The 144,179-nt window shown below is 45.4% G+C and overlaps 2 protein-coding genes across 3 annotated transcripts; one reads left to right on the top strand and one right to left on the bottom strand.

Annotated features, from left to right (window-relative positions):
* The first annotated feature begins 18,373 nt into the window (after positions 1–18,373).
* Positions 18,374–88,695, top strand: NHLH1 (nescient helix-loop-helix 1). 2 transcript variants are annotated; one of them, XM_069727418.1, is made up of 2 exons: positions 18,374–18,437; positions 85,903–88,695. In XM_069727418.1, the coding sequence occupies exon 2, from the start codon at positions 86,163–86,165 to the stop codon at positions 86,550–86,552; it is 390 nt and encodes a 129-aa protein (XP_069583519.1). In that variant the 5' UTR covers positions 18,374–18,437; positions 85,903–86,162; the 3' UTR covers positions 86,553–88,695. The 2 variants fall into 2 exon arrangements, with proteins under 2 accessions (XP_069583519.1, XP_069583511.1); XM_069727410.1 differs by lacking the exon at positions 18,374–18,437 and adding an exon at positions 76,222–76,381.
* Positions 88,696–137,281: 48,586 nt separating this feature from the next.
* On the bottom strand, positions 137,282–137,665 carry LOC138638742 (uncharacterized). Its single transcript, XM_069728327.1, has one exon. The coding sequence runs from the start codon at positions 137,663–137,665 to the stop codon at positions 137,282–137,284; it is 384 nt and encodes a 127-aa protein (XP_069584428.1).
* Between the last annotated feature and the right edge of the window lie 6,514 nt (positions 137,666–144,179).

Here is a 144,179-nt window from a genome sequence, read left to right on the forward strand (position 1 = left end):
GTAAGATAGATTCATGCGTATATATGTTTTGTGAGGCAGTGACTGGTATCACAGGTAGGGTTCGCTGTTTGTTCTCCCCAAGATGTGCACGGAGGCGTAGTGAGGCCATGAGGGGGCATTGCAGTCGCAGGTGTAGCTGTGATTGCTATGGTGAAGCAGTGACCGATGTCACAGGTAGGGGTCACTATGCGTTCTCCCCAGGTTGTGAGTATGAAGGCCATAGGAGTGCATGGCACAAGCTACAATGCAGGCTAGAAATAATAAAAATAAGTGTTAGTCTTCGACATGAGGCAGATGTAGGGAAAACCTGCTCTGGGATGTTGTGTTGTGAAACAGACTGCAGGATGGTAGTCATGCAGTCCATTTCTTTCCATGCCTGGGTTTTACATGTGGCAGAATTCCACAGGTTTCTTTGCTAAAAGCCCTGCAGTAAAGGGTTTGGGTGTGTCAGGGCCAGCGTCAGTTTTGGTGTAGGTGAGAGTGCAGAGCAGAGGCTCTGCAGAGCTTTGTCTCTGTGAAGAGACACAGGACAGAGCGGAGCCAATATGCCTGACACCCACAGTATACACAGCGGTGCTGCCGTCTACGGTGACTGGTCTCGGAGGTGGACTGTCTTTCGTCCGGAGGTGAACTGGAGGTAGACCGTCCTGTGCCCGAAGGATGACTGGCGTGTGTAACAACTGCAAACAGGAGGATATCAAGGACTGTGTACGGCTGTGAGTAAAAGACATTGACATGGCGGTGCAGTCGCCCACGGCTACTGGTCAAAGGGAAGGCCAGTGTGTTTAGTCTCTGTAAATGGAAGGATGCTGTGTAGTATGCAGTACAATGAAATGGACACTAATACTATGCACTGAGATTATATGCACTTGTGTGAATTGTGACATTTAATGCTGTGAAGAAACACATTAAAGGAGTTTTCTGTGTGAACGTTGTGGGTAACTGCCTCCTCACTGCATAAGTGTGCTACCGCTGCACTGCAGTATAGATATGAGATCGACAGCAGATAGGGGAACATGTAACTAGGCAAATAAATACATATTAGATAGACGAATAGATAGATACATAAATAGATCAACATTTGTAATTCAGAGTCTAGAAAGGCTGGATTACAACCTCTGTATGAGCTATAATGGCAACCAACTAAGATTTCCCAGAAACAGATGTAATGAAGTAAAAGCTGAAAAGAGTTCTTGGTAACTTGAAAGCAAGGGACGACTTGAGGACTGGTACAATTATTGGAGATTCCTACATTTTAGATGGTGTGGCCCTTTAAATAATATTTTAAGGACGTGTGAGAAACTGAGCACACTGGATGAAATCAATAGGTAGTAATGAGGTTAGAAAGGTACCGGCAGAGAGAGGCAGAGCCGGCCACAGATGGGTGGACAATGTTAGGGCAGCCTAACAGATGGAGGTGGGAGCTGCCCAGTTTGGAGAAAGAAGGAGGCCACGGGAAGAGGTCTACATGTAATTAGATTGGATGGGATTATGGCAGACTCGATTAGTCCTATATTATGATAGGAGGCTGCTGTCACTATTTGGCTAGCAGGCCGCAGACAAAGGCAGTCAGGGGGCCAGAGAGCAATCTCATACAAGAGGAGCTGGAGGAAAACAAAGGAACGGCAAGGAAGGAGACCTCTTAAAATCTGTCATCAGAGGCAGTGACAGATTGTCTGGTTATCAAGCATGGGGACCTTCTGTCACCTAATACACACAAAACCTGGAATCTGCAAAACAGAATGGGGGGGCAAGAAAGAGACCAGGGTAACAGAGCCGGCACCTTCTGTCGTCACAGAACATCCACCACAGACCGATACAGGCACAAGAGAAGACCTGACCGAAAATTCAACACCACAGACAGATCAGGGAAGAAGGAGCTCACCAAAGGGATGAAAATATATAGACTTGTACTCATTCCACTGCATTAAAAAAGCAAGTGCATGATATATAGATAGATTGTAGATAGATACATAGATAATAGATAGATGATAGATAATAGATAGTTAGATAATAATAGATAAATGATAGATAGATAAATAGATATTAGATAGATAATATATAGATAGATGATAGATAGATAACAACATAATAGAAAGATAGATGATAGATATATAATAGATAATAGCTAGATAGATAATAGATATAAGGATAATAGATAGATAGATAATAGATAAATAATAGACAGATAATAGATACATAATAGGTAGATGATAGATAGATAATAGATAAATAATAGATATAATAGGTAGATAGATAATTCTCCACACCCATCCACATTCTTTTAACCCCTTCCCAGCTGAGTTCCCTTCTTCCGCGGTTCATGCTGTTTGCAGTAATACGACCGGAGAAAATGACAGAATGGTCGTTTAAGAACAATTGGCAGCGCCAAACTGATGGAGATTGTTGCCAGGGCCTCCGTGGTGACCTGGAGGCTCCTTGTCATCCTAGTTGTCTGCCCATGATCCAGCTCCTTGCCCCGGCCCTCTGTGCTGTCTGAAGTTATGTAGAACTTTCCATTGCTTACTCAATGATTTTTCATGGTTTTCAAGATAAGATCTGTACAGTTACAGCTAATAGGAGCACGGACATTTGCCACTCAGGAGCCTGGGAAAGCTGATATCAGATAGTTGTACCTATAAAAAACTAATCTTGTATTAGTTAGGCAATAATTATCTACTAGAAGGATTCCTGGAGCATGGAATTCATTTCTATCGCTCCACTTGACACAGCAGCAGTGGCTGCCGCCGTCTTTCCAAAACGGAACCTAAGAGACACCTGGACCCCTTCTCATTGCAGATTAAATCCACCAAATGTTGGCAACAAGCCTATGAAAATGAAAGGACATGCACAGGTAGCTGAGTATGCTAAACGGGGGAAATCAGTTTCAGTAGTTACAATACTTGCAATTAAAATCTGTTTGTGGAAATGATAAAATAGTGGTCTTCTGAGAGGTCCAATACCAGAGGCCATTAAAAAAAGAAAAAAAAAAAAAGAAAAGTGGACTACCCCTTTAAGTGCATATGTGGTAATAGGAGTGGTGCTAAGGTAATTGTCAGGGGCTGTGAAACTCTCTGTTCTAGTAGGTATTTAATTTCTCTGCAGCACCTCTGCAGGGCAAACTAAATATTACATAGAACCCATTAACATCAATGGCTTGTATACAGGTCCTTCTCAAAAAATTAGCATATAGTGTTAAATTTCATTATTTACCATAATGTAATGATTACAATTAAACTTTCATATATTATAGATTCATTATCCACCAACTGAAATTTGTCAGGTCTTTTATTGTTTTAATACTGATGATTTTGGCATACAACTCCTGATAACCCAAAAAACCTGTCTCAATAAATTAGCATATCAAGAAAAGGTTCTCTATACGACCTATTACCCTAATCTTCTGAATCAACTAATTAACTCTAAACACATGCAAAAGATACCTGAGGCTTTTATAAACTCCCTGCCTGGTTCATTACTCAAAACCCCCATCATGGGTAAGACTAGCGACCTGACAGATGTCAAGAAGGCCATCATTGACACCCTCAAGCAAGAGGGTAAGACCCAGAAAGAAATTTCTCAACAAATAGGCTGTTCCCAGAGTGCTGTATCAAGGCACCTCAATGGTAAGTCTGTTGGAAGGAAACAATGTGGCAGAAAACGCTGTACAACGAGAAGAGGAGACCGGACCCTGAGGAAGATTGTGGAGAAGGACCGATTCCAGACCTTGGGGAACCTGAGGAAGCAGTGGACTGAGTCTGGTGTGGAAACATCCAGAGCCACCGTGCACAGGCGTGTGCAGGAAATGGGCTACAGGTGCCGCATTCCCCAGGTAAAGCCACTTTTGAGCTACAGAGAAGCAGCACTGGACTGTTGCTAAGTGGTCCCAAGTACTTTTTTCTGATGAAAGCAAATTTTGCATGTCATTCGGAAATCAAGGTGCCAGAGTCTGGAGGAAGACTGGGGAGAAGGAAATGCCAAAATGCCTGAAGTCCAGTGTCAAGTACCGACAGTCAGTGATGGTGTGGGGTGCCATGTCAGCTGCTGGTGTTGGTCCACTGTGTTTCATCAAGGGCAGGGTCAATGCAGCTAGCTATCAGGAGATTTTGGAGCACTTCATGCTTCCATCGGCTGAAATGCTTTATGGAGATGAAGATTTCATTTTTCAGCACGACCTGGCACCTTCTCACAGTGCCAAAACCACTGGTAAATGGTTTACTGACCATGGTATTACTGTGCTCAATTGGCCTGTCAACTCTCCTGACCTGAACCCCATAGAGAATCTGTGGGATATTGTGAAGAGAAAGTTGAGAGACGCAAGACCCAACACTCTGGATGAGCTTAAGGCCGCTATTGAAGCATCCTGGGCCTCCATAACATCTCAGCAGTGTCACAGGCTGATTGCCTCCATGCCACGCCGCATTGAAGCAGTCATTTCTGCCAAAGGATTCCCGACCAAGTATTGAGTGCATAACTGAACATTATTATTTGTTGGTTTTTTTGTTTGTTATTAAAAAACACTTTTATTTGATTGGATGGGTGAAATATGCTAATTTATTGAGACAGGTTTTTTGGGTTATCAGGAGTTGTATGCCAAAATCATCAGTATTAAAACAATAAAAGACCTGACAAATTTCAGTTGGTGGATAATGAATCTATAATATATGAAAGTTTAATTGTAATCATTACATTATGGTAAATAATGAAATTTAACACTATATGCTAATTTTTTGAGAAGGACCTGTATGTATTGCAGGTCCTCCAGAGAGAGAAAAAGAAGCTCTTTGGAACTGATTTTTACTCTGGCCAAGGTGAAAGAATAATAATTTCTCAGATTTTTTTAATTGAATGACTAAAATTGTTTGTTCTAGTGACAACCCCTTTGTAACACCACTGCCTGCATGGCTTCCCATCTTCCACCATACAGAAACATTGATGTACTCACCACCCCAGGCCGTGCAGTGATCTCCTTGTCCTCTATTTGCTGTGTGCAGTGAGCTCTTTGTCTTCTGCTTGCTGTGTGCAGTGAGCTCCTGGTTCTCTGCTTGCTGCATGCTTAAGGCTCCCGCATGCACTTCCTGTTTTTTAAAAAACTTGCGCGCATTCCTAATGTGTCCCCAGCCTATTGCTGTAAGGCACTTGGTACTTAAGGCACCTTCACCTGTAGGGAGGTGCCTGAGCAACATTCTCTTTCAGTTTGTGTGCAGCTACTAAGTAGCCAGGTTCTGTCCTGTTTCTGATCTTGCCTGAACATGTTTCCCTGGGTCTGTATGCCCAGGTCTGTGCCTTGAACTGGTATCTGATCTAATCTGAATTAGTACCTATCCCTGAACCTGTATGCATCTAAATCTGGATCTTTGACTAAACCTGCTGTGTCTGTATCAGTACTTATCTCTAAACCACCTGTGCCTGAACTAGTACCTATTGCTAACCTGCAGTGTCTGAACTAGTACCTATGTCTAAAATCAGCAGTACCTGAACTTGGTGCATTCTGTCCTGTCTTTAGGTATCCTTACCCTGTTGGTTCTGTGTGAACTTGTTCCTGCCTGTCCTATGGGAACCTCTAGCTCCGTACTTGTCTGCAACTGCGGTTCCCTGCTTGTCCTCATCTGCGGTTCCCTGCTCTCGCGAAACAGTCTTAGTATGAGGTAAATACCCTTTAATAATTAAAAAGTGGTGATCACCTTGTTTAGACTAAGCAATTTCATCAGTGTTAAAAGGGAATAATTATAGAATTGTGGACGTCCCCTTTAAGTGAGCATAAAATAATAGAGGTGGGGCTCTAACAACTTCTATGATATTTTAGAGTGGTTGTCACGATAAATTAAGGAAACATTTAGCCAAGAGTCAAGGCTAAGAGTTAGGAAGGTATAGGGAGATATGTCTTTGCCTGCGTGCAAGAAAGGGTGCCAAAAAGGCACTCTACCATATTATAAGCTATAGGACAGAACCTAAAATTACACCCATGTTAAATTATAATTGTAAGCAGGGGAGGGGCTTAGACAACCAAGAGGTGTGGCTATTAGGGGCTAGTGAGAAAGTTATGTGCCCTGATCACACAGCGGGGCACCAATAAGCCACTCTGCCACAGAATAGGCGACTGGATAGAACTAAATATAAAAATTATACCCCTATTTAGTTATGATAGTAAGTGGGGGTGGGGCTTAGACAGCCATGAGGAGGCGCTTAAAGGGGCTGGTGAGAAAGTTCTGTGCCGTGCTCACTCAAGAGGGTGCCAACAAGCCACTCTGCCATATAACTGGCTACAGGATAGAACCTAAAATAAAAATCACAACCTTGTTAATCTATATTTGCTGGGGTCCTATCCTAATGTGAATCCTCTCCTAGGCTGAGGCCTACATTATTTGGGAAGGTGGGATCCTGCTGTAATTAAAACTGCAACATTCTGTTGGGTGGGGGGCTCAGTCAGAGGGACTATGCATAAGAAACAAAAGACTGTCTGTCACTTCCAAACACAAAACTGGTGTGTACAGGTACAAACTAAGAGTAGCCATCTCCATATGTAACTCACAGATAAAGTTGCACAGGATCCTTTACTTGTTAATTAAAGGCTAAAATAAATATGACACTCCTGTTTAATTATAATAGTAAGCGGGGGTGGGGCTTAAACTGCCAAGAGGTGGAGGTAATAGGGGCCAGTGAAACGCGACTGTGCTCTGAGCACAATGGACATGCCACTTTGCCTTGGGAAGTGTATTTAGAGGAAAAAACGCCTGGTTGCAACCTATTCTCATGAGATGGAGGGCGGTTGTCATCCGTGACGAGTGTAACGTTTTGGCAATTACAGTCTGAAATGTTTCGGACCCCTCAGAGTCGTCAGTGGCTGAGGATGGATATAATCCAGTGCTAATAAAGACGCTATCTCTTCACCTGGCTCCGGTGCACAGACCAACACCGAGGTACAAAGGAGGCGCATCGTGTACCAGCATGGACAAGGCGCTGAAACACAGCGCCCGCTGAAGGCAAGGGGACAAGTCTTGGCAGCAGATGAGGTGACATATTGCACAGGCACACTCGGGGGAAATCCTTTGGTCTGTTCTGTTAGGAAGAACAGACGGCTTTAACCTTTATTATGCTGGAGCAGCGGGAGGCACAGTCTACCTCTGCTCGCTGCAGCCAATGAGGTATTTGAACTGGAGCGTAACCCCTTCTTAGCCAAAGCAAAGCAATGTCTTCTCTTTTCCCTCAGTAGCTCACTCAAAGATATGTCATCTTTAACCCCACCACATATATATAGTGTCCCGACTACCCCAAAAATTATCAAAAATCATCAAAATCCAAGACAGAACTGCTAAACAAATAAGTAAAACGGGGGCAATATATGAACGTGTAACATGGCACTGTATGGCAGCATTATATAGAAACTGTTTAGTAGTAGTGATGAAAATAATAGTAATAGTTCTGTGTAGATGGCATGTCAGATATATATATCAGGCATGAATGCTAGTGTTATGTATTACAAATGGCAGTATAATGTAGACACTGTTATGTAGGCACCATAGAGCAGTAGTATGTAGGAAATGTAAAGTAGATATATGTCTACATAGCATGTAAGTAGTATATGTAAGCCCTGTATGGTAATATTATGTAGGCACTGTATAGCATTATTAGCAAAAGATATTATCTGTAAGCTGTTTTGCATAGCAGTAAATGGCTGTATTATGTAGGTGGTGTTATGTAGCACTGCATGTCAGTATGCAAGCACTGTACCACAGTCTCATGTTAGAGTATAGATACTGTAAGCACTACATAGTACTATTGTATGAATTCTGTATGGCAGACATACAGTTGCATGTAAAAGTTTGGGCAACCCTGGTTAAAATTACTTTTTTAATGAACAGTTAGGCAAGTTGACGATGAAATGATCTCTAAAAGGCTTAAAGTTAAAGATAACACACTAACATTGTATTTTAGGCAAATGGAAAAATATATATTTTAATTGTTTACATTTTAAAAATTACAAAAAGAAAAATGTGATAATGCAAAAGTTTGGGCACCCTTGGAAATGTGCGTTTCAGACCTTAATTAGCTTCTTAGGGTTATTTATGACATTAGGAAAGGCCAGGTGATACAAATTCTCCAGCTTCATAAAAACTCAGCCTTCGCTAACCTTGTGCCCAAAAAACAGCAGCCATTGGTTCTTTCAAAGCAGCTGCCTTGCACTCTGAAAATGGCGGAGGCTCACAAAGCAGGAAAAGGCTATAAGAAGATAGCATAGTGTTTTCAAGTTGCCCTTTCCTCAGTTATAAATGTCAATGGCTGTTATCAGGAACAGTGGAGGTCAAGATAAGGACTGGAAAAGCAAGGAAAATTTCAGTGCTCCTAGGATTGCTAGAGATGCAAATCAGATCCCCGGTTGTCTGCAAAAGACCTTCAGAAATATTTAGAAGACTCTGGAGTTGTGTTACATTGTTCTAATGTCCTGAGACACATGTAGAAATATGGCCTTCATGGAAGAGTCATCAGAAGAATACTTCTCCTGCGTCCTCACTATAAAATTCAGCATCAGAAGTATGCAAAATAACATCTAAACAAACCTGATGCATTTTGGAAACAAATCCTTTGAACCGATGAGGTTAAAATAGAACTCTTTGGCCATAGTGATCACAGGTAGGTGTGAAGAAAAAAGGGCACAGAATTTCAGGAAAAGAACATCTAGCCAACCATTAAGCATGGGGGTTTATCAATAATGCTTTGGGGCTGTGTTGCAGCCAATGACACGAGGAACATTTTATGGGTAGAGGGAAGAATGGGTTCAATGAAATCATAACAAATTTTTGATGCAAACATAACACTATCTGTAAAAAAGCTGAAGAGGATGGCTTCTACAAATGGATAATGATCCTAAACACATGTCAAAATCCACAATAGATGACCTCAAAATTCGCAAGCTGAAGGTTTTACAATGGCCCTCACAGTCCCCTGATCTGATCATCATTGAAAATCTATGGTGAGACCTCAAAATAGCAGAGGATGCAAAACGATCCAGGAATCTCACAGAAATGGCAGAATTCTCCAAGGAAGAATGGATGAAAATCCCTCTAACAAGAGTTGAAAGACTGTTGTCTGGCTACAAAAAGCATTTACATGCTGTGATAAATGGGGTGCTCCTAGGTAATAGCCATGCAGGGTGCGCAGAATTTTGCATTGGCCCATTTTCCTTTCTGTAACTTTTAAAATGTAAAACATGAAAATATTTTTTTGCCTAAAATTCCAAATGTGTCATCTGTAACTTTATGCCCTTTAGAGATCATTTCATCTTCAACTTGCTTAACTGTTCAAAATAACAGTAGTTTTGAGCAGGGGTGCCCAAACTTTTACATGCCACTGTATGTAAACACATGGAAGCATTACGTAGGCACCGTGTCAGTTCTATTTCTGTGCCCAGTACGGTAGTATAATGTCGGCATTAGATGGCAGGATTACTCATCTTAGCACGCCTCTATTGTTAGTGCCATTTCTGTAAAGTACTTTCTCTCTCTGAGTCAGTAAAACTTTCTAAACAATGCAGCGAAGTTTAATATTTCCATCATTTTTTCCGTATTAAATGGCAATTATGGGAACTTGTCGTGTCGTTGGCTGAGTGCCATTGGGGGGAGGGGATTGCCATATAAATAATAATAATTGCCCGCCTTCATTACCGCGCGCTCCGGCGCTTGCTACTTATTGAGACGTGTGCACTAATATGAGCTTAATGTGACAAAAGCTTTGGCTTCAGTTTGGCTCGTTGCTCCTATAAAAGAGTTAGAGGACCCTATGGGCATCTTTTAAAGCTGCACCTGTGGCCCACTTAGGCTGCCCACCCCTGTTTTATGCTGAAGACCTCTGCTTGGAGGGGATTGTCAAGGCAGCAGGGTTTTATGGTGAGCGGGGAAGGCGTCCAGGTTCGGGGGAGTACTGACTGTCACATACCCCCCTCCACTCTGGAGATGGCTCGAGGCTCTGGCCTTGTGCCTCTTTCTCCCCCGTAGTACAATGTTATGGTCAGGTTAAGCTGTCACTACTGTGCATTTAATGTGACAACTTGCCATGAGTTACTTGCGTGCTGGGATGGCAAGAGTCCATGTTCTGCTTAACCCTTACAATGCTGCTCCATACCATAGAAATTAATACAGATCTTACAGATAAAATTACATTTACCCCTTGGTCTTCTTTGGGCCCAGGTTCTGGGTGTGATTGTGACTTCTGTACCCTTCATAGCTTCCTATAATTAGAAAGTGCATGCAACGCAGCATGACTGGCCAAGGTTGCCATTTAGAAGACCAGAATAGCTGAGTAAAAACTCTCGCGGATGCCGTACCAGCCCTGTTCACATGGAGGCTCCATCAGTCCTATGGGGGTAGAAGACACCATCAGAGAAACTGTGGTGGCATCATACTTTGTAGAATCGAGCAAAGGGCACCATACTGTGGTAGAGGGATCACTGTGGGGCATTATAATGTATAGGGATAACTTTTATTTTTGTAGGATAAATGAGGTAAAAAGAAGTGATTGGAGAAAATACGATAGAAATTTCCTGCTCTTTCCCTACTCTTATTCACTGCCGTCTCAGCATCAGCCACAGCAGCGGTCGCCATTCACAAACAAAGGTAGTGAAACATCACTTGCCGAAATCTGGATGCTTCTAGTCCTTGCACAGTCCTGTGCTCACCTCACTGCTCCATACGCTGGAATCTGGACACTTGAAGTCCCTTTGGTGGAGCACCACATGGTCCCGGTGCCTGCTTTACTGCCTGTGGTCCTGGGCAGCAGTCTCTATCCCCTCCTGGGGTTTTGCCAGCTTAGATTTCCCCCAGCCAGGGGCCCTTGCTGTCCCAGATGGGGACAGGCATCTTGCCTCAGGCCATGCTGCCTGGGCTCTGAGAAAAGCAGTAGCTTCCTGCTCCCAAGAGGCTGTAAGTCCAGCCCACAAAGTTAACCTGTATTGGCCCTGCCTCTAACACATATAGGAACATTACAGACAAAGCCCACCAATACATAGAATACAGTAACATACAGTAAAACATTAATACACATAATACAAAGGCATGGGATAAGAGGGTATCACATACTGTAAGAGAGAGAGGGGAAGCAATGAGGTTCTTTGCCATCTCCTTACACTCTTCCCTCCTAAAACATGGTCATCCTCGACCGTCAGGACCTAAAAGAAACACAGTCCTTAAAACTTACAGTCCATAAAGGAGTCCTTCATAGTGGCCCGATGGCGAACTTATTACACAGTTGTTAACCCGCCTCAATCCTTGGGTCCTCCTGATGGCATTCTCTCCCTCCCTTCTTTAAGTGGGCCACGGGCTTTTGACGGTGGTGGGCTGCATAAAACATGGGACTAGTCCAAGGGCAACACAGTTCAGTTCTGCAGCCACACACAGAGCCTACCGCAATTAACCCTCATAGGGTTACAGCCCCGTGATTCAGCAGGGGAGACGCAACAAGCACAAATGAAAACGGGGAGACGGGAAAAGTCAACTTTGGTCCATTGCAACCGCATTGGCCAACACTAACGCCTTAGTCCTTTGGGCGCCATACAGGGCTTCCTGTCCTCTTCAGGAACATGGAACAATCCCTGTTACTTTTCCACAGGTGCAACCGGCACCGCACAAAATTTTAAAGAGGCCACTTCAGTCTGTGCATGGCCACTGGTCATCTGGCCAGCTGCAGTTCCCCCGCCGGGGCACTGTAATTCTTTAACAATGTGGCGTTTTCGCCGCTTCTTCTCTTGGATCATGCTCTGGATCCACAGGGCCTCATATGCGATGGGCATCTGGGGCTTCTCCACATATGCAGCACAGGCACCGGCCAGGACAGGCGCCGCCGACACTGGGGACAATGGTGGAGATGGGGGTCGGGGCGTGACAGGAGATGTTGGAGGGGCCACAGGAGGGGAGACAGCTGCAGCCGAGGCGGTAGCTCGTTCATACGGATATTTTCTACTCACCGCCACTGCATCCATGGATGGCTGCATCCAGGAACACACTAACACACTAATGCATAGAATACAGTAACATACATTAAAACATTAATGCATTATACAATGGCATGTGATAAGAGGATATCACATAAGAGAGATAGGGTAAGCAATGAGGTTCTTCACCACCTCCTTACAGCAGCATGATACTGTGTGGGGGATTCTGGTGCATAAAAGTGTGTTGGAGCTATTGGGGACATCATACTGTGTATGAGGACCTGTGGGCTCATCATACTGTGTAAGAAAGGATATACTTTAGATGGCATGATGTTGTAGGTGGAGAACTGTAGAGGTATCATACTGTGTGGGAATCATATATCTTACTCTGTGGGAACACGAGAGGTTTTACTAGGGGCTCTATTTCTGTGTGAAAGTACAAGGAGAACATTGTGGAGCTAGTGGTGTGGAATAGCATAAAAAATACTGCTGCTGTCCTGTTCCTCATTTCTTTCTTTTGAAGTTGGGAGAGGTGTGCATAGTCCCAATCAAAGACTTAAGGGAATTGTTAAACATTACAAAAATAAGAAACAGTGCCACACCAGTCTAAGGGTTGTGTGTGGTGTTACAGCTCAGCCACTCAGAAGAGAATGGAGCGGAGCTGTAATACCACACACAAGTTAAGGACAACGGTGGCACTGTTTTGGGGAGCCATATTTTAATAACCCTGGACAACCAGCTCTCGAGCCCCGAGTCAATAAAGTATATTGAAGGGAGCCTCCATAGAGGTTTCTTCGATAAACTTTATTGGCATATTCCGGGAGGAACTTCTTCACCACGGTGAATGGGTGGTCAATATTTAGAAAAGCATGCTACTGTCTTCCAAAAGCAGTGCCGCATCTATATACAGGCTGTGACTAGTATTGAAGCTCTGATAATTAAAAACTGAGCTGCAATTCCACGTATGACCTGTAGGAAGGTGTGGCACTATTTGTGAAAGTCCTTTTTTAACACTGTATAAATCGCTTCACTTTCAATGTATCTTGATTAAATATATAAAATAGGAATACCCTTTAATTGCCTTTAGACATGAGCCATTTCCAAAGCTCGAATGTTTATTGGAGCTGTTGTCACATGTATTTTACAGACTTGACCACTGAGGGTCTGGCTCATACAGGGTTACATGACAATCGTCCTGTTTTTAACATTTGGTGTCCCGGTGGGTGGATGAGTCTTCTGGGAGATCCTCCATCTGTTAGATCTACTTGCTTCGCTAGAGGCAGGTAGGAGGATGTATTGATCGTGTTGTATTGCCAGATCAGTCACGGAGCTGAAGGACAAGGTGTCTCCTTGATTGTAGAAGATGCGTTTCATCTGCCTGTAGCATATTTACCTTAGTATGATAATGGACAGGATTGAGAGGCACCCAGGACATCAAATATGGACCAGAGACTTCTCCTCACATGCACACTAATTACTAATTGACCAGTTAAGGAGAATGACCCATTCTGCCCCAGCAGTAGATGGTGATCCAATGCTTGGCCCCTTCATCTAAAAGGATCCCCTGACATCCTCCAGACTTGCATCTGCATTAATGTCATAGGCTTAAAGAAAGCTCTTTGGTTTCGATGCCAGGGGAGAACAAGAGGAGAAAGAGAGAAGCAAGTCTCCCATTCTGATGAATGTTGGGTGTCCCAGTCGTGGCGACCCATGGCCAGTTGCTAGCGCCCAGTGCAAGGCAAGTGCTTGTGCTACCTACCCCATGGCCCGAGTCCATTTAACCAGTCCAGTATGGAATATTGCATGCCCCAAGCACATGTATTGTATTTTAATTAAATACTTATATAATTGCAATTTGCTCTTCAACACCCTCTATTTTTTCTTTTTCACAAAATCTGACAAAAACTTTTAGAAGTAAAAAGATATACTTTGTTCCATTTATTTCACCTTTTCAGCATATTTTTTGTATTTTTTGTGTAACTATTTTATTACTTTAACCCCAGCTCCAACCATAGCCATAACCCGCCTTAACCTTAACCCTAACCTTAGCCCTAACCATAGCCATAACCCTACTGTTAACCTTAACCCTAACACTAGCCTTAACCTTAACCATAGCTGTAACCCTAGTATGGTTTTGGAGAAAGTGTGTAGAAACATAAAATGTATTAAAATGCTAGTGGTTTTTATAGGGGTCACTTTTAAAAAGAACTTGAGACAGCTCTCTCGGCAAACCTCCATCTAATCTCTTACAATTAAAAGGGGAGGCAGAGAGCTGCGAGAGAACACAACGCAGCACATGTGCAGTGCAAATAATTAATTTCTGTCTCTTTCAGCCTCTGTTCACTCGCATACTGCCTATGCAGAGTGCAGCAGCCAATTACAAATTGTTCTCGACTGCTGCACTCTGCATAGAAACTGGCGGCAGGGACTTAAATGACAAAGTAGCCACCAGGCTGGGCTACATTTGGCTCAGTGGCCGCTGGAGCAAGCTAGTGCGTTTGACTATACAGAGTTCAGCAGCCATTTGACTATGCAGAGTGCAGCAGTTGATAACAAACTAATATTAACACCTGCGCTCTGCTGAGGAACTGGCAGCGGCGATTGAAACAGCAAAGCAGCCACTAGGCTGCATTTTGCTCACTTGCCGCTAGGGCAGGCTTGCTGTCTTTTTTTTATATTACAGCGTATTGAAGGGGTGATGGGAGTGTTGCACCCCTTATAAAATTTGGCATCAATAGATGGTTGTGGCAGTGTTTTATAAAGAAAACAGACATTTTTTTTAGTCCTTTGATAGCTTAAATTGTGAGGAGCCAGAGCTCGGTCATTTCAGAGGGAGTCGCCTTGGTGAGAGGACCCAATGATTTTAGGTGGGGGCTTGCTACAAATTACGGTATGTTTTTAGTAACGCCTGTGCATTACTATGAGAGGAAAGTTCTCTGGCAGTCAAAAAAAAGAGTTAATCATGAGCAACATGGAGGAGCACTGGAAAACAGATGGTGATAGACGGTCAAAATGAACAAATTGGAAGTTCCAATCATGAAATATGCTTCCAAAGTGAGTTGGTAAACAGGACAATCCAGGCCGTCACCAGAGTCCCATCTGGCTGCTCTCCCCGGGCTGCGCATAAAGTTCCCATCGGGAATGCGACCAAGAAGACTCCATGTCACCTCCGAAAACAGTCCTCAGTCTTCTCCACTGGCCGGCAGGATGCCCAAACTGCAGCCTAGGATCAGCTGGGGAGGCAGCTGTGAAATGCTACATGCCTTCCCGGCTGGAAAGAAGAAGCAGGAAAAGTGACTGCAGGGGGCAAATAGGAACTCATCCCAGAAACCAAGATGTGAGGTCCCTGTGGGTGGAGTACTCGGGTGATGAGGCTGTGCGGCATGGAGCATGTGAAGAATACTGGATCAAAACTCACAAAAAACTCTATTTATAACAGGTGGAGTATAGGGTGAGGGCAAAGTTAGAGTGCGGTGGGATTTCTCAACAGTTCTTCTTTAGTTTGGGTTTACATGTTGTGAGTGACCACAGTATCTTCTTTTGCCACCATTTTCCAAAACGTAATGAAAATTGGCACAACAACACCCAACAACACAACAGCAATATGTAAAGTGAAGCCTTAACAGGGAAAAGTTATAATGAGGGGACTTTCTGAAGTAATTTTTCCTTATTTTTGCGTTGCCGTTATTTGTGCCAAATTTATTAAAATGTATCTATCAATAGATCCATGTCTCCCCTGTGTAGTACAGTATGTAGACCACGGTGTGGTGCGTTGTCCTCTGGGGACCGCCTGTGTGTTTATCTAATGATATAACAGACTATCACACATGGAGCCTATGGCAGATTGTGTTTCCTTAGCATTGTGTATGTGTTTGTATATTTTGTGCAGGGGTTAATATCTAAGCGTGCATGTGTGTTGGATGTCTGTCTAGGCGCGTGTGTGTTCAATTTCAGGGTGGGTGATGTTATTGCCACAAGCTCATTAGGCCGATATTGTTTTTTAATCAGTGCCATGGCAACGATGATGCAAGCCTGCACTCCACACCTGATCCACATCGCCTCTCACCACCCTCTTCTTCTCCGCAGCGATGTCTCTACTGCAAGGCCTCTGAGACCATCTGTGTCAAGTTGGTGGGAGGGAGGATGTGTCCCGACTCTTCCGCATTGGAATTCTGACTAGAAAATAGGGCTGTGGACTTTCTGTAGACTTTACAACATCAGATTATTGTGGAGGTCATTGACTTCTTTAAAGGAGAATTGTCATCAGGACAGAATTCAGCAATGATGTTTCCAATGAACTAGTTAACATAATTACATTGGTGAATACCTCAGAGTGTGAAAAATTGTTGGTGAAATGTCTCAGAATTCTGATGTTCTTCAGGAAAGCTGAAGTGAAATCATTGCCACCTTCACCATCAGTTAACAGTCACCTTTTTCCCAAATTGTCCCTGTTAAAAAAAAAGAGTGCCAATCTTGGAGCTCCTATTCTGTATCTCAAATGGAGTATAGTGGAGTCCATGGTTCTTTGCAGTAGATCAGTTCCTTCCCTGTCTACATTTCAGAACTCATCAACATTACCCACTTCCATGACATCCACTATTGTACAACTTATCATGGTAGACCAGATACTTCACAGTCTCCTTTATAGCCTTCATCATTGAACTAGAGTTGATCAAAAAATATTTCCAAGACCCTGATCCAGCAGTCAAATTGTCACTCCCTGGACGTCTCTTGTGATTGCTAGACCCCTGCTACATCATGATGTTGTGGGGCTACGCACCCCATAACTTTGCGTAAGACCAAATGACTACATCTCACAAGATGTCGAGACATCACAGAAGCCTAGTAATCATAATAGGTGCACAGAATGTCTGCAATCGAGTGCCGGTAGATTGAGATCTCACTACCCGCTTCCAGTTGCCACATAGTATTAACGTGGATGATGGCCCTGTGCAGGTACGGACTGGGGCTGAACTTCAGTCCTGGCATTTGAAATCACACAGGCCCATGTTCTCCCCGTCCCCAAGCACTAGATGGGATATATTACTAATATTACCCTGGATAGAGAAAAGCAAGATTTACTACAAGACCAATATTTCTAATGATACCGGTGGCCTGCTGGGGTAAGTGACTGAGTCAGCGACTTTGTGCTCCGTCACAACTCTTAACAGTATGGGTGTATTGAGAACACCGATTCTGTTAACAACATTGCAGACAAGGCGGCCCATGAACAGACAGGCCCTTCTGGCATTTGCCAGAATTGCCAGATGGCCAGTCCGGCCCTGGCCCTGTGTCCCGTCCCTCGAATCGTTTTCCTTAAGCTCTTCAAGGAGTGTACCTCACACACAAGATGGACTTTTCGGCCGGATCTTCACTTTTAAGAGATAATCAAAGTGAAGTGGCCATCATGGAGATATGTTTGACAAGAAATCATAACTCTAGGTAGCATCTTGATGGTAGGATGACTTTTGAAATACAGTTTTACTCCAGGGCCTTCCGCTTCTGAAAGTGCACTGGACCCTGTATTGAGTGCTCCTCAATGTCTATAGCTTTCAACCAGGAACCCACCATAGCCATCAATCAAGGACAGCTCCACTTCGATGCATCATCTAGATCAGGGATAAGCAATTAATTTTTCCGAGGGGCCACGTATGAAACTAATCAATAGCTAGAGATAATGCCATGATTCAAAGAATTTCCATAATAAATAATAAGCAAAGTAATTGAGATCTTTCAGTCTGGAAAAAGTTTGAAAGCCAGTTATAAAGATTAGGAATTCCAGGAAACCACAGTGAGAGCCATTACCCACAAATGGCGAAAACATGGAACAGTGGTGAACCTTCCCAGGAGTGGCCAGCCAACCAATATTCCAGAAAAAATTGGAGTCCGGCTCAACAGGACTGGATTTTCCTTTTCTTTTTATTTGTCTCTGGTTCACGTCCTCTCCACATCCACTGCATCCTTCCGTGGAGGTGGTGTGGACTGATCTCTCTGGAGATAGTTCCGTATACAGTAAGGGGGCTTTATACTGTGTATAAGAGAGCATCATAGTGTGTATAGGGGAGCTGTACAGGGGGCAGACTAGGGACTTTATTAAATATAAAGTGGTCACTTATTGTTATAGGGGAACTCAGGTTACTGTGACTATCAAAGGGGCACAAAGGGCAATATTACTTTCTAGGGGGCAAAATATGGGCACTGTTTTCTAGGGCACTTGCACCCGACATTACTATATTATAGAGGGGTGCTTTAGAATTTAGAAGGCACAGAGAACCACACAGCAGGTGTAGTAATAGGGACACATACGGCAGCGGCTCAGTATTGGGGTATCAGCAGGATGAGGAGTTTGTGCAGGTTGGTATTAGATGGTGATGGAGCTGGAATGTGAGAAGTGAAACGTGTCTTTGTTGTATTCTCTGCAGCCGAGTCCTGGCTGGAAGAAGTTGTCATGTTGGTCTGGGCCAGATGGAAAAGATGTGAAAAGTGAACAATTCCATCAGAAACAACATCAGTGGTAAGACATTATCTGTAACTGTACTGTGATCTCTTACATGTTCTGTAGGGCAGGTATCTACCACTGACCATATGGCGGTAATATCAATGTTGGTCTTTATATAGAGATTATCTTCAGTAACATCGCTGTCATCTGCTGAGGTTCTCCTCCACTATTAGGGTGCGTCACTGAGTTGTAATCAAGGTTACCTGGTTAGGGGCCCACTCAGAAGTTTCGCCCCTCCGTGAACCAAAACCCTAGCTACGCCTCTGGTCTAAGTTAAGGCACCTAATTAATGTTGGTGGGAGTTGACGGACCTAATAGGTGTAAGCCCTTATTATTTTCCTTGAGCTGCTGCTACTGCACTGTGACACATTACTACCCTATAGTGCTATTCACTTTGTGCTAGCATATTCACTGGTACTTATTGTACCCTCAGGGTCACTTTTTGGCACAACCCTGCCCTCTTCTTTTCTCACATACAGTACAGACCAAAAGTTTGGACACACCTTATTTAAAGATTTTTCTGTATTTACATGACTATGAAAATTGTAAATTCACACTGAAGGCATCAGAACTATGAATTAACACATGTGGAATTATATATTTAACAAAAAAGTGTGAAACAACTGAAAATATGTCTTATATTCTAGGTTCTTCAAAGTAGCCACCTTTTGCTTTGATGACTGCTTTGCACACTCTTGGCATTCTCTTGATGAGCTTCAGGAGGTAGTCACCGGAAATGGTTTTCACTTCACAGGTGGGATTTCTTGCCTTATAAATAGGGTTGGGACCATCAGTTGTGTTGAGCAGAAGTCTGGTGGATACACAGCTGATAGTCCTACTGTATAGACTGTTAGAATTTGTATTATGGCAAGAAAAAAGCAGCTAAGTAAAGAAAAATGAGTGGCCATCATTACTTTAAGAAATGAAGGTCAGTCAGTCCGAAAAAATTGGGAAAACTTTGAAAGTGTCCCCAAGTGCAGTTGCAAAAACCATCAAGCACTACAAAGAAACTGGCTCACATGAGGACCGCCCCAGGAAATGAAGACCAAGAGTCACCTCTGCTTCTGAGGATAAGTTTATCTGAGTCACCAGCCTCAGAAATCGCAGGTTAACAGCAGCTCAGATTAGAGACCAGGTCAATGCCACACAGAGTTCTAGCAGCAGACACATCTCTACAACAACTGTTAAGAGGAGACTTTGTGCAGCAGGCATTCATGGTAAAATAGCTGCTAGGAAACCACTGCTAAGGACAGGCAACAAGCAGAAGAGACTTGTTTGGGCCAAAGAACACAAGGAATGGACATTAGACCAGTGGAAATCTGTGCTTTGGTCTGATGAGTCCAAATTTGAGATCTTTGGTTCCCACCATCATGTCTTTGTGAAAAGGTAAACGGATGGACTCTACATGCCTAATTCCCACCGTGAAGCATGGAGGAGGATGTGTGATGGTGTGGGGGTGCTTTGCTGGTGACACTGTTGGGGATTTATTCAAAATTGAAGGCATACTGAACCAGCATGGCAACCACAGCATCTTACAGTGGCATGCTATTCCATCTGGTTTGCGTTTAGTTGGACCATCATTTATTTTTCAACAGGACAATGACCCCAAACACACCTCCAGGCTGAATAAGGGCTATTTGACCAAGAAGGAGAGTGATGGGGTGCTACGCCAGATGACCTGGCCTCCACAGTCACCAGACCTAAACCCAATCGAGATGGTTTGGGGTGAGCTGGACCGCAGAGTGAAGGCAAAAGGGCCAACAAGTGCTAAGCATCTCTGGGAACTCCTTCAAGATTGTTGGAAGACCATTGCCGGTGACTACCTCTTGAATCTCATCAAGAGAATGCCAAGAGTGTGCAAAGCAGTCATCAAAGCAAAAGGTGGCTACTTTGAAGAACCTAGAATATAAGACATATTTTCAGTTGTTTCCACACTTTTTTGTTAAGTATATAATTCCACATGTGTTAATTCATAGTTTTGATGCCTTCAGTGTGAATTTACAATTTTCATAGTCATAAAAATACAGAAAAAATCTTTAAATGAGAAGGTGTGTCCAAACTTTTGGTCTGTACTGTATATATATATATATATATATATATATATATATATATATATATATATATATATATATATACATCCTGATATACATCATTTATATATTTTTTCCTCCATGTTCAGAGAATTCGGATCACACCATTATTTATTATCTATTTTCTATATATATTTTTGTAAAAAAAAAAATTTTTTTGGCCTCGTTTTGGCCTTGTAATTTTCATTGGTGCTATCTTAGGTTATACATACGTGATTGCAATTTATATGTATTTATTACCATTACCATTTTTCAGTCTCCGGTTTTCCCTTTGCTATATGTTTTTATTACCATATTTATTATTGACTTTAGGCTATGTGCACACGTTGCGGATTTTGTTGCAGATCCGCAGCGTTTATTCCTCATGGAATTGCACCAATTCCGTAAAGGATAGCTCAAGCAATGCTAATCTATGGGAATCCAGAATTGGTGTGCACTTGCTGCTGAAAATTCCGCACTGATTTGCAGCGTTTTATTTTTCGCAGCATGTCATTTCTTTTGCGGATCTGCAGCATTTTTGCACCCATAGACTTACATTGAGTCAGTCAAATCTACTGCTAAGCCACAGGTGTAAAAAGGTTTGTAGATTTCCGTGCCAAAAATGCTGTAGAAAGGAAGGAGGAAGAGTGTGTGGGCGGAGAATGTGTGTGTGGGTGGAGACTATGTGTGAGCGGAGAATATGTGCTGGTCTGTCTGCCGCTGTCTGTGTGTCTGCGAGTGTCTGTGTGTGTGCGGGTGTCTATGTGCGTTTGTCTGTGTGTGTGTGTGTAGGTGTCTGTCTGTGGATGTCTGTGTGTGTGCAGCTGTCTGTGTGTGTGTGTCTGTGTGTGTGTGGGTGTCTGTGTGCGGGTGTCTGTCTGTGCGGGTGTCTGTGTGTGAGTAACCAGGCATTGTCTGATGGGACTACTACTCCCATCAGACTATATATCTGCTGTCACATATAACAGTAGTCCCATCATCTGGCAGCTGTGTTCAATAGTAAAATTAAAAAAAAATTCATACTCACCAAACACCTAATCCCCGATGCCCGCGTCTCCTGCAACAAAAATGCAGGAGTTATTAGCTCCTGCATTTGTATCACTGGAGGCCGGGAACAGGGGTCACATCTCCCGATGTGACTGTTCTACACGTGAGATCATCGTGGGACACTCAGTAAATGGACTACAGCAGACAGTGAGTACTATATGTTGGTTTATTATTTCATTTTTGTTGTAGGTTGAGGGATTCGGGGATTAGGCGATGCAGTAAGTATGGTAAATTAAGATTCAATAAGGGAGTCTGTGTGATTATTTAAATTATAGGACTTTATTCTGGCTGTATCTTTATTTACCATATAACTATAGGATTAGTAATGGTTAGGTGTCTTATAGACACCTCTCCATTACTAAGCTGTGGGCTTGATGTCACCGGACATTACAAAGGTGACATCAACCCACAAATATTACCCCACTTACTACCGCTACAGGGCAAGTGGGAAGAGCGAGACTAATTGCCACAATTGGTGCATCTACAGTATAAGATGCACCATTTCTGGGGCGGCTGAGAGCTGATGCTTTTAGCCTGAGGGGTGCCAATATACATGGCCCCTTCCCAGGCTATTAATATCAGCCCGCAGCTGTCTTCCTAGCCTTTGCTGGTTTGATTTTAAAAGGGAACCCCATGTCAATTTTTTTCTGGGGTTCTTCTGTAAACTAGCCAGTAAAGGCTAAGCAACAGCTGTGAGCTGATATTAATAGCATGGGTATGGCTCCATCCCAGAATATTAACATCAGCCTTCAGCCATCGGCTGTCCAACTGCTGGTTATGAAAATCACGCGGGAGCCCACTCAGTTTTTTTTTTGAAAAATAAACAGATCTTGCATTTCATGCAGATTTTTGAGGGTATGTTTCCACAGTCAGTAAACGCTGCAGGTTGGACGCTGCATACATCTGCAGCTTCCAACCTGCAATGGCCAGATGTTACAGCATAGTGGATGGGATTTCAAGAAATCCCATGTCCACTATGCATGCACCGGTGCCTGCAGCTTCCCTGCGGAGACAGACATGTGTCGCATCTTTCCAGACCGCAGCATGTCTATTTATCTTGCGTCGACCCTCAGTCTCCACAAGATAAATATCACCCATCCAATGTATAGGGCACGATGATTCCGCACGGTTCAATGAACAACTGTGTTCAAAAGACAGCAGCGCTTTGGACACAGTGGACATGTGCTGCGTCCAAAGCACTCCCGATGACTGACCGTGGGGACATAGCCTAATAACAGTTGCTGTTTTTGTTACAGTGCGGCGCCCCAGGGTCCTGGTCGTCACAGTGGTATTGCCTTCCACTCGGGGAGAGTGATGCTACGTTTGGAGGCAATCAAGGATAACTGCATCCAGGTACCACAAAGATGCAACACAGTTTACACTCCAGGCCACCAGGGGGAGCTTCTGCTCCTATTTATTAGGTCACTCCCCATATATATATAACTGGTAGTCTGTAGGGAAAGTAAGTTAGTTCCAGACAGGAGTTCAGTTAGAAAGTTCCAGACCAAAGTCTGAGGAGGATGGAAGGTTAAAGGAGCTGGGCATGCCCTCAGAGCTGCAGCTCCCAGAAAGAGACGTTGAAAGCAGAATTGTATTGCAGCGAGTGTGAAAGGAAAGGAAGCAAAGGAGAGGATACCAGAAGGGGACCAGCTCTGCACAGGCTGCCTCCTTCTGAGGCGCAGGATCCCAGTAGCCGGAACTCCGAGGGAGTAAGGACCTTTATGCTTTACTTCAGAGACCGCAGGACAGGTAATTTCACGTTATCTGTCCTTCCCTACACCCAGGAGGCACGGTGGCACCCCTTAGAGAAAGGGGCATGATAGAGTCCCTATAAACCGCCTCAAGCCACCAGTCATACGGGTTTGTCCTATCCTATCCGGGGGACAGAGAGAGACATAACATCTACGACAGTTGTGAGGACCTTATGAGAAGCTTAGCAGTAAGGGACTATGACACCACGTCGCTAGAGGAAGGCTTTTATTTCCACCTGGACAAGGGGACTCTGGACTTGCCTCCAAACCGACCGGACTCTGCCTGCCCTGTGATCTGGTGCCCTGGACTGTGGATGCTGAAGTCTTCAGTAAAGGTAAAGAGACTGCAACCCTGTGTCCTTGTTCTTCTCTGCGCCTCTCACCATCCACCATCTATACACTGGGAAGCCCTGGGGATATACTTCACCTGTGGGAAGGTATACCATCTAGCTGCCATAACATCACCCCAGCAGACCCCTTAAAGCAGCGTTGGTCACCCTGACCGATACCACAGGTGGAGTCACGAACACAAACTTTATCCCTTTAAAGACCTTTCCCTTTTACACGGACATCCCAGGGCCACGGACCAGGCCAGCCACCGTGACATCCCCCTGTGAACCGCAGGACCTGGTACCGAATACCCCACGGACCCATGGGGGCGTACCAACAGCATATGTAGGTTAATTATGTCAATGCTGCTACATAGGCTGGTGACTGTGTGTGTGTCTTTATTTAATTGTGTGTGTTTCTTTATTTAATTGTGTATGTGTGTTTGTGGGTGTGTCTTTATTTAATATTAATGAGGGTATCTGGCTGAAGAGGTTGAACAAGGAAATGATATCACATTTTATTTTAATAATATATCTTTATTTAGCTTACAAGTCCGCATGAAAATCCGCTCAGAATATCAACTACAGTTTCTGCCAAAAGAGATAGAATCCGTGCAGAATTATACACAAGCAAATCTGCAAAGTGCTCACAAAATAATAATAATAATCTTTATTTTTATATAGTGCTAACATATTCCGCAGCGCTTTACAGTTTGCACACATTATCATCGCTGTCCCCGATGGGGCTCACAATCTAAATTCCCTATCAGTATATGTTTGGAATATGGGAGGAACCCCTCACAAACACCCATACAAACACCTTGCAGAGGTTCTCTTTGTTCGGTTTCTTCAAAATTTTCGAATGGTCTGACATTCATCTACTTAGCAACTATATGTCATCTACCATACAAATTGGTTGATATTTTACTTTTTGATATATAGGTATTGCTGCGTTCAGTACGTGTCTACCCTTGATGTTGGGCACATAGACATTAGCAGCTATAGACTGACTCGGATCATATTTGATTGTATAGAAGCTTTCTGAGCTTGTAATCTGAAGTTAATGTGAAGGGAGGTGGAGAAGGGTGACTTGTGACATCACCAATTGTGAAGGATGACACTTTCCCTTTTTGTTGATGGTGGACTCCGTTCATTAGCTCCTAGAGACAATATCTAATGCTCAGTCTCTGTCTTCTGACATGTTATCTCTTGAATAATATTTTCTGATACATCATAAGATGTGGTCTAATGGCATATCCACATCTTCTAACATGCCTCTGTCTTGTGACATGTTGTCTTCTAAGTGTTGTTTTCTCCTAAGTGATGTTTTCTTCTAATATTTCTTTCTTTGCTATGACACTTATTCTGACATTTCTCTATCTGTTGAAATGTTAACTCCTGAGTAATGTTGTCTACTGACATTTCTTTCTTCTGACAGGTTGTCTTCAGACTAATGTCATTTTATATGATACTAGATGGTGGCCCGATTCTAACGCATCGGGGATTCTAGAACATGTATTTATATATGTATATAGCAGCCACATAGTATATAGCACAGGCCACGTAGTATATAGGAGCCATGTAGTATATAGCAGACAAATACTACGTGGCCTGCACTATATACTATGTGGCTGCTATATACAGTACATACATATTGTAGAATACCCGATGCGTTAATACAGGCCACGCAATATATAACAGTCGCCACGCAGTATATAACACAGCCACGTACTATATAACGCAGCCCACGCAGTATATAGCAGCCACGCAGTATATAACACAGGCGATGTAGTATATAACACAGGCCACGCAGTATATAACACTGGCCACGTAATATATAGCACAGCCCACGCAGTATATAACAGCCACGTAGTATATAACACTGCCCACGCAGTATATAGCAGCCACGTAGTATATAACACTGCCCACGAAGTATATAACAGTGGCCACGTAATATATAGCACAGCCCACGCAGTACATAACACAGCCCACATAGTATATAACACTGCCTATGTAGTATATAGCAGCCACGCGGTATCTAACACAGCCCACGTAGTATACAGCAGTGTGGGCACCATATCCCTGTTAAAAAAATAATTAAAATAAAAAATAGTTATATACTCACCCCTGGGATCCACCGAAGCTCCGGCGATACGCGCACAGCTGCCGCCATCTTCCGTTCCCAGGATGCGTTGCGAAATTACCCAGATGACTTAGCGGTCTTGCGAGACCGCTAAGTCTTCTGGGTAATTTCGCAATGCATCGCAGGGAACGGAAGATGGCGGCAGGCGCAAGCGCATCGTTGGACGGCGGAGGGTGAGAATAGCAGGTTTTTAGTTTTTTTAATTATTTTTAACATTAGATCTTTTTACTATTGATGCCGCATAGGCAGCATCAATAGTAAAAAGTTGGGGACACACAGGGTTAATAGCAGCGGTTACTCTGCCACTCTCCTCTGACATGTTCTCTTCTGGCATGCTATCTTCTGGCATGTTCTCTTCTGAGGTTATGTTCTGCTGGTCTCTTCTGACATGTTCTCTTCTGACATATCTTCTACTTTAATGTTCTCTTGTTCTTTTTTGACATGTTCTTTTCTGACAAGTGATCTTCTGTCATGCTATCTTCAGACATGTTCTCTTTTAAATGATGTTATTTTCTGACATGTTATCTTTTGTATTATGTTATTTTTTAACATGTTTTTATTTTCTGACATGTTATCTTCTGACATGTTATCTTTAGACCTGTTATCCTCTAAGATATTATCCTCTGACATATTATCCTCTGACATTATGTTCTGCCAGTCTCTTCTAACATATTCTCTTTTGACATATCTTCTGATGTTATGTTCTGTCGTTCTTTTATTACATGTTCTATTCTGACAAGTGATCTTCTGTCATGCTATATTCTGACATGTTCTCTTTTGTCATGTTTTCTTCTGTATTATGTTATTTTTTTTAACAAATTATCTTCTGACATTTTATCTTCTAACATGTTTTTTCTGACATGTTATCCTGACCTGTTATCTTCTGGAATATTTTCTTCTGACATTTGTCTTATGACGTGTTATCTTCTGAATTATCTTAATTTTTTAAATGTTATCTTCTGACATGTTATCTTTAGACCTATTATCCTCTGACGTGTTTTCTTTAGACATGTTATTTTCAGATATCTTCTCTTCTAAATGATGTCCTATCTTCTGACATGTTATCTTGTATTGTTATTTTTTACATGTTGTTATCCTCTGATATGTTCTTTTCTGACATGTTATCTATTGACATGTTATCCTCTGGCATGTTATCTTCTGGCATGTTATCTTCTGACATTTCCCGTCTGACATATCTTCTGAAGTATACTATTTTCTGACATGTTATCTTTACACCTGTTATCCTCTGACATATTATCTTCTGACATGTTATCCTGACATGCTATCTTCTGACATGTTTTCTTTTGACATGTTATCCTGACATGTTTCCTCTGACATGTTATCTTCAGACATGCTCTCTTCTAAATGATGTCATCTTCTGCCCTCTAACATGTTCTCCTCTGACATATTATTCTTTAACATGTTACCTTCTGACATGTTGTCCTATGGCATGTTATCGTCTGACATGCTATCTTCTGATATGTTATCTTCTGACATGATATATTTTAACATGTTATTTCTTCTAAATGATGTTATATTCTACCATGTTATATTTTGTATTATGTTAGTTTTTACACGTTATCTCCTGACATGTTTTCTTCTGACATGTTATCCTGACATGTTATCCTCTGAGATGTTATCTTCAGACACGCTCACTTCTAAATGATGTTATCTTGTACCATGTTATCTTTTGTATTGTTATTTTTACATGTTGTTTTCTTGTGACATGTTACTTTCAAACATGTTCTCCTCTGACATGTTATCTTCTGACATGTTATGTCTTCTAAATGATGTTATCTTCTGACATGTTTTCCTCTGTATTATGTTATTTTTAATATGTTATCTTCTTACATGTTTTCTTCTGACATGTTATCCTCTGACATGTTATCTATTCAAAATGATGTTATCTTCTGACATATTATCTCTTCTAAATGATACTATCCTCTGACATGGTTTCTTCTGTATTATGTTATTCTTAATATGTTATCTTCTTACATGTTTTCTTCTGACATGTTATCCTCAGACATGCAGTTGTCTGACAAGTTATCTTCTGTATTATCTTATTTTTGACATGTGATCATCTGACATGTTATCTCTTCTAAATGATGATATCCTCTGACATGTTATCCTGTGACATGTTATCTTCAGACATGTTCTCTTCTAAATGATGTTATCTTCTGACATGTTTTCTACTGTATTTTGTTATTTTGACATGTTATCTTCTGACATGTTGTCTTCTGACATGTTATCATCTGGCATGTTATCTTTTGGCATTTTATCTTCTGTATTATGCTATTTTGACATGTTATCCTCTGACATGTTATCTTCTGACATGTTATCCTTTGACATGTTATCTTCTGCCATGTTTTCTTCTGATATTTCTTTTCTACCATGTTTTCTTCTGTATTATGTTATTTTGACATGATATCTTGACACCTATTATCCTCTGATATGTTATGTTCTGACATGCTATCCTGACATGTTCTCTTGTGACTTGTTTTCTGCTGATGTGTTATCCTGACATGTTATCTTCTGACATGTCATCTTCAGGAATGATCTCTTCTAAATGATGTCATCTTCTGCCAAGTTATCTTTTAAATTATGTTATTTTTTACCTGTTGTTTTCTTGTGACATGTTATCCTCCTGACCTGTTATCTTTTGACAAGTTATCTTCTGAATGATCTTATTTTTGACATGTTATCTTCTGAAATGTTATTTTTAGACCTGTTATCCTCTGACGTGTTATCTGCTAACATGTTATCCTGACATGCTATTTTTTGACATGTTATCCTCAGATATGTTGTCGCCTGACATATTATCTACTGTATTATGTTATTTTTGACATGTTATCTTCTGACATATTATCTTCTGAGTTCTAACATGTTATTATCGTCTGACATGTTTCCTTCTGACATTTCTCTTCTGACATGTTATTTTCTGAATTATGTTATTTTTTACATGTTATCTTTACCCCTGTTATCCTCTGACATGTTATTTCCTGACATGCTATCTTCTGACATGTTATTTTCTGAATTATGTTACTTTTTCACATCTCATGTTCTGACATCTCATGTTGTCTTTAGACTAGTTATCCTCCGACATATCTTCTGACATGTTTTCTTCTGAATTATGTTATTTTGACATGTTATTTTCTGACATGTTATCCTCTAACATGTTATCTCCTGACATGTTTTTTTTCTAACATGTTATTTTCTGACATGTTACCTTCTGAATTATGTTATTTTTTACGCTATCTTTACAATTGTTACTCTCTTACTTGTTTTCTTCTGACATGTTATCCTTAGATGTTATCTTCTGACATGTTATCTTCTGAATTATGTTTTATGATATCTTCTATTATTTTTTTACATATTGATATCTTCTCACATTATCTTTTGAATTATGTTATTTTTACATGTTATCTTCTGAGTTCTGACGTGTTGTCTTCAGACATGTTCTCTTCTAAATTATGTTGTCTTTTGCATTATGTTATTTTTTTACATGTTGTTGTCTTCTGACATGTCATCCTGTGACATGCTATCCTCTGACATGTTCTCCTTTGACATGTTACCTTCTGACATACTATCTTCTGATATGCTTTCCTTTGCCGTGTTCTCTTCTCACATGATTTCTTCTGACATTTCTCTTCTGATATGTTATCTCCTGAATTATGTTTCTTTTTGACATGTTATCTTCTAACATGTTATCTTTACACCTGTTATCCTTTGACAAGTTTTATTCCCACATGTTATCCTGATATGTGATTTTCTGATATGTTCTCTTCTAAATGATGCTGGCTTCTGAAATTTTATGGAATGTCATGTAATTTTTTGACATTTTCTGTTCTGACATGTTTACTTCTGAATCATGTCATTTTTTTACATGTTTTTTTCTGACATGTTATCTTCTGACATGTTTTCTTTTGACATTTTATCCTGACTAGTGTTGAGCATTCCGATACTGCAATATCGGGTATTGGCCAATATTCGCTGTATCGGAGTTCTGATACTGAGTTCTGATACTTTTACAATATTGAATGCCAGAATCGGAAGTTCCCATAATGCAATGAGACAGTTTTATTCTATTCAGCCAATGAGGATCCTAAGAAGTGTGGGCACATCCTGTTAGGCATGGTAGCCATGTTAACTAATGGCATGGCTGTGATTGGCTGCACAAATGATGTCATGATGGAGTAAGTGTAGGCGGTGCGTGGGCGGAGACTGCGTGTCTGTGTGTGTGCGGGGTCTGTGCGTGACCATCGGGGGTCTGTGCGGGCCTGCCGAGGGTCTGTACGGGCCTCTTGGGGGTCTGTGCAGGCCTGCTGGGGGTCTGGGCGGGCCTGCCGGGGGTCTGTACGAGCCTCTCGGGGATCTGTACGGGCCTGCCGAGGGTCTGTACGGGCCTCTTGGGGGTCTGTGTGGGTCTGCTGGGGGTCTGTACGGGCCTCTCGGGGGTCTGTGCGGGCCTGCCGGGGGTCTGTACGGGCCTCTCGGGCGTCTGTGCGGGCCTCTCGGGGGTCTTTGTGTGTGTGTGCAGGCATCGTCCGATGGGACTACATGTCCCATCGGGCTATGCCTACTACAATGACAGTGATTGACACATTAGCCAATGATGAGACAGTAGTAGTCCCATCATCCGGCTAATGTGTTGAATGTAAAAAAAACGCACAAAAATACATACTATATACTATATACAACATACATACATACAACATACATACATACATACTACATACATACTACATATATACAATATACATACTACATACATACATACTGCATACATACTAAATACATACAACATACTACATACATACTACATACATACAATATGCTACATATATACTACATACATACAACATACTACATACATACTACATACATACAAACATACAACATACATACTACATACATACAACATTCATGCATACAACATACATACTACATACATACATACAACATACATACTACATACATACACACATACTACTTACATACAACATACTACATACATACAACATACTACATGCATGCTACATACATACATACAACATACATACTACATACATACAACATGCATGCATACAACATACATACAACATACTACACACATGCATACTACATACATAAAACATACATACAACATACATACATACAACATACATACTACATACAGTACATACTACATACATACATACTACATACATACATACATACAACATACATACAACATACTACATACATACAACATACATACAACATACATACAACATACCACATACATACAACATACATACAACATACTACACACATACATACTATATACATACAACATACATAAAACATACATACAACATACAGTACAGACCAAAAGTTTGGACACACCTTCTCATTTAAAGATTTTTCTGTATTTTCATGACTATGAAAATTGTAAATTCACACTGAAGGCATAAAAACTATGAATTAACACATGTGGAATTATATACTTAACAAAAAAGTGTGAAACAACTGAAATTATGTCTTATATTCTAGGTTCTTCAAAGTAGCCACCTTTTGCTGTGATGACTGCTTTGCACACTCTTGGCATTCTCTTGATGAGCTTCAAGAGGTAGTCACCGGGAATGGTCTTCACTTCACAGGTGTGCCCTGTCAGGTTTAATAAGTGGGATTTCTTGCCTTATAAATGGGGTTGGGACCATCAGTTGTGTTGTGCAGAAGTCTGGTGGATACACAGCTGATAGTCCTACTGAATAGACTGTTAGAATTTGTATTATGGCAAGAAAAAAGTAAAGAAAAACGAGCGGCCATCATTACTTTAAGAAATGAAGGTCAGTCAGTCTGAAAAATTGGGCAAACTTTGAAAGTGTCCCCAAGTGCAGTGGCAAAAACCATCAAGGGCTACAAAGAAACTGGCTCACATGAGGACCGCCACCGGAAAGGAAGACCAAGAGTCACCTCTGCTTCTGAGGATAAGTTTATCCGAGTCACCAGCCTCAGAAATCGCAGGTTAACAGCAGCTCAGATTAGAGACCAGGTCAATGCCACACAGAGTTCTAGCAGCAGACACATCTCTACAACAACTGTTGAGAGGAGTCTTTGTGCAGCAGGCCTTCAGAGTAAAATAGCTGCTAGGAAACCACTGCTAAGGACAGGCAACAAGCAGAAGAGACTTGTTTGGGCTAAAGAACACAAGGAATGGACATTAGACCAGTAGAAATCTGTGCTTTGGTCTGATGAGTCCAAATTTGAGATCTATGGTTCCAACCACCATGTCTTTGTGCGATGCAGAAAAGGTGAACGGATGGACTCTACATGCCTGGTTCCCATCGTGAAGCATGGAGGAGGAGGTGTGATGGCGTGGGGGTGCTTTGCTGGTGACACTGTTGGGGATTTATTCAAAATTGAAGGCCAATTGAACCAGCATGGCAACCATAGCATCTTGCAGCAGCATGCTATTCCATCCGGTTTGCGTTTAATTGGACCATCAGTTATTTTTCAACAGGACAATGACCCCAAACACACCTCCAGGCTGTGTAAGGGGTACTTGACCAAGAAGGAGAGTGTTGGGGTGCTACGCCAGATGACCTGGCCTCCACAGTCACCAGACCTGAACCCAATCGAGATGATTTGGGGTGAGCTGGATCGCAGAGTGAAGGCAAAAGGGCCAACAAGTGCTAAGCATCTCTGGGAACTCCTTCAAGATTGTTGTAAGACCATTCCCGGTGACTACCTCTTGAAGCTCATCAAAAGAATGAGAAGAGTGTGCAAAGCAGTCATCAAAGCAAAAGGTGGCTACTTTGAATAACCTAGAATATAAGACATAATTTCGGTTGTTTCACACTTTTTTGTTAAGTATATAATTCCACATGTGTTAATTCATAGTTTTGATGCCTTCAGTGTGAATGTACAATTTTCATAGTTATGAAAATACAGAAAAATCTTTAAATGAGAAGGTGTGTCCAAACTTTTGGTCTGTACTGTACATACAACATACATACATACAACATACATACATACAACATACATACATACAACATACATACTACATACAGTACATACTACATACATACAACATACATACATACATACATACATACTACATACATACATACAACATACATACAACATACTACATACATACAACATACCTACATACAACATACCACATACATACAACATACATACAACATACCACATACATACAACATACATACTGCATACATACTACATACATACTACATATATACAACATACATACTACATACATACATACATACTGCATACATACTACATACATACAACATGCTACATACATACTACATACATACTTCATACATACATACAACATACATACTACATTCATGCATACAACATACATACAACATACATACATACTACACACATACATACAACATACATACTACATACATACAACATACATACACACATACTACATACATACAACATACTACATACATACAACATACATACAACATACTACATACATACTACATACATACAACATACATACAACATACATACTACATACATACAACATGCATGCATACAACATACATACAACATACTACACACATACATAGTACATGCATACAACATACATACCACATACATACAACATACATACAGCATACATACATACAACATACATACATACAACATACATACTACATACAGTACATACTAAATACATACATACTACATACATTCAACATACATACATACTACATACATACAACATACATACAACATACTACATACATACAACATACATACAACATACCACATACATACAACATACTACACACATACATACTACATACATACAACATACATAAAACATACATACAACATACATACATACAACATACATACTACATACAGTACATACTACATACATACATACTACATACATACAACATACATACATACTACATACATACATACAACATACTACATACATACAACAAACATACTACATACATACAACATACATACATACTACATACATACTACATACAATACATTCATACATTACATATGATACATACATATAACATAGAGTACATACTCACCATTACTTGTCACTTTGTTCCCCGAAGCAAGTGTCATCTGTAAAAAATATTAAAATAACAAACAAACAATATATTCCCTGATCCGCAGTAATCCATGAGTGTCCCACGATGATCTCCCGTGGAGAGCAGCAGCCTCAGCTAATGCGACCGCTCTCTAGGGGCTCCAGGAGTACAATGACGGGAGGAAGGTATCCTTCCGCACTGTATTCCTCCGCCACTGTAAAAAATAGTCCCTAGTATCACTTTTGGCATTGCTGTGTGAGAAAGTTCCCACGCAGCTTTTGCTATAAAGTGAGACCAGTGAACTACAGTAACCTCTCAGTGATGCACTGCAGGAGCCATTCTCTCCTGTCAGTGTGTCACTGGAGGTCCTATAGAGCAGTGATATCACCAGATGTCACTGTTCTATAGGGGAGATCGTCATGGGACACTCGTTATTAATTGGACTGCGTCAGACAGGGAGTATATGGTTTATTATTTTACCTTTTTTGCAGGTGCTGAAGTATGGTAAGTATGGTTAAATTAAGAATAATAAAATACTTTTTTCTGGCTGTGTCTTTATTTTGTTTTTAACTTTTTCACTACTCTAGGATTAACCCGGCTTAATGTAACCTTACAATAGCAAGGTGACATTAACCCCTTGTTACCCCATTTCCCACCGCTACTCGGGAGTGGGAAGAGAGGGGCTAAGTGCCGGAATTGGCGCATCTTACAGATGCGCCATTTCTGGGGCGGCTGCAGGCTGGTATATGTAGCCGGGGGGGGGGGGGGTTCAATATCCATACTACAACATACATACAACATACTACATACATACATACTACATACATACAACATACATATAACATACATACAACATGTAAGGCTACGCAGACAGCTGCGGGCTGATATTCATAGCCTGGGAGGGGCCATGGGTATTAACCTCTTCCCAGGCTACAAATATTGGCCCCCGGCCATCGGCTTTCCCCCTCTGGCGCAGAAAATTGCGCGAGAGCCCACAACATTTTTTTCCCGTTTTTCTTTATGTTCATTAATCAACATCGGCCTATCTATGGATATATCTATCTATAGATACATAGATGTTTCTATCCATATATCTATATGGCTAATTTCACACATCAGGTTTTTGCCGTCAGGCACAATCCGGCGAGTTTTGAAAGAAAACGATCCTTTTTTTCTGCTGGATCAGTTTTTTTCTCATAGAGTTGTAGTAGCGCCGGATTGCGCCTGATGGCCACACGTTTCATCCATTTTTTGCCAGATCTGTCAAAAAAGCTGTTTTCGCCGAGCGGAAAACACATACAGAGGAACGTTTTTTCTGTCCGGCGAAAATACACACAGCGACGGATCCGGCGAAAAACGTATTAAACTGAGATGTGAAATGATGAATCCGGCCTCCGAGTCCGTTTTTTCATGCATGTTTCCATTCAAATCATGGACATTTTCCATTTATTTATTTATTTCCAAAAACTGTATCAAAACCACTTAAAAACCACACCAAAAACTGCATCAAAACTGCACCAAAAATGCATCAAAAACGCATCAAAACTGCACGAAAAACTGCATTATAACTGCACCAAAAACTGCATCAGAACTACACCAAAACTGCATCAAAAACCGCACCAAAATTTTGATGCAGTTTTCATGCAGTTTTGGTGCAGTTTTTGATGCAGTTTTGATGCTGTTTTTGGTGCGGTTTTTGATGCAGTTATGATGCAGTTTTTTGTGCAGTTATGATGCAGTTTTTGATGCAGTTTTTGGTGCGGATTTTGGTGCAGTTTTGATGCATTTTTTTGGTGCAGTTTTGATTCAGTTTTTGGTGCAGTTTTGATGCAGTTTTTGGTGCGGTTTTTGATGCAGTTTTGGTGTAGTGAGGGTATGTGCACATGCCAGAGACCTGGTCGTTGCAGTAATGTCGCTCTGCCGCTAAGGAGGGTGATGTTATGTCTGATTGCACGAAAGGAGTTCATCTGACCAGGTATCACAGCACACATTACTGTTGTGAATTCAGCTTTTCGGCTCCCTCCGGTGGTTGTAGAGGGTAATGCAGTTGGGCCTGGATTGCAGGAGTGGACATGTGTATCTACTAATTGCAGGACTGACTGGGGTATATAGCTTTGCAGGATCCTTTAGTCAGTGCCAGTTGTCCATTGTTCTTGAAGGATTCACTTCCCTGCTGGTCGCTCCAGTTTGTTGTGTTTTTCTACTAAGATAAGTCCTGGCTTTGTTTTTGCTGTCCACCTGCAGTGGACTTAATAGTTCTGTGCATTTTCATGTTTTTGTCCTGTCCAGCTTGGTCTGTGAAGGATTTTTTGCAGTCTAGCTATTTCTCTGGAGATGCAGATATACCCCCCATGTCTTTAGTCAGATGTGGTGATCCGTATTTTCTGCGGTGGATATTTTTCTAGTGTTTTTATACTGACCGCATAGTACTCTGTTCTATTCTTTCTTTTTAGCTAGTATGGCCTCCTATGCTAAAATCTGATTTCATATCTGCGTATGTTTTTTCCTCTCCTCTCACAGTCAATATTTGTGGGGGGCTATCTATCCTTTGGGGATTTTCTCTGAGGCAAGATAGGTTTCCTGTTTCTGTCTTTAGGGGTAGTTAGATCTTAGGCTGTGTCAAGGGGTCTAGGGAGTGTTAGGTACCCCCCACGGCTGCTTTTAGTTGTGCTGCTAGGTTCAGGGTTTGCGGTCAGTACAGGGACCACCTTCTCCAGAGTACGTCTCATGCTGCTCCAAGGCCACCAGATCATAACACATTACACTTCACACTCCGGCCACTAGGGGGAGCAAAAGGCACTATTTATTAGGTCACTCCTCACACTGGTAAAACTAGGGGTTGGACAGGAAGTTAGACAGAACGCAGCCTGAGAGAGCTCCAGGGAGGACCTGTCAGAACTGGGAATCTGGCAGGTACCTAGCCGAAAGGACAGATTGTTATGGAACCGCGCCTGCACTACCTTGCGGCGGTATCTAAAGAAAGGACACGAAGCGAAGAATATTGTGGACAGTGAGAAAAGAGATCATGTAAAAAGGAGAGCCAGTAGGAGTCGTGCCCCGAGATCGGCAACATCCTACTGAGGCGCGTAGCCGGTGGCTGGAGCACTGAGGAAGTAACAGTCTCCACGCATTACTTCAAACAGCAGCAGGACAGTTAATTACAGGTTGGCTGTCTACCTTACATCACCTAAGAAGGACATAGGAGGCAATCGTGGGAGAGGGGTGTCTCTAGGGTCCCAGAATAACTCCAGGCCTACCTGTCATAAAGGTGCGTCCTGGCCATAACAAACCTGGGGGATGGAGAGAGAAAGATCTAGAAAGAACGAGAACAGAAGTTGTGAGGACTATCCCAAATGCCCAGCAGGGAAGAACTACAATACACAGGTGCTAGTGGTAGGCACTGATTTCCACCTGCAAAGGGAACTTTGGATGTGCCTTCGGACCGGCCGGTCTCAGACAGCCCTGTTGACAGTGCTCTGGATTGAGGATCCTGAAACCTTCAGTAAAAGGTAAAGAGACTGCAACCCTGTGTCATCGTTATTCCTCGCACCTTGCACCACGCACCATCACCTTTCATTGGACGCCCCTTAGCAGGGTCACGGACCGGGTCCAGCCACCATGACAACCCCAGAACTGAGCCAAAGAGCACCGGTACCGAGTAACCCGCGGCCCTGCGTCTGGGGGTGCTCCACACATGTAGAATGATCCTCTGCGGATTATTCCGCAGCGGACTTGATAAATCCGCAGGGCAAAAACTGTGTGTTTTTCCTGCGGATTTATGGTGGATTTACCGCGGTTTTTGTGCGGATTCCACTGCGGTTTTACACCTGCGGATTCCTATTATGGAGCAGGTGTAAAACCATTGCGGATTCCGCACAAAGAATTGACATGCTGCGGAATGTAAACCGCTGCGTTTCCGCACGTTTCTTTCTGCAGCATGTGCACTGTGGATTGCGTTTCCCATAGGGTTACATTGTACTGTAAACGCATGGGAAAACGCTGTGGACCCGCAGCTACGGAAACCCTGCGGATCCGCAGCGTGTGCACATAGCCTTATGATGCAGTTTTTGGTGCGGTTTTGGTGCAGTTTTTGGTGTGGTTTTTGACGCAATTTTATGCAATTTTTTGTGCAGTTTTGATGCAGTTTTTTGAAATAAATAAATAAATAAATAAACGGAAAATGTGAATGATTTGAATGTAAACATGCATGAAAAAATGGATTCGGAGGCCGGATTCATCATTTCACATCTCAGTTTCATACGTTTTTCGCCGGATCCGTGGCTGTGCGTTTTTCGCTGGACAGAAAAACCATTCCTCTGTATGTGTTTTCCGTCCGGCAGAAACAGCTTTTTTGATGGATCAGGCAAAAAACGGAGGAAACGTGTGGCAATCCGGCGCTAATACAACTCTATGAGATAAAACGTATCCAGCAGGAAAAAAAAACTGATTTTTTTTTTCAAAACTCACCAGATTGTGCCTGACGGCAAAAACCTGATGTGTGAAATTAGCCAGATAGATATATGGATAGAAACATCTATGTATCTATAGATATATCTATACTGTATGTATTGCATGTTTATATGTATGTAGTATGTATGTAGTTGTGACGATTCAAAGAGGGAAAACGTAAGGTGGACCCTCTAGACTGCGACGACGAACCCCCCACGGACGAGCTGACCAGATAGACCTCCCCCTATACAGGGAGAGTTAGGGGCAGGCCCGAGAGGGACTATTGCCACGGCAGCTGGAGGACCAGGATGGGAGAAGACCAAGAAGAGGCGGAGATGGTAGGACCACAGGATAGGAGTGTACTGCAGAGAGACAACTGGCGGGTATAACGGGAACACTGCAGAAACACAGACCGTGCCAAAGCAATGCAGAGAGACAGGGACTGACGGAGGTAAAGCAGTGACACAGGGACTGATGGAGGTATAGCAGAGACACAGGGATTGACGGGTGTACTGCAGCAGAACAAGGACTGACGGAGGAATTGTAGGGACACAGGGACTGACGGGTGAACTGCAGCAGTGCAGGGACTGACGGAGGCACTGGGGGTACGCAGAGGCTGGCAAGGTACTGGAAAGACAGGATTAACCCAGTCATAGGGAGAAGAACTCACAGAGACCAGGGGCGGCCAGGAGCACATGAAGGATCAAATGATAACCAGGCACAGAGGGACGGCAGGAAGCAGTTTAAATACCTTAGGGCAGTGGAGCAGTTCCGGGTATCAGTCCTCCAGAACCATAGAGAGGACAATAAGGAGCACCGACTTCCGGGTACTAGTCCTCCGGGACCAAAGAGAAGTTGAAGAGGAGCGCCGACAGAAGATCAGAAGTGTGTGCGCGCAGAACTGAACCTGGTATGCGCGCGCACACGGGAAGCAGAGGCCGGGAGCGAGCGCGGAGGGAAGGACGCTGCAGAAGGAGAGGCGCGTCGGGAGGCCGAAGACAGGAAAGTATGACATTGCAGGCGGCAGCAGCGGTATGATAGTAGTATATATGTAGTATGTATGTTGTATGTATGCAGTATGTATGTAGTATGTTGTATGTATGTTGCATGTATGTATGTATGTAGCATGTATGTATGTAGTATGTATGTAGTATGTTGTATGTATGTAGTATGTATGTAGTGTATAGTATGTTGTATGTATGTTGCATGTATGTAGTATGTTGTATGCATGTTGTATGTATGTAGCATGTATGTATGTAGTATGCATGTAGTATGTTGTATGTATGTATGTAGTATGTATGTAGTATATAGTATGTCGTATGTATGTATGTATGTAGTATGTATGTAGTGTGTTGTGTGTAGTATGTATGTAGTATGTATGTTGCATGTCTGTAGTATGTTGTATGTATGTTGTATGTATTTGGTATGTTGTATGTATGTTGTATGCTGTATGTATGTAGTATGTTGTATGTATGTATGTAGTATGTATGTAGTATTTTGTATGTATGTATGTAGTATATATGTAGTATATAGTATATTGTATGTATGTAGTATGTATGTAGCATGTAGTACGTATGTAGTATGTATGTAGTATGTATGTAGTATGTTGTATGTAGTATGTATATTTGTGTTTTTGTTTTTTTACATTCAACACATTAGCCGGATGATGGGACTACTACTGTCCCATCATTGGCTAATGTGTCAATCAGTCATTGTAGCAGGCATAGCCCGATGGGACTTGTTATCCTAACGGACGATGCCTGCACACAGACACAAAGACCCCCGGCAGGCCCGCAAGTCCTCGAGAGGCCCATACAGACCCCCAGCAGGCCTGCACAGACCCCCGAGAGACCCGTACAGACCCCCAGCAAGCCCGCACAGACCCCCGAGAGGCCCGTACAGACCCCCGGCAGGCCCACACAGACCCCTGAGAGGCCCGTACAGACCCCCGGCAGGCCCGCACAAACCCCCGAGAGGCCCGTACAGACCCCCGGCAGGCCCGCACAGACCCCTGAGAGGCCCGTACAGACCCCGCCTGCACACACAGACACCCACAGTCTCCGCCCATGCACCGCCCACACTCTTCCCCCATCCCAAACTGGAGGTGCAAGGAAGAAAGGGTTTATTTTCATTCCGATATTTGTGTCCCATTGACTTGCATTGGTTTCCGGTATCGGAATCGGCGATAACCGATATTTTTTGGGTATCGGTGCGATACAATCCAATCCGATATTTCCCGATATCGCAAGGTATTGATCAGCACTAATCCTGACCTGTTATCTTCTGATATGTTATCTTTTGACATTTCTCTTTTGGGAAGTTATCCTTGGACATTTTCACTTCTGACATTTTAACTTCATTCAAAAGATAACAGGTCAGAAGATATCTTCTGACTAGTGTTGAGCGATACCTTCCGATATCCAGAAGTATCACTATCGGATTGGATCAGCCGATATTCAAAAAATATCGGATATTGCCGATATTGATACCCGATACCAATGCAAGTCAATGGGACAAAAATATCGGAATTAAAATGAACCCTTTCTTTCCTTGTAGGTTAATTCTACATGAAGGAAAACAACTAAAAATAATGTAGGATGTATTGGGAGAGGTGGAGGAGACATTAAAGGCATAGAGGTTTAGCCCAATCAAATGGAATAGCAGGAATTAATTTTTTTTTTTAAAGACGTTCGGAGTTACAAAGATATTGACTGTGTTAAGATTTTTTATATTTTGTCAGATATTAATGTTTCACCACTTTCATGCTCTTCACCTTCTTCTTTACTTCTCCCACACTTTCTTCTTCGTCATCCTCAGCAGAAGCATCTTTTTCATCAACTTCTCCTTCACCTTATTCCTCTTCTTCTTCTTCACCTTCTTCCTATTATTCTTTTTTTTTACATTCTTCATATTCTTTTTTTTTCAACTATTATTCTTCTTCATATTCTACTTCTTCATCTTCTTCATATACTTCTTCTTCATCATATTCTTATTTGTGACAGGCATTCCTGTAGTTGTTATCTATAAAAGTTTGCAGATTACACCTTCTGTTCTGCCTGTCACAAAAGATTTACAACAGGATTTGTCCGCGTTCAGTTTGGCCTGCAGCAGCAGGTTTTTTCCAGGGGCACCACGAGGAGGAACGGACTCACCCCCATACACTGCTTAGTCTTCTTCTGCTTATAATTTAGATAATATCTTTTGCTCTGATTTTTAGTCTTATGCTTAATGTTCTTCTGCTTTTTGTTCTGCAGCTTCTTGTTCTTCTGCTTCTCGGGCTTCAGGGTCGTCGTCTCCAGGGTCGTCGTCTCCAGGGTCATCGTCTCCAGGGTCGTCGTCTCCGGGGTTGTCGTCTCCGGGGTCGTCGTCTCCAGGGTCGTCGTCTCCGGGGTCGTCATCTCCGGGGTTGTCGTCTTCTTCGGGGTGGTCTTCAGGGTCGTCGTCTTTAGGGTCTTGAACTTGGAAATGTAGCAGAAGGTACAAGAAGGCTGAGGAACTGCCGAGAACCAGCTGACAGTACTGGAACCCGGATGGCTACCCGAAGGTACAAGAGCCAATGGAACTACCGAGGACCAGCTGACGGTACTGGAACCCGGTTACTAAGCAGGAGGTACCCGTGCCAGAAAGCACTACCAAGGACCAACTGATGTTGGTGGAAGTCGGATACCCAGAAGGAGGAACCTAAGCCAAAGGCTCTGCTCGGAACCAGCTGACGGTACTGGAACAAGGATGGAGAGCAGAAGGTACAAGAGCAAAAGACGCTGCTGAGAACCAGCTGATGGTACTGGAACCCGGATGGGTAGCAGAAGGTACAAGAGCCAATGGAACTACAGAGGACCTGCTGACAGTACTGGAACCCGGTTACTAACAGGAGGTACCCGTGCCAGAAAGCACTACCAAGGACCACCTAATGTTGGTGGAAGTCGGATACCCAGAAGGAGGAACCTAAGCCAAAGGCTCTGCCTGGAACCAGCTGACGGTACTGGAACAAGGATGGGGAGCAGAAGGTACAAGAGCAAAAGACGCTGCCGAGAACCAGCTGATGGTACTGGAACCCGGATGGGTAGCAGAAGGTACAAGAGCCAATGGAACTATCGAGGACCAGCTGACGGTACTGGAACCCGGTTACTAAGCAGGAGGTACCCGTGCCAGAAAGCACTACCAAGGACCACCAGACGTTGGAGGAACTCAGATACCTAGAAGGAGGCACCTAAGCCAAAGGCTCTGCCCGGAACCAGCTGACGGTACTGGAACCAGAATGGGGAGCAGAAGGTACAAGAGCAAAAGACGCTGCCGAGAACCAGCTGATGGTACTGGAACCCGGATGGGTAGCAGAAGGTACAAGAGCCAATGGAACTACAGAGGACCTGCTGACAGTACTGGAACCCGGTTACTAACAGGAGGTACCCGTGCCAGAAAGCACTACCAAGGACCACCTGATGTTGGTGGAAGTCGGATACCCAGAAGGAGGAACCTAAGCCAAAGGCTCTGCCTGGAACCAGCTGACGGTACTGGAACAAGGATGGGGAGCAGAAGGTACAAGAGCAAAAGACGCTGCCGAGAACCAGCTGATGGTACTGGAACCCGGATGGGTAGCAGAAGGTACAAGAGCCAATGGAACTACCGAGGACCAGCTGATGGTACTGGAACCCGGTTACTAAGCAGGAGGTACCCGTGCCAGAAAGCACTACCAAGGACCACCAGATGTTGGTGGAACTCGGATACCCAGAAGGAGGCACCTAAGCCAAAGGCTCTGCCTGGAACCAGCTGACGGTACTGGAACCAGGGGGACCTACTCAAGATTGTCTTCCTAAGAACCAGCTAATGGTGCTGGAACTCAAATAGGCAGCAGAAGGTCTACAGGAAAAAAAATTGCTAGGCCGTGAGCCGGCTGGAGTTACCGAAAACCCACAGTCCTACAGGAGGAGCTTGTCCTATTGGCACTACGGAACCAGCCTTGATTGCCAGTTCCCACAGCCCACATAGGAAGCACCTAAACTGCAGGCACCATAGAGTCGGATAACCCGACCGCAACACGACAGGACAACGTATTGGAGGCAAAGTGACCTTGACACTACCCAGAAACAGCTGGCGTGCTGGAACTAGGCTGGGCAGGAGGGAGTACCCAAGCCAAAGACACTTCTGAGCAGCAACTGTCGGTGTTGGAGCCCAGGGATTACATGAGAAACAGAGTGTTGGCGGAGGCCTAATTGGAGCAGGTTGAAAGGGAACCTTTAACCCCTCTAGGTGTTTGCAACTAAAAGAGCCACCTTGTGCAGCCCTAATGCTGCACAAGGAAAAGGTGGCTCTTTTAATTATGCTCCTTGCACACGCTGAAGTTAACACTTATAAAATGTGGCCCCTCATACCGTGAAACCGTCATGGAGGCGGGACTTTCCTTCTTAATGACATGTAGCACAGCCATTATTCATATCCCCTTGGCGCAGGGCGCAGCCTCCTCAGCATTGTTTGAATCTGTCCGAGAGCATCCGCTGTTATTTTCAACCTTGGGCATGCGCAGTTAGCGATGCCCGTCTTCTGACATCATTTGGTGTCAGGCTGACTGCGCCTGTGCGGCCGCCCTGCCCGAGATCCTGTCCTGCAGTGTCTTCTGATTTATTCACACTGTCGGGCTGGGATTCATGGGCATGCGCAGCGCATATCTTCACCTCTCACTCATCTCCTTCTGCCTTCTTCAGACTGTGCAGCGTCAGCTAATCCCTAATCGCATGCCATGGTCGTGGTGCGGCACAGTCTGAAGATGGCGGAAGGGGATGAGTGAGAGTCAAAGATATGGACTGTGCATGCCCATGAATCCCAGCCCCGCAGTGTGAATAAATTAGAAGAAACTGCGGGGCTGGGCTTCATGACCTTGCGCAGTGCATATCTTCGCCTCTCACTCATCTCCTTTCGCCTTCTTCAGACTGTGTGGTGTCAGCTGATCCCTAATCACATGCCACGGCCGTGACGCGGCACAGTCTGAAGGAGATGGAAGGAGATGAGTGAGAGGCAAAGATATGCACTGCGCATGCCAATGCATCCCAGCCCCGCAGTGTGAATAAATCAGAAGACACTGCGGGGCGGGATCTCGGGCAGCGCGACCACACAGGCGCAGTCAGCCTGACATCAAATGATGTCAGAAGATGGGCAGTGCTAACTGCGCATGGCCAAGGGACAACATAACAGCGCAGGCTCCGGGACAGATTCAAACAACGCTCAGGAGGCGGCACACGGTGCCAAAGGGGTATGAATGAGCGCTGTGCTGTGTCTGATTAGGAAGGAAAGTCCCACCTCCGGGACTTTCATGGTATGAGGGGGCACATTTCATAAGTGTTTAGTTCAGCGTGTGCAAGGAGAATAACTAAAAGAGCCACCATTGTCCAAAAGCAGCATTAGTGCTGCACAAGTGGCTCTTTCAGTTACAAACGCCTGGGGGGGGACAGGTTCCCTTTAATTTCTGTAGTAGTGTCAGTGTGGAGGGAGCAGGAGAAATTGCTGGATACACAGCTGGGATCAGCTGACGTTACTGAACCCCAATAACACGGCAACAAGTGTTGACTGTGCAGACAGCACTTCTGGGCAGCAACTGGCGGTGTTGAAGCCCAGGGTCAATGCAAGAAACTGAGTGGAGAACTTGCCGCACACACAGCAGGGGAGAAGCTGGCGTTACTGAACCCCAATAACAGAGGAGCAACTGTTGACTGTGCAGACAGCACTTCCGGGCACCAACTGGCAGTGTTGAAGCCCAGGGTCAATGCAAGAAACCGAGTGGAGAACTTGCCGCACACACAGCAGGGGAGCAGCTGGCGTTACTGAACCCCAATAACAGAGGAGCAACTGTTGACTGTGCAGACAGCACTTCTGGGCACCAACTGGCAGTGTTGAAGCCTAGGGTCAATGCAAGAATCTGAGTAGAGAACTTGCCGCACACACAGCAGGTGAGCAGCTGGCGTTACTGAACCCCAATAACAGAGAAGCAACTGTTGACTGTGCAGACAGCACTTCCGGGCACCAATTGGCGGTGTTGAAGCCTAGGGTCAATGCAAGAATCTGAGTGGAGAACTTGCCGCACACACAGCAAGTGAGCAGCTGGCGTTACTGAACCCCAATAACAGAGGAGTAACTGTTGACTGTGCAGAGTGCACTTCCGGGCAGCAACTGGCGGTGTTGGAGCCCAGGGTCAATGCAAGAAACTGAGTGGAGTACTTGCCGCACACACAGCAGGGGAGAAGCTTGCGTTACTGAACCCCAATAACAGAGGAGCAACTGCTGACTGTGCAGACAGCACTTCCGGGCACCAACTGGCGGTGTTAAAGCCCAGGGTCAATGCAAGAAACTGAGTGGAGAACTTGCTGCACACACAGTAGGGGAGCAGCTGGCGTTACTGAACCCTAATAACAAAGAAGCAATTGTTGACTGTGCAGACAACACTTCCGGGCACCAACTGGCGGTGTTGAAGCCCAGGGTCAATGCAAGAAACTGAATGGAGAACTTGCTGCACACACAGCAAGGGAGCATCTGGCGTTACTGAACCCCAATAACAGAGGAAAAACTGTTGACTGTGCAGACAGCACTTCCGGGCACCAATTGGCGGTGTTGGAGCCAAGGGTCAATGCTAGAAGCAGAGTGTAGGCCGAGGCCTTATTGGAGCTAGTTTAATATCTGTTGTAGTCTTAGTGTGGAGGGAGCAGGAGAAATTGCACACACACAGCAGGGGATCAGCTGGCGTTACTGAACCCCAATAACAGAGGAGCAACTGTTGACTGTGCAAACAGCACTGCCGGGCACCAACTGGCGGTGTTGAAGCCCAGGGTCAATGCAAGAAACTGAGTTGAGAACATGCTGCACACACAGCAGGAGAGCAGCTGGCATTGCTGAACCCCAATAACAGAGGAGCAACTGTTGACTGTGCAGACAGCACTTCCGGGCAGCAACTGGCGGTGTTGGAGCCCAGGGTCAATGCAAGAAACTGAGTGGAGAACTTGTCGCACACACAGCAGGGGACCAGCTGGCGTTACTGAACCCCAATAACACTGGAGCAGTTGTTAACTGTGCAGACAGCACTTCCGGGCAGCAACTGGTGGTGTTGGAGCCCAGGGTCAATGCAGGAAACTGAGTGGAGAACTTGTCGCACACACAGCAGGGGACCGGCTGGCGTTACTGAACCCCATTAACACTGGAGCGGGTGTTGACTGTGCAGACAGCACTTCTGGGAAGCAACTGGCGGTGTTGGAGCCCAGGGTCAATGCTAGAAACTGAGTGGAGAACTTGCCGCACACACAGCAGAGGAGCAGCTGGCGTTACTGGACCCCAATAACAGAGGAGCAAATGTTGACTGTGCAGACAGCACTTCCGGGCACCAACTGGCGGTGTTGGAACGCAGGGTCAATGCTAGAAACAGAGTGTAGGCCGAGGCCTATTTGGAGCTAGTTTAATATCTGTTGTAGTCTTAGTGTGGAAGGAGCAGGAGAAATTGCCACACACACAGCAGGGGATCAGCTGGCGTTACTGAACCCCAATAACAGAGGAGCAACTGTTGACTCTGCAGACAGCACTTCCAGGCACCAACTGGCGGTGTTGAAGCCCAGGGTCAATGCAAGAAACTGAGTGGAGAACTTACCGCACACACAACAGGGGAGCAGCTGGCATTACTGAACCCCAATAACAGAGGAGCAACTGTTGACTGTGCAGACAGCACTTCCGGGCACCAACTGGCAGTGTTGAAGCCCAGGGTCAATGCAAGAAACTGAGTGGAGAACTTGCCGCACACACAGCAGGGGAGCAGCTGGCGTTACTGAACCCCAATAACAGAGGAGCAACTGTTGACTGTGCAGACAGCACTTCCGGGCAGCAACTGGCGGTGTTGGAGCCCAGGGAATCCAGGAGAAGCAGAGTGTAGGCCGAGGCCTGCACTTGAGGCAGTTTAATATCTGTTGTTGTGTGAGCGTGGAGATAACAGGAGCAATTAAAAACCTTTAACCCCTCCAGGCATTTGTAACTGAAAGAGCCACCTTGTGCAGCACTAATGCTGCACAAGGAAAAGGTCGCTCTTTTAGTTATGCTCCTTGCACACGCAAAAGTAAACACTTATAAAATGTGTCCCCTCATACCATGAAACCGTCCCGGAGGTGGGACTTTCCTTCGTAATGAGACGCAGCACAGCCGTCATTTGTACCCCCTTGGCGCCGGCTCCTCAGCGTTGTTTGAATATGTCCCGGAGTCTGCGCTGTTATGTTAAACCTTGGGCATGCGCAGTTAGCACTGCCCATCTACTGACATCATGTGGTGTCAGGCTGACTGCGCCTGTGCGGCCGCGCTGCCTGAGATCACGCCCCACAGTGTCTTCTGATTTATTCACACTGCGGGGCTGGGATTCATGGGCATGCACAGTGCATATCTTTGCCTCTCACTCATCTCCTTCCACCTTCTTCAGACTGTGTCGTGTCATGGCCGTGGCATTTGATTAGGGATCAGCTGACGGCGCCTAGTCTGAAGAAGGCAGAGGGAGATGAGTGAGAGCCTGAGGCGAAGATATACACTGCGCAAGCCCATGAATCCCAGCCCCGCTGTGTGAATAAATCAGAAGACACTGCGAGGCGGGATCTCGGGCAGCTCGGCCGCACAGGCGCAGTCAGCCTGACATCAAATGATGTCAGAAGACGGGCAGCTGTGCCGGCTAAGCAGCTGGGGATCAGCTGACGTTACTGAAACCCAATGACACGGCAGCAAGTGTTGACTGTGCAGACAGCACTTCCGAGCCCCAACTGGCGGTGTTGGAGCCCAGGGATTACAGGAGAAACAGAGTGTAGGCCGAGGTCTAATTGGAGCAAGTTTCAAATCTGTAGTAGTGTGAGTGTGGAGGTAGCAGGAGCAATTGCCAGACACACAATAGGGGAGCAGTTGACGTTACTGAACCCCACTAACACAGGAGCAAGTGTTTTTCTCTGTGCAAACAGCACTTCCGGGCACCAACTGGTGGTATTGGAGCCCTGGGATTACAGGAGAAACATAGTGTAGGCTGAGGCCCAATTGGAGCAAGTTTCAAATCTGTAGTAGTGTGAGTGTGGAAGTAGCAGGAGAAATTGCTGGATACACAGCAGGGGAGCAGCTGACGTTACTGAACCCCACTAGCACAGGAGCGAGTGTTTTTCTCTGTGCAAACGGCACTTCCGGGCAGCAACTGGTGGTGTTGGAGCCCAGGGATTACAGGAGAAACATAGTGTAGGCCGAGGCCTAATTGGAGCAAGTTTCAAATCTGTAGTAGTGTGAGTGTGGAGGTAGCAGGAGCAGTTGCCGGATACACAGAAGGGGAGCAGCTGATGTTACTGAACCCCACTAACACAGGAGAGAGTGTTTTTCTCTGTGCAAACGGCACTTCCGGGCAGCAACTGGTGGTGTTGGAGCCCAGGGATAACAGGAGAAACAGAGGGTAAGCCGAGGCCTAATTGGAGCAGGTTTAATATCTGATGTTATGTGAATGTGGAGGGTGCAGGAGACATTGCCGCACACACAGCAGGGGAGCAGCTCACGTTGCTGAACCCCACTAACACAGGAGCTAGTGTTTTTCCCTGTGCAGACGGCACTTCCGGGCAGCAACTGGCAGTGTTGGAGCCCAGAGATTACAGGAGAAACAGAGTTTAGGCCGAGGCCTAATTGGAGCAGGTTTAATATCTGATGTTATGTGAATATGGAGGGTGCAGGAGACATTGCTGCACTCACAGCAGGGGAGCAGCTGACGTTGCTGAACCTCACTAACACAGGAGCTAGTGTTTTTCTCTGTGCAGATGGCACTTCGGGCAGCAACTGGCAGTGATGGAGGCCAGGGATTACAGGAGTAACAGAGTGTAGGCTGAGGCCTAATTGGAGCAAGTTTCAAATCTATAGTAGTGTGAGTGTGGAGGTAGCAGGAGCAATTGCCGGATGCACAGCAGGGGAGCAGCTGAAGTTACTGAACCCCACTAACACAGGAGCGACTGTTTTCTCTGTTCTAACGGCACTTCCGGGCAGCAACTGGCGGTGTTGGAGGCCAGGGATTACAGGAGAAACAGAGTGTAGGCCGAGGCCTTATTGGAGCTAGTTTCAAATCTGTAGTAGGGTGAGTGTGGAGGTAGCAGGAGCAATTGCCGGATACACAGCAGGGGAGCAGCTGACGTTACTGAACCCCACTAACACAGGAGAGAGTGTTTTTCTTTATGCAAACAGCACTTCCAGGCAGCAACTGGCGATGTTGGAGCCCAGGGATTACAGCAGAGTGTAGGCCGAGGCCTAATTGGAGCAAGTTTCAAATCTGTAGTAGTGTGAGGGTGGAGGTAGCAGGAGCAATTGCCGGATACACAGCAGGGGAGCAGCTGACATTACTGAACCCCACTAACACAGGAGCGAGTGTTTTTCTCTGTGCAAATGGCACTACCGAGCAGCAACTGGCGGTGTTGGAGCCCAGGGAATCCAGGAGAAACAGAGTGTAGGCTGAGGCCTACAACTTGAGTCAGTTTAATATCTGTTGTAGTGTGAGTGTGGAGGTATCAGGCGAAATTGCCGGATACACAGCTGGGGATCAGCTGACGTTACTGAAACCCAATAACACTGCAGCAAGTGTTGACTGCGCAGACGGCACTTCCGAGCAGCAACTGGCGGTGTTGGAGCCCAGGGAATAAAAGAGAAGCAGAGTGTAGGCTGAGGCCTAATTGGAGCAAGTTGAAAGGGAACCTTTAACCCCACCAGGCGTTTGTAACTGAAAGAGCCACCTTGTGCAGCACTAATGCTGCACAAGGAAAAGGTGGCTCTTTTACTTATGCTCCTTGCACATGCTGAACTAAACACTTAAAAAATTTGTCCCCTCATACCGTGAAAGTCCCGGAGGTGGGACTTTCCTTCGTAATGAGAAGCAGCACAACCATCAATCATACCCCCCTGCCGCCGGGCGCCTCCTCCTCAGCATTGTTTGAATCTGTCCTGGAGCCTGCGCTGTTATGTTAAACCTTGGGCATGCGCAGTTAGCGCTGCCCATCTTCTGACATGATTTGGTGTCAGCCTGACTGCGCCTGTGCGGCCGCGCTGCCTGAGATCACGCCCTACGCTGAGGAGGCGGCGCCTGGCGCCAAGAGGGTATGAATGACGGCTGTGCTGCGTCTCATTAGGAAGGAAAGTCCCACCTCCAGGATGGTTTCACGGTATGAGGGGACACATTTTATAAGTGTTAAGTTCAGCTTGTGCAAGGAGCATAACTAAAAGAGCCACCTTTTCCTTGTGCAGCATTAGTGCTGCACAAGGTGGCTCTTTCAGTTCCAAACGCCTGGGGGGGGGGTACAGGTTCCCTTTCATTTCTGTAGTAGTGTGAGGGTGGAGGTTGCAGGAGCAATTGCCGGATGCCCAGCTGGGGATTAGCTGACGTTACTGAAACCCAATAACACTGTGTCATGTGTTGACTGTGCACTTCTGAACAGCAACTGGCGGTGTTGGAGCCCAGGGATTACAGTTCAGGTGGTAGAAACATGAACACAAAAGGAGACCTGGATACTGTTGCCAACCAATTATTTAATCTGGAAGAGGAGTGGCAAATTCCTGCGAGATCCAGGCCTTGTTCATTTTCAGAAAAGTAAGCCGGTCAACGTTATCGGTGGATAATCGCATTCGACGGTCTGTTAGTACACCACCTGCATCACTAAAGACGCGTTCCGATAATACACTAGCAGCAGGGCAAGCCAGCACCTCCAATGCATACTGGCTAAGCTCTGGCCATGTATCCAGCTTAGACACCCAAAACTTGAAGGGGGAAGAGCCGTCTGGGAGTACAGTGAGAGGGCAAGACATGCAGTCTGTCACCATCTGACGGAAACGTTGCCTCCTGCTGACTGGAGCAGTCTGTGATGGTGTAGACATTTGTGGCAGGCACACAAAACTTTGCCACAGTTGGGCCATACTGGTCTTGCCTTGTGCTGAGGCACTGCTTCTGCTCCCTTTGTGCAGAGCTTCCTCCACAGCCTCGACACACTGAGCTGCTTTGTAATGCACTAGCAGCACTGCTCTCGATTGAACTGGAGAAGATGATGGAATGCACCAGTGTGTCTATGTGCTCCCGCATTTTACGCTCCCGATTCAACGGTGTTATGAGACTTTGAAAGTTGTCCCGGTAGTGAGGATCTAGAAGGGTGTACACCCAATAATCAGCCGTGTTGAGAATGTGGGTGATGCAGCGGTTGTTTCTCAGGCACTGCAGCATGAAATCAACCATGTGCGGCAGACTGCCTACTGGCAAGAAACGCTGTCCCCTGCTTTAGTGAAATATATCGTGGCACTGCTGTGTCGGTGCTCAAGATAGGTTTCCCACACCAGTAAGCAGAATAAATAAATAACTTGGCACTCAACAGATAATTTGTGATGAAATTAAGTCAAAATAGGTGTTTATTACTTGGATTGCAGTCCAATTTAAACGTTTCGGTCAAACATTAGACCTTCTTCAGTAAGCCGACTGCTTGTATCACGGTAGGTGTAGGCTATTGTTAGATGTCAACAGGGTCCTATGTTGTGGTATCATACGGACCTGTCAAAGAATGGCGTAAGCATCTAGTATTCAGATATAATGGTGGAACTCTAGGAGGTAGTCTAATATATGTAGCTAGATGTGAGCGAGAAATTAGGTATATACACTGGAATAGCAAGGGCTAAGGTGATGCCCAATGAGATGGCCGTAGCATAGGATAGATTAGATTTGATGCACGCTGGCTTTGGACGCCGTTATAGTAGCGTGGGATCTATTATTCAGGGCTCAAGGGGTAGGCACGCTGGTGAAGTCCGCTCCGGTGTAGGAGGAGTAGATGGTGTGCATCAACGCGGTATCCGCCGCTAGTTGAATGTCTTTCCAAGCCAAGAGATTCAGAGAACAGAAGTAGAGATGGCTCCTGTCCTGGGCTCTCTGACTGCCTGGGCAATTTGGCAGGTGGTGAAGAGACAGATGGGTGCCCTTCAGTACTCTGTGCCTGAGAGGATGTGGCACTAATTGAAGTCGATGTGTTAGCTGCCATCCATCCAACAATGGCTTCAATTTGTTCATCCCGCAGCAGCGGGGTATGGCGAGCTCCTACAAAGCTGCGCATGAAGGACTGTTCCCTGCTAAAACTGGGGGATGATGAGTCACCGGTGCCTGCAGCAGGCACAGAATCCCCACTTCCTCTCCCTGCTCCACCTCCACGCCCACGACCACGTGCCTTACTCCCTGCCTTCTTCATCTTCGTAGACTGATAAAGATAGGCAGAAAAGTACTAAGGGCTTAGTGTGCTTATTCCTGAACAGCTGCTAACAGGTATAAGAAACACTAATTTTTTAAAGTGTGGAGTAGACTTTAATATGAGCTAATGTGGCCTACACAACTGTAAAGTGGAGTGTTTGGTGAACTTTATTAACTTTTTGTTTTTTTCGCAGAACAGACTACAGAGTGAGCTGCACTCACACAGAGACCGTGCAGACAGCTGTGAATGGCGCTGCAAGGCCAAAAAAGCTCCTCTATGTAATCCTATATAGTGTTTTTCCACAAGCTAGCAGGATATGGATGGAAAGCCACTAATAGGATAAATTTGAAAAAATGTGCAGCAGGCTGCACTAATTGAAAAAAGGACAATGGAACAGTATGAGACAGTGACGCACCCTGAGCTGACTACAACCGGCTGTGGCGGCAGAACAGACTACAGAGTGAGCTGCAATCACACAGACACCTTGCAGAGAGCTGTAAACAGCGCTGCAAGGCAAAAACAAGGTTCTCACACAGCGGTTGCTAAATTAGCCTGGGTAAAGCACAATGAAGCAAATCGCTATCTCAAAACTGGCCCTCAGTCAGAACACAGCGTCCTGTCCCTAACTGAATTCACAGCAGAGTGAACTCAAAATGGCGGCGGCGACTTTTATAGTGCACCATGACATCATTTCAGCAGCCAATCACAGCCATGCCAGTAGTTACATGCCTAACATGCAGAACAGGATGTGCCCACACTTCTAATGGTTCCTCATTGGCTGAATCCTGGCTCTTTGCATTATGGGAACTTCCGATTCCGGTATCCGATATACTGCAAGTATCGGAACTCGGTATCGGAATTCCGTTACCATGAATATCGACCGATACCCAGTACTTGCGGTATCGGAATGCTCAACACTACTTCTGACATGTTATGTTCTATAACATGTCTAGCTTTTGACACATTGACACACTATTTTCTGAGTGATGATATCTTGCAGGATGTCATCTCTTGAGTGATTTTGTCTTCTAACATGTCTCTATGTTTTCATCTGCTGATGTTTTTGCTCTGACATGTTATCTTGAGTGATATTTTCTTTTGACATTTCTCTGTATTGTGACAAGTTATCCCCTTACAAGTTTTCTTCTGAATAATGATTTCTTCTGACATGTTTCAGTATTTGTTAAATAGATTTTGACATATTTCTATCATCTGGCATATTTCCTCCTGAATAATGTTTCCTAAAGTTATCTCGTGAATGATTTTATCTTCAGATATTTTATATTCTAAATGACGGATCTGAAATATGTCTCTCTTCTGAATGGTTTTCTATCTTAGTGATATTTTCTTCTGAAATGTCTCTGTTTTCTGACGTGTTATCTCCAGATTCATGACATCTTATTTGTTATATCCTGAGGAATGTTGTCTTCTCACATGCTATATCCTGAGTTATGTTGTCTTCTGACCTGCTATATCCTCCTAAGTGATGTTGTCTTCTGACATGCTATATTCTGAGTAATGTTGTCTTCTGACATGCTATATCCTGAAGGATGTTGTCTTATTACATATTATATCCTGAGTGATATTGTCTTCTGCCATGCTATATCCTGAGGGATGTTTGTCTTCTAACATGCTATATCCTGAGGGATGTTTGTCTTCTCACATGCTATATCCTGAGTGATGTTGTCTTATGACATGTTATATCCTGAGTGATGTTGACTTCTGACGTGCTATATCCTGAATGATGTTGTCTTATGACATGTTATATCCTGAGTGATGTTGACTTCTGACATGCTATATCCTGAATGATGTTGTCTTATGACATGTTATATCCTGAGTTATGTTGTCTTCTGTCCTGCTATATCCTGATGCTATATCCTGAGTGATGTTTTCTTCTGACATGCTATATACTGAGGGATGTTTGTCTTCTCACATGCTATATCCTGAGTTATGATGTCTTCTGACATGCTATATCCTGAGGGATGTTGTCTTATGACATGCTATATCCAGAGTGATGTTGTCTTCTTACATGTTATATCCTGAGCGATGTTGTCTTATGACACGTCTCTATATTTTGACATGTATCTATCACCTGACATGTTTTCTCCTGAGTAATGTAGACTACTAATCTCCTGAGTAATATTGTCTTCTGACTTCTAAGTGATATAATCTTCAGAAATCTTATCTTCTGCATGATATCTTCTGAAATATATCTGTCTTCAGACTTGATATCCCCTGAGTTGATATTCCTGATCAATGTTGTGTTTTACATGTCTCTGTCTTCAAAATTGTTATTTCTTTTATTTCTTAAATTATATCTTCTGACATGTTGCTCCCTAAGTCATACCATCTTCTGACATAGTATCTCTATGTCCTGATATTGTATTTCCAAAATAATGTCATCTTCTGACAGGTTATTTCCTGAGTGATATTTTCTTCTGACATTTCTCTGTCTTTTGACAATCTCCAGATTGATGATATCTTACATGTTCCTGTTGTGATTGTGTAACAACTCACAGGCAAAACATAAGAAACTGCAACTGACCCAGCTGGTTCCTGTGCAGACTAGATATACTAACCCTGCAATTCCTGGGTGGGCTGCAATAGCTCTAACAACATACTAAACGATGGCCACTTGGACCCTCAACTCTCAGTTTTATCATGGTTGGTTATCAACAATAGAGGGATCCCCACACCTTTTTTTAAGATTATTTAAATAAATAATTAAAAAAAAATGCGTGGGGTCCTATCCATTTTTTTTTACAACCAGCCAAGATAAAGCAGACAGCTGTGGGGCTGGTATTCTCTGGCTGGTAAGGGGCTATAGATATTGGCCCTTCCAGTCTAAAAATAGCATCCCACAGCTACCCCAGAAAAGGCGCATTTATTAGAGGCGCCAATTCTGACGCTTTCCCCTCCTCTTCCCACTCGCACTGAAAGTTCTCACGCAGCCATGCCATAATTGAGTTCACCGGGGTTCAGCTTTGAACTCCGGTGAACTTTCTCACTGCCGCAGCTCAGCGCTAGACAGCGACAGGAGCGATTATGCTCCTGTCAGTGTGTGCTGGCTGGCGGGGATAGCGGTCACCGCTTTCCAAATCATCCGAATCGTCGTGGCACATAATGCATTAGCTGCACATTGGACAGGTGAAGGACATGGCTATTTATTATTTTTCTTTTTTACAGGTGACATGGGCTTCAATAGAATTGGCGTAAGGTGGGCATAACTTTGTTATTTTTAAATGCATTTGTAAAACAGGGTGTGGATTTTTATTTCAAATAAAGGACTTTATCCTGGGTGTTTTTTATTCACAATATGATTATAGTATTAGTAATGGATAGTTGTCTTATAGATGCCTCTCCATTACTAATTCCTGGGCTTGATATCACCTGATAATGCAAAGGTGACGTCAACCACACAACTACTACCCCACCTGCTACTGACACAGGGCAAGTGGGAAGAGCCTGGCATAGCACTAGAATCTGCACATTTTATAGATGCGCCTTTTCTAGGGCAGCTGCGGGCTGCTATTTTTAGGCTAGGGCGTGCTCAATATCCATGGCCCCTTACTAGCCTGAGAATACCAGACCTCGGCTTTCTGCTTTAGCTAGGCTGGTTGTCAAAAATGGAGGGGCCCCATGCTGTTTTTTTTTATTATTTCATTAAATAATTTTAAAAATGGCTTGGAGACCGCTCTATTCTTGATAACCAGCCATGATAAAGCTGACAGCTGAGGGTTGCAGCCCAGAGCTGTCAGTTTTTCTATGCTGGTTATCAAAAATACAACAGACCCCATGTCATTTTTAAAATGTATTTATTTATAGCACAGATTCCAGCAGATGAATACTCCCATCAGCTGACACCTGCTCTTGCTGTTATCAATGATAGCAGGCGTAGGCTAATGGGAGTAGTACTCACATCAGGCAGTGTTTGCCAACGTGGCAAAAAATGAATGTTTGGGCCCCCATTCATCTGAATGGGATCCGGGTTTGGGTACTTCTGAACCAAGGTATCTGGACCAAACTTTTTTTTAAATGTTCGGCCTAACCCACCGGACTCGAACAGGGGTCGCCCATCATTACTTCTGACATGTTATATCCTGAGTGATGTTGTCTTCTGACATGTCTATATTGTGACATGGACTCTGACATATCTCTAACATTTGAAATGTTTTCTCCTGAGTAATGAAACCTACTGTCTCATCTCCCAAGTGATATTTTCTTCTGACATGGTACCGTGAAAGTAATGTTCTCTTCTGACATCTTATCTTTCTGAGTGATGTCTTCTGGAACATATCTATGTTCTAATATGTTATCTCCTGAGATACATTGCTTTTCGACTTGTCTTTGTCTTATGACTTGTTATCTGAGAGATTATCTTGTGATTGATGTTATCTTCTGACGTTACATCCTGAATGCTATTTTCTTACATGTTGTCCTTAGTCATGTTGTCTTCTAACATGTCTCCATCTCCTAACATGTCACTTCCAGAGTCATGTTATCTTCTGACATGTTTTATGCTTAGAGATATTTTCTCCTGACATTTCTCTGTTTTCTGGCATGTTATCTCTAGGTTGATGTTATCTTCTGATAAGTCATCTTTCAAGTACATTTTTCTTCTGATATGTCTATCTTTTAACATGGACATAATTTCTCTGGAGTAATGCGACCTATTGTTTCGAAATAAGCAAAAAGATTCATAGTACACGGTTCCGACGTCTAATCCAGTCCTTCGTCGGACATTACTATTATGGCCTGCATCCTTTGCCTCGCATCTCCTGGGCATCTGTGTCTTGATGTCACTGGGCTCAGGAAGTGTCAGAAGTAGGGTTGAGCGAAATGGGTCGTTCATTTTCAAAAGTCGCCGACTTTTGGCAAAGTCGGGTTTCATGAAACCCGATCCGACCCCTGTGTGGGGTCGGCCATGCGGTACGCGACTTTCGCGCCAAAGTCGCGTTTCAATGACGCGAAAAGCGCCATTTCTCAGCCAATGAAGGTAAACGCAGAGTGTGGGCAGCGTGATGACATAGGTCCTGGTCCCCACCATCTTAGAGAAGGGCATTGCAGTGATTGGCTTGCTGTCTGCGGCGTCACAGGGGCTATAAAGGGGCGTTCCCGCCGACCGCCATCTTACTGCTGCTGATCTGAGCTTAGGGAGAGGTTGCTGCCGCTTCGTCAGAAGCAGGGATAGCGTTAGGCAGGGTCCATTAACCACCAAACCGCTTGTGCTGTAGCGATTTCCACTGCCCAACACCACCTTCGGTGTGCAGGGACAGTGGAAGCTACATTTTTTTTTCCTCAGCGCTGTAGCTCATTGGGCTGCCCTACAAGGCTCCCTGATAGCTGCATTGCTGTGTGTACGCCGCTGTGCAAACCAACTGCTTTTTTCAAAGCACAAATCCTCTTGTTCCTTCCTTTCTGCACAGCTATCTTTTTTGTTTGTCCACACTTTTTATTTAATTTGTGCATCAGTCCACTCCTTATTGCTGCCTGCCATACCTGGCTGAGATTACTGCAGGGAGATAGTAATTGTAGGACACTCCGTTTTTTTTGTTTTTTTTTGTGGGAGATTAAGATTGGCATTTCTGCTAGAGTGCCATCCCTGTGTGTGCCATCTCTCAGTCAGTGGGCCATAGAAAGCCTATTTATTTTTTTGCTTGATTTGGGTTATAAAATCTACCTGAAAAAATCACTACATCAATCAGTGGGAGAAAAATATTGGCCTCAGGGCTTGTGTGCCACTCCTTACTCCTGTGTGTGCCATCTCTCACTCAGTGGGCCATAGAAAGCCTATTTATTTTTTTGCTTGATTTGGGTTATAAAATCTACCTGAAAAAATCACTACATCAATCAGTGGGAGAAAAATATTGGCCTCAGGGCTTGTGTGCCACTCTTGACTCCTGTCTGTGCCATCTCTCACTCAGTGGGCCATAGAAAGCCTATTTATTTTTTTGCTTGATTTGGGTTATAAAATCTACCTGAAAAAATCACTACATCAATCAGTGGGAGAAAAATATTGGCCTCAGGGCTTGTGTGCCACTCTTGACTCCTGTCTGTGCCATCTCTCACTCAGTGGGCCATAGAAAGCCTATTTATTTTTTTGCTTGATTTGGGTCATAAAATCTACCTGAAAAAATCACTACATCAATCAGTGGGAGAAAAATATTGGCCTCAGGGCTTGTGTGCCACTCTTGACTCCTGTCTGTGCCATCTCTCACTCAGTGGGCCATAGAAAGCCTATTTATTTTTTTGCTTGATTTGGGTTATAAAATCTACCTGAAAAAATCACTACATCAATCAGTGGGAGAAAAATATTGGCCTCAGGGCTTGTGTGCCACTCTTGACTCCTGTCTGTGCCATCACTCACTCAGTGGGCCATAGAAAGCCTATTTATTTTTTTGCTTGATTTGGGTTATAAAATCTACCTGAAAAAATCACTACATCAATCAGTGGGAGAAAAATATTGGCCTCAGGGCTTGTGTGCCACTCTTGACTCCTGTCTGTGCCATCTCTCACTCAGTGGGCCATAGAAAGCCTATTTATTTTTTTGCTTGATTTGGGTTACAAAATCTACCTGAAAAAATCACTACATCAATCAGTGGGAGAAAAATATTGGCCTCAGGGCTTGTGTGCCACTCTTGACTCCTGTCTGTGCCATCTCTCACTCAGTGGGCCATAGAAAGCCTATTTATTTTTTTGCTTGATTTGGGTTATAAAATCTACCTGAAAAAATCACTACATCAATCAGTGGGAGAAAAATATTGGCCTCAGGGCTTGTGTGCCACTCTTGACTCCTGTCTGTGCCATCTCTCACTCAGTGGGCCATAGAAAGCCTATTTATTTTTTTGCTTGATTTGGGTTATAAAATCTACCTGAAAAAATCACTACATCAATCAGTGGGAGAAAAATATTGGCCTCAGGGCTTGTGTGCCACTCTTGACTCCTGTCTGTGCCATCTCTCACTCAGTGGGCCATAGAAAGCCTATTTATTTTTTTGCTTGATTTGGGTTATAAAATCTACCTGAAAAAATCACTACATCAATCAGTGGGAGAAAAATATTGGCCTCAGGGCTTGTGTGCCACTCTTGACTCCTGTCTGTGCCATCTCTCACTCAGTGGGCCATAGAAAGCCTATTTATTTTTTTGCTTGATTTGGGTTATAAAATCTACCTGAAAAAATCACTACATCAATCAGTGGGAGAAAAATATTGGCCTCAGGGCTTGTGTGCCAGTCCTAAGCGTGCCATCTCTCTCTCTCAGATAGTGGGTCATAGAAAGCCTATTTATTATTTTTTTTATTGGGTTTATAAATTTTCCCTGGAACAAAAGAAAAAAAAGTGGGAGATTAATATTGGCCTCTGGGCTTGTGTGCCAGTCCTGAGCGTGCCATCTCTCTCACAAATAGTGGGCCATAGAAAGCCTATTTATTTTTTTGCTTGATTTGGGTTATAAAATCTACCTGAAAAAATCACTACATCAATCAGTGGGAGAAAAATATTGGCCTCAGGGCTTGTGTGCCACTCTTTACTCCTGTCTGTGCCATCTCTCACTCAGTGGGCCATAGAAAGCCTATTTATTTTTTTGCTTGATTTGGGTTATAAAATCTACCTGAAAAAATCACTACATCAATCAGTGGGAGAAAAATATTGGCCTCAGGGCTTGTGTGCCACTCTTGACTCCTGTCTGTGCCATCTCTCACTCAGTGGGTCATAGAAAGCCTATTTATTTTTTTGCTTGATTTGGGTTATAAAATCTACCTGAAAAAATCACTACATCAATCAGTGGGAGAAAAATATTGGCCTCAGGGCTTGTGTGCCACTCTTGACTCCTGTCTGTGCCATCTCTCACTCAGTGGGCCATAGAAAGCCTATTTATTTTTTTGCTTGATTTGGGTTATAAAATCTACCTGAAAAAATCACTACATCAATCAGTGGGAGAAAAATATTGGCCTCAGGGCTTGTGTGCCACTCTTGACTCCTGTCTGTGCCATCTCTCACTCAGTGGGCCATAGAAAGCCTATTTATTTTTTTGCTTGATTTGGGTTATAAAATCTACCTGAAAAAATCACTACATCAATCAGTGGGAGAAAAATATTGGCCTCAGGGCTTGTGTGCCAGTCCTAAGCGTGCCATCTCTCTCTCTCAGATAGTGGGCCATAGAAAGCCTATTTATTATTTTTTTTATTGGGTTTATAAATTTTCCCTGGAACAAAAAAAAAAAAAGTGGGAGATTAATATTGGCCTCTGGGCTTGTGTGCCAGTCCTGAGCGTGCCATCTCTCTCACAAATAGTGGGCCATAGAAAGCCTATTTATTTTTTTGCTTGATTTGGGTTATAAAATCTACCTGAAAAAATCACTACATCAATCAGTGGGAGAAAAATATTGGCCTCAGGGCTTGTGTGCCACTCTTTACTCCTGTCTGTGCCATCTCTCACTCAGTGGGCCATAGAAAGCCTATTTATTTTTTTGCTTGATTTGGGTTATAAAATCTACCTGAAAAAATCACTACATCAATCAGTGGGAGAAAAATATTGGCCTCAGGGCTTGTGTGCCACTCTTGACTCCTGTCTGTGCCATCTCTCACTCAGTGGGCCATAGAAAGCCTATTTATTTTTTTGCTTGATTTGGGTTATAAAATCTACCTGAGAAAATCACTACATCAATCAGTGGGAGAAAAATATTGGCCTCAGGGCTTGTGTGCCACTCCTGACTCCTGTGTGCATCATCACTCACTCAGTGGGCCATAGAAAGCCCTTTTTTTTTTTTTTGCTTTATTTGGGTTCTAAATTCTACCTGAAAAAATCAATAAATCAATCAGTGGGAGATTAATATTGCCCTTTCTGCTTGTGTGCCAGTCTTGACTCCTGGGTGTGCCATCTCTCTCTCTCCAATTGTGGGCCATAGAAAGCCTATTATTTTTTTAGCTTGATTTGGGTTCCAAAATCTACCTGAAAAAATCACTACATCAATCAGTGGGAGATAAATATTGGCCTCTGGGCTTGTGTGCCACTCCTGACTCCTGTGTGCGTCATCTCTCACTCAGTGGGCCATAGAAAGCCTTTTTTTGTTTTATTTGTTTTCTAAATTCTCCCTGAAAAAATCATTTTATTTTATTTGGTTTCTAAATTCTTCCTGAAAAAATCATTTTATTCTATTATTTTTTTTTTCCTAAAGTCTCCCTGAAAAAAAAAAAAATCAAATCAGTGGGAGATTAATATTTACATTTGTGCTTCAGTGACAGTCCTGCGTGTGTGGCATCTCTCTCATTTGTTGCCACCAACAACAGAGTGTGTAACATTGTGCCTGATTTTCGTTGTGGTCTCACTCACCTGTAAAGGGGTAGCTAAATCATACTGAAGTTATAGCTCACCGTGTAATTTGTGTGACAGCAACAAATACCGTTAGTTTGTTTACGTTTTTAAAACAATGAGGAAGTCTGGTGGAAGAGGTCGTGGCCGGGGGCGTTCATTGTCAGCTGGTAATGAAGGTAGTGGTAGTGGTGGAGCATCAGCTGGTCATGGAAAAAAAATATTGCACCTAAGTCTGGAGCTGTGGAGCCAGGTTCGTCGTCTGGCTACACAAGGCCTCGAACGCTCCCTTTTCTGGGAGTAGGAAAACCGCTTTTAAAGCCGGAGCAGCAAGAGCACTCAACACTGCACATGCTTCAGAGACTGTGCGAACAGAGGCGGGCTGTTATGTTTTTGTGGGAGGATACACATACACGGGCAGGCAGTAGGATGGCAGACATGGAGTTGTCAGGTGTGCAGTGGTCGAAGATTCAAGACATGTGTCAAGTCCTTCAGTGTTTTGAGGAATGCACACGGCTGGTTAGTGCAGACAACGCCATAATAAGCATGAGCATCCCCCTAATGCGTCTGCTGATGCAAAGTTTGACGCACATAAAGGATCAGGCATCTGCAGCTGAGGAAGAGGAAAGCCTTGATGACAGTCAGCCATTGTCTGGCCAGGGCAGTGTACAGGACGAGTTAGCGGGCGAAGAGGAGGAGGAGGACGAGGAGGATGATGGGGATGATTATATTTTTAATGAGGAAGCTTTTCCGGGGCCACTGGAAATTGGTGGCGCGGCAAGGCCGGGTTCTGGTTTTTGGAGGGACACAAGTGACGAGAATTTGCTTGAAACTGCCCCTCAACCAAGCACAACCGCAGATTTGAGAACTGGAACTTTGGCCCACATGGCGGATTATGCCTTACGTATCCTCAAAAGGGACACATGCATAACTAAAATGATGAACGATGACGATTACTGGTTGGCCTGCCTCCTTGATCCTCGCTATAAAGGCTAATTGCAAAATATAATGCCACATGAGAACTTGGAACTAATATTAGCAACCAAACAATCAACTCTTGTTGACCGTTTGCTTCTGGCATTCCCTGCACACAGCGCCCGTGATCGTTCTCACACGAGCTGCAGGGGCCAGCAGACCAGAGGTGTTAGAGGGGCAGAAATCAGAAGTGGCGTTGGCCAGAGGGGTTTTCTGACCAGGTTGTGGAGTGATTTTGCTATGACCGCAGACAGGACAGGTACTGCAGCATCAATTCAAAGTGACAGGAGACAACATTTGTCCAGTATGGTTACAAACTATTTTTCATCCCTTATCGATGTTCTCCCTCAACCGTCATTCCCATTTGATTACTGGGCATCAAAATTAGACACCTGGCCAGAATTGGCAGAATATGCATTGCAGGAGCTTGCTTGCCCGGCAGCTAGTGTCCTATCAGAAAGAGTATTCAGTGCTGCAGGTTCAATACTAACAGAAAAAAGGACTCGTCTGGCTACCCAAAATGTAGATGATCTAACCTTCATTAAAATGAACCACAACTGGATTTCGAAATCTTTTGCCCCACCTTGCCCGGCCGACACCTAGCATTCCTATGAAAAGGTCTTGCCTGTGGACTATTCTGAATGCCTTTTCCAATCTCGTAATTTTCTGCACCTGATTGTCCAGCATACGACATGTTTACACCTCACTAAATGGCCAAACTCCCCACACGGGGCCGTGGTATCGACACTTGGCGACAGCACCCGTGAGAGTGCTGTTTGTCTGAAGAGGTGGGTGTGCCCGCTTTTGGTCGACGGCACTGCCACTGGGTCCCTCCTAGTACAATAAAGTGTCTCTGGCGGTGGTGGTGCGCACCCAACGTCAGACACACCGTTGTAATATGAGGGGCCCTGGGCCTGTACCGCCGGCCACAAGACAGTTCCCCCCCCCAGCTCAAACAGTGCTCTACCACTTGCAAAATTATCTCACAGCTCCACCAATGTTTAGTCTATGCGCTGACATCCTTCAATGCCTGCCACTGACAATACCATTATATTGACATTTTTGTTATGTTAGGCCTTCGAAGCCTGTCTGCGGTCACTCCTTCCACTATGCCTCCACTGACCACACCACTGCTGCCCGTGTACCCCTGGAACCAATTTAAAATTGCCTACAGCCAGCCCAATTTTTTTATTTTAGGCCTTCGATGCCTGTTTGCGGTCACTCCTTCCACTAGGCCTCCACTGACCACACCACTGCTGCCCGTGTACCCCTGGAACCAATTTAAAATTGCCTACAGCCAGCCCAATTTTTTTATTCTAGGCCTTCGATGCCTGTCTGCGGTCCATTCTTTGCACTACTACTACACTGACCAGGCCACTGCTGCCCGTGTACCCCTGGAACCAATTTAAAATTGCCTACAGCCATGTGTTATTATTTTAGGCCTTCGATGCCTGTCTGCGGTCACTCCTTACAATATGCCTCCACTGACCACACCACTGCTGCCCGTGTACCCCTGGAACCAATTTAAAATTGCCTACAGCCAGCCCAATTTTTTTTTTTTACGCCTTCGATGCCTGTCTGCGGTCCATTCTTTCCACTACTACTACACTGACCAGGCCACTGCTGCCCGTGTACCCCTGGAACCAATTTAAAATTGCCTACAGCCATGTGTTATTATTTTAGGCCTTCGATGCCTGTCTGCGGTCACTCCTTCCACTATGCCTCCACTGACCACACCACTGCTGCCCGTGTACCCCTGGAACCAATTTAAAATTGCCTACAGCCAGCCCAATTTTTTTATTTTAGGCCTTCGATGCCTGTTTGCGGTCACTCCTTCCACTAGGCCTCCACTGACCACACCACTGCTGCCCGTATACCCCTGGAACCAATTTAAAATTGCCTACAGCCAGCCCAATTTTTTTATTCTAGGCCTTCGATGCCTGTCTGCGGTCCATTCTTTCCACTACTACTACACTGACCAGGCCACTGCTGCCCGTGTACCCCTGGAACCAATTTAAAATTGCCTACAGCCATGTGTTATTATTTTAGGCCTTCGATGCCTGTCTGCGGTCACTCCTTCCACTATGCCTCCACTGACCACACCACTGCTGCCCGTGTACCCCTGGAACCAATTTAAAATTGCCTACAGCCATGTGTTATTATTTTAGGCCTTCGATGCCTGTCTGCGGTCACTCCTTCCACTATGCCTCCACTGACCACACCACTGCTGCCCGTGTACCCCTGGAACCAATTTAAAATTGCCTACAGCCAGCCCAATTTTTTTATTTTAGGCCTTCGATGCCTGTCTGCGGTCACTCCTTCCACTAGGCCTCCACTGACCACACCACTGCTGCCCGTGTACCCCTGGAACCAATTTAAAATTGCCTACAGCCATGTGTTATTATTTTAGGCCTTCGATGCCTGTCTGCGGTCACTCCTTCCACTAGGCCTCCACTGACCACACCACTGCTGCCCGTGTACCCCTGGAACCAACATCAGAAAATATAAAAATAAGTATTTTGCTTATAAAAAAGAAAATACTGGAGAGATATCAAATGCAGACATTTTAACATTAAAAACAAACACATACAACAAAAATCTGGTACAGTATTGGGTATGGGGTGTAGAGAGATGGTGTGTTCCACTCCAAGGTGTTCTCCAGGTTGCCTTTCCAGAGCTTCGATCTTCCGGCTCTCGTTTAGTAGTTGTCGGAAAGTAGGCTGCATTAGGCCTACAAATTGGGTATGGGGTGGAGAGAGATGGTGTGTTCCACTCCAAGGTGTTCCCCAGGTTTCCTTGCCATTGCTTCGGTCTTCCGACTCTCGTTTAGTAGTTGTAGAAAACTACACTGCATTAGGCCTAAAAAATGGGTATCGGGTGGAGAGAGATGGTGTGTTACACTCCAAGGTGTTCTCCAGGTTGCCTTTCCTGAGCTTCGATCTTCCGGCTCTCGTTTAGTAGTTCTTGGAAACTACACTGCATTAGGCCTACAAATTGGGTATGGGGTGTAGAGAGATGGTGTGTTCCACTCCAAGGTGTTCTCCAGGTTGCCTTTCCTGAGCTTCGATCTTCCGGCTCTCGTTTAGTAGTTCTTGGAAACTACGCTGCATTAGGCCTACAAATTGGGTATGGGGTGTAGAGAGATGGTGTGTTCCACTCCAAGGTGTTCTCCAGGTTGCCTTTCCTGAGCTTCGATCTTCCGGCTCTCGTTTAGTAGTTCTTGGAAACTACACTGCATTAGGCCTACAAATTGGGTATGGGGTGTAGAGAGATGGTGTGTTCCACTCCAAGGTGTTCTCCAGGTTGCCTTTCCTGAGCTTCGATCTTCCGGCTCTCGTTTAGTAGTTCTTGGAAACTACACTGCATTAGGACTACAAATTGGGTATGGGGTGTAGAGAGATGGTGTGTTCCACTCCAAGGTGTTCTCCAGGTTGCCTTCCCTGAACTTCTATCTTCAGGCTCTCATTAAATTGTGGTTAAACGGAACAACTGCATTTGGCGTACTAGTTGGTTTGGGGCCTACTATCGGTGTCTGCCACTCCTTGCTGTTCTCCTGGTTTCCTGTCCTGAAATTCCGTTTTCAGGCGCTCGTTAAGTAGTTGTTAATGTTAGACTGCATTTGGCCTACTAGTTGGGTTGGGGCCTACTATCGGTGTCTGCCACTCCTTGCTGTTCTCCTCCACTGAACAAAGCTGTGCCGCCTGTTTACTACGGTTGCCAATTTTGAACTGCATTTCGACTACTTACTGATTTGGGCCTACTCTCTGTGTCAGCCTCTCATTCCAGTTGTCCTCCACTGCAATGCCCCCTGGTTATTCCTGTGTTACCAATTTTGAACTGCATTTAGCCAACTTTATTCTTTGGGCCTATATCTGTGTTTCCTCCTCATCCTGCCCATTGCCCAGCCAGTGATAGATGAGTCTGCTGGTACATTGACCCATAACGCAACATTCCCCGTGCACGCTACACAACAACATTGTGACCCTGCTGAAAGTCAGGTTGCTCTTCCCGCATACCATACCACCTTACACGGGGACAAAGAGGAAGGTGCAGATGAAAGTGCAGGTTCCTTCATCAGGTGGGGGGAGGAATACTAGTTGGCGACGTCACTGGCACAGGGCCTCTCATAGTACGCAAAAGTGTTGCTGCCGGTGGGAGGCGCCCCCGCCGTGCAAACACATAGCTGTACTTTGAGGGGCCCTGTGCCAGTGCCAACGCCAACGAGTGGGCCCCCCCTGCTTGCTCAGGTTCACAGCACTTGCAAAGTTGAAATACTTACCTCTCCCTGCTCCACTGCCGTGACGTGGTCCAGATTTCCTGGGCCCACTAATTACTTGAACCAGCCCTACCCACCACAACTTTAGCCAAATGACCCCCAATTTCAAATGCCTTCCAATTATTATAAGGTAAATTATGCTTGACAAGCTTCATTAAGAAGAATGGATGGTTTTGACATTAAAATGGGCACTCTAGGTGTTTTCCTGGCCCCCACTCACTGCCGACTATGCTGCCCCATTGACTTGCATTGGGTTTCGTGTTTCGGTCGATCCCGACTTTACGTCATAATCGGCCGATTTCACTCGACCCGACTTTTGAGATAGTCGGGTTTCGCGAAACCCGGCTCGACTCTAAAAAGGTCAAGGTCGCTCAACTCTAGTCAGAAGTGCTCTGGAGATGGCACTGGCCCAACAATGTCATGACCTTGTGTAAGAGGTGTACCAGGACTGTCTTGTACCCCTTCCATTTTACTAGTTAATGTAATGTAAATATTGTCATTTTCCTGTATGCTGCTGGGTGTAATGTGATGTATATATATTTGTATGTTATCTGGCTAGGGAAAGCATAGTTAACTAACCGGTCCACAAGAGGGAGCACCTTATAATTTAGCAGCCAGTACCCTGTTAATAGTTAATTTAGGAGGGGCCACTGTGGGATAAGAAAGGAGGATTTCCTGGTTGGGGGCAAAGAAGTCTGGGAGCTGAACAGCTTAGGAGGGCCTGAGTGCCCAGACAATCTCGACGGTCTTAATGCCCAGGACCGAACAGTGACCACGTAACGTTAAGGGGGAAACCCAGCCATCCAGTGCCAGCTGGCCAGATCAGCAGCAGAACAGCAGCAGTGACACAAAATGGCTGAGGGAACCCCCAAGCGCAGAGAGTCTGAACAAGTAGGACGCTGAGGAACAGTATTATACGGTCCGTCCCGGGCACATGCTATGTGACAAGGAAAGGAGTACAGGGAAAGAGAGAGATATGTGCATTGTGGAATCTGTTGTTGAAGCTGTAAGGAATATGGATGTGCTGTGAAATCAAGAGAGTAAAGTTTTGCATTTGAAGCTTGAAACAGACTCTGTGTCTTTGTGTGCAACAGCGGCAGCAGTGGATCTTCAGCCAGCCCGATTGGACCCTGACAGTACAGAAGGTGAAGCGGAGGGTATGCTCCAGAGGGGACACTATTTTCATGTAATGGGAGACCAGGGCATATTAAAGTATGGAAACTCAGCTCTGACTACAGCCCTGGTTCTGCCTCTCACACTTGGCTTATTGCGGCAGGATCCCATAACCACGCTGTGTGGGAATATGCCGTAGATGTTGATGTGACCAGAAAAAGTAAAGATGAAGATGTTGCAGATGTTACTGAAAAACTGGATGTGACTGATATACTGGACTTGTCTTGAACCTTGAATGTTACTGACGTGGTGATGGAAAAGATGGTAGCTCTAAACATGGCAGACGTTGGCGCCAACAGGGAGAATGACAACTATGACTTCACCCTTCATGGGCGTGACCCCCCAGGTATGGCGCAAATATCTGTCCCACCACATCCCTTTTCCCACCCATGAAGGGTGCGCCACAGGAGGAGAATGCCTCGCCCTCTTACACATGCTACTAGGAAATTGGTGGAGTGGCCAGAATTGACCTCACCTTGGAACCGGTGGGGCCCACAAGCAAACCCTGCGTGCTGCTGCGCGGTGACATTATGAGACACGTCACTGGAAGCGATGCACCACTCCTGCGCTCGTCACTGCAGAGGGAGTAGGCCGCATAGAGTGGGACAGGCGGCAGAAGGAAGAGAAGGCCCAACCCGGGTGACAAAGAGGTGACACTGCTGTTCCCGGTACCTGTGGAGGAGAATTCCTGGTGGCTGCTGGGGCCAGAACACCGTCCATGGGTACCATCTCCGGAAGTGAAGGCCAAGCAGGAGCAATGGGTCACGGAGCCGGAACTTCAACGATGACCGAGAAGGAATGCCATCAGCGGGAATTGAAGCATCGGGAAGCAGAACCCCTTTGCTCTGAGCCAGTTCTCCACTAACAGCGGGGACCAGAACCAATGAAAGCCCCGGAGGAGCCTGAATCGGAAGTGATGTCCAGCCGGGATTTCATCATCGGGAGCCAAACTGTGCAGCAGCGTCCTTGGAGGGTTCCACCAATCGCGGGACGGGTGCGGCCGGACCACAGAGGACAATAGCGCACCTCGGCCCTTGACCTCAAAACATTGGTCACTACCGCAGCCTTCTGCTCCTCCAGGCCAGGCTGTCCCTAGGCTTCCTATCTCGAGGAGTGAGTCTCTTGATCCATCCCGTGGCCATCGGGAGTAGGAGACTAGACCCACATCTGGTGCAGGGTTAGCACTGGACACTTCCAATTTTCATAAGGCAGTGGAAGGTCCATTCCCATCCCCTGGTCAGTCCACCTGGATTACAGGCATTATTGAACAAAAGAAACAGCAAGAGAAGGAAATCTGGGCCCAGCTGCGCTGACACGGAGAAGGCGCTATGGCCGGGTGCCGTTTTCATGGGCAGTTGGTCCACACCAACATTGATCAATGATACAGTTTCATATGAGAGGCGGGAACTAGTGAAAAGGTTTATGTCAATGCTGACTCCATCAAGCTCGGGAGACCCTTAGTAGAAGGGGACTGGGCCTCCTTCTATAAAGAAGACTGCCCAAGGGGCTATTTTGCGGTGGTAATGACTCTGTGTACTGAGGATGATGACTCAGAGCTGTACACCTGCCCGAGGCGTGAACAATCGGTGCCCCGTGCTTCATCTACCATCACCTCCAGTACTGCCTCTTTTGCATCCTGGCAGCCTACAGACTCTGCAGCTGCAGAGTCCTCTACAGCTCGTACCCGAGCATGGAACAGTTGTGATGGAGTGGCATGGGACACGTGCCGTTGAACTATGACTATGTGCTGGATGAAAGGACATTGTGCTCATTGCACTGTACTAAGTTTTGGGACTGTTCCGCGTCCCTATGGCTATGGAAATAGAGCCCTGATCATGCCAAAGGATGGGGGGTAGTGTGACTGGAACGAGTCACAAAAAACGTATTGATGAATCAGTTTTTTTTTTTTATTGTGCCTGTTGTGCCCCTTCTGCTGGACAGCAGGAATATGCCCCTTGGACTGCATCACAGACTGCTTTCAGGACAGTAAGCACATACCAGCAAAGGGTAGCACTCTGCACAAAGGAAGGGGGAGCCCCCAAAGGACTGTGGACACAATGGAAGGGTCATGTTGGTGTACATACTTGAGTCCGGTGATCGGGATCGGAGTTTAATAAACTGTAGTTGTCATTTGGAGGACTGTGCGCCAGGCACCACTGAAAAAAAGGATGTTGTTGTGGAGCATGGACTTTTGCTAACCACAGATGTGTTTTTTTTGTATAACTGGCTCCCATGTGAGCCATTAGACTTTCTGCGACGGGTGATGATGGCACCTTTGACTGTGTTGAAAGATGGACTACCTCGTTTAACCGTTTACCTCCCTGAGTGGAGTATAATTTTGCACTAAATTGTCAGGGGCGACTATAATTAAAGGAAGGGGGAATGTAAGGGGTGCACCAGGACTGTCTTGTACCCCTTCCCTTTTACTAGTTAATGTAATGTAAATATTGTCAGTTTCCTGTATGCTGCTGGGTGTAATGTGATGTATATATATTTGTATGTTATCTGGCTAGGGAAAGCAAAGTCAACTAACCGGTCCACTAGAGGGAGCACCTTATAGTTTAGCAGCCAGTACCCTGTTAATAGTTAATTTAGGAGAAGCCACTGTGGGATAAGATAGGATGATTTCCTGGTAGGGGGCAGAGAAGCCTGGGAGCTGAACAGCTCAGGAGGGCCTGAGCACCCAGACAGTCCCAATGGGCTCAATGCCGGGACCGAACAGTGACCACGTAATGTTAAGGGGGAAGCCCAGCCATTCAGGGCCAGTTGGCCGGATCAGCAGCATTGACAGCGTTGGTAAGATTTGGAGCTGCAGGAGAAGTCACAGCAGTAAAGAAGGGTATGGCGCTAACCATGCGGCAGATCATCGCATGGGCTGATGCCCACAGAAACAGCTGAGGGAACCCCCAAGCGCAGAGAGTCTGAACAGGGAGGACGCTGAGGAACAGTATGATACGGTCCATCCCGGGCACATGCTGTGTGTAAAGTTTTGCATTTGAAGTTTGAAATGGACTCTGTGTCTTTGTGTGCAACAGAGTCAACAGTGGATCTTCAGCCAGCCCGATGGGACCCTGACGATACAAAAGGTGAAGTGGAAGGCATGCTGCGGAGGGGACACTATTTTCATGTGATGGGAGACCAGGGCGTGTTAAAGTATGGAAACTCAGCCATGAATATGGCCCTGGTTCTGCCTCTCACACTTGCAAGACCTAAGAAGCGACAAGCAGGAGACCCAAGACACATATTACCTTCTGAGTGATGTTATCTTCTTACATGTTGTTCCATGAATGATGTCTGGTGAAATGGTTGTCTGTTATGATTAGGCAATTCAGTACCACAGTGAACATAGAGGTCAGAGCACATACAGTGATCTGACAATAATCCAAAAACATAGAACGAGCTCTGAGACGTGGGAACTCTGTTGACCGCAATCCCTAATCCTATCCAACAACACTAGAGGCAGCCGTGGATTGCGCCTAACGCTACCTATGCAACTCGGCACAGCCTGAGAAACTAGCTAGCCTGAAGATAGAAAATAAGCCTACCTTGCCTCAGAGAAATACCCCAAAGGAAAAGGCAGCCCCCCACATATAATGACTGTGAGTAAGATGAAAAGACAAACGTAGAGATGAAATAGATTTAGCAAAGTGAGGCCCGACTTTCTGAACAGAGCGAGGATAGGAAAGGTAACTTTGCGGTCAACACAAAACCCTAAAAACCACGCAAAGGGGGCAAAAAGACCCTCCGTACTGAACTAACGGCACGGAGGTACACCCTCTGCGTCCCAGAGCTTCCAGCAAACAAATAGATAAGCTGGACAGAAGAAAAGCAAACAAAATAGCAAAGGAAAACTTAGCTATGCAGAACAGTAGGCCACAGGAATGATCCAGGAGGAAAACAAGTCCAATACTGGAACATTGACAGGAAGCCAGGATCAAAGCACTAGGTGGAGTTAAGTAGAGCAGCACCTAACGACCTCACCACATCACCTGAGGGAGGAAACTCAGAAGCCGCAGTACCACTTCCCTCCACCAATGGAAGCTTACAGAGAGAATCAGCCGAAGTACCACTTGTGACCACAGGAGGGAGCTCTGCCACAGAATTCACAACAGTTGTCCCCTTAGTCATATTATCTTCTGACATGTTATTTTCAGAGTAATGTTTTTTTTTAGTGGTTTTGTCTTCTGTCATGTCTCCATCTTAATACAAAATTAGGTAAAATTTCCTTTTTAAATGGAGTATGTTATGAAATATTTAAAGCCTGAGACTTAAAAAAGACCTTTCACTATGTATTTTAATTTAAACTGAGTAAATCCTACAACTGGCACTTTTAATTAGATAACTCCATAAATAATTTTTACTAGATGTCAATAAAACAAAAAAAAAAGAATATTAAAAACCCATCATTTAGCATTGAAGACCACATGCAAAATTACCCAAAATTTTATAGAAAAAAAAAATTTGCAAAAGGGTAAACATTGAACATTAAATCAGCCACATCTGATCTTGGCTTAACAAAAAAGTAAGTGTTTAATTGAGATGTAGTTGGTTGTAAAACAACTGTGAAAAACAAGGAAAGCACAGAAGAACCTCTTTTAGGACAACAGGTTGGAGAAGATGACAATCTGTCAGGCTTTTAATAAATGACCCATTGTATTAAGAGATCAATGGAGAAGAGAGAATGTTCAGCTCTGTCTCACAAGACGCAATGTTCTGTTAGAACGCTAATTACTCAAATGATAATCAAGTAGCTCTATGAACCAGAAGTCATGATGAGACAGCTCCATTAATGTTCTTGTGGGTTTAGGATACCACAAGTCCTTTATGTCTCAGATTTACTCATGAAAGTATGAGAATTCCTGAAGTTCTCCTAAGCTAAACATTTCTCTAAGAATTTCTAAATGGAGATTTTTTTTTTTACAAAGGATAACCACAGGTTGGTCTACTAGTTGATCTTTGAGCAGTTGAGTAGATGTTTATGTATTCATGTGATCTTGTGATCTTTTCTGAAGCTCTAGTAGACGATGGAAATTTACTAATACTTTGGTTGGCTACATGTTTTGGTAGATGTGACCTTTCTAAGGTGGTACTTGGGTAGATGTTGCTCTACTTGTTGACCTACAAATGTGATATTTCTAAGGCTTTATGGTCAGTGCCACAATAAGGGCAGTACTGCTATCAGGGGCCCGTACCAAATGTAGAAATAAATGAGACCAGTGACCACCAACCTCTGTTTGACATACTAAAGTGTGGTGAACCCATATCCTACTGTCAAGGCTAAATTATACCGTCCCAGCTTTAGCCAAATACACCAATAACTTGACACTTTAGGCCCACCTCCTCCAGCATCATTATAAGTTTCATAGTCCTGTGTGAGGAAGGGAGGAGAATATTCGATTTGGACTGCTGATTGTTTTGTTCTCTGGGAAAGATCTCTATCGGCAGCTTTTTTATAGAGAACACAGGAATGCTCGACCAAGTAAAGCATCATTCAGCTGACGGCCCTCTAATGTGTAAGTCAGCTTTAGTCTCAACCTCAGATATCTGTTGACTATTTTCACTTTAAAGAGCTGTGAATCTACACAAGAGCTGAGAATATGAGCCCCATTCAATAAGGTTAATGTGCGATCAGCTACCTGATGCAGTTTTCACAGCTCATCTGAGCATATTCCACACCGAAATTTGCTTCCTATAATTTTGATGTGTATGAACTACAACAAAAAAAATTCCATTAGTGGTTTCAAAGTCCATGCTGTAGGTGGAGTTATTACCCTTTAACCCCTAAGCAACATCTGTATGATGGATGGGCGTACCAGATGTATGTAGTGGGCCCAAGAGCTGAGCCTCCTCCACAGCCTGTGGGTAATGACTGTGCTAAACAAAAAGGGGCAAATTTCTTGGGTCAGAGGCCCATACGATTTGGCTATGGGGTCTTGAAATTCCTGATGGTGGCTTCTCTTATGATTAATATAGTCATCATGGCAATTTACTAAGACCTTCTTGGTTAGCTACCTATTGACCTTAGTGTATGATTTCCCAAGACCTTCTTTGAGAGTCCACTACTTAATGGATCACTGGAGCTACTTGATCTGGGGCCCATCTTGTTACTCCGCATGCCACACCTGCTTTAAAGGCTGGTCATCCCCAAATGATCTTGGATCACAACTATTTAGGTGGTGAACTGATCTCTCATTTTTTTTCTACTGTAACACTCTGGTGTGACAAGGGAGCATGGCGATTAATGGGAGGGTGCACCCGCTCGGCCCATATTATGAATTATTTGGTGTATAATTATGCAGGAGGTGACGCTCCAGTGATCTCCTCCTGAATTATACTCTGATGTCATCACTCACCTCTAGGGAAATCGCAGCCTTCATACCTAATTCTGTGTTTTTCTACAGATCTGCCGTACATCGCTTTTCCCCCTCTCCTCCTCCTGTATCAGATAGGTACTGTTAAATTCTTCTAAATTATTACACCACTGAAAACTGCAGAACATTGTTCTGTCTCCTCTCCCTCCACACTAGGAGGTGTACTTAGAAATCTAGGGAGTCACATAGTGAAGGACCGTATTGGGGCTCCGTGTCATGTAACAACCCCTCACATTAAATGGAGACATCTAACCCCTTAGATGCCATGGTCATTGTTCACCAAGGCATCTAAGGGGCTTAAACTGTTGGGATCAGAGCTAGCTCCAATCACAGCAGTTACTAGTTGGTATCTGTTGTGTAAAACGGCTGACACTTGACACGTATGGATCCTTAACAATTTTCATGACTGCTCACGTACAGAAACAGTGGATTTTGGTAGAAGTGGGTGCCAAAAGCCTTCCAGTTCATGGGCGCCATAGCAGTCTCATGGCCTGTCTCCTTTTGCGTCGATTCCTGTCAGATACATAATGACATATTCTGCAGATTATTACCCTACTGTTTTAAGAAATCTGCAGAGTATCGCTCTGTTTCGTCTTACCGTAGTGATATATTCTGCAGACTATTGCACCCACGATGACTTCACAAATCTGCAGAGCATCGCTCTGTCCCTTCTACCTATAACATAGTGATATATTCTGCAGACTATTTCACCCGTGATTACTTCACAAATCTGCAGAGCATCGCTCTGTCCCTTCTAAGTCTCTGGTAAAAACACATTTAACCCTTTGCCTGCTGTACTCTCACCTCTTTCTGGCCTTCACCTTGCTTGCAGTGCCACAGGCATTCACAACCCTATCCTCGCTGCTTTGTCACCACGGTACCCTGACATGAAGGCGCAACGCATTTCCAAGTGTTTAAATAATTAAAGCTGAATGGCAAAGCGCAATATTAGGAAAAAACTAATTTAGAAAGAAAAGATATTTCCTGTATAACTCATGTCCTCCGTAAAGTAATGATAATTATATTACAGGCAGAGGGGGGAGTTCATTATCTGGCGGTATATAAAAAATGTGTGATGCCATGGAGGGTGCCACGGTGCGATAACTCCTGCTATGAAACATGTTAGTGTCCGAAATCAAACTTGAGGTTCTCAATAAAGTCCTAAAACTCAGTCACAAGAGGGAATGGTGCCCAACAGAGCAGTAGTTTAGTGTCTCTCTCTTATAGGGGGTTATAATGTGGCAGCTCACCCCGTCTGTCACTTTCCCCTGATTGACTGTCTCCGGCCTGTGTATCCCTCTCCCTCCTTCTCTTTATGAAATATGCATGCCGAACAGATGTCCTCATCCCCCAGCCAGTCTTGGTCCTCTCCCTCTGCCCCTCAGCCAAGTCACAGGAGCCGTTCCAACGCCTCCCTCTCCCATCCCCAGGGCTTTCCCATCCTGCCAGCCAATGTCGTGCCATCCCAGCTGTTTAATATGTATGATGGAAGGCTCTGCCGTGGCCAATGAGCGCCGCCACCTCTTCCTCATGTGGTGTGCTCCGTGTCACCCTATATATATAAATATATGGGGCTCCTATACACATGGGTGTATGCGTACGGCTGTCCTATATGTGCGTCCAGGAGCTCAGGACACAAACTTCTTCCCCCCTGGACCTGAAGAAGGAAACTTTACCTGACACTACTCCCGGCATACATGGATACCTGAGGAGGGGGCCGCCGCCAGCGTGACACGGCCATGTGCAGGTAAGGGCCGGGGGTCTGCACAAGGGGAAAAGGGTGGTCAAGAAGGCAATGTGGAGAGTTCACAATAAAATAATAGAACACAGAATTATCTACTTATCTGTCTATAAAATATCTGTATTGTATCTGTCCATCTGTACAGCTCTTCATAGGCTCATAATCATATCATGTCGTATTATATCTATTCATCTCAGAATTATCTATATCTATCTGACATTACAGTCATATCTTTTATCTATTATTATATCTATCTATCTATTATCTATCTATTATCTATCCATCTATAGATATCTATCTATCTATCTATCTATCTATCTATCTATCTATCCATCAATTTATTTATCTCTATCTATCTTCTATTATCTATGGATGCATATCTATTTCCAAATATTGATCTCATATCTATCTATTGGGATGTATTTATCTATGTATTATCTATCTATTATTTATCTATCATCTATCTATCTATTATTTATCTATGTATTATCTAATATATATCTATTATCTATCTATCATCTATTATTTATCTATGCATTATCTATCTATCTATCTATCTATCATCTATGTATTATTTATCTATGTATTATCTATCTATCTATTATCTATCTTTCATCTATCTATTATCTATCAATCTATCATCTATCTATCATCTATCTATCTATCTATCGCTGTCATATCCATTGTCTGTCTATCATTTCATCTATCTCTCAATGTATCTGTTTTTCCATTAGTATAAGTATCTATCTATCCATCAATTCATTTATTTCTATCTACTATTATATATGAATGTATATCTATTTCCACCTATTGATCTCATATCTGTCTATTGGGATGTATTTATCTATGTATTATCTATCTATCTATCTATCTATCATCTATCTATTATTTATCTATGTATTATCTAATATCTATCATCTATCTATTATCTATCTATCTATTATCTATTTACCTGTCATCTATCATCTATCTATCCCATATCTATCTATTATCTATATCTATCTATCTATCTATCTGTATCTATCTATATATTATCTATATATATATCTATTATCTATATATTATCAATACATTATCTATGTATTTATCTATCTATCTATCTATCTATTATCTCTATTATCTATCTATTATCTATCTATTATATCTATCTATCTACCTATTATCTATTTATCTATCTCTTATCTATCTATTATCTATATATATATCTATTATCTATTTATCTATCTCTTATCTATCTATTATCTATCTACCTATTATCTTTTTATTTATCTATCTCTTATCTATCTGTCAGCTATATTCTCTAGCCAACAAGGGTTAACAAGTCCCTTTGTGTGGAAAGTTTCTGGATGTGCTTTAGCAAGTGGATGGCAGTGGTCCTCACCCCGCATCTGTCAGAGTCGCTTAGTGTTGCTGTCATATGCTTCCTCCCCGTCTGGGGTGGTTTCCTTTCAACTGACAACAACAAACAACGTTCGGCACCAAAACACAATCTCCCACATTGCCATAGGCCGCAGTCTGAGCCCGGTACTCCTTATCCTGACAGCCATTAAACAGTTAACTCCCAGCAGAACAGATGCCAATGTGACATGCCTATCATGTAGTGAATGACAGCTGTCAGTCACAGCGGGATCTGCCACTGATGACCTGCAATGTCCCGGTGATTGGGTCTCCCATGTTTTATCATTCATTTGTGTATTTAGTATAAAATCAGATGATATGACAGAGAAACAAAGAAACGAGTATCCTTGTCAGAGGGTCTTACAATCTAGACATAGCAACGTGTGTGTGCGGAGGCCGAGCCTGGACGGTGGCCAACTACAGCGTAATAATAATAATAATGATGATGGTATCATTATTCAGCCGTCTCTATAAACCTATAATCTGTAAATCTAATAACATTTGGCAAATGACGATGAAATACAGAGTCCTGGTGACATACAGGGATCATAGATTACCATCTCATGTTACGTGCTCCATTCTATATTGTATTATCCATCTGATGCTTTCATATCAGAAATTATATATTTGTTTAGTCCTAGTTCCTAATGATATTATTAGTATTAGTATTGTAAGTATGTTATTATCAATAATAATTACAGGTATAATTCTATATTGTCTCATTCTATCTATATGACTATCACTAATATCTATGTATCTACCTATCTATCTATTATCTACCTATTATTTATCTATTATTTATCTATTATCTATCATCTATCTATTCATCTATCTAAGTATCTCTCTATTATCTTTCTTTCTATCTATCTTTCTATCTATCTATCTATTATCTATATCTGTCTATCAATTATCTATTATATATCTATATATTTATATATCTATCAACTATGTATTATCTAGCTATCTATTATCTATCTATAAATTATTTATGTATTATATATCTATTATCCATCTATTATCTATGTATTATCTATCTATAATCTATCTATTATCTATCATATATCTATCATCTATTATCTATTTATCTATAATCTATTATCTATCATCTATCTATCTACCATCTATTATCTATCTATAATCTACTATCTATCTATTTATCTATTATCTATTTATCTATCATCTATCTGTCTATTATCTATCTATTATCTATCTATCTATCTATCATCTTTCTATTATCTATCTATCTATTATCTATCATCTATTATCTATCATCTATTATCTATCTCTATTATCTATCCATCTATCATCTATATATTATCTATCATCTATCTATTATCTATCTATCTATCATCTATCTATCATCTATCTATCTATTACCTATCTATTATCTATCATCTATTATCTATCTATCTATCTATCTATTATCTATCATCTATCTATTATCTATATATCTATTATCTATCTATTATCTATCATCTATTATCTATTATCTATCTATCTATTATCTATCATCTATCTATTATCTATATATCTATTATCTATCTATTATCTATCATCTATTATCTATTATCTATCTATCTATTATCTATCTATCTCCTATCTATCTATCTATCTATCTATCTATCTATCTATCTATCTATCTATCTATCTATCTATCTATCTATCTATCCACACATGAGTTTCAAAGGTTGCAGAGGTTACATTGGACACAAAGGGACAATGACAGATTCTGTACAATTGATCATTGACAAACCCCTAACTTGTGACAGATGGGTGATTCAGCATTGAGCCGTATGTCAGCCTGACAATCCTTTCAGATCTTTTTGCCTGTTGAATGTAGCTTTCAAAACAATTTACACAATATGAGATTCTTCAATTCAATAATGAAAAAAAAGTTATTTTTAAAGGTTAAAAGTTTTCAGCTGACCAACAAAAATTTTTTACAAGCAACATTTTTTGTTTTGTTTTATTTTGTAACAGTTGAATTATTTATAATTTCCCATATAAATTGATTTATGGTGTCATCTCAACCACATTTTTCACCTTAAAAAGTGAAACTGTAAGAAAATCCTTTCAGTTATTAACGTATTTTAAGTAAAATACAAAATTAGATAAAAAAAAGAAGTTTTGTTTCCCATGTCACCTATTTTCTTTCTGAACCAAAAGTTGCTTTAAAAAAAAAAGTTCAAAGTATAACAATAAAAAGCTGTAAAACTTCGACTATATAACAATACCTTTAAATACATAAATACAAATAGTATAAAATATAACTATAATAAAAGTACATTTGTGGGGAAAAATAACGAAATTTTTGGTAAAATTATGAAAATAACATTATTTTTCCCCTTTAAATTTATATTAACCCCTTAGATCTCACGACTGTTCTACAACCTGGAAATGTCCGTAAACCCCCCTAACTTCACTCCATTATATGGATTTACAAGCAATTAGGGAATTTCCTCGGATCTCGTTAAATCCCAACTTTCCTTGTTCTGTCACTGTAGTTTTTTTTTTTCAGAAGCTCACATTTCATTAAGCAATAAACACCTCTAACGAGGCTCCAGTGGGCCGTGTGATTGCTTATATATGGAGGCTCGCAGCCGGTATAAACCGGATGCCTCTTACATTTCATTTCATAGAGCGCAGTTTTTCCGGATCGAGTATGATGCAGGAGTAAAAAAAAAAAAAACGAAGGTTGTTCAACTTTACAACACGCGTTACTCTGTCAGCCGGCAAAATCCCATCAGAGAAATTTCAATACATTAATCCCATTGTCCACACTAATGAGCCAAGTGTGGAGCTACCTCACTCATTAAAAAAAAAAAGCTACCTCATCAAGCACAACCCATTTTTTTTTCACATTTTCTTCTGGAAATTGGTAGAAAACATTTTGAAAAGTCATAAAAAAAAATTTTCGGGTCAAAATGTTGACCTATCCTAAATATAAGTAAAATTAATGGTAAAAAATAGGACCCATCAAATGGTCCGTTTTTATTATTAGTTTTTTCTCGCTACTGCACTATTTTTTTTATTTTTTTTTAATCCAACATAAGGCTCCTGAGATATGGGCATTTTTATTTAGTGCTAATTTTTATGGTCATTACTAAGAGGGTGGTGCTTATTATGCAAAGCAGCCAAAAAGACACGCCCCCATGATACAAGACCATAGAAATTAGCCCTTAATGAAAAGGTTCACATCTCTGGAACCTTATAGAGGATTTAAAAAAAAAACAAAAAAAAAACTGAATACTCAGGGGAGCATTGGGAATAAAATAAGAGCAAAAACTTTACACTTTAGACCCGGTGACTTTTTTCCTTTAATTCTACCTAAATTTAGTTCATCTCAACCTTTTTGATTTCCAAAAATGTATTTTAGGATTTTTCTAAACTATTTATTTATATTTTTTAATTCTACCAATTCTCAGAAAGAAATGCAAAAACAAAAGGTCCTCTTTAAATGCCCATTGGGCCCTAAGGGGGAATGTTTTTTGCAGCGCACACTTAACTTCCTGTTGAGTTTTCAGTGGTCATAATGACTTCTCAAATCCGAGATTGGGTCCCCGGAGTGATAAAGAAAATGAGCTTAACAAATTAAAATAGGTTAAAAAGTTAGTCGGAGTATTGGACTGATTTTACTGTTTGTTTTTTTTACTAAACTTTATTAATAACAGATGAGCTCTGACAATGGACATACATAAATATATATATAGTTGTACACACATGTAACTCGATGATGACAACTGTTATAGATGGTGTCTGCTGAAATGAAATAATGTCTTCTTTCCTCGGCGAATTTTACACCTTAATCCCCTCAGTGTTTGTAGAATCCAATCTGTAAGATTGTATTAGTGGTTAGCGACGTGCCCTACAATCCGGAGCGCTCGGCCACGGTAATCAGATGAAATTCCCAGGTCTCCTACAGAAAAGAGGCCATATTTATCCTGTTTTCCTCCTGACAATAGGTGCGCCCATTAATCATCAGCAGCCCCTCCGCCTACCTACATGTCACCATGGGATAAGATGGAGAGAGGGGGGGTGATATACGGTATTATCTGGAGCCATTCGCCAGGGAGAAGCAGCACTTACTTTAAATGGCAAATACAAGGCCCCGTATCTGATCTGAGGATGGAGAGGATGTACAAGGGGCAGAATAATCCATACAGTTCACCCTACTGCTGCCTCTATAGATATATAGAGAAATGGATGGATTTGAGAAAGAAAGTAAGAAACAAAGAAAGTCAAAGAAAGAAGGAAAAAGGAAGGAAGAGCTGAATAGGAAGATAGACAGGCAGAAAAAGAAAGAATATAATGAAACATACATAGATCTATCTATTATCTCTCTATTATCTATCTATCTATTAAATATCTCTATTATCTCTCTATTATCTATCTGTCTGTCTATCTATCTATCTATTATTTATCTCTATTATCTATCTATCTATCTATTCTCTATCTATCTATCTATCCTATTATCTATCATCTATCTCTCTATTATATATCTCTCTATTATCGATCTATCTATTATATATCTCTATTATCTATCTATTATCTCTCTATTATCTATCTGTCTGTCTATCTATCTATCTATTATTTATCTCTATTATCTGTCTATCTATCTATCTATCTATCTATTCTCTATCTATCTATCTATCTATCCTATTATCTATCTATCATCTATCTCTCTATTATATATCTCTCTATTATCTATCTATCTATCTATTATCTATCTATCTATCTATCCTATTATCTATCTATCATCTATCTCTCTATTATATATCTCTCTATTATCTATCTATCTATCTATCTATCTATTATATATCATCTATTATCTCTCTCTATTATCTATCTATCTATCATCTATCATATATTATCTATCTCTATTATCTATCTATCTATCTATCATCTATCTATCTATCCTATTATCTATCTATCATCTATCTCTCTATTATATATCTCTCTATTATCTATCTATCTCTCTATCTATCTATCTATTATCTATCATCTATTATCTATTTCTATTATCTATCTATCTATCTATTATCTATCTATCCTATTATCTATCTATTATCTATTAATCTATTATCTATCTATTTATCTATCTATTATCTATCTTTCTATTAGTTATTTAATCTTTTGTTCTAATATATATCTTGCTTTTTTTCCTATGTGTTATGCATCATGCAAATAATCATTGCCTATATTGATGGACCGCAGCATTGAACAGGTTAACATTAACCCCAGCTGTTGGTGCTAGGTAAAGCATGAAATTTAGACTTTATGGCAGATTAAGAGAACATTGTATAGCCGCCAGCATTTCTCATCCCCCAGTTCGCCTGCAGTTACTTTCCATTATAGTCACTGACAACCAGTGGATGTGACTTTTCCAGGTGCTTCCAAACAGGAAACCTTAAACTGTAACATCTCAACACAAGTAAGTTAGGTGACTTGAAAAACTTGTTGGCTAAAGGACGATCGATTAAATAGATATATACTGTAGATATGATATAGATAGTAGATAGATATATAATAGATAGATAATAGATAGATAATAGAGACAGATAATAGATGAACTAGATAATATAGAAAAAGAAAACAAAAAGCAGCACCAAAAGAAGACAGAGGGTGCAAAAAATCCTTCCAGGTATATACCAAACCTCATGCTATTGTCCAGAAAGATGAAAGCAGCACTCCAGTAGAAAAAATAAGAGTATTTTATTGGCCCATGTGCGACGTTTCAGTCCAAAGTGTGGACCTTTCTCAAGCAGTTATAAAGTGCATACATACATCACTGCGCCTTTTTTGATTGGTCTTTTTTCTGTGAATCTTGTACTAGCTTCATATTTAATATTATTCACTGATTGTTATAAATTTCTTTGCTTGTTCAATCCACTATATATATGTATGCATTTGCACTTTATAACTGCTTGAGAAAGGTCCACACTTTGGACTGAAACGTCGCACATGGGCCAATAAAATACTCTTATTTTTTCTACTGGAGTGCTGCCTTCATCTTTCTGAACTAGATAATAGATAGAGATAATAGATAGATAATAGAGAGATAGATAGATAGATAATAGATAGATAGTAGATAGGTAGATATTAGATAGCTAGCTAATATATAGATTGATAAAAGATAGATGAGATACATAATAGATTGATGATAGATAGATAGATAGATAATAGATAGATAGATATTGTAGATAGAGAGAGAGACTTACATTGCGGTTTACTTGGGTGGAGAAGAGAGTATACTAGGAGGAGCGTCTATCTGTGTCACATTCCCACTGGGACCCACATAGAGTTGAGACCTTTTCAGACACATTGCACAAACAGCTGTGTTGGGTTCCATATGTCTCCAGTGGTAGAATCTGTGACATACGGGATAATTTAATATACCCCCCCACCCCAGACCTATTCTCCATCCCCCTCCCTATGTCTCTTCTTCCCATCCATCCACCACCTGTCCTGTCTCATGAGACCCCAGAGAGAAAAATGCATTTTCATTTACATCTATCTTTATGAAATGGGCTGCATTCTCCCCGGGCTCCGGCCAGTGCCTTTGGGTGCTTGGTTCTATCCCTCTCATTTGTCCTCCCCGTCAGCTCCACTTAGTGTGAGAGGAGAAGACACTTCACTCTCAAAATAATCTTTGACTGTGATATCAGCACATTTTTCTTTGGCCTGTCATTCATCTTTCCCTTGTTCCAGGCTTGTTTCTGGGTTATTTTCTCTCCATTATTGTTCCGCCACCTTTCCCTGACACATAATATATTTGCCATTACTATGACATCTTATTTTCCTGACTAATGCATGATAGTGTGCATGTGTACATAGATATTTTTGCCCTGTTCCTATAGGTACTGCTTCTTGTGTCTATAAGTACTTGAATTGTATTTTTTGTCAAATCTGGGAAACCTGTGAGATAACCATTATGGCTACTCTGACTGTTCCAACTAGAGATATCCAGTTTGTCTAGACTTCTGAAATGCACAGGGCTGAATTTGTATTATTTGTATTTCAGGCTTGATAAAGGCTTACTGTGGCTGAAATGTCTATCTATCCCTATATCTTTGATGCCTCTAATTTTTTATTTAGGTACATGTTTTTTAGGTACATGTAATTTTGCAGAGAGCCATTCTGCTATAGCCTGGGACTTCAAGTATTGAATTAGTCTTTATACTTTTATGAATATGAGCGTTGTTGTTGGCATAAGTTGACTTCCAGTGATATATAAAAATATATAGTCCCTTTGGTTTGACTGGATAAACAAAGTAAATGTACATTAAAATTGCCATTGTATTTCAGTTTTTGGTCCCGCCATGGGTACAATATCACCTCATGGTTCATGCCTGGTTACCAACTAAACCATTATGTTTTAATACCTATCCTGGGTACTTTATAATTGTTTATAGTAGATAACATAATATATCATGCCTTTACAGAATACTCCTATTCCATATTTTTTAAGAACTTAATTCCATGAAAGAGAAGCAATGGGCTTAATCTGTACCCCATTATGGTACCATAACCTGAGTTTTCACCCTACCTCAAGAGAAATTGTGACTATTATTGACAATAGACTAAATAAGACAGCCTAATTCACTGTTGATCTAAGATGTGGATTTCAAGAGGGGAGAATCATTGGCGACTTTTGAAATGTTGGAAGAGTATTTTTCACTCTTTTTTTTTTTTTTTACCAAGCCACTAGTTATTTTTCATGATTCTGAAAATATATAAACTAATTTATCTGAAGTAGCAGCAGGGGCAAAAATTGGTTAAGATTTTTTTTTTTCATTTTTGTGATAGGAACAATCTTACTATATGAAAATTGTTCCGACCATAGCGAAGGATGTTTTTATGTGTGTGGTGTCTGTGTTTCCATGATATAATTAATACTTGAAACCAAAGGATTTATTGTGCTTCGAATAAACCTCTGTTGACTCGCTTTTCCTTTTACAACATTGCCAAAAGTGTTATTTAGCTTTATATTCGTTTGTATGGTTTTATTCTTCTCATATATACCATACTACCACATTCTCATTAAATTCACCTTTTATCTTGCTGGCACAACTCCCTTCATAGCCATTAAGGAACCATTTTATAATCTCTCTATTTCTCTTTTGTTCCAGGGGGAAAAACAAAAACAAGAGAGCAGAGAGGAAAATAAAAGCTTAATCTCAGCTGAACACTTTTATGAGTTAAATTTTTCCTCTTAAGTGCATTGTGAGAGCCCACAAAAGCGCAACGTGCCTGAAACGACACATTTCACAGCCAACCCATACATTCCAACGTGATCCATGAGATCCAAAAGACGCTGTCTTTCTTGAAGCACTTTATCTACTGATCTGGGGAATTCAAAGAGACAAAATCAAAAAATCTTGAAAGAGGAATGATGTTAAACTCCGAACAAACAGAAATCCCCGCTCATTCAGAGACTGAATCCGTGTTTAGTGATTGTGGAGGTGGAGGGGGACTAAATGACGCAGGTGGGATCAGTTTATGTGGAGAAACACGGATTTGCGAAGCGAGTGATGCAGTAAAACGAGAGCTTCAGCACTTAAGTAGAGAGGAGAGGCGCAGACGGAGAAGAGCGACAGCCAAATACCGCACAGCACATGCTACAAGGGAACGCATACGAGTGGAAGCATTTAATTTGGCTTTTGCAGAGTTGAGAAAGCTTCTGCCAACTCTTCCCCCAGACAAAAAACTTTCCAAAATTGAGATCCTACGACTAGCTATCTGCTACATCTCCTATCTCAACCACGTTTTAGATGTGTGATTGCTTCAAGGTGCACTAAATGGAGTTATATCTCACCCTCTTTCTTTTAATGCTGCTGTATTCAGCTTCAGACTAGGACTTTACTACAGAAGAATACCTTTGGGGCCATGTTTTTATCTTCTCTTATGGATTTTCGTAGAGTCCCCACCTCCCAACGTAGAATGTAAAGCACCTGCCATCCAGATATCTCCCATTCTGGTCACCAGTACCAAGCTTATTCCACAAGCGTAGTCACATCTTCTCATTGTTATGGACTTCATGGGATATGTATGTGGAATTAGGACCATCAATTCTATCTACCTATGAATATAGTTTAAACAAGACCAATACTTATTAATAACACCATTGTTCATCTTCAAAGAACTCTGAAGACCATATAAATGGTCATGAATTCTTGCTAAAACTCCAGACTTATAGTCAAGTTGCACTTGTTCATTGTTTAGTGAAGGTTGGTCTACAAGAACTTGGTTTAGCTAGGATGCCTCTCCCAAGACAAATAGGTGCAGTGTAAACATAGATAACTATGGGGTCTTAGAAGATGGGGACGTTATCAGTGAGAGCCTTTGAATTCTTCTTCTTCATAAGCATCATGGCAACCATGGGTGGTGGCCTTCTCCTAAAGGAGAATCTTTAGAGCTCCATTTATTGATCCATCCTTATGTCTCCTTGATATCATCTAGCTCTCATATTTAAAACATAAGTTCTCTATAGCGTGACCTATTGGCCTCTTTAGCGCACCATCAAAAGACTACTGCCACCTCCCATGTACAGTTTACTATTGGTATAGTGAAATAAATAGTCCGTTTCTAGGCAGGAAGTTACTTACTGACAATATATAGTATCAAATGTGCACTTTCCTTTCATATGAAAGTCAATATCTAGTTGATTAGTCTTTGTTATTTGGATGGTAATGGGGAGAATTGTGTCTACAAGTCTTGGTTGCTTGTGGTTGGTTGATACATCTTCAGTGAGGGGCTACCAAATTCAAGAGACTGTCTTTAAGAGCTCATGGAAAACTCCAGTAGTTACACTACATAGATGACATCCTTGAAGTTTTCTTTTAACCAATATATGGCAAATAGAAAAAAGGTAACTGTATAATATCTCCAACTTCAAGTAACTCATATTCGGAAGTCTCAATGCAACAACCAATACTACCTACTCTAGATAGGAGCATGAAGGACAGCAATGTAGATTATCTCGTAGCCAAAGGTAACATAATATGCTCCTTAATGAATAGATAGTTTAGGAATTTGGAAATTTTAATTGTTCAGATAAAGTTCTACCTTTTGGACAAGGGTGTACATACCATTAAGGAGCCATCAGAAAGAAGGATATGTTTATCCTCCTAGTTCATTCAGTTCCACATGGTTGGTGTTGACAAGTAGATGGCTCCTCCAAAATTGAGAACTGGTAAAAAGGTCACCACCCTACAAGGTGTAGGAAGGTAATCGAGAACTGAAACCATGGTTATATATTTGCTATCGGGCCACCTTTCCTGAATGCACTCAGGACATTCTAACTTTTAGAACGAATTAACTCAAAAACGCTTAAGACCTTTCATAATACATAACATTTCTAGAGCAATGATGAAAATTCTACCTTGGATTTTGGAGCCCAGGGTTACATGACATGGAGCAGAAATGTGATGCTGAGATATTTCGTAAAACCACACAACCTATAGGTTGAAGGCTTTTAATCTTAAGTTCTCACCTCATGCCGGTGCTACATCTACACTCTACGTCCATTATCTTTCCCTTTGTGGCTTCTGTTGCCTTTGTTTCATGTTCATTCCCTTTAAGAAACCCAAAATTTATGTGCCAGGAATTAAGAAATTAATTTATTTTTATTTATTTATATAAGTCATTATTTATTTGCTGTATTGTGCACTTTTTATGAGGAAAAATTCAAGAAAATTACATGGACTGGGTGCTGGCCTCTGACCAGGACTCGAGTCTTACCTCCGTTCTGCCACGAGAGCCTCAATTTGCTTGTAGATATATTTGATGACCTTTAAACAAGCTCTTGGAAAAAAAAAACTGTAAATACCGTGACAATGTTTTATGTGTTTAGAAGGAAACAGACTATTTATGATTTCTTAAAAAAGTTGAAGGATTCAATTAAAAAAAAATTAAAGGAGAAACGCGTTTCGGTCTATTTATTTGACATTACATTTTTGGATGGTTTTACATTTTAATGTGAGCTTGTTCTATCATTGTCAACGTTTCCTTCTCTTTCGGTGAACATAGTTTCCAACATTTCTGATCCTCCCACTTTTGGATGCAGTCTATAAAATCCCTGACCCATATTCAGCTCAGTGGTCCTGGCCCACAGTTGTCAATTATGGGTGTCATGTTCCCTCAACACTGGGACATGACTCCTGTAAACCTTTCTAGGTACATGGACTGCTCAGCTGGTGTATCTAGGCCTATCATTTGTGATACTGTCTTCGGTGCCATTGTATCTAAGCCTGTCATGTGTGATACTGATAGGATGACATGATGTGTCTAATTCTAATATGGGAATTACTGTGTTCCTGAACTCTATCTAAGCCTATCTTGTGACATACTGTGCAGCTAGCTGATACATCTAAGCCTATCATGTGTGATAACTCCTGCTGAGCCTCCGTACCCAAACCTATCATGTTTGATGTTTTCTGCTGAGCTGCTATATCAAGATCTGTCATGTGTAATAATGTCTGCGATGATGAGCTCAGGGAGGACAGAAAGCTCTCATGCAACAGCTAGTGTATCTAAGCTGTGTGATACCGCAATGCACATGGAGGGAAGGTAGAGAGTGACAGACCCCGCACTACACATGGAGGGGTGGTAGAGAGTGACAGACCCCAGACTACACATGGAGGGGTGGTAGACAGTGACAGACCCCACATTACACATGGAGGACAGGGAGAGAGTGACGGACCCCACACTACACATGGAGGGCAGGGAGAGATGACAGACCCCACAGTACACATGGAGGACAGGGAGAGAGGACAGATCCCACACTACACATGAAGGGCAGGGAGAGATGACAGACCCCACACTACACATGGAGGACAGGGAGAGAGGACAGACCCCACACTACACATGGAGGACAGGGAGAGATGACAGACCCCACACTACACATGGAGGACAGGTAGAGATGACAGACCCCACACTACACATGGAGGACAGGGAGAGATGACAGACCCCACACTACACATGAAGGACAGGGAGAGATAACAGACCCCACACTACACATGGAGGACAGGTAGAGATGACAGACCCCACACTACACATGGAGGACAGGGAGAGATGACAGACCCCACACTACACATGGAGGACAGGGAGAGATGACATACCCCACACTACACATGGAGGGCAGGGAGAGAGGACGGACCCCACACTACACATGGAGGACAGGTAGAGATAAAAAATCCAAATGTCCATGGTGTGCAACCTCCCACCGGTAAGTGCCTGGGATGACAGAGATAAACGGCTACGCGTTTCGATCGGAGTGATCTTTATCAAAGACGTTTTATTTGGATACAATAAACGTCATGTTTTAAGGAGCTGGAATTCAACTTTTTTTTTTCTTTTCTCTGATGATTGGATCGTCTTCCTGCAGCGGAGTTCCGTGCACCTGCGGTGATTTACCGGTGAGCTGGCTACAAACTCTTTTTCTCTTTGTTACTATTTATAAGACAGGTAGAGATGACAGACCCCACACTACACATGGAGGACAGGTAGAGAGGACAAACCCCACACTACACATGAAGGGCAGGGAGAGATGACAAACCCGACACTACACATGGAGGGCAGGGAGAGATAACAGACCCCACACTACACATGGAGGACAGGGAGAGATAACAGACCCCACACTACACATGGAGGACAGGTAGAGATGACAGACCCCACACCACACATGGAGGACAGGGAGAGATAACAGACCCCACACTACACATGGAGGACAGCGAGAGAGCGACAGACCCCACACTACACATGGAGGACAGGTAGAGAGTGACAGACCCCACATTACACATGGAGGGCAGGGAGAGATGACAGACCCCACACTACACATGGAGGGCAGGGAGAGATGACAGACCCCACACTACACATGGAGGACAGGGAGAGATGACAGACCCCACACTAATCATGGAGGGCAGGGAGAGATGACAGACCCCACACTAATCATGGAAGGCAGGGGGAGATGACAGCCTCACACCACATTTGGAGGTCAGGAATATTGCTTGCGTTTCAGGAGACAACACTTTGTTAATGATGCTACTTTCTGTCTCCCAGTTTGGCGATATAGTCTGCTCTCCTTTTCCGGCTTTGGCTTTGCAGTCACCTGTCTAATTTACTGTATCATTTCATGTGAGCTGAAGAAAAAGCTGCTCTGATGTTACCTCAGTCACAGCACTTCACTTCATCTCTATTGTACAGTCCTCCAGCAACCATCCTGTGTTCATGTGAGGGGCAGAGCCAGGGCCGAAGTCCTGGCTGAGTTAATCTGGTTAAGCATGCCCTGACCTCCAGTCACATATAAACAATGTCCCTTTTCTTGCATACCTTCTGCTGCACCATCTGCACCGTCAGGGTCCCATCGGAGCTGCTGAAGTTTGGCTGCTGGTGTTGTTGAGTACAAAGAGACAGAGTTCAATTCAAACTGTAAACGAAGAACTTTACTTAAGGTACCGTCACACTCAGCAACTTTCCAACGATCACGACCAGCGATACGACCTGGCCATGATCGTTGGAAAGTCCTTGTGTGGTCGCTGGAGAGCTGTCACACAGACAGCTCTCCAGCGACCAACGATGCCGAAGTCCCCGGGTAACCAGGGTAAACATCGGGTTACTAAACGCAGGGCCGCGCTTAGGGTACGTTCACATTTGCGGTTTGCGCCGCAGCGTCGCCGCCGCAACAAAACGCATGCGTCGTGCGGCCCTATCTTTAACATTGGGGCCGCATGTGCATGCGTTGTGTTGCGTTTTGTTGCGTTTTACGCCGCATGCGGCGTTAGGGCGCACCTGCCTGGGCGCGTCAAACGCAACATGTTGCATTTTTCGGGCGGCGCCGACCTTTTCAAAAACGCATGCGTCGTGCGGCCCTATCTTTTAACATTGGCGCCGCATGGGCCGCATGTGCATGCGTTTTGCTGCGTTTTTGTTTGCGTTGTGCGTTGCGGCGACGACGCTGCGGCGCACAACGCAAATGTGAACTTAGGCTTAGTAACCCGATGTTTACCCTGGTTACCATTGTAAATGTAAAAAAAAAAAACACATACTCACATTCCGGTGCCTGTCACATCCCCGGCGTCCGCTTCCCTGCACTCCTCCTGCATCCTGTGTCAGCGCCGGCCGTAAAGCAGAGCACAGCGGTGACGTCACCACTCTGCTTTACGGCCGGCGCTGACACAGGATGCAGGAGGAGTGCAGGGAAGCGGATGCCGGGGTACGTGACAGGCACTGGAATGTGAGTGTTTTTTTTTTTACATTTACAATGGTAACCAGGGTAAACAATCGGGTTACTAAGCGCAGCCCTGCGCTTAGTAACCCGATATTTACCCTGGTTACCAGTGAACACATCGCTGGATCGGCGTCACACACGCCGATTCAGCGATGTCAGCGGGCGATCCAGCGATGAAATAAAGTTCTGGCCTTCTAGCTCCGACCAGCGATGTAACAGCAGGATCCAGATTGCTGCTGGGTGTCAAACACAAGGATATCGCTATCCAGGACGCTGCAACGTCACGGATCGCTATTGTTATCGTTGTAATGTTGTTCAGTGTGAAGGTATCTTTAGTTTCATTCGCAGCACATTCACAACAGTTACAGCATCAACACAGAGTACGGCATTGTTCACATTTTTTACTTTCCCTGTGTCTTCGCTTATTCGTCCCAGGGTTTCCCCGGGACATACCGAACCATTCGGTACTGCAGCATCCTCCCTGTCAAGCATGACTACTCTTAGGAATTCCCTCGTCTGTTTTGCGCCAGACAGAAGGGCTTCAGCCCATGTAGATAGCTGCCACATTTTCAGAGCGACCTGCGTCTTTATCCTGCTGCAATTCTTTAATTGTAACTCTCTGACCCACTGGCACTGGACCCTTTCCTAGAACACTGCATAGCAGTGCTGTGCAGTGCAGTGCAGCTGTGCTGTCCCGGGCTCTTAAGCTCCCTAGCCCCTCTGAGCTGTCTCAGCTCCCAGTCTTCACTGAACTCTGATCAGGAAATACTCTTGTCTTACCCACCGCTGGCCCCTCCTATGAGTGAGCTATACACTAAAGTGCCCATCTAGTGTCCACCCTGGGGTATTGCATTTACCCTAAACTACGGTACTAGTCTTTCCCTCTAACAAAGTAATCCACATTATACAACAGCACACAAAGTGGCATCAACATAGCAGCACACATGAACATATCAGTATTTCTATAACATCCACATGTTAAAGGGGTGTGGTGAGCAACAGTCCTTAGAGCCCCTTACATTCCCCATTCTTTTTAAGATGGTCGTCCCTGACCATATCATATGAAAACTTTATTTTTACATATAATACTCCATGCAGGGAGATAAATGGTTAATCGAGGTAGTATTACTGAGAGGGTTAATGAGGAGGAAAGGTATAACAAAGGTACAATAATAGTAAGCTTATTAGTCTGACGTTTCAGAGAGAAGTAAAGTCCCTAGCACTGCCGGGGCTGGACAGAGCCAGGCAGATATAAGCGGGTAGGTAAGAGAAAAAGTTCTCAGTAAGTCACGCGGTTTCTTTTAGGCGGCACGCGCATGTTATACGGTGGCCTGAGACAAGTAGTTACTTGAGCCATGGGGACCAACAGGTGGAAAACTGTTCTCCGATGGCAGTCTTTGTAGAGAGCCGCCGAGACAATGCTGAGCGGTCCTGCGCTGTCACAGTGCTCAGAGGAAAGAGCACCTAAATTCCCCTGCTGCACGCTGCATTTTCCCACCAAATCTGTCCATTAATAGCTTGACCTGTCCATCATTTCACTAGTCCAAGGGGCTTCTCTCCCTCCCCCCTTCCTTTGTGCAAAGTACAGTTCCAGGAGGTGTGTGTAGGCTGCCTGTTCCAGAAAACCAGTTTGTTGCTATAGACGCACACGATCCGTTAGACCAAGGACCCGTATTTTCCTTAAAGGCAAAGTTCCGCCATCCAGCAGAAAGGGCGCAACAAGCGCAACAAAAACTTAAAGGTGAGGGTCCACACACAAACAAAAAACACGTCAAACTTAGGCCCATACCGGCCTCACTGTACTGTTGCTACAGGGCTCCTTTGCCCACCGGGACGCAAAACAGTTCCATTTTACTTGGTGCACCAAGCACTATATATCAGCTGAAGCTTTTTTTTCAGCAACAACCGTCCCTTGTCGCCTGGTCTCCTTTTAAATTTTGTGCCTGTATTTGGGCTGATGATGACGCTGCAGCCGCAGTCATCGCAGGCTGCCGAGGCAAGTGTGACGCCCAGGAGACCGGGGTACCCAGCACCGGACCAATGGGGTCTGTCTCTTGAGGGAGATGTCACGGGTGGCTTGACCCGATGCTGTGGCCTCAGGCAATGCACAGTGTAAGGGGTATCATGAGGGAACAGGCACTTACTTGATCAGCAACAGGTTCTCTCAGCGGTGATGATCCTGATCCTGGATAGATAGCTATTGTCCAAATGAAAGTCTGAGGCACTGAAACGTTTAACCAGTTTACTTCAACATAAAGGGATTTACAACCAGTCCTGTCACCGGAGTCTGTATGTGAACTCTGAGTTACTTTGACCCTGCCGGGGTCTTCGCCTCTTATTGTACGCAGTTTCTGTGTGGCCCTGCTGCTGTATGTGAACTGGCTGCCGGCCCAATCTGTCCCCTCCGGGTCCTAGTTCGACGGGCAACCCGAGTCCTTTTATCGGCTTACCCCCTCCAGGAGTACCGCTGAACTCTGTGTCTGTTGCTGCGTCCGGCCCTAGTGAAGCTGATATCACCTCACGTTTTTCCGGTTGCTGTATTATATATAATGAATACAGCCACGGATCCGGTATCCGTCTTTGCGCCTGTTCTGGGTAGTGATTAATGCTACCCGGTTCTCACAATGTCCTTTTTCTCCGTCCCTTTTCTCCTCAGGCCGGTGATTTGGGCCTGGAAACCGTCATAGGACTGTTAGAAATTCAGTTGTATGACCTCTCACTTTCAGCTCCTTAGCCCAACTGCCAGTTCTTCTCTCAGACCAGAATGGATCAAGGGGAGTCTCTGGAGCTCCCCCTTCTGGCCGGAGGTGGTAGTGCAGTCTTGCTATTTTAGTATTTGTATTTAGTGTCAGTAACTGTTTTTGTGGCAAATACCCCTAGGGGTGCCACACAAGGCAGGGGCATTAGTTGGCTGCACAGCGGCCTGGGAACTGGGTTCTGCTTGGGCTGACTCTGTGCCCACATAGAGCCCCAATTCCCTTTCTTCCCGTAGGGTAATGGCAACAGCATAGTATCCCCGAGGGCAATCTGCCAGGTAAAAATTGATCCAGTCTCCTTCTTTTAAGGGCCTGCTGAACTTCACCGAGGCAGCATTTGCATACACCTTAACGTAGATGTCATCTTGTCGGTTGAAACCGTAGCCATGTTTCACATTGGTGTATACAGGTAGGTGAGTATGATGTTTGTGCCAGCTCCTGGCACTCGCTGCTCCGCCGCCCCCCCTCCCCTGCTGGCTTTCTGTCCCGTGACTCGTGTATAAGCTGAGGGGGGCATATACAGAATCCCCATCCTTCTCCTATTCTGTAATCTCAAGTATACTCACATCTAATGTATATACAGTGTGACAGAGTCACTGGCATAGTAAGTGAAGGGAGATCTGTGCCACTGCGCATACTGCGGTCAGTAATGTAAAACCAGAGTGATTTTTCCTCCTGCATTCTAAGTTCTGAGAGGGTTAATAGGAGCCTATGTGATAGGCTGGTTAACTGGATGGACTTAAAGTCTTCCTTCAACCTTAATAACTATGTAGTGGACCTCCATCGAGCGGGTGGGCGGAGGTCCACTGAATCTCCACCTGCAGAGTCCTGCCAGGACCTGTGTGAGGTCAAGGTCATGTGATCAGCAGAAACTCCCACATACTGTAGTTTCCGGAGGAGCTAAGGGACTGTGCGGGTTATTTGCTGGTTGAAACCTGCAGGTAAAGGACTCTGTCATACCTTATTTGTTTTGTTTACCATTATGCCAGCAAGGATCTGTTTATTTTGCTGAACCCTGCCAAGGTTTATGCTATCCACAATAAACTAGCAGGTGATCTTCTGCCAGAACAGTTCCTATGTCTACCTGAGGAAGCAGCTAAGTGTGTCAACCCCTCACAAGTGGTGTTTTGAGTGTGGGCAGCGTTCTAGGAACAAGTATGGAGGAGCTTGTGAAGCATCTCGTCCAAGTACAGCAGCAACATCATCTCGCCAGTCAACAGCAGCAAGTGGTGCAGCAGGAAATGAATAAGCTGTTAGCACAGCAGCTTCAACAACAGCTGCAGCAGCAGCGACAGCAGCAGGAGGCATAACACGGCAAATGGAGCCCCTCGCAGAGGCGGTTCGTGTAAGGTCGGTGTCTGGAAAACGTTAAGACAAGCCATACGGAAAATGACCCAGTGGTATGATTTGAAGCCTTTTTGACTGAGTTTCAGCGGGTAGCTGAGCGTGAGAGGCTTCCGCCAAAGCAGTGGGCTGAGGTGCTGGCACCCTATTTATTATTATTACTAGATTGTGGCCCAATTCTAACGCATCGGGTATTCTAGAATATGCATGTCCCCGTAGTATATGGACAATGATGATTCCAGAATTCGCGGCAGACTGTGCCCGTCGCTGATTGGTCGAGGCAACCTTTATGACATCATCGTCACCATGGCAACCATTATGACATCTACGTCGATACTGTGCCCGTCGCTGAATCAGAAACGTGAGATGTCTACGTCCTTTATGACATCATCGTCGCTGTGCCCGTTGCTGATTGGTCGAGGCCTGGCGGCCTCGACCAATCAGAGACGCGGGATGTCTACGTCCTTTATGACATCATCGTCGCTGTACCCGTCGCTGATTGGTCGAGGCCTGGCGGCCTCGACCAATCAGAGACGCGGGATTTCTACGTCGATGCTGTGCCGGTCTCTGATTGGTCGAGTCCTGGCGGCCTCGACCAATCAGAGACGTGGGATTTCCAGGACAGACAGACAGACAGAAAGACAGACAGACGGAAAAACCCTTAGACAATTATATATATACTAGATTGTGGCCCGATTCTAATGCATCGGGTATTCTAGAATATGCATGTCCCCGTAGTATATGGACAATGATGATTCCAAAATTCGCGGCAGACTGTGCCCATCGCTGATTGGTCGAGGCAACCTTTATGACATCATCGTCGCCATGGCAACCATTATGACATCATCGTCGCTGTGCCCGTCGCTGATTGGTCGAGGCAACCTTTATGACATCATCGTCGCCATGGCAACCATTATGACATCATCGTCGCTGTGCCCGTTGCTGATTGGTCGAGGCCTGGCGGCCTCGACCAATCAGAGACGCGGGATGTCTACGTCCTTTATGACATCATCGTCTCTGTGCCCGTTGCTGATTGGTCGAGGCCTGGCGGCCTCGACCAATCAGAGACGCAGGATTTCTACGTCGATGCTGTGCCGGTCTCTGATTGGTCGAGGCCTGGCGGCCTCGACCAATCAGAGACGTGGGATTTCCAGGACAGACAGACAGACAGACGGAAAAACCCTTAGGCAATTATAAATATAGATATAGATTATTATTATTTATTTATATAGCACCATTAATTCCATGGTGCTGTACATGAGAAAGGAGTTACATACAGGGTTATAGATATCGATTACAGTAAGCAGGTTTACATTGACAGACTGGTACAGAGGGGAGAGGACCCTGTCCTTGCGGACTTACATTCTATGGGATAGTGGGGAAGAGACAGAAGGTAGGGGCGAGGTGGCGGCTCTGGCGATGGCGAGGCGGTTAGGGTTGAGCGAAACGGGTCGTTCATTTTCAAAAGTCGCCGACTTTTGGCAAAGTCGGGTTTCATGAAACCCGACCCGACCCCTGTGCGGGGTCGGCCATGCGGTACGCGACTTTCGCGCCAAAGTCGCGTTTCAATGACGCGAAAAGCGCCATTTCTCAGCCAATGAAGGTGAACGCAGAGTGTGGGTAGCGTGATGACATAGGTCCTGGTCCCCACCATCTTAGAGAAGGGCATTGCAGTGATTGGCTTGCTGTCTGCGGCGTCACAGGGGCTATAAAGAGGCGTTCCCGCCGACCGGCATCTTACTGCTGCTGATCTGAGCTTAGGGAGAGGTTGCTGCCGCTTCGTCAGAAGCAGGGATAGCGTTAGGCAGGGTCCATTAACCTCCAAACCGCTTGTGCTGTAGCGATTTCGACTGTCCAACACCACCTTCGGTGTGCAGGGATAGTGGAAGCTACATTTTTTTTTTTTCTCAGCGCTGTAGCTCATTGGGCTACCCTAGAAGGCTCCCTGATAGCTGCATTGCTGTGTGTACGCCGCTGTGCAAACCAACTGCTTTTTTCAAAGCACAAATCCTCTTGTTCCTTCCTTTCTGCACAGCTATCTTTTTTGTTTGTCCACACTTTTTATTTCATTTGTGCATCAATCCACTCCTTATTGCTGCCTGCCATACCTGGCTGAGATTACTGCAGGGAGATAGTAATTGTAGGACAGTCCCTTTTATTTATTTATTTTTTTTTTTAATTCTCCCTACAAAAAATAAGTTGTGGGAGATTAAGATTGGCATTTCTGCTAGAGTGCCATCCCTGTGTGTGCCATCTCTCTCACATAGTGGGCCATAGAAAGCCTATTTTTTTTTTGGTTGATTTGGTTTCTAAATTCTACCTGAAAAAAATCAATAAATCAATCAGTGGGAGATAAATATTGGCCTCTGGGCTTGTGTGCCACTCCTGACTCCTGTGTGTGCCATCTCTCACTCAGTGGGCCATAGAAAGCCTATTAATTTTTTTGGTTAATTTGGTTTCTAAATTCTACCTGAAAAAAATCAATAAATCAATCAGTGGGAGATAAATATTGGCCTCTGGGCTTGTGTGCCACTCCTGACTCCTGTGTGTGCCATCTCTCACTCAGTGGGCCATAGAAAGCCTATTTATTTCTTTTGTTGATTTGGTTTCTAAATTCTACCTGAAAAAATCAATAAATCAATCAGTGGGAGATAAATATTGGCCTCTGGGCTTGTGTGCCACTCCTGACTCCTGTGTGTGCCATCTCTCACTCAGTGGGCCATAGAAAGCCTATTTTTTTTTTTGGTTGATTTGGTTTCTAAATTCTACCTGAAAAAAATCAATAAATCAATCAGTGGGAGATAAATATTGGCCTCTGGGCTTGTGTGCCACTCCTGACTCCTGTGTGTGCCATCTCTCACTCAGTGGGCCATAGAAAGCCTATAAATTTTTTTTGTTGATTTGGTTTCTAAATTCTACCTGAAAAAATCAATAAATCAATCAGTGGGAGATAAATATTGGCCTCTGGGCTTGTGTGCCACTCCTGATTCCTGTGTGTGCCATCTCTCACTCAGTGGGCCATAGAAAGCCTATTTATTTTTTTGGTTGATTTGGTTTCTAAATTCTACCTGAAAAAATCAATAAATCAATCAGTGGGAGATAAATATTGGCCTCTGGGCTTGTGTGCCACTCCTGAATCCTGTGTGTGCCATCTCTCACTCAGTGGGCCATAGAAAGCCTATTTATTTTTTTTGTTGATTTGGTTTCTAAATTCTACCTGAAAAAAATCAATAAATCAATCAGTGGGAGATAAATATTGGCCTCTGGGCTTGTGTGCCACTCCTGACTCCTGTGTGTGCCATCTCTCACTCAGTGGGCCATAGAAAGCCTATTTATTTTTTTGGTTGATTTGGTTTCTAAATTCTACCTGAAAAAATCAATAAATCAATCAGTGGGAGATAAATATTGGCCTCTGGGCTTGTGTGCCACTCCTGACTCCTGTGTGCCATCTCTCACTCAGTGGGCCATAGAAAGCCTATTTATTTTTTTGGTTGATTTGGTTTCTAAATTCTACCTGAAAAAATCAATAAATCAATCAGTGGGAGATAAATATTGGCCTCTGGGCTTGTGTGCCACTCCTGACTCCTGTGTGTGCCATCTCTCACTCAGTGGGCCATAGAAAGCCTATTTATTTTTTTGGTTGATTTGGTTTCTAAATTCTACCTGAAAAAATCAATAGATCAATCAGTGGGAGATAAATATTGGCCTCTGGGCTTGTGTGCCACTCCTGACTCCTGTGTGTGCCATCTCTCACTCAGTGGGCCATAGAAAGCCTATAAATTTTTTTTGTTGATTTGGTTTCTAAATTCTACCTGAAAAAAATCAATAAATCAATCAGTGGGAGATAAATATTGGCCTCTGGGCTTGTGTGCCACTCCTGACTCCTGTGTGTGCCATCTCTCACTCAGTGGGCCATAGAAAGCCTATTTATTTTTTTGGTTGATTTGGTTTCTAAATTCTACCTGAAAAAAAACAATAAATCAATCAGTGGGAGATAAATATTGGCCTCTGGGCTTGTGTGCCACTCCTGACTCCTGTGTGTGCCATCTCTCACTCAGTGGGCCATAGAAAGCCTATTAATTTTTTTTGTTGATTTGGTTTCTAAATTCTACCTGAAAAAATCAATAAATCAGTCAGTGGGAGATAAATATTGGCCTCTGGGCTTGTGTGCCACTTCTGACTCCTGTGTGTGCCATCTCTCACTCAGTGGGCCATAGAAAGCCTATTTATTTTTTTGGTTGATTTGGTTTCTAAATTCTACCTGAAAAAATCAATAAATCAATCAGTGGGAGATAAATATTGGCCTCTGGGCTTGTGTGCCACTCCTGACTCCTGTGTGTGCCATCTCTCACTCAGTGGGCCATAGAAAGCCTATATTTTTTTTTGTTTGGTTTCTAAATTCTCCCGGAAAAAATCATTTTATTTTATTTGGTTTCTAAATTATTCCTTAAAAAAATCATTTTATTTTATTTTGTTTCTAAAGTCTCCCTGAAAAAAAAAAATCAGTGGGAGATTAATATTGCCCTTTCTGCTTGTGTGCCAGTCTTGACTCCTGGGTGTGCCATCTCTCTCTTTTAAATAGTGGGCACTGGGCCATAGAAAGGCAATTTATTTTTTTATTTGGTTTCTAAATTCTCCTGGAAAAAATCATTTTATTTTATTTGGTTTCTAAAGTCTCCCTGAAAAAAAAAAAAATCAGTGGGAGATTAATATTGCCCTTTCTGCTTGTGTGCCAGTCTTGACTCCTGGGTGTGCCATCTCTCTCTAAAATAGTGGGCACTGGGCCATAGAAAGGCAATTTTTTTTTTATTTGGTTTCTAAATTCTCCCGGCAAAAAATCATTTTACTTTTTTTTGGTTTCTAAATTCTTCCTTAAAAAAATCATTTTATTTTATTTTGTTTCTAAAGCCTCCCTGAAAAAAAAAAAATCAGTGGGAGATTAACCCCTTCACGACCCATGACGCCATGTAGGCGTCATGAAAGTCGGTGCCAATCCGACCCATGACGCCTATGTGGCGTCATGGAAAGATCAAGTCCCTGCAGATCGGGTGAAAGGGTTAACTCCCATTTCACCCGATCTGCAGGGACAGGGGGAGTGGTAGTTTAGCCCAGGGGGGGTGGCTTCACCCCCCCGTGGCTACGATCGCTCTGATTGGCTGTTGAAAGTGAAACTGCCAATCAGAGCGATTTGTAATATTTCACCTATTATAACTGGTGAAATATTACAATCCAGCCATGGCCGATGCTGCAATATCATCGGCCATGGCTGGAAACACTAATGTGCCCCCACCCCACCGATCGCCCCCCCAGCCCTCCCATCTGTCCGGTACACTGCTCCGGCTCCCCTCCGTCCTGTGCTCCGCTCCCCACGTGCTCTTGTCCGCTCCCCCCGTGCTCCAATCACCCTCCCCCGTGCTCCAACCACCCCCCCTGCACTCCGATCCACCCCCCCTGCAGTCCGATCCACCCCCCCTGCAGTCCGATCCACCCCCCGATGCTACAATGCACCCCCCCGTGCTCCGTTCCACCCCTCCCGCGCTCCGATCCACCCCCCCATGCTCCGATCCCCCCCCCCCCCGTGTCCCCCTCCACCCCATCATACTTACCGATCCTGCCGGGGTCCGTCCGTCTTCTCCCTGGGCGCCGCCATCTTCCAAAATGGCGGGCGCATGCGCAGTGCGCCCGCCGAATCTGCCAGCCGGCAGATTCGTTCCAAAGTGCATTTTGATCACTGAGATAGATTATATCTCAGTGATCAAAATAAAAAAAATTATAAATGACCGGGGGGGCCCTTTGTCACCCCCATAGGTAGGGACAATAAAAAACTAAAGAATTTTTTTTTTTCCACTAATGTTAGAATAGGGGTAGGGTTAGGGTTAGGGGTAGGGTTAGGGGTAGGGTTAGGGGTAGGGTTAGGGGTATAGTTAAGGGTAGGGTTAGGGGTAGGGTTAGGGCTAGGGTTAGGGTTTTGGTATGTGCACACGTATTCTGGTCCTCTGCGAATTTTTCCGCTGCGGATTTGATAAATCCGCAGTGCTAAACCGCTGCGGATTTATGGCGGATTTACCGCGTTTTTTCTGCGCATTTCACTGCGGTTTTAATACTGCGATTTTCTATTTGAGCAGTTGTAAAACCGCTGCGGAATCCGCAGAAAGAAGTGACATGCTGCGGAATGTAAACTGCTGCGTTTCCGTGCAGTTTTTCCGCAGCATGTGTACAGCGATTTTTGTTTCCCATAGGTTTACATTGAACTGTAAACTCATGGGAAACTGCTGCGAATCCGCCCCGTTTTCCGCAGCGTGTGCACATACCTTTAGAATTAGGCTATGTGCACACGGTGCGGATTTGGCTGCAGATCCGCAGCGGATTGGCCGCTGCGGATTCGCAGCAGTGTTCCATCAGGTTTACAGTACCATGGAAAACCAAATCCGCTGTGCCCATGGTGCGGAAAATACCGCGCGGAAACGCTGCATGTCAATTCTTTGCGCGGATTCCGCAGCGTTTTACACCTGTTCCTCAATAGGAATCCGCAGGTGAAATCCGCACAAAAAACACTGGAAATCCGCGGAAAATCCGCAGGTAAAACGCAGTGCCTTTTACCCGTAAATTTTTCAAAAATGATGCTGAAAAATCTCACACGAATCCGCAACGTGGGCACATAGCCTTAGGGTTAGGGTTGGAATTAGGGTTGTGGTTAGGGTTGTGATTAGGGTTATGGCTACAGTTGGGATTAGGGTTAGGGGTGTGTTGGGGTTAGTGTTGGAGGTAGAATTGAGGGGTTATCACTGTTTAGGCACATCCAGGGCTGCCACTAGAAATTTCGGGGCCCCATACTGGCAAAATTTTCGGGGCCCCCTTGAGACTCCGCCCAGGCTCCACCCCAGCCCCGCCTCCAGGCTCCACCCCACGAACTGTCCACAGTCCCACCGCTCTCTCTTGGAAAATCTCCACTTCTCACCTATCACACATTGACAGTTCCCATCACCAGATCACACATATAGCCGGCAGCTTTTGTTTTGGCCAAAAAGATTTTTTAAGCCGCCACCATAACACGGTAGACACTTTTGGCCGGGCCCTACTCTGCTGTAACCTATTAAATATTTGTTAAAATATGCAATACAATTTAGGTATATTTTTATTTCTTTTTCAATTTTTAAAATGACCTATAATACTACATACAAGGAACAAATACCACAGCACTATGACCAGATGACATATTACCACCACAGTGATCGAATAATATAAAATACAAGGAACAAATACCGCTACACCATGACCAGACCACATATTACCACCAATGACTGAATACTACAATACTGATCAGTAATAAAAAAAAAACCCACAATACTATCACCAGCAGTGCCATTATGCACAGGAGATCTGTAATTAGTAAGCAGTGTCTGTGTACAGGTAATACAGTGATCACCGGTGACATTATACACAGGAGCTCTGTATATAATGTATAGGTAATACAGTGATCACTGGTGACATTGTACACAGGACCTCTGTATATAGTATACAGTGTATAGTGTCAGTGTATAGGTAACACTGACTCACCAGTGACGTCTCTAGGTGAAGTCCTTCATCTTTCATCCAGCACAGACCGCCATCACTTCATCCAGCCAGGACTCGTCTCTGCAGGTGCAGGAAATAAAACAGTTATCTCGAGTTCCGATTGTAGAACACATTACTTAATTTTCCCAACTTCTACATTACACCACATGAAGAAGGCAACATAGTATCACTCTACCCAGTAACAGGACCGCCCCCCCATTTAAAACAGTATACTCAAAAAATAAAATAAATACATCACTGCAATAATAATATCCCTTAATTAGCCCCTATGGTAATATTCGCCATCCTAGCCCCCGTGTGTCTCATTCCAGGCTCCAGCCATATGTTCTCCCATCCTGCCCTCATGAGTATCCATTCTGCCCCATATGATCTCCCCATTCTGCCCCATCTGTCTCCATCGTATCCATCCTGCCCCATCTGTCTCTAATCTTGCCCCATCTCTGTCCAGCACTCTGCCCCATCTCTGTCCAGCACTCTGCCCCATCTCTGTCCAGCACTCTGCCCCATCTCTGTCCAGCACTCTGCCCCATCTCTGTCCAGCACTCTGCCCCATCTCTGTCCAGCACTCTGCCCCATCTCTGTCCAGCACTCTGCCCCATCTCTGTCCAGCACTCTGCCCCATCTCTGTCCAGCACTCTGCCCCATCTCTGTCCAGCACTCTGCCCCATCTCTGTCCAGCACTCTGCCCCATCTCTGTCCAGCACTCTGCCCCATCTGTGTCCAATCCTGCCCATCTCTTTCCAGCACTCTGCCCCATCTGTGTCCAATCCTGCCCCATCTCTGTCCAGCACTCTGCTCCATCTCTGTCCAGCACTCTGCCCCATCTCTGCCCAGCACTCTGCCCAGCACTCTGCCCCATCTCTGCCCAGCACTCTGCCCCATCTCTGCCCAGCACTCTGCCCAGCACTCTGCCCCATCTGTGTCCAATCCTGCCCCATCTCTGTCCAGCACTCTGCCCCATCTGTGTCCAGCACTCTGCCCCATCTCTGCCCAATCCTGCCCCATCTCTGTCCAGCACTCTGCCCCATCTCTGCCCAGCACTCTGCCCCAGCACTCTGCCCCACCTGTGTCCAATCCTGCCCCATCTCTGTCCAGCACTCTGCCCCATCTCTGCCCAGCACTCTGCCCCATCTCTGCCCAGCACTCTGCCCCATCTCTGCCCAGCACTCTGCCCCATCTCTGCCCAGCACTCTGCCCCATCTCTGCCCAGCACTCTGCCCCATCTCTGCCCAGCACTCTGCCCCATCTCTGCCCAGCACTCTGCCCCATCTCTGCCCAGCACTCTGCCCAGCACTCTGCCCCATCTGTGTCCAATCCTGCCCCATCTCTGTCCAGCACTCTGCCCCATCTCTGTCCAGCACTCTGCCCCATCTCTGCCCAGCACTCTGCCCCACCTGTGTCCAATCCTGCCCCATCTCTGTCCAGCACTCTGCCCCATCTCTGCCCAGCACTCTGCCCCATCTCTGCCCAGCACTCTGCCCCATCTCTGCCCAGCACTCTGCCCCATCTGTGTCCAATCCTGCCCCATCTCTGTCCAGCACTCTGCCCCATCTCTGCCCAGCACTCTGCCCCATCTCTGCCCAGCACTCTGCCCCATCTCTGCCCAGCACTCTGCCCCAGCACTCTGCCCCATCTGTGTCCAATCCTGCCCCATCTCTGTCCAGCACTCTGCCCCATCTCTGTCCAGCACTCTGCCCAGCACTCTGCCCCACCTGTGTCCAATCCTGCCCCATCTCTGTCCAGCAATCTGCCCAGCACTCTACCCCATCCCTGTCCAGCACTCTGCCCCCCCCCCCCGTCCAGCATTCTGCCCCCCCCTCCCCCCGTGTCCAGCTTTCTGCCCCCCCCCTGTGTCCAGCTTTCTGCCCCCCCCCCCTGTCCAGCTTTACTGCCCCCTCCCCCGCCTGCCTCTTCTCCTCTGCCGTCTGACTGGTCCTCCGCCGCCCGCCGGTCCCCCGCTGCCGCCGCCCGCCGGTGCTTGCCTCTTCTGGCCCCGGGCCCGCTGCCGCCGGGCCGGCGCTTTCCTCTGCCCTCTCCTCTGCCGGTCCCCCGCTGCCGCCGCCCGCCGGTGCTTGCCTCTTCTGGCCCCGGGCCCGCTGCCGCCGGGCCGGCGCTTGCCTCTGCCCTCTCCTCTGCCGGTCCCCCGCTGCAGCCGCCTGCCTTTCTCGTCCGCCGGCCGGGTCCCTCGTCGTCCGGTGGTCCCACGCTGCCTCTTCTCTGCTCCCTCCGCCGTCCACGGACCACGTGGTGTCACACCGCGGCGCCGCACGCTGCTCTGCTCTGGTCCCGGAATGAGGAAGTGGAGCAGGGCAGCGTGTGACGTCACTAACTTGCGGCGGGCGGGCCCATGATGCACCGCGGGCCCGGCCGCCTTAAAGGTACAAGGCACTTTTAGGGACAGCAGGCACAGCAGAGTGGCACTGCAGCCGCAGCCGCAATAAAAATGTCAGGGGGGGCCCGAGCAGAGCGCGGACCGGACCGGCTGCCAGCGTGCTCGCTCGGGCCCCCCTTTTTGCTCCTCATCACCGGGCCCCATACGGCAGTGATGCCTGTAATGCCCTGATGGCGGCCCTGGGCACATCAGAGGTCTCCAAACGCAACATCGCGCCACCATTGATTCCAGCCAATCTCGTATTCAAAAAGTCAAATGGTGCTCCCTCAATTCCGAGCCCCGACGTGTGCCCAAACAGTGGTTTACCCCCACATATGGGGTACCAGCATACTCAGAATAAACTGCGCAACAATTACTGGGGTCCAATTTCTCCTGTTACCCTTGTGAAAATAAAAAAATGCTTGCTAAAACATCATTTTTGAGGAAAGAAAAATGATTTTTTATTTTCACGGCTCTGCGTTGTAAACGTTTGTGAAGCACTTGGGGGTTCAAAGTGCTCACCACATATCTAGATAAGTTCCTTTCGGGGTCTAGTTTCCAAAATGGGGTCACGTGTGGGGGGTTTCTACTGTTTAGGCACACCAGGGGCTCTGCAAACGCAATGTGACGCCCGCAGACCATTTCATCAAAGTCTGCATTTCAAAAGTCACTACTTCCCTTCCGAGCCCCGGCATGTGCCCAAACAGTGGTTTACCTCCACACATGGGGTATCAGCGTACTCAGGAGAAACTGGACAACAACTTTTGGGGTCCAATTTCTCCTGTAACCCTTGGGAAAATAAAAAATTCTGGGCTAAATAATTATTTTTGAGGAAAGAAAACGTATTTATTATTTTCACGGTTCTGCATTATAAACTTCTATGAAGCACTTGGGGGTTCAAAGTGCTCACCACACATCTAGATAAGTTCCTTTCGGGGTCTAGTTTCCAAAATGGGGTCACTTGTGGGGGGTTTCTACTGTTTAGCCACATCAGGGGCTCTGCAAACGCAACGTGACGCCCACAGAGCATTCCATCAAAGTCTGCATTTCAAAACGTCACTACTTCAATTCCGAGCCCCGGCATGTGCCCAAACAGTAGTTTACCCCCACATATGGGGTATCACCGTACTCAGGAGAAACTGGACAACAAATATTAGGGTCAAATTTCTCCTGTTACCCTTGGAAAAATTAAAAAATTCTGGGCTAAATAATTATTTTTGAGGAAAGAAAACGTATTTATTATTTTCACGGCTCTGCATTATAAACTTCTGTGAAGCACTTGGGGGTTCAAAGTGCTCACACCATATCTAGATAAGTTCCTTTCGGGGTCTAATTTCCAAAATGGGGTCACTTGTGGGGGGTTTCTACTGTTATGCCACATCAGGGGCTCTGCAAACGCAACGTGACGCCCACAGAGCATTCCATCAAAGTCTGCATTTCAAAACGTCACTACTTCACTTCCGAGCCCCGGCATGTGCCCAAACAGTGGTTTACCCCCACATATGGGGTATCAGCGTACTCAGGAGAAACTTGACAACAACTTTTGGGGTCAAATTTCTCCTGTTACCCTTGGGAAAATAAAAAATTGCAGGCTAAAAATAATTTTTGAGAAAAAATTTTTATTTTTTATTTTCATGGCTCTGCGTTATAAACTTCTGTGAAGCACTTGGGGGTTCAAAGTCCTCACCACACATCTAGATTAGTTCCTTTGGGGGTCTAGTTTCCAAAATGGGGTCATTTCTGGGGGATCTCCAATGTTTAGGCACACAGGGGCTCTCCAAACGTGACATGGTGTCCGCTAATGATTGGAGCTAATTTTCCATTTAAAAAGCCAAATGGCGTGCCTTCCCTTCCGAGCCCTGCCGTGCGCCCAAACAGTGGTTTACCCCCACATATGGGGTATCAGCGTACTCAGGACAAACTGGACAACAACATTTGGGGTCCAATTTCTCCTATTACCCTTGGCAAAATAGGAAATTCCAGGCTAAAAAATCATTTTTGAGGAAAGAAAAATTATTTTTTATTTTCATGGCTCTGCGTTATAAACTTCTGTGAAGCACCTGGGGGTTTAAAGTGCTCAATATGCATCTAGATAAGTTCCTTGGGGGTCTAGTTTCCAAAATGGGGTCACTTGTGGGGGAGCGCAAATGTTTAGGCACACAGGGTCTCTCCAAACGCGACATGGTGTCCGCTAACGATGGAGATAATTTTTCATTTAAAAAGTCAAATGGCGCTCCTTCCCTTCCGAGCCTTACCATGTGCCCAAACAGTGGTTTACCCCCACATGTGAGGTATTGGTGTACTCAGGAGAAATTGCCCAACAAATTTTAGGATCCATGTTATCCTGTTGCCCATGTGAAAATGAAAAAATTGAGGGTAAAATAATTTTTTTGTGAAAAAAAAGTACTTTTTCATTTTTACGGATCAATTTGTGAAGCACCTGGGGGTTCAAAGTGCTCACTATGCATCTAGATAAGTTCCTTGGGGCGTCTAGTTTCCAAAATGGGGTCACTTGTGGGGGAGCTCCAATTTTTAGGCACACGGGGGCTCTCCAAACGTGACATGGTGTCCGCTAAAGAGTGGAGCCAATTTTTCATTCAAAAAGTCAAATGGCGCTCCTTCCCTTCCAAGCCCTGCCGTGCGCCCAAACAGTGGTTTACCCCCACATATGAGGTTTCAGCGTACTCAGGGCAAATTGGACAACAACTTTCGTGGTTCATTTTCTCCTTTTACCATTGGGAAAATAAAAAAATTATTGCTAAAAGATAATTTTTGTGACTAAAAAGTTAAATGTTCATTTTTTCCTTCCATGTTGCTTCTGCTGCTGTGAAGCACCTGAAGGGTTAATAAACTTCTTGAATGTGGTTTTGAGTACCTTGAGGGGTGCAGTTTTTAGAATGGTGTCACTTTTGGGTATTTTCAGCCATATAGACCCCTCAAACTGACTTCAAATGTGAGGTGGTCCCTAAAAAAAATGGTTTTGTAAGTTTCGTTGTAAAAATGAGAAATCGCTGGTCAAATTTTAACCCTTATAACTTCCTAGCAAAAAAAAATTTTTGTTTCCAAAATTGTGCTGATGTAAAGTATACATGTGGGAAATGTTATTTAGTAACTATTTTGTGTCACATAACTCTCTGGTTTAACAGAATAAAAATTCAAAATGTGAAAATTGCGAAATTTTCAAAATTTTCGCCAAATTTCCATTTTTATCACAAATAAACGCAGAATTTATTGACCTAAATTTACCACTAACATGAAGCCCAATATGTCACGAAAAAACAATCTCAGAACCGCTAGGATCCGTTGAAGTGTTCCTGAGTTATTACCTCATAAAGGGACACTGGTCAGAATTGCAAAAAACGGCAAGGTCTTTAAGGTCAAAATAGGCTGGGTCATTGCCCTTCCTGCTTGTGTGCCAGTCTTGACTCCTGGGTGTGCCATCTCTCTCTCTCAAATAGTGGGCACTGGGCCATAGAAAGGCAAATTTTTTTTTTTTTGCTTTCTAAATTCTCCCTGAAAAAAAAAAAAATACAGTGGGAGATTAATATTGACATTTGTGCTTGAGTGACAGTCCTGCGTGTGTGGCATCTCTCTGATTTGGTGCCACAGAAAACAGAGTGTGTAACATTGTGCCTGATTTTCCTTGCGGTCTCACCAACCTGTAAAGGGATATCGAAATCATACTGAAGTTATAGCTCACCGTGTAAGTTGTTTGACAGCAACAAATACCGTTACTTTGGTTAAGTTTTTAAAACAATGAGGAAGTCTGGTGGAAGAGGTCGTGGCCGTGGGCGTTCATTGCCAGCTGGTAATGATGGTAGTGGTAGTGGAGCATCAGGTGGTCGTGGGAAAAGAAATATTGCACCTAAGTCTGGAGCTGGATGTGGAGCCAGGTTCGTCGTCTGGCTACAGAAGGCCTCGAACGCTCCCTTTTCTGGGAGTAGGAAAACCGCTTTCAAAGCCGGAGCAGCAAGAGCAAGTTTTGGCTTACCTTGCTGACTCAGCCTCTAGCTCTTTTGCCTCCTCTTTTGAAACTGGTAAATGTAAAAGCAGCGCGTCGTTAGTGGATGTTCACGGTCAGGGACAAGTCGCTTCCTTGTCCTCTTCAGCAAAAACAACAACAGAGAAGGATGCGTCAGGCGACACAACGGGTTACTCCATGGAACTTTTTACACATACCGTCCCTGGCTTAGAAAGTGAAGCAGTTAACAGGCCATGCCCATTACAAGTTGAATCTGACATGGAGTGCACTGATGCACAGCCACAGCCAGACTACTATGCTGGTCCTTTGACTCAGACCACAACATTGCCCTCGCAGGGTACTGATCCAGAATCAGACCCTGATAAGACTATGTTGCCCCATCACGAACACTCTACCACCGACTTACACGGTGACACAGACGAAGTTGCGCACGAGCTAGAAGAGGAGGTTATAGATGACCCAGTTGTTGACCCCGATTGGCAGCCATTGGGGGAACAGGGTGCAGGCGGCAGTAGTTCTGAAGCGGAGGAGGAGGGGCCGCAGCAGGCATCAACATCGCAACAGGTTCCATCTGCCGGGCCAGTATCTGGCCCAAAACGCGTGGCAAAGCCAAAAACTGTTGGAGGACAGCGTGTCCATCCGGTTAAAGCTCAGTCTGCAATGGCTGAAAAGGGATCCGAGGCTCGAAAGAGTGCAGTCTGGCATTTTTTTAAACAACATCCAATTGATCCGCACAAAGTCATCTGTCAAAAATGTTCAACTAGCTTAAGCAGAGGTCAGAATCTGAAAAGTCTCAATACAAGTTGCATGCATAGACATTTAACCACCATGCATTTGCAAGCCTGGACTAACTACCAAACGTCTCTTAAGGTTGTAGCACCCTCGGCCAATGAAGCTAGTCAGCAACGCTACATCCCTTCCGTCACTGTAAGGCCACCATTTTCCGCACCACCAGCAGTATCTGTGCAGGTTTCTTTGCCAGCCCAAAGCAGTCAGGGTCAGGGAATCACCAGTTTCGTAGGAGGAAATACTGCATCTAGGGCACCGGCGGAAACAATACCGTCTCCAACCGTCTCTCAGTCTGCCATGTCCACCGGCACATCCGCTAGTTCCACGATCTCCAGCTCTCCAGTCCAGCTCACCCTACATGAGACTCTGGTTAGAAAAAGGAAGTACTTATCCTCGCATCCGCGTACAAAGGGTTTTAACGCCCACATAGCTAGACTAATCTCGTTAGAGATGATGCCCTACCGGTTAGTTGAAAGCGAAGCTTTCAAAGCCCTGATGGAGTACGCTGAACCACGCTACGAGCTACCCAGTCGACACTTCTTTTCGAGATAAGCCATCCCAGCCCTGCACCAGCATGTTAAAGAGCGCATCGTCCATGCACTCAGGCAATCTGTGAGTACAAAGGTGCACCTGACTACAGATGCATGGACCAGTAGGCATGGCCAGGGACGTTACGTGTCCATCACGGCACACTGGGTGAATGTGGTGGATGCAGGGTCCACAGGGGACATCAATTTCGGGACAGTTGTGCCTAGCCCACGGTCTAGGAAACAGTTGGCTGTAGGCATTTGCACCCCCTCCTCCTCCTCGTCCTCCTGCAGAAGGGAGAGCTCTTCCACAGACCGCAGTCGCCCAACCACTCCATCGGCAGCTGTCACTGTTGCACACCAGTTGTCCCATTATGGCCCCGCTACTGGCAAGCGTCAGCAGGCTGTATTGGCTATGAAGTGTTTGGGCGACAACAGACACACCGCGGAAGTTCTGTCCGAGTTCTTGCAGCAAGAAACGCAGTCGTGGCTGGGCACAGTAGATCTTGAGGCAGGCAAGGTAGTGAGTGATAACGGAAGGAATTTCATGGCTGCCATCTCCCTTTCCCAACTGAAACACATTCCTTGCCTGGCTCACACCTTAAACCTGGTGGTGCAGTGCTTATTGAAAACTTATCCTGGGTTCTCCGACCTGCTCCTCAAAGTGCGTGGACTTTGCTCACATATCCGACGTTCGCCTGTACACTCCAGCCGTATGCAGACCTATCAGCGGTCTTTGAACCTTCCCCAGCATCGCCTAATCATAGACGTTGCAACAAGGTGGAACTCAACACTGCACATGCTTCAGAGACTGTGCGAACAGAGGCGGGCTGTTATGTTTTTGTGGGAGGATACACATACACGGGCAGGCAGTAGGATGGCAGACATGGAGTTGTGAGGTGTGCAGTGGTCGAAGATACAAGACATGTGTCAAGTCCTTCAGTGTTTTGAGGAATGCACACGGCTGGTTAGTGCAGACAACGCCATAATAAGCATGAGCATCCCCCTAATGTGTCTGCTGATGCAAAGTTTGACGCACATAAAGGATCAGGCGTCTGCACCAGAGAAAGAGAAAAAGCCTTGTTGACAGTCAGCCATTGTCTGGTCAGGGCAGTGTACAGGACGAGGTAGCGGGCGAAGAGGAGGTGGAGGACGAAGAGGATGATGGGGATGAGTATATTTTTAATGAGGAAGCTTTCCCGGGGGCACTGGAAATTGGTGGCGTGGCAAGGCCGGGTTCTGGTTTTGTGAGGGACACAAGTGACGTAGATTTGCCTGAAACTGCCCCTCAACCAATCACAACCGCAGATTTGACAACTGGAACTTTGGCCCACATGGCGGATTATGCCTTACGAATCCTCAAAAGGGACACACGCATTACTAAAATGATGAACGATGACGATTACTGGTTGGCCTGCCTCCTTGATCCTCGCTATAAAGGCAAATTGCAAAATATTATGCCACATGAGAACTTGGAACTAATATTAGCAACCAAACAATCAACTCTTGTTGACCGTTTGCTTCAGGCATTCCCAGCACACAGCGCTCGTGATCGTTCTCACACGAGCTGCAGGGGGCAGCAGACCAGGAATGTTAGGGGTGCACACATCAGAAGTGGCGTTGGACAGAGGGGTTTTCTGACCAGGTTGTGGAGTGATTTTGCTATGACCGCAGACAGGACAGGTACTGCTGCATCAATTCAAAGTGACAGGAGACAACATTTGTCCAGTATGGTTACTAACTATTTTTCATCCCTTATCGATGTTCTACCTCAACCGTCATTCCCATTTGATTACTGGGCATCCAAATTAGACACCTGGCCAGAATTGGCAGAATATGCATTGCAGGAGCTTGCTTGCCCAGCAGCTAGTGACCTATCTGAAAGAGTATTCAGTGCTGTAGGTTCAATATTAACCGAAAAAAGGACTCGTCTGGCTTCCCAAAATGTTGATGATCTAACCTTCATTAAAATGAACCACAACTGGATTTCGAATTCTTTTGCCCCACCTTGCCCGGCCGACACCTAGCTTTCCTATGAAAAGGTATTGCCTGTGGACTACTCTGAATGACTTTACCAATCTCGTAATTTGCAGCAGCTGATTGTCCAGCATACGACATGTTTACACCTCCCTAAATGGCCAAACTCCCCACACGGGGCCGTGGTATCGCCACTTGGCGCAAGCACCCGTGAGAGTGCTGTTTGTCTGAAGAGGTGGGTGTGCACGCTTTTGGTCGACGGCACTGCCACTGGGTCCCTCATAGTACAATAAAGTGTCTCTGGCGGTGGTGGTGCGCACCCAACGTCAGACACACTGTTGTAACATGAGGGGTCCTGGGCATGTACCGCCGGCCACAAGAGAGTTCCCCCACCCCCAGCTCAAACATTGCTCTACCACTTGCACAATTATCTCTCACAGTTCCACCTATGTTTAGTCTATGCGCTGACATCCGTAAATTCCTGCCACTGACAATACCATTGTGTTGACATGTAAGATGGTACTTAACATAGTCAGGAGCAGTGTCCTATATTTACCCAAGTAAATACTTTGTGCCAAATTACTAGGTCTGAAACTACGCAGAGGAGCCCACCCCTGTACCTAATGATTGCGCCCTTTTGGTTTTTCTTTTTCTTGTAATGCGAGACATTAACATGTATTTTTTTTTTGGGACTACTAACTGGCAGACACTCATTACAATTGGCCGCCGCTGACAACACCAATGGTGCCCACTGCCTGTGTACCCCTGCAAGAGAATTCAAAGTGCCTACAGCCCAAATTTATTACGTTAGGCCTTCGAAGCCTGTCTGCGGTCCCTCCTTCCACTAGGCCTCCACTGACCTGTCTACTGCTGCCCGTGTTCCCCTGGAACCAATGTTAAATTGCCAACAGCCCAAATTTATTACGTTAGGCCTTCGAAGCCTGTCTGCGGTCCCTCCTTCCACTAGGCCTCCACTGATCTGTCTACTGCTGCCCGTGTTCCCCTGGAACCAATGTTAAATTGCCAACAGCCAAATTTTATTATGTTAGGCCTTCGAAGCCTGTCTGCGGTCCCTCCTTCCACTAGGCCTCCACTGACCTGTCTACTGCTGCCCGTGTTCCCCTGGAACCAATGTTAAAGTGCCTACAGCCCAATATTTTTTTTTTTAGGCCTTCGAAGCCTGTCTGCGGTCCCTCCTTCCACTAGGCCTCCACTGACCTGTCTGCTGCTGCCCGTGTTCCCCTGGAACCAATGTTAAAGTGCCTACAGCCCAATATTTTATTACGTTAGGCCTTCGAAGCCTGTCTGCGGTCCCTCCTTCCACTAGGCCTCCACTGACCTGTCTACTGCTGCCCGTGTTCCCCTGGAACCAATGTTAAAGTGGCTACAGCCCAATATTTTATTACGTTAGACCTTCGAAGCCTGTCTGCGGTCCCTCCTTCCATTAGGCCTCCACTGACCTGTCTACTGCTGCCCGTGTTCCCCTGGAACCAATGTTAAATTGCCAACAGCCAAATTTTATTATGTTAGGCCTTCGAAGCCTGTCTGCGGTCCCTCCTTCCACTAGGCCTCCACTGACCAGTCTACTGCTGCCCGTGTTCCCCCGGAACCAATGTTAAATTGCCTACCGCCAAATTTTATTATGTTAGGCCTTCGAAGCCTGTCTGCGGTCCCTCCTTCCACTAGGCCTCCACTGACCTGTCTACTGCTGCCCGTGTTCCCCTGGAACCAATGTTAAAGTGCCTACAGCCCAATATTTTATTATGTTAGGCCTTCGAAGCCTGTCTGCGGTCCCTCCTTCCACTAGGCCTCCACTGACCTGTCTACTGCTGCCCGTGTTCCCCTGGAACCAATGTTAAATTGCCAACAGCCCAAATTTATTACGTTAGGCCTTCGAAGCCTGTCTGCGGTCCCTCCTTCCACTAGGCCTCCACTGACCTGTCTACTGCTGCCCGTGTTCCCCTGGAAACAATGTTAAATTGCCAACAGCCAAATTTTATTATGTTAGGCCTTCGAAGCCTGTCTGCGGTCCCTCCTTCCACTAGGCCTCCACTGACCTGTCTACTGCTGCCCGTGTTCCCCTGGAACCAATGTTAAAGTGCCTACAGCCCAATATTTATTTTTTTAGGCCTTCGAAGCCTGTCTGCGGTCCCTCCTTCCACTAGGCCTCCACTGACCTGTCTGCTGCTGCCCGTGTTCCCCTGGAACCAATGTTAAAGTGCCTACAGCCCAATATTTTATTACGTTAGGCCTTCGAAGCCTGTCTGCGGTCCCTCCTTCCACTAGGCCTCCACTGACCTGTCTACTGCTGCCCGTGTTCCCCTGGAACCAATGTTAAAGTGCCTACAGCCCAATATTTTATTACATTAGACCTTCGAAGCCTGTCTGCGGTCCCTCCTTCCACTAGGCCTCCACTGACCTGTCTACTGCTGCCCGTGTTCCCCTGGAACCAATGTTGAATTGCCAACAGCCAAATTTTATTATGTTAGGCCTTCGAAGCCTGTCTGCGGTCCCTCCTTCCACTAGGCCTCCACTGACCAGTCTACTGCTGCCCGTGTTCCCCCGGAACCAATGTTAAATTGCCTACCGCCAAATTTTATTATGTTAGGCCTTCGAAGCCTGTCTGCGGTCCCTCCTTCCACTAGGCCTCCACTGACCTGTCTACTGCTGCCCGTGTTCCCCTGGAACCAATGTTAAAGTGCCTACAGCCCAATATTTTATTATGTTAGGCCTTTGAAGCCTGTCTGCGGTCCCTCCTTCCACTAGGCCTCCACTGACCTGTCTACTGCTGCCCGTGTTCCCCTGGAACCAGTGTTAAAGTGCATACAGCCCAATATTTTATTACGTTAGGCCTTCGAAGCCTGTCTGCGGCCCGTTCTTTCTACTACTCCTACACTGACCAGTCTACTGCTGCCCGTGTACCCCTGGAACCAATGTAAAAGTGCCTACAGCCCAATATTTTTTTATGTTAGGCCTTCGAAGCCTGTCTGCGGCCCGTTCTTTCTACTACTCCTACACTGACCAGACCACTGCTGCCCTTGTACCCCTGGAACCAATGTTAAAGTGCCTACAGCCCAATATTTTTTTATGTTAGGCCTTCGAAGCCTGTCTGCGGCCCGTTCTTTCTACTACTCCTACACTGACCAGACCACTGCTGCCCGTGTACCCCTGGAACCAATGTTAAAGTGCCTACAGCCCAATATTTTTTTATGTTAGGCCTTCGAAGCCTGTCTGCGGCCCGTTCTTTCTACTACTCCTACACTGACCAGACCACTGCTGCCCGTGTACCCCTGGAACCAATGTAAAAGTGCCTACAGCCCAATATTTTTTTATGTTAGGCCTTCGAAGCCTGTCTGCGGCCCGTTCTTTCTACTACTCCTCCACTGACCAGTCTACTGCTGCCCGTGTACCCCTGAAACCAATGTAAAAGTGCCTACAGCCCAATTTTTTTTATGTTAGGCCTTCGAAGCCTGTCTGCGGCCTGTTCTTTCTACTACTTCTCCACTGACCAGTCTACTGCTGCCCGTGTACCCCTGGAACCAATGTTAAAGTGCCTACAGCCCAATATTTTTTTATGTTAGGCCTTCGAAGCCTGTCTGCGGCCCCTTCTTTCTACTACTCCTACACTGACCAGACCACTGCTGCCCGTGTACCCCTGGAACCAATGTAAAAGTGCCTACAGCCCAATTTTTTTTTATGTTAGGCCTTCAAAGCCTGTCTGCGGCCCGTTCTTTCTACTACTCCTCCACTGACCAGTCTACTGCTGCCCGTGTACCCCTGGAACCAATGTTAAAGTGCCTACAGCCCAATATTTTTTTATGTTAGGCCTTCGAAGCCTGTCTGCGGCCCGTTCTTTCTACTACTCCTACACTGACCAGTCTACTGCTGCCTGTGTACCCCTGGAACCAATGTTAAAGTGCCTACAGCCCAATATTTTTTTATGTTAGGCCTTCGAAGCCTGTCTGCGGCCCGTTCTTTCTACTACTCCTACACTGACCAGACCACTGCTGCCCGTGTACCCCTGGAACCAATGTTAAAGTGCCTACAGCCCAATATTTTTTTATGTTAGGCCTTCGAAGCCTGTCTGCGGCCCGTTCTTTCTACTACTCCTACAATGACCAGACCACTGCTGCCCGTGTACCCCTGGAACCTATTTATAACTGCCTACAGCCCAATATTTTTTTATGTTAGGCCTTTGAAGCCTGTCTGCGGCCCGTTCTTTCTACTACTCCTACATCGACCAGTCTACTACTGCCCGTGTACCCCTGGAACCAATGTTAAAGTGCCTACAGCCCAATATTTTTTTATGTTAGGCCTTCGAAGCCTGTCTGCGGCCCGTTCTTTCTACTACTCCTACACTGACCAGTCTACTGCTGCCCGTGTACCCCTGGAACCAATGTTAAAGTGCCTACAGCCAAATATTTTTTTATGTTAGGCCTTCAAAGCCTGTCTGCGGCCCATTCTTTCTACTACTCCTACACTGAATAGACCACTGCTGCCCGTGTACCCCTGGAACCTATTTATAAGGTCCTACAGCCCAATATTATTTTATGTTAGGCCTTCGAAGCCTGTCTGTGGCCCATTCTTTCTACTACTCCTACACTGACCAGACCACTGCTGCCCGTGTACCCCTGGAACCAATGTTAAAGTGCCTACAGCCCAATATTTTTTTATGTTAGGCCTTCGAAGCCTGTCTGCGGCCCGTTCTTTCTACTACTCCTACAATGACCAGACCACTGCTGCCCGTGTACCCCTGGAACCTATTTATAACTGCCTACAGCCCAATATTTTTTTATGTTAGGCCTTTGAAGCCTGTCTGCGGCCCGTTCTTTCTACTACTCCTACATCGACCAGTCTACTACTGCCCGTGTACCCCTGGAACCAATGTTAAAGTGCCTACAGCCCAATATTTTTTTATGTTAGGCCTTCGAAGCCTGTCTGCGGCCCGTTCTTTCTACTACTCCTACACTGACCAGTCTACTGCTGCCCGTGTACCCCTGGAACCAATGTTAAAGTGCCTACAGCCCAATATTTTTTTATGTTAGGCCTTCAAAGCCTGTCTGCGGCCCATTCTTTCTACTACTCCTACACTGAATAGACCACTGCTGCCCGTGTACCCCTGGAACCTATTTATAAGGTCCTACAGCCCAATATTATTTTATGTTAGGCCTTCGAAGCCTGTCTGTGGCCCATTCTTTCTACTACTCCTACACTGACCAGTCTACTGCTGCCCGTGTACCCCTGGAACCAATGTTAAAGTGCCTACAGCCCAATATTTTTTTATGTTAGGCCTTCGAAGCCTGTCTGCGGCCCGTTCTTTCTACTACTCCTACACTGACCAGACCACTGCTGCCCGTGTACCCCTGGAACCTATTTAAAAGTGCCTACAGCCCAATATTTTTTTATGTTAGGCCTTCGAAGCCTGTCTGCGGCCCGTTCTTTCTACTACTCCTACACTGACCAGACCACTGCTGCCCGTGTACCCCTGGAACCTATTTAAAAGTGCCTACAGCCCAATATTTTTTTATGTTAGGCCTTCGAAGCCTGTCTGCGGCCCGTTCTTTCTACTACTCCTCCACTGACCAGACCACTGCTGCCCGTGTACCCCTGGAACCTATTTTTAATTGCATAGAGCATCCTTTTTTTAATAGTAGGTGTACAAAGTCTGTCTGCGGTCCACTATTGAAATTGTCCTCCACTGCCCAGAGCAATGCTGCCTGTGTACCCCTGTAACCTTTTTTAAACTGCAGTGAGCCACATTTTTGGTTTAAGGCCTACTACCTGTGTCTGTCTGCGCCACTCAATACAGTTGTGTTCCTTTGAAAAAAGCTGAGCGTCAATAGTCTTGTTTTCAGCCTCTAGGAATTTTAAAACTGCATTGGGGCTACAACTTTGGTAGGGCCTACTAACGGTGTCTGCCGCCCCAAGGTGTGCCCCAGGTTTCATCCACATTGCTTCGATCTTCCTACTCTCGTTTAGTAGTTGTTGCAAACTACACTGCATTAGGCCTAAAAATTTGGTATGGGGTGTAGAGAGACGGTGTGTTACACTCCAAGGTGTTCCCCAGGTTTCCTCGCCATTGCTTCGGTCTTCCGACTCTCGTTTAGTAGTTGTTGGAAACTACACTGCATTAGGCCTACTAATTGGGTATGGGGTGTAGAGACGGTGTTTTCCGCTCCAAGGTGTTCTCCAGGTTGCCTTTCCTGAGCTTCTATCTTCAGGCTCTTGTTAAATAGTGGTTAAATGGAACAACTGCATTTGGCGTACTAGTTGGTTTGGGGCCTACTAACAGTGTCTGCCGCTCCTTGCTGTTCTCCTGGTTTCCTGTCCTGAAATTCCATTTTCAGGCTCTCGTTAAGTAGTTGTTAATGTTAGACTGCATTTGGCCTACTAGTTGGGTTGGGGCCTACTATCGGTGTCTGCTACTCCTTGCTGTTCTCCTCCACTGAACAAAGCTGTGCCGCCTGTTTACTACTGTTGCCAATTTTGAACTGCATTTCGACTACTTACTGATTTGGGCCTACTCTCTGTGTCAGCCTCTCATTCCAGTTGTCCTCCACTGCAATGCCCCCTGGTTAGTCCTGTGTTACCAATTTTGAACTGCATTTAGCCAACTTTATTCTTTGGGCCTATATCTGTGTTTCCTCCTCATTCTGCCCATTGCCCAGCCAGTGATAGATGAGTCTGCTGGTACATTGACCCATAACGCAACATTCCCCGTGCACGCTACACAGCAAGATTGTGACCCTGCTGAAAGTCAGGTTCCTCTTCCCGCATACCATACCACCTTACACGGGGACAAAGAGGAAGGTGCAGATGAAAGTGCAGGTTCCTTCATCAGGTGGGGGGAGGAATACTAGTTGGCGACGTCACTGGCACAGGGCCTCTCATAGTACGCAAAAGTGTTGCTGCCGGTGGGAGGCGCCCCCGCTGTGCAAACACACCGCTGTACATTGAGGGGCCCTGTGCCAGTGCCAATGCCAACGAGTGGGCCCCCCCTGCTTGCTCAGGATCACAGCACTTGCAAAGTTGAAATACTTACCTCTCCCTGCTCCACTGCCGTGACGTCGTCCAGATTTACTGGGCCCACTAATTACTTGAACCAGCCCTACCCCCCACAACTTTAGCCAAATGACCCCCAATTTCAAATGCCTTCCAATTATTATAAGCTAAATTACGATTGACAAGCTTCTGTAACAAGAATGGATGTTTTTGCCATTAAAATGGGCAGTGTAGGTGTTTTCCTGGCCTCCACTCACTGCCGACTATGCTCCCCCATTGACTTGCATTGGGTTTCGTGTTTCGGTCTTTTCGCAATAATCGGCCGATTCCACTCGACTCGACTTCTAAGATAGTCGGGTTTCGCGAAACATGGCTCGACTCTAAAAAGGTCAAGGTCGCTCAACCCTAGAGGCGATGGCTCCGGCAATGGGGAGGCGGCAGAATGGTTATTGCAGGCTGTAGGCTTTCTTGAAGAGATGGGTTTTCAGGTTCCGTCTGAAGGAGCCGAGGGTGGTGGATAGTCGGACGTGTTGAGGCATGGAATTCCAGAGGATGGGGGATATTTGGGAGAAATCTTGGAGGTGGTTGTGTGAGGAACGAATAAGTGTGGAGGAGAGTAGGAGGTCTTGGGAGGATCGGAGATTACGTGAGGGAACATATTGGGAGATTAGTTCAGAGATATAGGGAGGGGACAGGTTGTGGATGGCTTTGTAGATCAGTGTTAGTAGTTTGAACTGGATTCGTTGGGGAATGGGGAGCCAGTGGAGGGATTTTCAGAGGGGAGAAGCAGGGGAGTAGCGAGGAGAGAGGTGGATTAGTCAGGCAGCAGAGTTGAGGACAGACTGGAGTGGTGCAAGAGAGTTAGCGGGGAGGCCACAGAGGAGGGTGTTGCAGTAGTCGAGGCGGGAGATGATGAGGGCATGCACAAGAGTTTTGGTAGATTGTGGGCTGAGGAAGGAACGGATTCTGGCAATATTTTTGAGTTGGAGGCGACAGGAGGTGGCAAGAGTTTGGACGTGCGGTTTGAAGGACAGAGCAGAGTCGAGAGTTACCCCGAGGCAGCGGATTTCAGGTGCAGGAGAGAGCGTGATGCCGTTTACCATAATAGATAGGTCAGGTAGGGGGGATACGTGAGATGGGGGAAAGATGATGAGTTCGGTTTTGTCTACATTGAGTTTTAGGAAGCGAGAGGTGAAGAAGGAGGATATGGCTGACAGACACTTCGGGATTTTGGACAGCAGAGAGATGACATCTGGGCCAGAGAGGTAGATCTGAGTGTCGTCCGCATACAGGTGGTACTGGAAGCCATGGGACTTTATGAGTTGTCCTAGGCCAAGAGTATCGATGGAAAAAAGTAGGGGCCCTAGGACAGAGCCTTGAGGGACTCCAACAGAGAGAGGGCGGGATGAGGAGGTGGTGTGGGAGTGGGAAACGCTAAATGTGCGGTCGGAAAGGTATGAAGCAATCCAGGACAGGGCAAGGTCTTTGATGCCAAGGGAAGAAAGAATCTGTAGCCGTAGGCAGTGATCAACTGTGTCGAAAGCAGAGGACAGGTCAAGAAGGAGGAGGATGGAGAACTGTCTGTTAGCTTTGGCTGTGAGTAAGCCATTAGTAAATTTTGTCAGGGCAGTTTCGGTGGAGTGGTGGGGGCGGAAGCCAGATTGGAGGTTGTCAAGGAGAGAGTTAGATGAGAGGTGGGAGGAAATTTGAGCATGAACATGCTGCTCAATGAGTTTTGAAGCAAATGGGAGCAGTGATATGGGGCGGTAGCTGGGCATAGCAGTTGGGTCAAGGTTAGTTTTTTTGAGGATGGGTGTGATGGTGGCATGTTTGAAGGCCGAGGGGAAGGTACCAGAAGAGAGCGATAGATTGAAGAGATGGGTTAGGGCTGGAATGAGCATGTTAGTGACGTTGGGGAGCAGGTGGGAGGGGATGGGGTGGGGAGCAGGTGGGAGGGGATGGGGTCAAGTGCACAGGTGGTGAGGTGCGATTTGGAGAAGAGGCGAGTAAGCTCTCCTTCAGTGATGTTGGAGAGGGAGGTTATTAGGGAAGGGCAGAGGTCTGGTATATGAAGTGGTTGGGGTGATGGAGCTGTAAAGGTTAGTCTTGTTTGGTCGATCTTGTATTTGAAGTAGGTGGCAAAGTCCTCGGAGGAGATGAAGGGAGTTGGAGGTGGCAGTGGTGGGCGGAGGAGGGAGGTAAATGTGCTGAATAGTTGTTTTGGGTTGTAGGATAGTGAAGATACAAGGTTATTGAAATAGGTCTGTTTAGCGGAGGTGAGGGCAGACTTGAAGTCAAATGTAGCTTGTTTGAAAGCAGTGAAGTCGTCTGGCAGGCGTGTTTTCTTCCAACGCCGCTCCGCCACCCTGGATGCTTGTCGAAGTTTTTTTGGGAGATTGTTATGCCAAGGTTGCCTATTCGCTCGTTGCACTGAGCCATGCATGAGAGGGGCGACTGAGTCTATGGCTGATGTGAGGGTGGAGTTATAGAAAGCGGTGACACTGTCCATTTCATGGAGTGAAGATATGGAGGACAGGGGTAGGAGAGAGTCTGAGAGTCTGTGAATGTCTAGGTGTGCGATGTTTCTGCGAGGATGTGGTAATGGCTGGACATGGGGGGCAGGTGAGGAGGACAAGGATGAGAAGGTGAGTAGATGGTGGTCAGATAGGGGGAAGGGAGAGGTTGTGAGATTAGATAAGGAGCAGAGGCGGGTGAAGATGATGTCTAGTGTATGTCCGTCTGTGTGGGTGGCTGTGGAGGACCACTGAGTGAGTCCAAAGGATGAAGTAAGGGCCAGGAGCTTGGAGGCTGCTGGCTGGCTGGTGTCAGTAGGGATGTTAAACCCCTGGTGAACCCCAAAAGGTGTATTACGAACTAGCCCTCCAGGATGCCAAAGAGTATGGCAAACTAAAAAATGCAATTCTATACGAATAAAACTCGGAAGAGACAAAGTACAATAGGGTCTTATCTCATGACAATGGGATGTCAGGGAAAAGGGGAGATACACTCATCTTGCTGTGTTGCTGTATGGCATGTAACAGCTGCTGCACAGATACTGGTCCAGAGAACAATAATTGGTATGCGGGGAAAACAAAGGGAGGTGTCACATATGCGCTGTTGAGACAAACCTGGTCTGTTGGTCGTAATCAGGTTTGTCCTGATGAAGAGGTCCTGCGTGATCTCGAAGCACGTTGAATTTTAAACCTGTTCAAATAAACGATTTGATTTTACACACTTTTTCATCTCAGCTGTGCATATGTGATACCTCCCTTCATTTTTCCCTCAAAATTAAATTCTGGAATGCCTGGGAGTGACAATGTCTGTAGGAGTCCATTGCTGGGCATATGCTGGCAACAAACCCCCACGCTCCCAGATGTTTGGTCTATTCTACCTGGTTCAAAAGAGGCTGCAGCGAGAGATTTCCACTCCAGCCCAAATGGTTGAGCGTGTGGTGATGGACAGGTTCGTCCACTTCCTCCCTAGGCCAATACAGACCTTGGTTGCACGGGCAAATCCAGAATGCAGACGACTTGGTCGGCCTGGTTGAGAGATACCAGGTTGTGGAGAAATTCCTTGGGAAACCAGACCTCGCTACTTCTCTATACAAGGATACGCAAAAGGGGGCTCACCACGGAGGGTGCCAAGACCCACAACTGGGGGGCGTCCTAACCCTGCTGAAGGGTCACCTAAGCCTGTTATGAAGAATGTGGTCTGTTGGCAGTGTCACAATCCTGAACACATCGCAGCCCGGTGTCATATGCTCCCTGAGCATATGGACTGTAGCTTAGGCAGGCATTGCTCCTACTATGCTTACCCTGTCTGTAGTGTGGCTTGTAAACCTGGCGAGGGTCCCTAGTCATGTGTCATATCCATCAATGGGGTAATGGTTCTGGGACTGTTGAATCTGGAAGTCTGGTGACCCTAATCAGCGCTGTACTGCCCCACCAGTTTATCCCTAACAAGTTTATGGGCATCTGCTGTATACACGGAGATGCCAAGGACTACCCTTTTTTCCTTTTTCTAGTACATGACATGGTAAAACCAATGGTGTCGTACAAAAGTACAACTTGCAAAAAATAAATCATCACATGGCCATATTGACGGAAAAATAAAACCACAAGGGCTCCTGGATATAGCCAAGAAAACCTGGGAAGCCGAGGTCACGCCGCACTGGAATGTAATTGAGCACGTTATCCAGCTGAAAGAAAGGATGGCACAATGCTTATCGTAAAGGAACACCTTCTCCAGGTACAGGAGGGCCAAGCGAGGGTGTACAACCGTTCAGCGAGGCTAAAGGTACCGTCACATTTAGCGACGCTGCAGCGATCTAGACAACGATCCCGATCGCTGCAGCGTCGCTGTGTGGTCGCTGGAGAGCTGTCACACAGACAGCTCTCCAGCGACCAACGATGCCGGTCCCCTGGTAACCAGGGTAAACATCGGGTTACTAAGCGCAGGGCCGCGCTTAGTAACTCGATGTTTACCCTGGTTACCAGCGTAAATGTAAAAAAAAACAAACACTACATACTTACATTCCGGTGTCTGTCCTCCGGCGCTCTGCTTTCCTGCACTGTCAGCGCCGGCCAGCCGTAAAGCAGAGCGGTGACGTCACCGCTGTGCTTTACGCCTGGCTGGCGCTCACAGCCAGGGCAGGAAAGCACTGCGCCGGGGGACAGACACCGGAATGTAAGTATGTAGTGGGTTTTTTTTTTTACGTTTCCACTGGTACCCAGGGTAAACATCGGGTTACTAAGCGCGGCCCTGCGGTTAGTAACCCGATGTTTACCCTGGTTACCAGTGAAGACATCGCTGAATCGGCGTCACACACGGCGATTCAGCAATGTCTGTGGGAGGTCCAGCGACGAAATAAAGTGCTGGACTTTCTGCTCCGACCAACGATAGCACATCAGGATCCAGATCGCTGCTGCCTGTCAAACTGAACGATATCGCTAGCCAGGATGCTGCAACGTCACGGATCGCTAGCGATATCATTCAGTGTGACGGTACCTTAAGGCAATTCCAGCCCAGGGACCGCATGCTAGTACTTATCCCTGCGATGGAGAGCAAGTTCTTGTCCAATTGGCAAGGCCTGTATGAGATAGTGTAAAAATTCAGGGATGTGAATTACAAGGTACACCAGGTACACCAGCCCGGTCGAAAGTAGCTGTACCAGGTATACCATGTCAACTTACTCAAACAAAGGTGGGACCAAGAACCGCTAGAAGCTCCTTGCCTGGAGGCCCATCGCAAAGCCAAGCTCAAGGAGGTCGAGATTGCTTGAAATGCTAACCCCGGCCCAGAAGCAACAATGTCAGGAGCTGCTGCAGCAGAACCGGGACATGTTCTTGGCGTTGCCAGGGCGCACAGGTCGTTGAACTTGACCTGCTAAAAGAGCTGCATGTAAGGGTAAACCTCAAACCCTGCAGAATCCCCGAGTCACGCTGGGAGATAATTTTAAAGGAGGCGAAGAGAATGCCTGACCTCAGGGTGATAGAGGGATCAAGTCCCATCGTCCTCATCCCGAAGCACAATGGCGAGTGGTGGCTTTGTAACGACTACCGCAGGCTCAATGAGGTGTCTAGTCTTGATGCTTACCCAATTCTCCACATGGAGAATCCACTCGGCACACCCGGGCAAGTGCTAGGGCCCTGGCGAGATGGGGGGGGCCCACTCATGCTGTCTGGGATACAGGTGACTCACCCCCCGCTAGCGCATTACATTACATTTTATAGGGGGCTGTATTACATTACATTCTATGGGGGCTGTATTACATTCTATGGGGTGCTGTGCTGTATTATATTCTATGGGGGGCTGTATTACATTCTGTGGGGTGCTGTATTATATTCTATGGGGGGCTGTATTACATTCTATGGGGAAGGGTAGCACAGTGGCTCAGTGGATAGCACTACTGCAGTCTTGCAGCACTGGAGTCCTGGGTTCATATCCCATAAAGCACAACATCTGCAAGGAGTTTGTATGTTCTCCCCGTTTTTGCGTGGGTTTCCTCCGGGTACTCCTCCGGTTTCCTCCCACATTCCAAAGACATATTGATAGGGAATTTAGATTGTGAGCCTCATCGGGGACAGTGATAATAATGTGTGCAAACTGTAAAGCGCTGCAGAATATGTTAGCGCTATATAAAAATAAAGATTATTATTATTATTATGGGGGGCTGTATTACATTCTATGAGGAGCTGTGTTACATTCTATGGGGGGCTGTATTAAATTCTATGGGGGGCTGTATTACATTCTCTGGGGGGCTACATTACATTCTATGGGGAGGTAGGCTGTATTATTTTCTATTTATTAAATGTATTCTATGTATTAAATGTATTATATTCTATGAGGGGTGATTGCATAATATTCTATTAAGGGGCTACATTATATTCTATGGGGGCTGCATTATACTATATGAGGATGGCTGCATTGTATTCTATGGAGGGGCTACATTATAGTCTATGGGGGGCTGCATTATACTCAATGACGGTGCTACCATATATTATATATGCAGGGGCTGCATTATACTATATGAGGAGGGCTGCATTATACTCTATGAGGGGGGCTACCACATATTATATATGCAGGGGCTGCATTATACTATATGAGGGGGCTGAATTATATTCTCTGGGGTCTACATTATACTCAGGGGGCTACAATATATTGTGGGGTGGCTGCATTATACTCTGTGAGGTGGCAGCATTATACTATATGTGGGCTGCATTATACTGTATCGAGGACTATGGGGAATACATTATACTATATGAATAACTATGGGGTGCATTATACTAATACTATGAGAAGTGAATTGTACTACATGGATGACTATGGCGGTGCATCATACTATATGGAGCACTATGAGGAGTGTATTATACTATATGGAGTACTGAGCAGTGTATTTAATATATGGAGGACTATGATGAGTGTATTACACTATATGGAGGACTGAGGAGAGTATTATACTATTTGGAGGACTGAGGAGTGAGTGTATTATACTATGTGGAGGACTGTGGTGAACATTATAATATATGGATGACTATTGGGTGTATTATACTAAACAAACAAAATGCTGCCTATTCATCAAGTTGTATGCATAGCATACAGGTGCTGCTCATAAAATTAGAATATCATCAAAGTTAATACAAAAAATGAAACTCTATATTATATTGCTCCTTCTCACTGCTGGTGATATCTCTCAAAATCCTGGTCCTCCTCACCACATCCCCACAGTCAGTTCTACCTCCCATCCACGCTCTATCACAAATTTCCGTAACCTCTTGAACCTTAGACCCATTTGCCCAGGCCGGGCTTTCCCAATCCCACTAACGGGAACATTGTGGAACGCTCGCTCTGTCTGCAACGAGCTTTCCTACATCCATGATCTTTTTGTTACTACCAAACTTTCCTTCCTCGCCATCACCGAAACCTGGCTCACCCCTTCTGACACAGCCTCTTCTGCTGCACTTTCATATGGTGGGCTCCACCTTTCTCACACACCCTGCCCCAGCAGCAAGCATGGCGGAGGAGTTGGTATTCTCCTGTCAAATAACTGCTCCTTCACCCCAATCCCACTGCCACCCTCCCTTTCTTTGAGGTGCACTCTGTGCGCATCTACTCCCCCTTCAACCTCCAACTGGTTGTTATTTACCGCCCCCCAGGGCCAGGGCCAATCACCACCTTCTTTGACCACTTCACCACCTGGCTACTTCATTTCCTCTCCGCTGACATCCCCACTATCATCTTGGGTGACTTCAACATTCCCATTGACACTTCCCTCTCAGCTGCCACTAAACTTCTATCTCTCACTTCCTCCTTCGGCCTCACTCAATGGACTTCCGCAGCCACTCACAAAGATGGATACACACTGGACCTCATCTTCATCCACCTCTGCTCCTTATCTAACCTCTTCCTCTTTCTGACCACAACCTACTCACATTCTCTTCCCTCTCCACTCCTTGTCTACAATCCCCACCCCACGAACTTGCACACCCTGGCAGAAATTTTAAACACCTTGATCTACACTCACTCTCTGAATCCCTCCTCCCTCTCACAGACATAAGTTCCCTACACAATGCGGATGCTGCTGCCGGTCTATATAACACCACAAAAGCTGTAGCTTTGGAATCTGTTGCCCCTCTCACACATACCAAAGCTTGCAAAATCAACAGACAGCCCTGGCATACCAGCCTGACCAAAGAACTGAGGCGAGCTTCCAGGGCTGCTGAGTGGAGATGCAAAGAAATACAGACGTTTCGGGTGATGCAATGCAAGGCTCTCGCATCGCTCTCGGATAATTGGCATATAAGGAGTTGACTTATATAAAACCCCTGTGCTGTATGGTATTGTAGAATTTACAACAGCTATCACTCATGTAAGAAGTGAAATCTGGCATTGTACTATACCTATATCTCCTGCTGTATCTGTGCATCATGAATTGTGATATGTGATAAGGGGGGGGGGGGTCCCACTGAGACTCTTTCGCCCGGGGCCCTCAAAAACCTGGAGCCGGCCCTGGGTTAGAGAAATCCAGAAAGAAATCCAGGACATGCGGGAAGAATGGTCTGACCTAAGGAAAAGCCCATGGTGACCCCAAACTCCTCCGGAGGCAGAACTGATTCAGGATATGAGAGATCCCGAGCAGAGAGACATCCAATTTGCTTCAGGTGCGGCGACACTGGACATTATGCTCGAGGATGCGCAAAACGGGGGAGGCCACTTACTCATCGGCCATCAAACTAGTGGGCTCCATGGCTGGGGGACGCTGCCCGGAGCATAAGCAGCCAAGGAGAGAAAGTTGTCCCAAAAGTTTAGTTTCCCTAAGCCCTCTCGTATTGGCCGAAAAGGATGGTCGGGAAATCCGCTGTCTGGTTGATACCGGTTCCCAAGTGACCACCATGCCAGAGACTTATTTCAGACATAATTTTTCTGAGGCGATGCGGCCTGAATGGGGCCCAGTGATCAAGTTAACAGATGCCAATCAATTGCCCATCCCGGTTGCAGGGGTGGTCTGGATGCAAATCACCATGTGCGGCAAAGATATGGGCCGGAAAGGAGTTGTGTTAGCCGCAGGAGAAAACAGCAATGGTCCTCCAGTGACTCTGGGAATGAATGTGTTAAAAGAACTCGGGACTCTCCTAATCAGCGAGTCCCCGAACGCTTTTCTGGACAGATGGAGCCCACGAACCCCCTAGAGGAAGGTGTTTCAACAGTTGATATGGGTCGCCCAGGCCCAAGAAACGTCGAGTGGAGAAAAAGTGCTAGGAAAAGTGCTAGTCCCTGCAGCTGCTGAACTCGTCTTTCCGCCTGGCCAGACTGTGCTCACATTGCCCGTACGAGCTTGTATGCCCCTCAAAGGGGTGGAAGTCCAGATAGAACCAACCCTAATGGACCAGGTACCTTCGGGACATCTCACTGCTCGGACATTAGCCGTTGTCCTCAATGGTAATGTTGTGGTGCGATGCATCAACCTGGGGGAGGATGATCTGATTCTCCCACCCAAGAGTGAAGTAGCACAGGTGCTGGAAATGCCAGAAGAATTGATACCACCGGAGGCCGCTCAGTTGGCAGTGAAGCAGGGAGACCCATGGACTGTAGCCGTCACCCTGACCCCGGAGCACCCGACTGGAAGCACTAAGGAGGGGCACCGAATTCTGGTTGACAGGACTGTCACCGCAGCAGGTGCAACAGGGAGAAGCTCTACTGCAACGTTATAAAGATGTATTCACCTGTCATGAGGATCACTTCGGGTGCACTACAGCCATAACCCATGAGATATCCACACGAAGTGCCGCACTGATCCGGGAGAGGTACCGACAGATTCCGCCTCAAATGTACAAAGAAGTGAAAGGAATGCAGGTGCTCTCATACAGGAGAGCCAAATCCCATGGGCATTGTCCTAGTTCGAAAGAAAGATAGGACCCTGCATTTTTGTGTTGACTATAGGTGGCTGTATGCTTGCACAGTGCGGGATTCTTATTCTTTACCCTGAATTGAAGAGTCGCTCTCGGCCTTGGGAAAGGTGAAGTATTTCTCGTCCCTGGATCTGGCAGGTGCCCATGGCCGAAGACAGTGTTCATATTGTCTATGGGGTTGTTTGAATTTAAGCAGATGCCCTTCGGTCTCACCAACGTGCCTGAAACCTTTCAGCGACTGATGGAGCGGTGTTTGGGAGACCTGAACTTTGAAGCTACCCTCATTTATCTGGACGACATCATTGTCTATGCTGCTACTTTTGAGAAGCATCTCCGACGGCTGGAGCAGGTGTTGAGTTGGCTGCAGAAACACGGCCTGAAAGTGAAACCTCAGAAATGTCACCTTTTCTGCCAGCAGACTGAGTACCTCGGACATGTTGTATCCGCTGAGGGGGGGAGACCTACGCGTGAGTAAATAGCGGCAGTACAGGACTGGCCCACTCCGACGACAGTGAAGGAAGTGCGTGCTTTTCTGAGGCTCAACGTAAGGTACCAGACACCGACCGCTGCTGCCAGAAGACGGACTGTCGTGTAAAGGACCCCATCTGTGGACAATTTCCCGTTCATTGCCGGCGATACAATCCCTGCGGCCTCAGCTGAGGAGGATCCTAAAGAAAACGATAAGTTTTGACAATTGGACTGCTGCTATTCTGCATCCTTTACACTCTGTTTTGTTTCCTGGATTAACTCTTTGACTCTTAAGGTACCTTCACACATAACGATATTGTTAACGATATCGTTGCTTTTTGTGACGTAGCAACGATATCGTTAATAAAATCGTTATGTGTGACAGCGACCAACGATCAGGCCCCTGCTGGGAGATCTTTGGTCGCTGAAGAAAGTCTAGAACTTTATTTCGTCGCTGGATCTCCCGTGGACATCGCTGGATCGGCGTGTGTGACACCGATCCAGCGATGTCTTCACTGGTAACCAGGGTAAACATCGGGTAACTAAGCACAGGGCCGCGCTTAGTAACCCGATGTTTACCCTGGTTACCATCCTAAAAGTAAAAAAAACAAACACTACATACTTACCTAACGCTGTCTGTCCTCCAGCGCTGTGCTCTGCACTCCTCCTGTACTGGCTGTGAGCGTCGGTCAGCCGGAAAGCAGAGCGGTGACGTCACCGCTCTGCTTTCCGGCCGCTGTGCTCACACAGACAGTACAGGAGGAGTGCAGAGCACAGCGCTGGAGGACAGACAGCGTTAGGTAAGTATGTACTGTTTGTTTTTTTTACTTTTAGGAAGGTAACCAGGGTAAACATCGGGTTACTAAGTGCGGCCCTGCGCTTAGTTACCCGATGTTTACCCTGGTTACCGGCATCGTTGGTCGCTGGAGAGCGGTCTGTGTGACAGCTCTCCAGCGACCAAACAGCGACGCTGCAGCGATCCGGATCGTTGTCGGTATCGCTGCAGCGTCGCTTAATGTGAAGGGGCCTTTATTCTCCCTGCGAGGAGCATATACTCAATTAAATTAAATAGTTAAACTTGCACACATGCTAGCCACCTTAGGGAGAGACCCAAGTTGGGCTAAATGTAGCGGGACGAAAGAGACCGAAAAGCCCTCTACTTAAAGGAAATACATAGTGGATGCTTTCCTGAAACGGAAAGTACTTGCAAGCAGCATAATACAAAGAATAGCTGGTTTACCCAGAATCCTTTGCAGTAGGCGGAGCTATGCAAATCATCTCTTTCCACCCCAGTCTAATCCACAGCGCTTGGAACCGCCAAGCGTGCAATGCTGCGGATTAGTTTCTAAATTTACACAGCCAACCAATTCCTACCTGTGGACACGTGTTTCGGGCTTTAGGCCCTCATCAGCACAGGGCTGGAATTGGTTGGCTGTATGGAGTGGGGCTCGGTGAGCAAGCGATACACACATGCTAGCCACCTTAGGGAGAGACCCAAGTTGGGCTAAATGTAGCGGGACGAAAGAGACCGAAAAGCCCTCTACTTAAAGGAAATACATAGTGGATGCTTTCCTGAAACGGAAAGTACTTGCAAGCAGCATAATACAAAGAATAGCTGGTTTACCCAGAATCCTTTGCAGTAGGCGGAGCTATGCAAATCATCTCTTTCCACCCCAGTCTAATCCACAGCGCTTGGAACCGCCAAGCGTGCAATGCTGCGGATTAGTTTCTAAATTTACACAGCCAACCAATTCCTACCTGTGGACACGTGTTTCGGGCTTTAGGCCCTCATCAGCACAGGGCTGGAATTGGTTGGCTGTATGGAGTGGGGCTCGGTGAGCAAGCGATACACACATGCTAGCCACCTTAGGGAGAGACCCAAGTTGGGCTAAATGTAGCGGGACGAAAGAGACCGAAAAGCCCTCTACTTAAAGGAAATACATAGTGGATGCTTTCCTGAAACGGAAAGTACTTGCAAGCAGCATAATAATCCGCAGCATTGCACGCTTGGCGGTTCCAAGCGCTGTGGATTAGACTGGGGTGGAAAGAGATGATTTGCATAGCTCCGCCTACTGCAAAGGATTCTGGGTAAACCAGCTATTCTTTGTATTATGCTGCTTGCAAGTACTTTCCGTTTCAGGAAAGCATCCACTATGTATTTCCTTTAAGTAGAGGGCTTTTCGGTCTCTTTCGTCCCGCTACATTTAGCCCAACTTGGGTCTCTCCCTAAGGTGGCTAGCATGTGTGTATCGCTTGCTCACCGAGCCCCACTCCATACAGCCAACCAATTCCAGCCCTGTGCTGATGAGGGCCTAAAGCCCGAAACACGTGTCCACAGGTAGGAATTGGTTGGCTGTGTAAATTTAGAAACTAATCCGCAGCATTGCACGCTTGGCGGTTCCAAGCGCTGTGGATTAGACTGGGGTGGAAAGAGATGATTTGCATAGCTCCGCCTACTGCAAAGGATTCTGGGTAAACCAGCTATTCTTTGTATTATGCTGCTTGCAAGTACTTTCCGTTTCAGGAAAGCATCCACTATGTATTTCCTTTAAGTAGAGGGCTTTTCGGTCTCTTTCGTCCCGCTACATTTAGCCCAACTTGGGTCTCTCCCTAAGGTGGCTAGCATGTGTGTATCGCTTGCTCACCGAGCCCCACTCCATACAGCCAACCAATTCCAGCCCTGTGCTGATGAGGGCCTAAAGCCCGAAACACGTGTCCACAGGTAGGAATTGGTTGGCTGTGTAAATTTAGAAACTAATCCGCAGCATTGCACGCTTGGCGGTTCCAAGCGCTGTGGATTAGACTGGGGTGGAAAGAGATGATTTGCATAGCTCCGCCTACTGCAAAGGATTCTGGGTAAACCAGCTATTCTTTGTATTATGCTGCTTGCAAGTACTTTCCGTTTCAGGAAAGCATCCACTATGTATTTCCTTTAAGTAGAGGGCTTTTCGGTCTCTTTCGTCCCGCTACATTTAGCCCGACTTGGGTCTCTCCCTAAGGTGGCTAGCATGTGTGTATCGCTTGCTCACCGAGCCCCACTCCATACAGCCAACCAATTCCAGCCCTGTGCTGATGAGGGCCTAAAGCCCGAAACACGTGTCCACAGGTAGGAATTGGTTGGCTGTGTAAATTTAGAAACTAATCCGCAGCATTGCACGCTTGGCGGTTCCAAGCGCTGTGGATTAGACTGGGGTGGAAAGAGATGATTTGCATAGCTTCGCCTACTGCAAAGGATTCTGGGTAAACCAGCTATTCTTTGTATTATGCTGCTTGCAAGTACTTTCCGTTTCAGGAAAGCATCCACTATGTATTTCCTTTAAGTAGAGGGCTTTTCGGTCTCTTTCGTCCCGCTACATTTAGCCCAACTTGGGTCTCTCCCTAAGGTGGCTAGCATGTGTGTATCGCTTGCTCACCGAGCCCCACTCCATACAGCCAACCAATTCCAGCCCTGTGCTGATGAGGGCCTAAAGCCCGAAACACGTGTCCACAGGTAGGAATTGGTTGGCTGTGTAAATTTAGAAACTAATCCGCAGCATTGCACGCTTGGCGGTTCCAAGCGCTGTGGATTAGACTGGGGTGGAAAGAGATGATTTGCATAGCTCCGCCTACTGCAAAGGATTCTGGGTAAACCAGCTATTCTTTGTATTATGCTGCTTGCAAGTACTTTCCGTTTCAGGAAAGCATCCACTATATAGTTAAACTTGTTAACCCTTGTTCTGTCTCCTATCCATCACTGCATCCCGCAACCTGTTTACACTAGTACAGATTCCTGCGCTCCCCACTGCTCCCAGTACAGATCCCTGTGCTCCTCACTGCTCCCAGAACAGATCCCTGCACTCTCCACTGCTCCCAGTACAGATCCCTGCAGTCCCCACTGCTCCCAGTACAGTTCCCTGTGCTCCCCACTGCGCCTAGCACAGATCTCCGCTGTCCCCACTGCTCCCGGTACAGATCCCTGTGGTCCCCACCACTTCTCCCAGTGTAATAGTATGCAGGTATTGAGTGTGTCACCACGGAACAGACAGACCAACAGTTGAGGGGTTTATTAACAGCAATCAGGTTCTCCTCGCAGGGAGGAAGTAGTAGAATATTACTAACAAAAAAACAGTGCAAAAATATGGGAGTCAAACAGTGTAACAGAAGTTAGCAGGATTTCTAGAGAAAAAAACACTTATCCGTCTGATGAGGACTTACTTCAAGAGTCGTCTTCTCCAATGTAGGTGCCGAGAAACAGCGACACTTGTCGTTCCTCTGTTGTCCGTGGGCTGAGTAGTCTCTAGGAACCCGCTGCCTGGGGTTTTTCTGGAGTTAATGTGATATGCACAGGCTCTGAGTCTTTAGCTTTTACAGCACAGCCTATCCTTGGAAAACGATGGTCAGTCTATTATTAAGTCTCTCACCAGGAATCAAGGGCTCTGCACTGATACCGTGGGTACCAGGGATCACAGTCTCTGCACTGATACCGTGGGTACCAGGGGGTCACAGTCTCTGCACGGGCCAATGTCTCTGCACAGGTCTCAAGGCGCCCCTCTCCAGTCACAGCAGAGTCTGCTTTCATGTACTCACAAGATGCAGTCTTTCTGGGCAATCTCTCTGTATTTGTCCTCTGACCAGGAGCTCTCTCTCTCTCCCCCGGAGCGCAGCTGCGCCCTGCTCTGACCGCTGCTCACGCTGCTCTGACCCTTGTACGTGCGCCTTTCCCGCTCTCTGCCCGGCTTCCTTCCTGTCCCAGTCTCTAAGTCTGCCCCTGGGGAACCTGTAGCACAGCTGAATGGTTCCAGGCACGGAGCCAAGAAGATAACCGCCCCGGACTCGTCTTGTGCTTCACCTCCTTACATTCCCCACCTCTTTCTTCTCGCCATTCCACGGGCGAGATTTTCAGGATTTCCTGCTGGCAATCTTCCAGTCCTTGCACAATCTGCTGCCAGATGAACTCATCCTGATTGTAGCGAACAGGGGGTACACCAGCCGTTGAACGTTCAGAGCGTCTCAAATCAGCAGGGGCGGTGGTGTCAACTGCTGTGGGAGGAGTCGAGGTTTCCTCCACTACGTTGGAAGATTCAGGCACCAGCCCTGTTTCTGGGTTCCCTGGGAGAGATTGGGAGTCTTCCTCATCTTCCACATCTACATTGATCACTGGCAGAGCCGGTGGGGGCGCTGGAGCCAATTGGACTGATTCAGGATCTTGAGACAAACATGGACGCAACATATTCCTGTGCAGTGTGCGGGTGGGAGTCCCCTCTTCCGTTTCGGGCTGGACCTCATAAACGGGACCCCCGTTGCTGAGCTGCCGCTTCACTCGGTACAGCCTTTTCTCCCACCGGTACTCTAGTTTGTTGTGTGGGTGCTTTTCCCTCACTAAGACTCGGTCTCCAGGCCGCAGGGCTGTCCCCTTTTGAGGAGCTTCCTCGGGTTCCGGCACCTGCTCTGCCAGTCCCTTTCCGGGTCGGCCAAAGAACAAAGAATAGGGGGTGAATCCGGTGGTGCTGTGTCTCCATTTGTTATACGCCCACACCAATTCAGGGACGGACTCAGTCCACTTCGCCTTCCTGTCCTCTTCCAGGGTCCTCAGGATTTGAATCAGAGTGCGGTTAAATCTTTCACAAGCCCCATTCCCCTGTGGATGATAAGGGGTGGTCCAGGACTTATCGATTTTGTACAGCTGGTGCAGCTCCTCCATCACCGTCCTGAGGGGGCTCGTTGTTCTGGTGGTTTGACCAGCTCACAACTTCTGCATTGCTGACATACTTTCTCCACAATGTTCCTTAAGTGGGGATGATAAAATAGGCGCTGTAACCACTGGAAAGTTTTTTCTGGCCCAAAGTGTGCTCCTTTCTCATGTGCTTCCTTAGCCACCTGGTCTATCAAGGACGAGGGAATCACCATCTGCCATACAAGACTGAGTTCTGTTTGCAGGAATACCTTCCGGTACAGGATACCATTCCGCAACTGGAGCCTCTCCCACTGGCGTAGCATCTTCAGTACTTCAGGTGACATGGACCTCCTCTCGTGCCGATTGGGTATTTGTTCAGACACGACCCACCTTCTCAACTGAGCTAGCTCCGGATCCTCCTGCTGCTCTCGGACCCACTAATCGCAGGGCAGCTCCAGCAAATTCACACAGGCCTCTTCTTGTTCAATTTCCCATGTTGCTGCCACCGTCCTGGCAGTCTCTCCAAAACCTGAAACCTCCATATCTTCCAGTTCTTCATCCTGGCTGGGTGCTGGTTTGCGATAGTTTACTCGGGAGAGGGCATCCGCATGATCATTCTCAGCTCCCCTTTTATACGAAATTCTTTATCAGAACTTGGCCATTTGGGCTACCCAACGTTGTTCTAGGTCCCCTAACTTGGCATTCTCGAGATGGGCCAACAGATTGTTATCGGTGCGTACATAAACTTCTGAGCCAGCCAGATATTCTGCAAACTTCTCAGTCATTGCCCATACCAGCGCCAACAACAACTCCAGCTTAAACGAACTGAAGTTTTCTGGATTCTTTTCTGAGTCATCCAAAGACCGACTGGCGTATGTGATGATGCGCTCTTTCCCGTCCTGCATCTGCGATAGTACGGCCCCGAGGCCCTACAGGCTCCCATCAGTGTGCAAGATTAACGGTTGCGTGAAGTCGGTGTAGGCCAGCATGGGGGCCTCCGTCAAAGCTTTCTTCAAAGCCAAGAATACCTCCTCCTGATGATTCCCCCACTGTATATTCCTGTTTTTGTCGCAATAGGGCACTCCCCTCACCAACTCCTGGAGTGGATTAGCAAGGCGGGTAAAGTCTTTTTCGAAGCGTCTGAAGTATCCTGTGAGTCCCAGGAACGCACACACATCTTTCACAGTTTTTGGAGTTGGCCACTCTTTTACTGCAGTGATCTTCTCCTGGGAAGGCCTCACCCCATCAGCGGAGACAACGTCTCCCAAATATTCAATCTCAGTACGGAAGAGGTGACATTTCTGGGGTTTCATTTTCAAGCCATACTTCTGTAGCCGACTCAGAACTTGCTCTAGTCTCTGCAGATGCTCCTCAAAGGTGGGGGCAAAGATGATGATATCATCCAAGTAAATCAAAGTGGCTTCAACGTTCAGGTCTCCCAGACATCTCTCCATGAGTCGCTGAAATGTTTCGGGGTGTTTGTGGAGCGCCCCCAGACGCAGGGCCGCGGGTTACTCGGTACCGGTCCTCTCTGTCTCAGTTCTTAGGTTGTCACGGTGGCTGGACCCGGTCCGTGACCCTGCTAAGGGGCGTCCAATAAAAATGGGTGAGGAAAGTCGGCTAAAGTTTCGTGACGCCACCTGTGGTATTCGGTCAGGTCGACCGACGCTGCTCGGGGTCCACTGGGGTGATGTGATGGCAGCTAGATGGTTTACCTTCCCACAGGTGAAGTATATCCCCAGGGCTTCCCAGTAGTGTAGGTGGCGATGGTGTGAGGCGCAGTCAATAACGAGGACACAGGGTTGCAGTCTCTTTACATTTTACTGAAGACTTCGGGATCCGCAATCCAGAGCACTGTTAACTGGGCTGTCTGAGACCGGCCGGTCCGAAGGCACATCCAGAGTTCCCTTTGCAGGTGGAAATCAGTGCCTACCACTAGCGCCTGTGTGTTGTGGTTCTTCCCTGCTGATCATTCGGGATAGTCCTCACAACTTCTGTTCTCGTTCTTTCTCTCTCTCCGTCCCCCAAGTTTATCTGGATAGGACGCACCCGTTTGACGGGAAGGCTCGGAGCTATTCTGGGAACCTAGAGACGCCCCTCTCCACGCTTGCCCCCTATGTCTGCTTAGGTGATATATGGTAGACAGCCAACCTATAATCAACTGTCCTGCAGTATTTGAAGTAAGGCATAGAGTCAGTTACTTCCTCTGTGTTCCGGTCACCGGCTACGTGCCTCAGTAGGATGTTGCTGTTCTCGGGGCACTACTCCTACTGGCTTTCCTTTGTGCCTTGATCTCGTTTCTCACTTTCCACAATATCCTTCTCCTCGTGTCCCTTCTTAGGATACGGCCGCAAGGTAGTGCAGGCGCGGTTCCATTGCTTTCTATTCGTTCTGCTAGGCCCCTGTCAGTAACCCACCCCTGACAGGTCCTCCCTGGACTCTCCCAGGCTGCGTTCTGTTCTAACTTCCTATCCAACCCCTAGTTTTACCAGTGTGAGGAGTGGCCTAATACATAGTGCCTTTTGCTCCCCCTAGTGGCCGGAGTGTGAAGTGTAATGTGTGCTTGTGATACCTGGTCAGGTGAACTCCTTTAGTGCAATCAGACATAACATCACTCCCCTTAGTGGCAGAGCGACATTACTGCAACGACCAGGACTCTGGGGCACTGCATTTGCTAGGCCGAAGGACATCCGGTCGAACTCATACAGTCCCATCGGAAGGATGAAAGCCGTCTTGGCTCGGTCTTGCTCAGACATGGACACCAGCCAGTAGCCGCTGGCCAAGTCTAACGTGGAGAAATATCTGGAATTCCCTAGTGCCGTCAGGGACTCCTGTATCCTGGGCAGTGGGTACGAGTCCCACACTGTGCAAGCGTTGATCCGGCAATAGTCCACACAGAACCGCAAGGACCCATCTTTCTTTCTCACCAAGACTATAGGGGCAGCCCACGGGCTCTGACTCTCGCGTATAACTCCCTTCTTCAGCATGTGTGACAGCATTCCCTTCACCTCCTGGTACATCTGTGGGGGTATTTGGCGGTACCATTCTCAGATTGGTGCCGCATCCCCGGTGGGTATCTCGTGGGTGATGGCCGTAGTACGTCCAAAGTCATCTTCATCTTTGGCGAACACCTCCTGAAATTTCCCCAATACGGCTTCCACCTGAAGTACCTGCTGCGGAGTAAGTTCTGAGAGCTTCGCCCTCATGAGTTCCAGTATCTGGCACCCTTCTTGCAGTAATCTGGGGTCCGGAGCTACCTCCGCTTTGACGGTCACCAGCCACGGATCTTCTGGCCTTGCGGTCAGCTGTACCGCCTCAGTTGGGACCAACTCGTCTGGGAGGCCCAGGACTTGGGCGACTTCGCTTCTAGGGGGCAAAGTTGCATCTGTCTCCCCCAAATTTATGCAGCGCACAAGGACAGTTCCATCCCGCACGGTAGCTAGGGACCGCGCGACCAATATTCCTGTCGACAGCTAGTCAGCTCTGCTGGGCTCAATTTGGATTTCGACCCCTTCGGCGGGACGCCAGTTCGTATAGGCAGGGGAAGCACCGTCTGCCCAGGGGGCAACACTCAATTGACTGAGGCAGGGGCAATGACTTTGCCGAGTTCCTTTCTGTTGCTGTATGCTTCCCGGACCTGGGCGGTCCGTATCAGTTGTTGAAAGACTCTTCCCTGGGGGGTTTGATTGCTCCATTGTTGCAGGAACTGTTTCGGAGACTCGTTGAAAACCAGGCTTCTGAGGTCTTTTAACACATTCATGCCCAGGGTCAGGGTATGGTCTTTAGCTACCTCTCCATCCACCAGTACCACTCCTCTTCTCCCGAGGTCTTTTCCGCAGACCTCTATGTTCATCCATACCACCCCTGCGACCGGGATGGGCAAGTGATTGGCCGCCATAAATTTGATCACAGGGCCCCATTCGGGCCATAGCGCCTCTGTGAAGTGACGGCGGAAATATCTCTCAGGCATGGTGGTCACTTGTGAGTGTCTATCAGGCACCGCACTGCTCTTCCATTGATTTCTGCCCAGACCAGAGGGCACGTGGAAACAAGGCTGTGGGGACTTTTACTACTCCTCCTCTGTTCTTCACGCTCTGAGCGGTGCCCCTCGAGCTCAGTGCCACCTAGTTTAAAGGAGGGCGCGGGGATGGTCGGCTGCACCGGGGACACCATCGGGCAATGTGGCCGGATTCTCCACAGGTGTAGCATGTAAGAGGGCTTTTCCTCCTGGTAGTTTCACCCTCCCTTCGGGGGGCAGCTTCTCTGTCTCGCACCAGAGGGCCGGGCCCTTCTGCCAGAGTTCATTTCTTCATGGACCTGTCTTATCTCCATTCTCAGGTCCTGCACCCACTGGGGGATATTGTCGGCGGTGGTGGTTACCTCCCCGCTCCGCACCCTTCCCACCAGCCCCGTCTCTCCCTGTTCTTGTTCTCGTGCACGCGCCTCACTGCCAACCTCAGAGAAAGTCATGTCTGGCTTTTCTCGCATGCGCTCTCACAGTGCCTGTTTCATCATTGCATCATGCAGTCCCGTCACCAGCTGATCCCTGAGCACCACATCAACTGAACCAACCCCTACACCGTTCTTTCGTCTGATAGCAGTGTGAAGTTCTTGTAGGGCATTCATGAATTGGGTCACGGTCTCCCCCTCTCGTTGTACCCGGTGAAACAGTCGCATGCGAAGTTCCCCTATGTCAGTGGGGTCCCTGTTGTGAATTCTGTTATCGAACTCCCCCCTGTGGTCATGAATGGTACTTCGGCAAGTTCTGTCCATGGACTCCCTCTGGTGGCTGTGAGTGGAGCTGCTGCTTCTGAGGTTCCTTCCACAGGTGACTTAGTTTATTCCTTGGCTGGCTGTTCTATTTAACTCCACTCTGATCGTTACTCCATGCCAGCTGTCAATGTTCTTGTACTGGCTCAGTTCACTCCTGGATCTTTCTGGTTACCTGTCTACTCCAGCAGAAGCTAAGTCCCTGCTAGTTATTATTTGTTCGTTGTTTTCTTGTCCAGCCTGCTATCATGATTTTGCCTTGCTAGCTGGAAGCTCTGGGATGCAGAGTGGCACCTCCGCACCGTGAGTCGGTGTGGAGGTCTTTTTGCACACTCTGCGTGGTCTTTTGTAGTTTTTTGTGCTGACCGCAAAGTTACCTATCCTATCCTCAGTCTGTTTAGTAAGTCTGGCCTCCCTTTGCTGAAACCTGTTTCATTTCTGTGTTTGTGACTTTCATCTTAACTCACAGTCAATATATGTGGGGGGCTGCCTTTTTCTTTGGGGAATTTCTCTGAGGCAAGGTAGGCTTTATTTTCTATCTCTAGGGCTAGTTAGCTCTTAGGCTGTGAAGAGGCGTCTAGGTAGAGTTAGGTACGCTCCACGGCTATTTCTAGTGTGTGATAGGATTAGGGGTTGCGGTCAGCAGAGCTCCCACTTCCCAGAGCTTGTCCTTGTTAGTTTAACCATCAGGTCATTTTGGGTGCTCCTAACCACCAGGTCCATAACAGGTCCCCATGCGTCTCCTCAAGTGTGCGCAGCACTTTGTCCAGGGTCTCTCTCCCAGGGGGACCTATGCATAACAGAATCCCATGCCTCCCCCTCCAGGGCCATCAATGCAATTTCCGCCTTCAGGGCTGGTGTCAAGGGATGCATCCGCATCATTCCCCGGATACCCTCCATCCAACTCCACAGCATTACATTGTTCCCAGTGAACCTTGGCAAATTTTTCAACATGGCTCCCAAGGAAATGCTAGACCTGGGATCTTCCCCAGCTGCTTGGTCTGCCCTTTCCACGCTACCGTCTGACATCCTGCCGACTACGCCAAATGTAATAGTATGCAGGTATTGAGTGTGTCACCACGGAACAGACAAACCAACAGTTGAGGGGTTTATTAACAGGAATCAGGTTCTCCTCGCAGGGAGGAAGCAGTAGAATATAACTAACAATAAAACAGTGCAAAAATATGGGAGTCAAACAGTGTAACAGAAGTAAGCAGGATTTGAGAAAAAAACACTGATCAGTCTGATGAGGACTTGCTTGATGGGTCGTCTTCTCCAACATAGGCGCCGAGAAACAGCGTCACTTGTCGTCCCTCTGTTGTCAGTGGGCTGAGTAGTCTCTAGGAACCCGCTGCCTGGAGTTTCAGGAGTTAATGTGATATGCGCAGGCTCTGAGTCTTTAGCTTTTACAGCACAGCCTATCCCGGGAAAACAATGGTCAGTCTATTATTAAGTCTCTCACCAGGAATCAAGGGCTCTGCACTGATACCGTGGGTAACAGGGGTCACAGTCTCTGCACTGATACCGTGGGTACCAGGGGGTCACAGTCTCTGCACGGGCCAATGTCTCTGCACCGGTCTCAAGGCGCCCCTCTCCAGTCACAGCAGAGTCCGCTTTCATGTACTCACAAGATGCAGTCTTTCTGGGCAATCTCCCTGTATTTGTCCTCTGACCAGGAGCTCTCTCTCTCTCCCCCGGAGCGCAGCTGTGCCCTGCCCTGACTGCTGCTCACGCTGCTCTGACCCTTGTACGCGCGCCTTTCCCGCTCTCTGCCCTGCTTCCTTCCTGTCCTTGTCTCTAAGGCCGGCGTCACACACAGCGTAAAACAATACGGTCCGTATATTACGGCCGTAATACGCTGAAAAGTCCCGAAAAAAGTGGTCCGTAGCTCCTCCGTAGGCAGGGTGTGTCAGCGTTTTTTGCGCATGGCATCCTCCGTATGTAATCCGTATGGCATCCGTACTGCGTGGTTTTCTCGCAGGCTAGCAAAACCAACATACCGCTATAGAAGTGATCCATGTGTCCCAAAAAGAAAAGAAAATATATATATACTGTCTATATATATATATATATATATATATATATATATATATATATATATATGTATATATATATATATATATATGTATATATATATATATATATATATATATATGTGTCAGTAGACACATATATTAGAGAGAAAAGCCGGTAATTCAGTGCGGTGTACAGTAAAATCACACTGACAGCTTACAGTAGAATAGGTAGAATAAATGTGTACACATAGAATAGGTATATATATATATATATATATGTCAGTGAGACACATATATGTATATATATTAATATTTATTCCAGCGCTAGACAGCTTGAAAGCCGGTAATTCAATTACCGGCTTTTTCCTTCTCCTTCCTAAAACCCGACATGATTTGAGACATGGTTTACATACAGTAAACCATGTCTTCTCTCCATTTTTTTTGCAGATTCCACACTACTAATGTCAGTAGTGTGTATCTGCAAAATTTGGCCGTTCTAGCTCTTAAAATAAAGGGTTAAATGGCGGAAAAAATTGGCGTGGGCTCCCGCGCAATTTTCTCCGCCAGAGTAGTAAAGCCAGTGACTGAGGGCAGATATTAATAGCCTGGAGAGGGTCCACGGTTATTGGCCCCCCCCTGGCTAAAAATATCTGCCCCCAGCCACCCCAGAAAAGGCACATCTGGAAGATGCGCCTATTCTGGCACTTGGCCACTCTCTTCCCATTCCCGTGTAGCGGTGGGATATGGGGTAATGAAGGGTTAATGCCACCTTGCTATTGTAAGGTGACATTAAGCCTAATTAATAATGGAGAGGCGTCAATTATGACACCTATCCATTATTAATCCAATACTAGTAAAGGGTTAAATAAAACACAAACACATTTTTTAAAATTATTTTAATGAAATAAAAACAATGGTTGTTGCAGTATTTTATTCAACGCCCAATCCAGTCACTGAAGACCCTCGTTCTGTGAGTAAAAAAACATAATAAACCAACAATATACTTACCCTCCGCAGATCTGTAACGTCCAACGATGTAAAT

The sequence above is a fragment of the Ranitomeya imitator genome, chromosome 1 (genome assembly GCF_032444005.1).
Source record: "Ranitomeya imitator isolate aRanImi1 chromosome 1, aRanImi1.pri, whole genome shotgun sequence".
Lineage (NCBI taxonomy): Eukaryota > Metazoa > Chordata > Amphibia > Anura > Dendrobatidae > Ranitomeya > Ranitomeya imitator.

Excerpts from the sequence above, each read along its gene's own strand:
- NHLH1 (XM_069727418.1), top strand. The coding sequence starts at position 86,163 with ATGATGTTAAACTCCGAACAAACAGAAATCCCCGCTCATTCAGAGACT.
- LOC138638742 (XM_069728327.1), bottom strand. The coding sequence starts at position 137,665 with ATGAAACCCCAGAAATGTCACCTCTTCCGTACTGAGATTGAATATTTG.